Source organism: Hyla sarda, chromosome 1 (genome assembly GCF_029499605.1).
Source record: "Hyla sarda isolate aHylSar1 chromosome 1, aHylSar1.hap1, whole genome shotgun sequence".
In the NCBI taxonomy this organism is placed as follows: domain Eukaryota; kingdom Metazoa; phylum Chordata; class Amphibia; order Anura; family Hylidae; genus Hyla; species Hyla sarda.
The window spans coordinates 507092827-507214634 of record NC_079189.1 but is presented as its reverse complement, the minus strand read 5'-3'; the positions used below and the strand labels follow the sequence as shown (position 1 = coordinate 507214634).

The following is a 121808-nucleotide window of genomic DNA, read 5'->3' as shown; positions in this document are numbered from 1 at the left end:
ACAGGTCCACATTGTAACTTACAAATTGTGCAGTACAAGTCAAGTGTAGTACAATAGTACAACAAGCCATTGCCACTGGAGCCAGGATTCGTTGCAACTACAAGTACAAATACCTGGTGTGATATAATTGTCGTTGAGTAGCAGCAGGTGTCAGTCAGCAGTGCACACTGCCAATGCTAATTGGTCAATGTTTGTGTCATGCTCCACTCCTCTTCAGAAGGCGCAAAACAAGGAGGGGAAGGGACATGTCCGGACATCACTAGGGCCAGCATCTTCTTGCATGCCTATGGGCGGCATGTCTGTTCTCAGAAGATACTACTGTAGCATTGGCATTAACTTGTGCTGTGGCAAACTGAGGTCTGTGCTATATACAGTATATATGTAGACAGGTCATGTTCAGGTTATGTTTCATGTTTCAGAAGATAATGGTCATAGTCAGAGGTGCATAGCTCAAGGCTTCCTTAGATTAGCAGTTGCATAACCTCTTCCAAATCGAAGATTATATAGAAAGGTTTATATAAGTGATAATAACTGCTGTTGTAGTTGCACATTTACAGTGATAGGCTGATCTGTCTTAAAGGGGCAGTTGGCTTCTTAGTTGGTTTGTGCTTTCACAAAGCAGCTAAACCTAAAGACTTAAAACTGCAATGTAAAGAATTGGGGAAAGGCCAGATCAGTCACCTGAGGTTCTGAGAATACAGGAGGTTTATGCAATAGTTAGTGATCAGAAACTCAAATGAAAAAGCAGACAAGCAGCCAACTCTAACAAAAACTAGGCATCTGCTTAACCCTTTAACGACATTAGATTTTTAAAATTTTTGCATTTTCATTTCTTCCTTCTTGCCTTCTAATAGCCATTAGGTTTTCAATTTAAGAACCTACAGACCCATTTGAGGGCTTTTTGTGTCACCAATTTTGCTTTGTATTGACCTAACTCATTTTACCACAAAATCTATGGTGAATTAAAAATATATATATTTGTGGGGCAAAATTTTATTTAATAAAAAGAATTTTTGCAACTTTTGAAGTTTTCTACACAGTGCCCTTCTTCATAAAAATGACACATTATCTAAATGTTGTAGCTCCATACAATTGAAATCATACCTGATTTATATGTTTTGTTTTATTTTACTACTGATGATAACTTTTTGTATGAAAATGAGTATGCTTAAAATTGTCCTTTTTTTACCCCTATAATTTTTCTATATAGGGGGATGTATGAGTGCTAATTTTTTTGCTCTGTGAACTTTATTCATTGTTTTCTCATAAACTGTATGAAGTGACCAAAAAACAGTAATTCTGGAGTTTTCAAAAAAAAATTATATGTTAACGACATTGACCATGTAGTTTATTTAACATTATATTTTAATAGTTTGAACATTTACGCAAATGTGGCAATACCACACATATTTATGTTTATTTTATTTCATATTTCTTTTTCTTTTTTTTTATGGAAAAGGGAGAGTTATTCAAACTTTTTTTAGGGCTTAATGATATTTCTTTTTTTTTTTTTTTCATACTTTAGTTCCCCATAGGGAACTATGACATGCAATCTTTAGATTACATGCACTGTTCAATGCTGTGCCATAGCACAGCATTGATCAGTGTTATCTGCGCTTTATTGCTCCAGGCTGCAATGGCGTTCTACAGCATTGGAGTGCCAATCGGAAGGCAAGGAGGAAGATAAAGGCCCTCTTGCAATCCTTTCAGCTGATCAGGACCCCACAATTTCACACCAGGTGTTTCCCAATCAACTTTGATTGTGGTGTCTCTGTAGGGTTAATGCCGGACATCTGTCTGATCGGTGGTGCATGTATTAGCCATGTGTCCTGGATGCTTAAAGCAACCGGGACTCATGGGGTATAAAAAAAATTTGCACACTTCATACAATAGAGCCAAAAATAGGTTGTACAGGTACTTGTACGCCTGATGTCCTAAAGGTATTGAAAGTGACTAAACCGATTCATAATAAATATTCCCCTTCTTGAATAACCAGTGTGTATTATTAAATGTCTATTTTTGCCCTTATTTGTACCCTTAAAAGTATAAAGTGCTGCATAATTTGTTGGTGCATTATTATAATATTTATTATAAGGTTCATGTTTTTTGTCCTATTTTTTTATGGTCACTTTATTCTTCTGACCACTTTATTCTTCTGACCCATTACAAAAAGCTTCTTGAACACTGAACTTCCTTGCTGGATAGGTCACTGGATTTGCAGTTGGCTGAAGGTTGTTGTTAATGCTGCGTATTCTGAGCAGAGACTGGTTACAAGTGGTGTCCACATGGGTCTCTTCTGTGCCCTAGTCTTTTTAATATGTTTACTGTTAAAAATGTTTTTGCCAATGACACAAATTTGCAATCAGGTTGATATTCCTGAAGCTGTCTGTAATATGGAAAGTGGTTTAGCTTTAATGGATAAGTGGTTAAAACAATGAATACTGCAGTTGAGTGTTTTCCAATGTAAAATATTGAACTTGGGGGGGGGGGGATCCTCTGTTTGATTATTATATTGTCAGATGTATATTAGAAGAGTAGGATTTAGTGCTAGTGATTTCTTAAAGCCTTAAAATGAGTCAACAGTGCAGCCAGGCGGCAGGAACAGGGTCAGCACCACTTATGGGCAATGTAGGCAACAGCCTAGAGTGCCCATTGGATGGGGGCACCGCCTGGGCCACCATCAGATCAGTACTGCTGTCAGGCTCTCTGGCCATGAACGGTAGCCATGCTGGTGCAGTGTTCTCCCTTAATTCCCGGGACAATTATGTCCCCATTTTTTTAGATTGACCTGTAGTCAGATATGGGATAACAAGCTTAGATGGGAATACTCCTTTAAGATCCCTTTCACACTGCTATATTTAAGGAGTTTACCTTACAGAGAGAAAAGCTTATAAAGGGGTACTCCGCTTCTCAGCGTTTGGAGCAAACGATCCAAACGCTGGAGCCGGATCTAAACCCATCCCTAGTTAAAAAATTTAAAAAAAAATACTGTTAACCTTTATAGAATCTCATCCTTGGTCACAAGTGGAACAGGGAGTATCTTATCAAATTTGTTATATCAGATTACAGATAAGAATAATCTTACAGTGTTAGTTTTATCACATTTGTAAATGGACAAAGTTCATTAACAAATGTTTTAAAATGATGGATTGTGACTGGTTACTTGAGTCCTTGATACCCTGTGTTTAGAAATGTTTGCGATGTTTTACTGTTGTTTTATATTCACATAGGTCTCAAACCCTGTGCAGATTTCTTCCATGATAGATAACAAGTCCACCCTTCACATTACTCATTGCATTGCACATTAAATGACAGTAATCTACATAAATAGCTGTGTCACATTGTAATACATTCATGTACACATTTTTTGCTGATTTCTCCTGTTCTTTCTGTGCACAGTGATTTTTTTAGGAGATTTGCATGTTCAAAAGAAGCATTTATTTATGTGTATTTATGTGATGTATGGTAATGTGATGAGGAAATGCAGTATCCCACTGTGTACCCTGTGGGGTGGTTGTCAGATATGATTGTCTTTTAGTTTTGCATTTTTCTGCTTCATATTGTCTTTATAGTGTTTTGCACTATTGTTAGGTTGTTTAATATTTAAGTAAAAGTTAAGACTCCGATACACTACAGATAGGCCCATGCACTTTCATTGGGAACCTTCTGGTCTGTGAGACCAGAAGATCTGACCCAATCTCTCTCTCCCCAGAGAGAGGAATTTGAATGGAGTTGTGGCTATAGTTGGGAAGTTCTGTATCCTTCCTTCTAAAGTAAGGTTTAGACCCCCATGATCGCTTGAGGCCTAATAGATCCTGCAGAATTGGAATTACATTCTAGTGACATCTTCCTAGTCCATATCCTGAGAATAAAAGAATGCAGTTTCATTAGAGATAGATAGAGAGACTGTGGGAAGAAGATAAACATGGGACCCAGAGCTCACTAAGGATTAGTGTTGCTCGCGAATATTCGCAATGCAAATTTTATTCGCGAATACCGCATATTCGCAAATTTGCGAATATTCACAAATATAGCACTATATATTCGTAATTACGAATATTCTTTTTTTTTTTTTTACAGTACACATCACAGTGATCATCCCTCTCTGCTTCCAGCTTGTGAGGTGTAAAGAAGGCTCTAATACTACTGTGTGAGACTGGTGTGCGAATTTTCGCTTATGCGAAAATCTGCATATGCGAAAATCTGCATATGCTTATTTTCGCATATGCGAATTTTCGCTTATGCTAATTTTTGTATATGCAAATTTCCGCATACGAAAATAAAACGCGAGTATTACGAATATGCGAATTTAGCGAATATATGACGAATATTCGTCCATATATTCGCAAAATATTGCGAATTCGAATATGGCATATGCCGCTCAACACTACTAAGGATCCTTCAGGGCTTCAGGCCGGGCCTAGAGGTCAAGTGGCTATCAAGCAGTCATTTGTTTAGAGGACCTGCAGCCCACATTGGGCATTTCAGCTCATCTTAAAGTTGGGTAAAAATTGTTCTTGGGAATTCACTTAAAGCAAACCAGTAGTCATACACCTCTTTAGAGAAGGGAAATGTGGCCTGGTGCCAGGTCTGGAAGCTCCATCCTACCTGACATTGTTACTGCACAATTGACCCTGCAACACATTGCTACATCCCCAGGACTGGGTGCCATAATTATTTGAGTGAGCAGAGCCCCCATCTAGCAGGTACAATCGGTACCCCGGTAAAGGGCCTGGGCATCTTTTTTTTTTATTGCAGCCATTATACACTGGCTGATTGTACTCTGACTGCAATAGAGATGGCTGCTTAATTTTCCACCATGGATTTATCTAGCTGGTAAAGCCTGCGGAACCTGTACCTATAGCACCTCAAGTAAAAAGACTGCCTTCACTACCCCAATGGGCCTCTTTAAGTTGAACAGTGTCACTTCTACTCCAAGTGTAGTATCTGTTCTTATCAACTACAGGTACTGAGACAAATACAGAATGGATATATACACGTAGTCATACTGGTGTACAGAGGCATTCCAGGGATGGCCCAATTGCTGCCCTGAAGCGACATGGCCCTCCAGATCTGGCCATTAGGTTAAGTACAGTAACAGCTGAGGTATGTTGTACCTGAAGGCACAGGCACTTTTACTTTCTCACTCATTTTTGCACTTCAGCTGTTGATACCCGGCTCGGCTGCTGGTCCCAGAGTAATTTTTATAGATCGGGTCAGGTGTCTGAGCAGTATTTCACTGCATTCATCTACTTATTTATTGTTTGTGTTTCTCACTGTGCTTATTTGGTGTGTTGTGTGTCACTAGGATTTGTCTGGGATGTGATGCCCTTCTGGGTGATCCTCCTAGCAGTCTGTATAAGGTGTGTGTGGCCATCTGGTTCCTCAGCACCCTGAAATCCCGGCTCCCTGCTTTGGCAGGGATGCCAACCAGTTTGGCTACCTGGATGAAACTTGGGGAGGCTCTGATAAATGCTGGAAGCATGTTGGTTCCCCTTAAGCTCCATCAAAGAGGGACATCAATCCTAAACTCATGCCAGTGGCTTTTGACCCAGAGGAGAAGAGAGTGGTTTGTAGGGACTTCTCTACTTTCAAAGAAAAGCTTGCAACAGACACACGTACAGTATCCTGTGCATATTTGATGGGCAGGATTTGATGCTCTGTTCAGTCATTTACTTTATATTGAATTCTGCAGCATAAAATGCTGCACATCAAAATGTGCGCAGGATATTGTACATGTGAATAGAACCTAAGCAGCATAGAAACAGTATTATAACAGAGCTGGAAAACTATGATTTGTCAGATGATAATTCTCACCTATAGGTGTCCAATAGGATGACGGATGACCCACTATTCAGCATCCTCACACTCTCTGGTCTGCAGTCCACCATCTCTCCGCTTTCAGCTCACTGATGCCCCGATGAACAAGCCCACTCTAGTATGTGACTTTTTAGCAGCATTTTTGTGAAAATTATGTCAAAACCATGTCCAGGTTCATCTATTTTTTTTTCTTTTTTTTTTTTACAAATGGCTCCCTATTCTTTTTGCCTACAGGAAACAGTGCTAAGCTAAAAACATATAACAAAAGCTGCTATGTAACCAATAAGCGCCTCCCTTTACTGCTTAGGAAAGTGTTATTTGAAACTTTTGTTTAATTCCAGATAACTTGTAATAACTTGTAACTTCTCATTACAAAAAGTAAGCAGTCGTTATCTCCCATAGACATAAAATAAAGTTAGGAAACACTATTCAAAAGTAAACTTTATTTAAAATACAAGTATTTATAGATTTTAGACATTTACTGTCTATTATCTCTCATTGAAATCGAACTCCATACATTGCCATAATGATAATGGGAAATATACAAATTGAAGATAAATAATTTTATTTTTTAAGGCACATACTGAACAAAAATACAGAGAAGTCTGGCATTTACTACTTCATTTCCTGTTCACTATTTTTTCATTATTTCTTCCAGAAACTATCGAGCTGGTAAATATTGGGTATCTTCAGAAGGAAAACCTACACTTCTATGTCAGGGAATATAAGATAGATAGAGGATAAAATCAAAACTGATATTTTTACAAGATGGATTAATCTGACAATAGGGAAGACCCATAGTACACATTAAAGGGGTACTCCGGCCCTAAGACATGTTATCCCTGATCGTGGGAGGTCCCGCTGCTGGGTACCCCCACAATCTTTCATGCAGCACCCTGCTATCAACAGCCTCCGGAGCGAACGTCACTCTGGGTCTGATGAATCACGATCACGGGGCACACGCTCCCTCAATGCAAGCCTATGGGAGGGGACGTGACGGCTGCCACGCCCCCTCCCATAGTCTTGCATTGAGGGGGCAGAGCGTGATGTTACACAGGGGCAGAGCCATGACATCACAATAGTATGGCCCTGTGATCGTGATTCATCCCTTTAAAGATTCAGTACCCCTTTAATGATGGCCACACACATTCATGAGGCATTAAATTATTATTTGGCCAATGGCTATTTTGTTTACCCAAGGATCCAATTTATTTTTACATTCCAAGGCCAAGCATGGTGCTGTGTAGGGGAAAAAGCACCAAAGTTTTGTTCTGGAGGTGTGGAGGTGTTTTTTTTTTTTTTTTTTGGACGGGGGGGGGGGGGGGGGGATACAAGCATGGTACTGTTTTAGGGGGTAAAATATAAAAAATCTAATATGACCATTCCTGCTTTCCCAATGTATCAGGGGAAATTCTAAAGTGTATAGCTAATGTACCACTATAGTCTCAACCACTACGATGCCCATATCCACCATATCCATAAGATATGCCATAATGTCTAATAGGAGAAGGCATTCCCACCTATCTCTATAACTGCCACCCCCCAGCCATATTTGACCTGCTTAGGATGGATGAAGGTGGCTGGGATTACAAAAACAGCTAGGTGGTCTGTTTTACTCTTTCCATAACTGTAATAGAAGTAAATAAAAGAATGCATATCTTGAAAGTAACATAATTCTATTTGGGCCCATTTAGGAGATAGGTGTAAGTCTTAGAGGTAGAACTAACACATCAGAGATTTTTCTTATATTCTGACGCAGATTGGTGGTTAAAAAGACTCTGTTGAATGCCTTATGTTAAGGGTCTATCTTTTTATGGAATTCTATTATTCCATTCTTTCTTCAGAAAAGTTGTACGCTGAGAACTATTTTAAAGTAGATAGAATAAATTTATATCATAATTTGAGTAACACTCTAATTGCATTGTATTACTTATTTTCTAATCTCTAGTCACAGCTTATGGTCCAGTCTAGAGCCATATTTACCTTCTGCTAGTCATCTGAGGAAACTTGTCATCAGTCATCCTTGGCAGTTTAACTAAGCTCCTATAACTTCTAGTACAGTGCCTGCTGTTAAGACTACACTTCCAAGAATGCAAATCACTGTAGAAAATACTGGGCGATTTCAGCTCTGAAGCCTAAAATAGTCAGCGTCAATGCAAGACTAGTAATACAATACATTTACAAGTTTACTCAACTTTAAATATATTCCATATGCACATAGTGTCCAAAGGCGGAGAATCAGCAATGTACCTGGCATCAGCCAAGTTTGAAAGGTTAATATAACCTTCTAATAAATCTTCTAAAGAAGATATTTAAAAAACACAACAGATATAATTAGCTTTGTTCAGACCGCAGATCTTCACTTCATCACTGTCTATAAACATCCCACGGAAAAGCATTATTTTCCACGGTGATGGATTCCATTTATTTATTTGGCTTGGTTTGGATTATTTGAGGAAGAACAGCGTGAGAATTATGCACAAGGTATATTATTACAAAAAAAATCAATGATGTACATCGCTTTCCTCTTAAAGTGACTCGGAAGAGATGATCTTTCCTTTATCTTGTGAAGAGTCAGGTTTGCTCGGTGGAGGTTTATATATAAAATGTGCAATACAAAGAAAAATTATTGTGAGAGTTTTGCTTGCTGCACCTAAAAAGATTGAAATCATATAAATTAATGTTTTTGCATTGTCTTTCTATAGAAAGATAAATAAATAAATAAAGTATTATATTATTTGGAATTTATACATTTCTACATTATGCATCAAACTAAATAGACCATTCAAAATAAAAATGCTACACCTAAATTACAATAAGGGCCAGTTACAACTATCCACAATGACATTTCATTCATAGTGGTGTCTCTGCAGCATGTCAACATGCCCATATGAAAGGCCAACCCTATGGACAATATTTTAATATGCTAGGCAGCAAACGAAGAAACAATGTGAATGGTAAGGGGAAAGAAAAGAATCCAAAAGGTTTAAATATATGAAACAAATGGTTGTATTCCTATATATTTTACTTATTGAGTATAACTTTTTATTTCTGAAAGACCCTTTGAAGATGTTGGTGCCTACAATGTTTGTTATGTAGGTGTCACTGTTTACAGCACTAGTATTCTATAAAGGAAGTGAGGACAGCCCCTCTGCTCTATACACTGGTGCAATGATTGCATTAAAGGGTATATTTAACTGCCAGCTTAAATAATACTCTAGCAAGATTTCCTGAAGCCTGGACACCTGGGATGTCTTTTGGGATAACCACCCTTTGTGGGACACGCGCAATTGTCTGTCTCCCTCTTCTCTCTAAACTCTCTCTCTCTCAACTTCTGGTTATTCTTAGGCCTTTTTTGCACACTTGGAGGAACCTAGAGGAATTCCTTGCTTTATCCTTAGGGCTTTTTTTCTCCAAGAATTATATTTGGGCTTTTGACATGGTTGCCCCCCTTGGTTTCAGAGTTTTTAACATCCTGATGCTCTGGCTGGCTTTTATGTTATTATGGTTATTTTTAACTTGCCTAATTTTATTTGGTTGTACGCTTTAGTTTTGGGCTCAGCCCTACATACCTTCTGTTTTTAATAATCTGTTATCTCTTTCAATAAAAATACATTAAAAAATGATGTAAAAAAATGTGGAGGATAACCTTTCACAACCATATAGTCTAAGCACATTTTACAGTGCCTTGTTTTCTAGGGAAATGTTTGGAATATATAATAGCATTTTTGCCTCTAGGTTTGTATATATTTCAATTTTCTCTCAGTAGAAATTATACCAACTGGTAAAACAATAAGGATATGTTCACACATACTGTATTTGCTTATTTGCTGCATATTTTATTTTGTGGACTTTGTCATTTCATTGCCAGAATAAAATCTGCAGTATATATATATATATATATATATATATAAAATATGTTATGTGTGAACATACCCTAATACAGTAGATTTATTAAAGGTTTATTCTCCTAGCCGTGACTGCACACGTATTTTCACAGGTTACTTCCAATAACACCACTGTAGGGAATAAAGCTGGTCATACACATGTGACTAAAGTTGGCAGAACCTACCAATTTTTTGGGAACTAGCGAACTATCTAATGTGTATGACACTAGCCAACTCTTCCTCAGTGAGAGATGTTAGGATAGTAGAGAAGGATTGGGCATGCTGGATATTAATATGTCTGATCATTTTGTTCTTAGGGAGAAAAGCCACCCCATAGTTGTCTGGCAACAAATTTCTCCCCTCTATGCATTCCTCTTGGCAGTGCGAAGCATGTCTGTGTATATGAGGATCAATGAGATGTATCTAGAACATATGGCCGGCCTTAAGGGGTACTCCGGTGGAAAACTTTTTTTTTTTTTTTTTAAATCAACTGGTGCCAGAAAGTTAAACAGATTTGTAAATTACTTCTATTAAAAATTCTTAATCCTTCCAGTACTTATTAGCGGCTGTATACTACAGAGGAAATTCTTTTATTTTTGGATTTCTTTTCTGTCATGACCACAGTGCTCTCTGCTGACATCTCTGTCCATTTTAGGAACGGTTCAGAGCAGCATATGTTTGCTATGGAGATTTTCTCCTGCTCTGGACAGTTCCTGACATAGACAGAGGTGTCAGCAGTGACTGTGCTCGTGACAGAAAAGAAATCCAAAAAGAAAAGAATTTCCTTTGCAGTATATAGCCGCTAATAATTTACAAATCTATTTAACTTTCTGGCACCAGTTGATTTAAAAAACAAAGTTTTCCACCAGAGTACCCCTTTAGGATACTGCCAATGGGAAAATGCAGCAGTTGCATAAAGTCAATCCTTCCGGCTAAATTCCATTATAACATTACGGTAGTTACTGCACAAAGCACATTATAAGACACATGATTCAGAGCCTGGTCCGCTGATCAAACTAAACACTGTTTTATGCCTCTTTACGAATAAATGGGATATTTCTTTTGTTTTTTGTTTATTTTTCTCACAATATATCACAAAAATTATCTTTCAAACAATATTTTTTCATTAAAGTCCATTCTCTCCTCTTTCCATCATATGAAAGCATATTAATACTTACTGATGCCGATCAGTTTGTAAGCTGTGCCCGAATTATTGTATGTCCAGCAAGCTCCCTTTTTCCCACAATCATTCAAGTTCCATAAAATACAGCTGCTATCTATGATAGCGCCAAATACTATTGGTCCTGGAATGGAGCCTAGAAGCATAACAAAAAAAACAAGTGTGATCATATCATAAGGATTCATATTGTCACTTAAATGTTTCAATATAAAAGAAGTTGTGAATTATTCAGAAATGGCCAATTGCACAATCTGCTATAGAAAAAAAGTGGCAGCAGTTTCCCTGGTTTAAGGATATACATTTCCTAATGCTTTAGGGGATTTAACATATAGTGGCAATTTGGAAAATTGTGCAGTTTCGTAGAAGTTTATTTTTTACTTTGGTTTTGAGCCAACGCCAAGAGGAGGTTTAAAAGGAATGTAAAAAATACAAAGGAAAGAATTATTTACCTCCTAAATTCATAAATCATAAAATTGACATTTTTTTTCTTCCGTGATCAGCCAGAAATGGGTCTTAAAGGGGTACTCGTACACGATCAGACATCTTGTCCCCTATCCTTTGGATAGGGGATAGGATATCTAGGGCAGAGTACCTCTTCAAACTAATAACTGTAGCCATATTTTTCTGGGTTCTGGGTTTTATGCTGGGTTCTGATGCAAAATAAATAATGGGACCTCTCATGACTATCACATGTAATTTTCGGTATTGGTCTCATATGGGGCATAAGGGCATCCTCCTCTTTAGTTACACCCCTCAATGTCTTTTTATTGGATACGCAAGATATATCTAGTCGGTAGTATAAGGCCATTATGCTGGTATATGCCATATATGACTGAAGATGTGACCTTCTTGATGAGTGAAGTCTATAGGAACAAACAAATTCGCATATACATCAGTGGTCTCAAGCTATGGCCCTCCGGATGTTGCAAAACTTTAACTCCCAACAGGCTCGGACAACCAACGGCTGTCCCTACATGCTGGGAGTTGAAGTTTTGCAACATCAAGAAGGCCACAGTTTGAGACAACTGGTCTACAGTCTACTACATTAAATCTGAAATTATTAACTACCTGTATAATGATGCCCAGAATTTTGCATGGGTTATACAGACAATTATGTAAATATTCTCCAAATCTGTTTATAGATGGAATTATATTTACCTAATAACCGAATAAATGACCACTGCACACCAAGGGCAAATGACCTTTGCTTGTCGGGTACACACCTGAAAGAATTAATTTTTATTAACCAAAAGATCACAAAACTTAACATACTAAAAAACTATTCTAAAAATCCCCATAAACAGCAATTTGAACAATATAGTAATCTTTTACTTCTTTGCAAATGACACTGGACTGTATCTGTAAGAAACTTACATCCCAACAACCTACCTATTTAATGCCCAATACTTTTTTAATTCTCCTCCACCAGATTTTACTTTTTTTTTTTTTATTGAAGAGCTATAGTAATTGTATTACTGGAGCTAGTTCAGTTGAAGGGGCAGGACAACTAGCCATGTAAGAGGGGAGGGGGACAGTATGGCAATTTAATGGGGATATGATGGTTCTGTAGTGGCAACAACCTGACTGGTGCTGTGATGGTCAGATTATAGTTGGCTCTGTAAGTGATATAGAACGACATATATCCATGAAAAAAAGTGTCATAAGCTTGTACCACAAGACTTAAGCTTCTTCCCCATTTCAGCTATGTAAAGACCCCAAGTAGGGCATTTGGAACATACAATTATGGAGGACACGTGGTCAACCCCCCTGAAAAAAAAGATTTTAGTGTCATTAAGGAGCTTAGGGTGCCCTGATCACACACCTTTTACTGTTTCTTGATATGCCCTTTTTGTTCCTGAGATATGTGGGTTTATAGTTGGTCTGACAATTCAGGGAATCAGTCAGATGGTCATCAACATAATATTAACAATTGGAGTGAAAATCAAGTGATCGGCGGGATTATATAGTCAAGGGGGTGTGAATGTTGTACAGCGGGATTATACCGTCAAGGGGATGTGAATATTGATGGGCATGTATGAATTATTTCCCCTGACTGTATAACCCAAGCCATCACTGGATAGCCACCACTTCCTTTATTAAAATTAACCCCTTAGGGACTCGGCCCATTTTCACCTTAAGGACTCAGCCCTTTTTTGCAATACTGAACACTCTCAATTTAAGCATTAATAACTCTTAGATGCTTTTACCTTTTATTCTGATTCCGAGATAGTTTTTTTTTCATGACATATACTACTTTAACATACTGGTAAATTTTTGTCGTTACTTGCATCCTTTCTTGGTGAAAAATCCCAAAATGTTAGTAAAATTTTGAAAATTTAGCATTTTTCTAACTTAGAAACTTTCTGCTTGTAAGGAAAATGGGCATTCCAAATAAATTATATATTGATTTACAAGTACAATATGTCTACTTTATGTTGGCATCATAAAGTTGGCATGTTTTTACTTTTTGAAGACATTAGGGGGCTTCAAAAGTATAGCAGCAATTTTCAAAATTTTCACGAAAAATTCTAAATCTGAATTTTTCAGGGACCAGTTAAATTTGAAGTGGAATTGAGGGGCTATTCTGTGAGAAATACCCTATAAATTACCCCATTATAGAAACTTCACCCTCAAAGCATTCAAATTGACATTCAGAAAGTTTGTTAACCCTTTAGGTGTTTCACAAGAATAGCAGCAAAGTAAAGGAGAAAATTCAAAATCTTCATTTTTTACACTCACATGTTCTTGTAGAGCCATTTTTTGGAATTTTAACAAGGGTTAAAAGGAGAGAAATCTCCCCAAATGTGTAACCCAATTTCTCTTGAGTAAGGAAATACTTTATATGAGGATCTAAAGTGCTCTGTGGGTGCACTAGAGGGCTCAGAAGGGAAGGAGCGACAATGGAATTTTGGAGAGTGAATTTTGCTGAAATGGTTTTTGGGGCCATGTCGCATTTAGGAGGCCCCTATGGTGCCATAAAAGCATTAAAAAAAAAACACATGGAATACTACACCCCCGAAGGAACGTAACAAGGGATACAATGAGCCTTAACACCACACAGGTTTTTGATGACTTTTCGTTAAAGTCAGATGTGTAAATGAAGAGGAAAAAAAATTTCCACTAAAATGCAGTTTTTTCCTAAAATTTTACATTTTTACAAGGGGCAATAGGAGAAAATCTCTTCTGAGTATGAAAATACCCCATGTGTGGACATCAAGTGCTCTTCTGGTGCACTACAATGCTCAGAAGGGAAGGAGTCACATTTGGCTTTTGGAAAGCAAATTTTGCTGAAATGGTTTCTAGGGGGCATGTCGCATTTAGGAAGCCCCTATGGTGCTAGAAACTACACACCTCAAGGAACGTAACAAGGGGTACAGTGAGCCTTAACACCCCACAGGTGTTTGACGACTTTTCAATAAGGTCGGATGTGTAGATGGAAATTTTTTTTTTTTTCACTAAAATGCTGTTCTTCCCCAAACTTTCAAATTTTACAAGGGATAATAGGAGAAAATGCCCCACAAAATGTGTAACCCCATCTCTTCAGAGAATAGAAATACCCCCTGTGTGGATGTAAAGTGCTCTGAGGGTGAACTTCAATGCTCAGAAGAGAAGGAGCGCCATTGGGCTTTTGGACAGAGAATTTGTTTGGAATGGAAGTTGGAGGCCATGTGCCATGTGCCCCCGTGGTGACAGAAAAGTGGACCCCCCCCCCCCACATGTGACCCCATTTTGGAAACTACACCCCTCACAGAATTTAATAAGGCGTGCAGTGAGCATTTACACCCCACTGGCGTTTGACAGTATTTTTTGGAACAGTAGGCTGTGCAAATGAAAAAATACATTTTTCATTTTCACATACCACTGTTCCAAAAATCTGTCAGACACCTGTGGGGTTTAAATGCTCACTGCACCCCTTGTTATGTTCTGTGAGGGGTGTAGCTTTCAAAATGGGGTCACATGTGGGGGGGGTCCATTGTTTTGGCACCATGGGGGCTTTGTAAACACACGTGGTCTTCAATTACGGACAAATTTTCTATCCAAAAGCCCATTGGCGGTCCTTCTCTTCTGAGCATTGTAGTGCGCCAGCAGAGCACTTTATATAAATACCTCATATGTGGATGTACTCAGAAGAAATGGTGATACACATTTTGGGGGACTTTTTCTCTATTTTCCCTTGTGAAAATGAAAAATTTAGGGTAACATCAGCATTTTAGTGAAATTTTTTTTTCATTTTCCCATCCAACTTTAATGAAAATTGTCAAACACCTGTGGGGTGTTAAGGCTCACTATACCCCTTGTTATGTTCTGTGAGGGGTGTAGTTTCCAAAATGGGGTCACACAAGGGTATTTATTTTTTTGCATTTATGTCAGAACCACTGTAAAATCAGCCACCCTCTGTGCAAATCAACAATTTAGGCCTCAAATTTACAAAGTGCGCTCTCACTCCTGAGCCTTGTTGTGCTCCCGCAGAGCATTTTACGCACACATATGGGGTATTTTTGTACTCAAGAGAAATTGCGTTACAAATTTTGGGGGCCTCTTTTTCCTTTTACCTCTTGTGAAAATGTAAAGTATGGGGCAACACCAGCATGTTAGTGTAAAAAACATTTTTTTTTACAATAACATGCTGGTGTAGACCCCAACTTTACCTTTTCATAAGGGGTAAAAGGAGAAAAAGCCCCCCAAAATTTGTTAGGCAATTTATCCCAAGTACGGAAATATCCCATATGTGGCACTAAATTGTTGCCTTAAAACACGACAGGGCTCTGAAGTGATAGAGCGCCATGTGCATTTGAAATCTTCATTAGGGATTTGCATGGGGACGGACCCGTATGCCAGAATTAAACTTGCCTCCGATACCAAAAATACCCTACGGTAGTGTTTCCCAAACAAGGTGCCTCTAGCTGTTGCAAAACTCCCAGCCTGCCAGGAGTCAGTGGCTGTTTGGCAATACTGGGAGTTGTTGTTTTGCAACAGCTGGAGGCTCCTTTTTGGAAACAGTGCCACACCAGGCGTTTTTCATTTTTATTGGGGGGGGGGGGGGGGGTATCTGTGTAGGGGTTTATGTATATGTAGTTTTTAACTTTTTATTTTGTGCTGGTGTAGTGTAGTGTAGTGTTTTTAGGGTACATTCACACTGGCAGAGGTTTACAGTGAGTTTCCCGCTGGGAGTTTGAGCTGCAGGGGAAAATTTGCTGCATCTCAAACTTGCAGCGAGAAACTCACTGTAAACCCGCCCGTGTGAATGTACCCTGCACAAACCTCCAGCTGTTGCAAAACTACAACTCCCAGCATGCCCTTTGGCTGTTGTGCATGCTGGGGGTTGTAGTTATGCAACAGCTGGAGGCACACTGGTTGCAAAACACTGAGAGCTTGTTATTTAACGCAGTGTTTTGCAACCAGTGTGCCTCCAGCTGTTGCAAAGCTACAACTCCCAGCATGTACAGAATATTAGTACATGATGGGAGTTGTAGTTTGCAACAGCTGGAGGGACACTGGTTGCGAAACACTGATTTAGGTAACAAACTCAGTGTTTTGCAACCAGTGTGCCTTCAGCTGTTGCAAAAAGCTACAACTCTCAGCATTCAGTGACAGCCGAAGGCCATGCTGGGACTTATAGTTATGCAACAACTGGAGGCATACTACTAAAACTCCCAGCATGCCCTTTGGTTGCCCGTGCATGCTGGGGATTGTAGTTATGCAACAACTGGAGGCACACTGGTTGCAAAACACTGGGAGTTTGTTATCTAACTCAGTCTTTCACAACCAGTGTTGCAAAACTACAACTCCCAGCACGTACGGTCTATCAGTGCATGTTGGGAGTTGTAGTTTGCAACAGCTGGAGGCACACTGGTTGTGAAACACTGAGTTAGGTAATAAACTCAGTGTTTTGCAACCAGTGTGCCTTCAGCTGTTGCAAAAAGCTACAACTCTCAGTATGCACTTACAGCCGAAGGGCATGCTGGGACTTGTAGTTATGCAACTGCTGGAGGCACACTACTGCAACTCTCAGCATTCCCTTTGGCTATCCGTGCATGCTGGGGGTTGTAGTTATGCAGCAGCTGGAGGCACAAAGCTGTTGCACAACTACAACCCCCAGAATGCACAAACTACCAAAGGGCATGCTGGGAGTTGTAGTTGTGCCTTCTGCTGTTGCATAACAACAACAGCTTAGCAAAAGCAGGAGGCCAGCCTTACCTCCTGCTGCTGCGCAGTGAAGATCAGCCTGCCATCGGGGATCGGGGGCCCCAGCCTCAGGTGAGGGACACCCACGGCCGAAGAATCAGGGCGATCGTGAGGTGGAACCAGTGCCACCTCACTCCTGCTGCTAAGGGATGATAGGTGCCATCTCGGACGGCCCCTATTATCCTTTTTTTCCGGATCACCGGGACCCGATTGACCCGGAATTGCCGCAAATTGCTGATCTGAATTGATCGGCAATTTGTGGCGATCGCTGACAAGGAGGGGTCTCAGGACCCCCCCATGCATTGTCCCAGGATGCCTGCTAAATTAGTTCAGGTATGCCCTGAGTCCTTAAGGATCGGGGATACAGGGCATATGCATACGCCCTGCTTTCTCAAGAGGTTAAAGAGGTACTCCGGTAGAAAAAAAAAAGTTTTCAAATTAACTGGGGTCAGAAAGTCATACAGATTTGTAAATTACTTCTATTTAAAAGCTAAATCCTTCCAGTACTTATCAGCTGCTGTATACTACAGAGGATTTCTATGGGAATTTTCTCATGTTCTGAACAGTTTTTGTCATGTACAGAGGTGTCAGCAGAGAGCACTGTGGTCAGACTGGAGAGAACTACACAACTTCCTCTGAAACATATAGCAGCTGATAAGTACTGGAAGGATTAAGATTTTTTAAATGAAGTCATTTACAAATCTGATTATTTGGGCCTGACGAAGCGCTACTTGTGCAATACGCTCTGTCGCCAGCACATGCCCACACCTTGCCTGACTGCCTCCCTGCGTTGTAACCTGTAAGTTGTTTTTGCAATAAAGATTTCACCTTAGAAAACTGCAGATGGTTCGTGCTCGGTCATTGTTATTTTTTTTTTGTGAAGATATGTTTATAGTTTCATGAATCTACAGCAACAAGGAAGCATCGTAACTGCTATTTATGCAAGACTTGAATTAGAGAAAGCTGGCCGGCACTGCCAGACTTTCCGTGACTCCTCTGAAGGAACCCGGTCAGCCCCAATACGATAGGTGGTGCTCAACTCCCTGAGAAGATGCAGTGTCCATAATCCAAAAATGCTTATGATAGAAAAAAGGAATGGCACTCACCACTGTCTTTTATTTCTTATTCTTTATTTTCCATAAAGTGCAGGTGCATAAAACGGCATATCACCCGTCCGGGTGTGGACGCCAGTGCGCTTGCTTCAGGTAACAATTGTTTCGCTCAAACTGAGTTTCAACAGTTTGAGCGAAACAATTGTTTCCTGAAGCATGCGCACTGGCGTCCACACCCGGACGGGTGATATGCCGTTTTATGCACCTGCACTTTATGGAAAATAAAGAATAAGAAATAAAAGACAGCGGTGAGTGCCATTCCTTTTTTCTATCATAAGCATTTTTGGAACTGCTATTTATGCCTTACACGGCTGCCTGATCCACATGAACAGTTGTGCCGTGTTAAATCTCTTCTTTCAGTGAGTTGTTAACTTAAAAATCTATATAACTTTCTGGCATGAGTTGATTTAAAAACATTTGTTTTCCATTTGTTTTCCACTGGAGTACCTTTTTAAGTAGCTCACATTTTGTATAGTTTACTTGAAAGCCTCTGACAACCTCTGACATACTCAGAATAGGAATTAATGTGTTACATGGAATTATGTTATTCTATGCCAGTTAAGGTATGTGCTTCTCAGACCTTGGGGAGGCATCAAAGCCATGGACAAGATCTCTATCATAGGACAATAACACCAGTAAACAGTATGTTTACTCCACTTATCTATGAACTGCTCCAACCATTTACAGCTCCAGCTATGTATTTGCCTCCTTATATTAATGTTTCTGCTTCAAGTCACTTATCTTGTTCTATTACCATCCTGTTTCCATGTCCTTTTGTGTATAAATATGTGACTCTTCAGATTTCATATTAAACCATGCGTGATGAAAAAACCTAGGTAGTCTCAAAGGTTCAGTTTATCATTTTTTTTTCAGTTGGCCATAAAAGGGTACCTGTCACGTCACTCCAGCTGCAGGAGATGTCTAAAACTCATGGACAGTCTCATAGCCCGAGACTTACTCTGAGAGTGACGCAATTAGAGGATGTTTTTCTGGAAGTCCCATTGACTTTGCATGAGAGGTTTTGGAAAAATGTCCTCTGATCGGGTCAGTCTCAGAGCAAGTCTTGGGCTACAAGATTGCCCGGGAGCTTTAGACATATCCTGGAGCGACGTGACAGCTACCATTTAAAGGTATTAAATACTCAGAATATACTCTAAATATCTACAGGCTAAAATGGGAGAAAAATATTCTCTCTCATGGCTGACTTTAATTTGTATACTGTGGCTGACACTATAGCTTGATCCTTAATAAAGACAATGGGGGAAATTTATCAAAACCTGTGTAGAAGAAAAGTTGAGCAGTTGCCCATAGCAACCAATCAGATTGCTTCTTTTATTTTTCAAAATATGTTTATGTTTAAAAATGAAAGAAGGGATCTGATTGGTTGCTTTGGGCAACTGGTCAACTTTTCCTCTACTCAGGTTTTTAGAAATCTCCCCCATTGTCACTGGCAGCACAGAAATGGGGACACAGGGCACAATAAATGCTTTTGTAATGGGGTGACTATTGTAAAGTGTCTCTGTAAAGTGTACACTATGGCACTGTAATAGCAATACTATGGTGGGCACTTTAATGGAGATGCTATAAGTACCTTTATTATTTGGACACTGTGGGGGAGATTTATCAAAACCTGTGCACAGGAAGAGTGGTGCAGTTGCCTATAGCAACCAATCAGATGGCTTCTTTCATTTTTAAAGAGGCCTGTGAAAAATGAAAGAAGCGATCTGATTGGTTGCTCTGGGCAACTGGGCAACTTTTCCTCTGGACAGGTTTTGATAAATCTCCCCCTGTGACTCTTACTGTATTAGGGACACCATGGCTAGCTTTGTAATAGACATGCAGTGGCTGTCACTTAGATTAGCTCTGTAACTATCACTGTCACTGCCGTGGAATGTTGTGACTATCTTTAAAATCACAGGTTGAGGTAACCAGGTATTCTAGGCTTAGCTGTGCCAAAATGAACTGGTACCCCACGTTATCAGAGGCAATGAGGAAATGGAGTTATATAAGTTGTCATAACTATTTTAATGTAGCTGTGTAGTGACTAGAACCTAACTTTACAAACTCGCTATTACTTTTGAAATAGTTGCATTACCATGACGTTGGGAAACTTTCCAGTGAGTTATGAGCCACATAAATTACCAATAAAACGGCAAATAGCATTTATGTAGATGAGATAAATCCCAGCCAAGACTTGTTTTACATAATTCTTCTAAAGATTGCCAAGAATGCTTTCAGCGTTTCTAACATCTTTTGTAAGACTTGGGAAATCTTACATGATTTCCTTAAGCTGGCCATAAACATCAGAATTAGTTTCAAGGGACTAGTGTCATGTCATTTCTGATAAATGACTTGAAGACGGTATTTACAAGCAAGAAATTAATAATTTTCTATTAATATGGTATGAGACCATTGGTGGTTTGGACCAGATGCAAAACAACGCCCATTATCTGAGCATGCTGGGAGTTGTAGTTTTGCAACATCCAAAGGGCTGTAGTTTGGGTAGAAAATAATTTCTAACCTTTCAAATAACGTTCATGTGCATTTTTGCAAATGTATTTGATTGTATAATACCACAGCTGATGAAATACACTACAATAGTAAAAATGTTCAATTCCTCGGAGGACCAATGGTTCAGATTTTAATTGATTAAAGCCATCATTCTAGGAACTGTAAGAAAGTGACAGGAAACATTCCCCTCACATAAAATACACGTAATAAAGAAAATATGTATTTATGAGCTATTTTGCAACCATTAACTTTCTTTCTTCAATGCAGCTAGCTTAAAAAAAAATGAATCCATTTTGTAAATAGACTTCTGTTTTGTGTACACAACTTATTATTATTACAGACTACATAGTTACATACACTGCACAAAAAAATAAAGGGAACACTAAAATAACACATCCTAGTTCTGAATGAATGAACTAATTGTATGAATTAATTTCGTCTTTACATAGTTGAATGTGCTGACAACAAAATCACACAAAAATTATCAATGGAAATCAAATTTATAAACCCATGGAGGTCTGGATATGGAGTCACATTCAAAATCAAAGTGGAAACCCCCACTACAGGCTGATCCGACTTTGATATAATGTCCTTAAAACAAGTCAAAATGAGGCTTAGTAGTGTGTGTGACCTCCCTACAATGCCTGGGCATGCTCCTGATGAGGTGGCGGTGGTCTCCTGAGGGATGTCCTCCCAGACCTGGACTTTAATATCTGCCAACTCCTGTATAGTCTATGGTGCAACGTGGCATTGGTGGATAGAGTTATACATGATGTCCCAGATGTGCTCAATCGGATGCAGGTCTGGGGAACGGGCGGGCCATTCCATAGCATCATTGCCTTCCTCTTGCAGGAACTGCTGACACACTCCAGCCCCATGAGGTCTAGCATTGTCTTGCATTAGGAGGAACCTAGGGCCAACCGCACCAGCATATGGTCTCACAAGGGGTCTGAGAATCTCATCTCAGTACCTAATGGCAGTCAGGCTACCTCTGGCAAGCACATGGAGGGCTGTGCGCCCCCCCACCCCCCCCCCAAAGAAATGCCACCCCAAACCATTACTGACCCACCACCAAACCGGTCATGCTGGAGGATATTGCAGACAGCAGAACGTTCTCCACGGCATCTCTAGACTCTCTCTCACATCTGTCACATGTGCTCAGTGTGAACCTGCTTTCATCTATGAAGCGCACAGGGCACCAGTGGTGAATTTGCCAATCTTGCTGTACTTTGGCAAATGCCAAACACCCTGCACAGTGTTGGGCTGTAAGCACAACCCCCACCTGTGGATGTCTGGCCCTCATACCACTCTCATGTTTCTGTTTCTGACCATTTGAGTGGACACATGCACATTTGTGGCCTGCTGGAGGTCATTTTTCAGAGCTCTAGCAGTACTCCTCCTTGCACATAGGTAGCAGTCCTGCTGCTGGGTTGTTGCCCTCCTATGGCCTCCTCCATGTCTCCTGATGTACTGGCTTGTCTCCTGGTAGCGCCTCCATGCTCTGAACACTATGCTGACGGACACAGCAAATCTTATTTCCACAGCTCGCATTGATGTGCCATCCTGGATGATCTGCACTACCTGAGCCAATTGAGTGAAAGCACCGCCAGCATTAAAAAATTACCAAAACATCAGCCAGGAAGCATAGGAACTGAGAAGTGGTCTGTGTGTCACCACCTGTAGAACCACTTCTTTATTGGGGGTGTCTTGCTAATTGCCTATAATTTCCACCTGTTGTCTGTTCCATTTGCACAACAGCATGTGAAATTCATTGTCAATCAGTGTTGCATCCTGAGTGGACAGTGTTATTTCACAGAATTGTGATTGACTTGGAGTTACATTGTGTTGTTTAAGTGTTCCCTTTATTTTTTTGAGCAGTGTAGTTTATGAGGGTTCAAAAAGACCAGAGCCCATCAAGTTCAACTTATATCCCTATTGTGTCCTCACTGGGGAAGGCAAAAACCCTTATGAGGTTGATAATAATTGCCTCATACTGGGGGAAGGGGGGTGCATTTATTTTTGACTCCAAATATGGCAGTCAGAATAAATCCCTAGATCAACATTCTGTCTCTATAGATCTAGTATCCATAACCTGTAATGTCATTACTCTCAAGAAACGCATCTAGACGCTGTTTAAACAGACCTGTCAGCAGGTTTTTAGTTTTAGGGTAAAATGTAAGGGCACGGCTGTATAGGGCTTTGGACTCTGAATCCATCCATAAGTCTAATTAGATAATTGACCCTCCAGCACTAAGATATCAGAGATTAAAAAGAAATGAAAATTAGGCTTTAGACCCCACTGGGCATTCTTCACAGCTGTGGCTGTCGATGAGGGCAGTAGAGGAAGTGATCAGCGGGGAGTGACTAACTGGTGAAGGGGCTCGACTGTGCTGGGCTCTAGCAGTCAAGGGGAACAATCAATGGGCTCCAAAGCCTAATTTGCATATATGTTTAAACTCTCATTATCTCATCACTGGATGGATCAATTAAATAATAAAAGGTATGTAAGGATTCAGGGTCAGTTGCTCAATACAGCTATGCCCTTATAACAAAACATATACTCCCCCTACCTTGCTACCTCAAGGGTCCCCCTGTGAAGTCTTCCTGTCTCCCACTGAATGCTATGTCAGTCACGGGCCAATCAGCAAATCACTGGCTGCAGCAGTGTCCAGCCTCAGTCAGTGATTGGATGATTGGGCCATCACTGCTTGCATGAATGCATCCATCCGGGAAAGACATTTAGTGGAGGACCGAAAGACTTTCCTGAGAGAATGAGGTAGCTGAGAATATGTTATTTATTATTTGAACCCTTTCAGGACCCGGCCATTTTTTTCTTTTTTATGTTTTTTTATTTCCTCCTCGCCTTCTAATAGACATAAATCTTATTTTTCCATTTAAAGATCAGTATGAGGGCTTGTTTTTTGAGTCACCATTTGTACTTTGTAATGACATCATTAATTTTACATCCAAATGTACAGTGCAACAAACAAAAAATGTATTTGTAGGGCAAAATAAAAAATAAATAAAAAAAACGCCATTTTGCAACTTTTGGGTGCCACCTTTCGGTAAAAATGACACATTGGCCCTGATTTGCTAACATGATCCCGACACTTTTTATCGGGTTGTGCAACACAATTTGTCCTTTGCGACACTTTGTACCACACATTTTACTGGTAAAAACCCGACGGTTTTCTGATTACTCAGAGTAATTTTTTAACCTGACTAAAGGGGCGTGGTTTTCATAATTAGGGGCGTGTTCCCAACATTTTCCTGAAAACCCGACAGTGGTATTTAAAAACCCACCAGAAAAATAGTGAAATACTGAACTTGAAATCCCAACTGCCTTGAGGTGTGGGGAATCTGTTAAAAAAGTGTGTGTGTCTTTTTTTTTCTTTAAAAATCCTGTTACTTTTTTTACATTAAATTTTTTTATTATTTCTTTTGGGGGGGGGGATTTCTCTTTTTTTTTATTTTTTTTTATGACTTTGGCTTCCATTTCCTTTTGTTTATTTTTGCTTTTTGTTAACCCATTAACAACCATGAATGTAAAGTTACGTCCTGGTGCAGATTTACTTTGTTTTATTTATTTGCTTTTATTTTTACTGTGTGAAACCTCTCCCCCCCCCCCCCCCATGCAGCAGAATTTAATGTCCTACAACAGAATTTTCACGATATGTGCGAAACATTGATAAATACATGTGAGAAAAAATAGTTGGGGGGGAAAAAAACACTCTGAAAATAACCTGTAAATCAGGGACATTATCTTTTCTGTAGGTCCATACGATTAAAAATATACTCAATTTTATTAGGTTTTGTTTTTATTTACTACTTTTAAAAAAATTCTAACTTTTTGTATGAAAATTAGTATGCTTAAAATTGTCCATTTCTGACCCCTATAACTTTTTAATTTTTCCGCATATAGGGATGTATGAGGGCTAATTTTTTGCACCTTGACCTGTAGTTTTTAACTTGGCCATTTTTATTTGGATTGCACCTTTTGATCTCGTTTTATTCATTTTTTTCTAGTATATGAAGTGACCAAAAATACGCATTTCTGACAATTTTATACGCTTGCGCCTTTAACCATGTGGTTTAATTAACATTATATTTTAATAGTTCTGACATTTACACACGTGGCGTAATACCACACACGTTTAGGTTTTATTTTTAAAATGTTTTTATTTGAAAAATGGGAAAAAGAGGATGATTTAAACTTTTATTAGGGAAGGGGTTAATGCATATTTATGACTTTTTTTTTCTTTTTTCATTCTTATTTTTAGTCCTGATAGGGGACTGTAACATGCAATCTTTAGATTGCATACACTGATCAATGCCTCTCCATAGGAGAAGCATTTGATCAGTGTTATTGGTGCTTCGTTGCTTCAGCCTGGCATAGCTGTCTGCAAGATTGGAGCACCGATCGGACGGCAGGGAAAAAGGTAAGAGACCTCTTGCCATCCTCTCAACTGATTGGGATGCAGCGGTTTCGCCACAAAATTTAGCCGGGAATGGGATTTACAACTTTTATGTGATCAACTTTGATTGTGGCATCTAAAGGGTTCATTCCAGACATCAGCCCGATCGGCGATGTTCAGCATTAGTCTTAAGCGCATATGACGCATCATACAGCGTCATTAACCCCTTAAGGACACATGACGTACTGGAACGTCATGTGTCCACTCCCGATCTATAACGCGGGGCCACGGCGTGGCCCCGCGTCATAGCGGGTCGGGCCCGGCCTCTAACAACGGCCGGGACCCGTGGCTAATAGCGCGCGGCATTGATCGCTGTGCCGCGCGCTATTAACCCTTTAGACGCGGCGTTCAAAGTTGAACGCCGCGTCTAAAGTGAAACCGAAAGCATCCCGGCTAGCTCAGTGGGCTGTTCGGGATAGCCGCGGTGAAATCGCGGCATCCCGAACAGCTGACAGGACAGCGGGAGGGCCCCTACCTGCCTCCTCGCTGTCCGATCGCCGAATGACTGCTCAGTGCCTGAGATCCAGGCATGAGCAGTCATCCGGCAGAATCGTTGATCACTGGTTTCTTATGAGAAACCAGTGATCAACATAGAAGATCAGTGTGTGCAGTGTTATAGGTCCCTATGGGACCTATAACACTGCAAAAAAAAAGTGAAAAAAAAAAGTGAATAAACATCATTTAACTCCTCCCCTATTAAAAGTTTGAATCACCCCCCTTTTCCAATAAAAAAAAAAACACAGTGTAAATAAAAATAAAAATAAACATATGTGGTATCACCGCGTGCGGAAATGTCCGAATTATAAAAATATATCATTAATTAAACCGCTCGGTCAATGGCGTGCGCGCAAAAAAATTCCAAAGTCCAAAATAGTGCATTTTTGGTCACTTTTTATATCATTTAAAAATGAATAAAAAGTGATCAATAAGTCCTATCAATGCAAAAATGGTACCGTTAAAAACTTCAGATCACGGCGCAAAAAATGAGCCCTCATACCGCCCCATACACGGAAAAATAAAAAAGTTATAGGGGTCAGAAGATGACAATTTTAAACGTATTAATTTTCCTGCATGTAGTTATGATTTTTTCCAGAAGTCCGACAAAATCAAACCTATATAAGTAGGGTATCATTTTAATCGTATGGACCTACAGAATACATATCAGGTGTCATTTTTACCGAAAAATGTACTACGTAGAAACGGAAGCCCCCAAAAGTTACAAAACAGCATTTTTTTTTCAATTTTGTCGCACAATGATTTTTTTTCCCGCTTCACCATAGATTTTTGGGCAAAATGACTGACGTCATTACAAAGTAGAATTGGTGGCGCAAAAAATAAGCCATCATATGGATTTTTAGGTGTAAATTTGAAAGAGTTATGATTTTTTAAAGGCAAGGAGCAAAAAACGAAAATGCAAAAACGGAAAAACCTCCGGTCCTTAAGGGGTTAATATACATCCATTTGCTGAAAGGTGTTAATGGCGGCTCAAGCACAATAAGAGAAATTTTTTAGTACTCAGATCCCCTTTACAATATGTTGTAGGGAAATTGATTGCATAAGAAAAGGCATGCTAGAACAGAGACAGATTTAATCAACAGTAAACAGTATTGATAAGAATTATCACAACAAACATGTACGTTCACTGTAGTTGAACACATGTATTCTCTATAGAATTGCAAAGCATTTTTAACGTGACCACTTTCTGCTGACACCTCTGCCCATATCAGAAACTTTTGCTCTGGAGATTTGCTCCTGCTCTGGACAGTACCTGACAAGGACAGAGGTGGCAGCATAGAGCCCTGTGGTCAGACTGGAAAGAACTACACTGCTTTCTTTGAAGCATACAGCAGCTGATAAGTATTGGATGGTTTAAAGGAAATCTGTCACTAGTGTCACCTGCACTAACCTGTTGGGACCGACAGGTAGTGCAGGTGACACTGATGACAACGGTACTCACCTTTTCCCGTTCCCTGACGGGGATCTCCAGTAATCTTGGCCAATAACTCCAGCTCAGGGTACCTGGCTTGGGGCATAAGCGGAGCTTAGTGACGTCACTGCTGCGGTTCTCTAGCAGTGGGACCCAGCAGAGAGCAGCAGCGGTGATGTCACTAAGCTCCGCCCATGCCCCAGCCGCTGCTGTTCTCTGCTGGGTCTCGCAGCAGTGGTGACCTCACTAAGCTGCACCCATGCCCCAAGTCGGATGCCCGGAACTGGAGCTAACGGCCAAGATTACCGGAGATCCACTCCATGGAACGGGACAAAGTGAGTACTGTTGTCATCAGTGTCACCTGCACTATCTGACAGTGCTGACAGTTTAGTGCAGGTGACACTGGTGATAGATTTCCTTCAAGATTGTCAAATAGAAGTAATTTACAAATTTTCAAATAGAAGTCATTTACAAATCTGTATAACATTTAGGCACTAATTGACTTGAAAACCTTTTTGTGCCCCTTTCAGCTATTACCCCTGTGGGCAATTTTTAAAAGATGAAATCCATAGTGAGTATGGCCTATAATTTATGTACACACTTTCTTATATCAGATCAGCCAAGTATCATTAAGTGTTACTAACCTGAGAATGGCCATTGTTATCGGAGTGGCAATCATGAAGGTGGTTACAACGACAAAAAAGAAAAACACCATAAACAGTATCAAATTATTACAGGAGGATTTACATTTTCCAGGTACAGCATCTGTAACATTTAGGCTGATTGTTCGCTGTGTTATTTCTCGTACTGATTTCCCAATACATTTACAATCAGTATAAATCTGTAAGACAAAAACAATATATTTTTACATATTTTGGTGTAGAAATTTCTCTCTTGCACAAAATTTGTGCAACTTTTTGACTAAATTGACTTTGACTAAAATGACTTTGGTACGCAATTTTGTTTTTTTACTTTGCCATGGTTACTGATTTATGAAGTTTGACTATAAAAAAAAATTACAGTTTTGTCACTAAGCCCTCATTTTGTCGTAAATCTACACTAGCCCAGACCTAGCTTAAAAGACTGTCTGTGAAGATCATTTTTAAAAAGTCACACAATTTTTGTGCAACAGGAAAAAAGGCATTGGGTTCTTGATGACCTCTTTTCTCCCTGGATTACTTAGTTTGTTGCTCTAGGAAGAGTCCTGGTTGTATGAAACTAGATCTGTGCCTTCATACAATCCAGTCTCTGAGCTCTACAGGCAATTTTCTACCTCATGGCTTGATTTTTGTTCTGATAGATTGCCAGTTATGAGGTCTTCTATAGACAGGGCTGTGTCTCTTCAAATCATGTCCAATCAGTTTCATAGCAATGGGTATGAATACCTATGTCAATTATACATTTATTTTAATTATTTTTAGCACAAGGATGCAACACAATAAAATGTGAAAAATGATTTGTAAGTCAATATTTGATGGCACCTTCCATTAAAATGTCAGAGATTTGAAAATCAGTTATTCAACCAGGGGTACATGTAGCCTAGCATTTAACTGAATGTTTTGTCAGAAAATGTTTAAATAAATGAAGATTTTCTGTAAATATTCTTTTTCATATTTTGGGTGATTTTTTATTTTTTTTATTTTACATATCAGGATCAATATTACAAAAAATCCTGAAATGTTGCAGCTTTCACACTGGCCACTGGAGTCTGATCAAAGACTGAAACTTCCTCTTCTGTAGAGATAACTTTTTAGCAGTCCTATCATTATCACCACAGATGGGATTAGGGGCAGCATGAGACAGCTATAGGTGGCAGGGTGCCAAGACAATAAGATTTACTCTGAAATGATTGGGCAATTCAGAGAAATCAGAGTTTTGAAAACCCTAAAAACTACTTACCTGGGTCCTGGCAGCTCTTTAAAACTATGAGTTCTTTGAAATGCCTTAACATTCCAGAGTAAATCATATTAGGGGGAGATTCATCAAAACCTGTAAAGAAGAAAAGTTGCCCAGTTGCCCATAGCAACCAATCAGATCACTTCTTTGAATGAAAGAAGCGATCTGATTGGTTGCTATGGGCAACTGGGCACCTTTTCATTTGCACAGGTTTTGATAAATCTCCCCCATTGTCTCCCATCCCGCTGCCTGAAACAGGCGACAGGTTTCCTTTAACCCCTTAAGGACGCAGGGTTTTTCCGTTTTTGCATTTTCCATTTTTTCCACATCACCTTCTAAAAATCATAACGCTTTCAATTTTGCACATAAAATTCCATATGATGGCATATTTTTTGCGCCACCAATTCTACTTTGTAGTGACATTAGTCATTTTACAAAAAAAATCTACGGCGAAAATGAAAAAAAATCATAGTGCAACAAAATTGAAAAAAAAAATGTATTTTTGTAATTTTGGGGGCTTCCATTTCCACGAAGTGCATTTTTCGGTCAAAATAACACCTTATGTTTATTCTGCAGGTCCATACAATTAAAATGATACCCTGCATATATAGGTTGGATATTGTCGTACTTCGGAAAAAAATTATAACTATATACAGGAAAATGTACACGCAAAAAATTCTCATCTTCTAACCCCTATAACTTTTTTATGTTTCCATGTACGGGCTGGTATGAGGGCTCATTTTTTGCACCTTGTTCTGAAGTTTTTATTGGTACCATGTTTGTATTGATCAAACTTTTCGATCGCTTTTTATAAATTTTTTCATGATATAAAAAGTGACCAAAAATATGCTATTTTGGACTTTGGAATTTTTTTGCGCGTACACCATTGACCGTGTGGTTTAATTAATGATATAATTTTATAGATCAGACATTTCTGCACACGGCAATACCACATATGTTTATTTTTATTAACACAGTTTTTTTTAATGGGAAAATGGGGGGTGATTCAAACTTTTATTAGGGAAGAAGGTAAATGACCTTTGCTAACTTTTTTTTTTCACTTTTTTTTTTGCAGTGTTATAGCTCCCATATGGGGCTATATGGCTAAGTCTCCACTTGGTTTTTGTCCTGCGGTTTTAGGGATTAAAAAAACGCCAGAAAAAATGCCTGAAAAATCGACAGTGCAATGTACGTCATCATGCGTTTTTTCTGGCGTTTTTTCCGTTTTTTTTCTTCATTTGTGTGGAAATTACATTTTTGTCACCTGCAGTGATGGAAAACATTTTGTTAATTGAAATGTATATATTTTATAACCAACTTTTTATAATTTTTTAATAAAGTGTGTGTTTTTAACTTTTTTTTCTCTATTTTTTAATTTTTTGGGGAGTATAGTGCAGAGCAGGGATGCGCGCGCTGTATACAGTTGCTCCATCTCTGCTATAGACAGGACGATCACAGGGGGTGTCAGTAGTGACATCCACTGTGATGTGTCCTTAAGCAGGCACTACTACTCCCAACATGGAGCACACTCTGCTCCATGCTGGGAGCTGTAATATCTGCATTAATAGACAGATCGCAGCAAGTGTAATTTCTGACACCCGCTGCGATCTGTCTATTAATGCAGGTACTACAGCTCCCAGCATGAGGCAGAGTGTGCTCCATGTTAGGAGTAGTATTACCTGCAGTTATGGAAAGATCACAGCGGATATCACTCCTGACACCCGCTGTGATCCTCCTGTATAATGTATGGATGCAGCGGCCGCTTTCCTCTGGTCCCCTGCACGGCCGAATATATATACACATATTCCTATTTCTGTTATTGGCTGGAACCATCTGGCCAATCACAGCTCTGCTGGAAATATGAATAGGTTTGTATATATGTCAGGGCAGGGGACCATAGAAGAGCGCCCGCCGCATCTATACATTATACAGAAAGATCAAAGGTACTACTACTCCCATCATGGAACAGTCTGTTCCATGCTGGGAGTAGTAGTACTAACTAAAAAAAAATAAAAAATTAAGATAAAAGTTAAAACACACACACAATACATTTTTATAATTGTCTAGAGATGAGCGAACTTACAGTAAATTCGATTCGTCACGAACTTCTCGGCTCGGCAGTTGATAACTTTTCCTGCGTAAATTAGTTCAGCCTTCAGGTGCTCCGGTGGGCTGGAAAAGGTGGATACATTCCTAGGAAAGAGTCTCCTAGGACTGTATCCACCTTTTCCAGCCCACGGGAGCACCTGAAAGCTGAACTAATTTATGCAGGAAAAGTCATCAACTGCCGAGCCGAGAAGTTTGTGACGAATCAAATTTACTGTAAGTTCGCTCATCTCTATAATTGTCGGCTACATTTTTATTTCCCTGCAAACATAAATTGATCCCTGTTGAAAAAGTAATAAAATGTTTTTTTATAAAAAAAAATATAAATTTCATTAGATACAATTTTTTCCTTCACTACTGTACCTTTAAAAAAAAAAAATGTTAATGGTACCCTATGAAATTTTATTCAAAACAGGTATCTCCATCACTTTTTTTGGATTGAAGTACAAAAAAGATTAAAAACCGCCTGCAAAAATGCCAAAGTTAAACCCCACATATCGTTTTTCTTGGCATTTTCTCGCTCCCATAGACTTCTATTGGAGCAAAACGCCATGATTTTGACTAAAAACGCTGGTTTAAGCGACATACAGCGTTTTTTTCAAAACGCCAAGGAGCTGAAAAAAACACAAAAAAGTGAAAAAACGCCAAAAGGATAAAAAAAATAACGCCAAAGTTAAAAAAACGCCAAGTGGAATTAGAAATTTGCGATTTCTCATTGATTTACAGCTAACATTTGGCCGCAGCTTTGCATGGATCAGCGAGATAGGGGCTCGATTGCTCAAGCCTGTAGCTCAGGCTTGGAGCAATCAAATGCCGATCGGATGTGACGGAGCAAGGTAAGGGGGTTTCCGCTCACGTCCTAGCTGATCGGAACATCGCAATTTTATTGCGATGTCCCGATCAGCCCGACTGAGCTTCCGGGAAGCGTTTACTTTAATTTTTAGACGCGGTGGTCAACTTTGATCGCCGTGTCTAAAGGGTTAATTGCGCGCGACACACTCGGTGCCGCACGCTATTAGCCCAGGGTCCCGGCTATCGTTAGCAGCCGGGACCGAGCCAGTGTGATGCGCCGGGACCGGGCGAGGGGCGTACTAGTACTCCCTTCGTCCTGAAGGAGTTAAAGGGGTACTTCAATGGAAAAGAAAATGTCATATCAACTGGCTCCAGGAAGTTAAACAGATTTGTAAATGACTTCCGTTAAAGAATCTTACTTGCCAGCTGCTGTATCCTACAGAGGAAGTTGAGTTTTTCTTTTCTGTCTGACAATAGTGCTCTCTGCTGACACTCTTTTTTATTATAAAAGTACAAAACTTTACAAAACATAAAACAAGTTCATTTCACTGTAACAAAATTAACAAAACTGAACATAAAAACAAACTATCCGTCTCAAAATAACAACTTAAACCTTCCTAACCGGCCAGCCCAGATAAACCAAAAATAAATGAATAAATAAATCATTACCTACTATAGTCCAACACACACACACACACACACACATACCTAATGAACATAAATAAAGCTTTCCACGCTGGGATCAAAAACTAAAAATATCCAAACTAGGAAACATTACCACACTGCTCCTCCCCCCAATAACAAAAGAAAAATATGGCTAGCTGCCGTAACAAAAATAATCCAACTTGGATAACAAAATATATACATATATATATATATATATATACATACACACATATATACATATATATATATATATATATATATATATATATATATATATATACACATACATATACATACATACAAATACACTTTTTTTTTCCCTTTTTCTTTCTTTTTTCTATACATATATATATATATATACATATATACATACACATACACATACACACACACACATATATATATATATGTATACACATACACATACATACACATATACACATACATACACATATACATACACACACACACATATATATACATATATATACATATATATATATACATACATACATACATACATACACACCCACCCTTTTTTTTTTTTTTTATATGTTTTTTTTTTAACCTCCCCTACCCCCACCACACACACACATACATATACCCACAAACAAAAACTAATCCACACTGGGACACAAACATAAACACAAACATAAATATAGTGTACTCTTAACACTATACTATAATAACTGAAAACTGGTCCGACTGCCTTTCTCTCCCAAATAATTATGACATTGTACAAATAAAATAAAAAATATTACAAAAAAAAAAAAAAAAATAAGGTGTATACATAAAACTATACAGATTATACATAACAAACAACTCAATAACACAGAAAAACAACCTATACTAAACTATCCCATCACCCACCACCCCCTCTGGACATGGGTCAGAGTCCATAGGTCACAGTTTTTGTCCACAACTGACCCATACCAGACCCCCAAAATAGTACCCACTGCAACAGTCCAGTCCTGGGTACAGACCACCACCACCCCCCGAAAACCCCCCACCCAACCTAAAATACACCCCTACCCACCTAATGTAAACAGAACAATATATATACAAAACAATATTTACATACTCTACAACAAGCAATATTAACAGTACAATACACCAAAACCACAAGGCTCAAGTTTGGTTGCCTGCAAGCCCTTTACAATCTTTTCCATAGAAAACAAAACAAAAGGCTAAGGTGACATGCATAGCCCCCCACCAGGAAGAAGGATGGCAATCCTGATAAAATTAAATTTAAATTCCTCTCCCTATCAACCTCTAACCCTATCACTATCCCTTCATGAAACTGACCCTATACTCACCCTAAGATATATACACTATCCCTGGCCAAAATAAGGTACTTCACCTTAAGGGCCTAGTACCTAGGGCACATCAAAAGAAAAACCTCTCCATAGGAGAGAAGCCCTACTGGTACCAAGACTGCCATACTCCAAAGACCTGATCTTCCCAAGGTCACCGGTGATATTCCTACAGACCTCCACCTCGGAGAGGATTTTCTGTTGGGTCGACACTAAACACCGTGCACTCCACGTGTAGTACCTAACCACTAAGCTAACTAAGAATAAAGTGCCCCGGTCTCGGCCACCCAGGGACCTGAATGCCCCATAAGCCCACTCCGGATAGGTAAGGCCGGCAAGTTGACTCCAGCCGATGGAAGCGCCCACCCGGTTGTAAACCCCTATATTAAAGGGACAGTGAAGCAGGAAGTGGTCCATGCTTTCCAGCGTGTCCCCGCACTCTTCTCGGGGACATCCCCGGTCATCAGAGTTCCTACACTTCAGGTTGTCCCTTACATATAGCTTCCCCTGAAAGCAGCGCCAGGCCAAGTCCCAAAACTTCTGGGGGATCCTTTTCATGTTCAAAAGATACAACCCCACCCTCAGATCCCGACCTGGGCAGTCCCTGAGCGCCAGAGGCTTCTGAAAGTGGGTCAACAGAACCCGTTTGTCAAGGAACTGCCTTGACTGGGTCCTGATCTCCCACACTCCCAGACCCCACCGACGTATCGCCTTCAGAGTCGGGGTAGCGTAAGCCGGAAGATATCCATGGGGCGTACGGAGGTCCTTCACTTGCCCTCCTGTCTCCCATTCCTGGAAGAAAGGCCGAAACCATTCCCTGCAGGAGAGTACCCACGGAGGAGCCCTCTCTGACCAGAGGTTTGCGATGTTGGCTTTCAAGAAGGTGTTCGTAAAGAACACCACAGGGTTTACCATAGATAAACCCCCTAGTCTCCTCGTGCGGTACGTAACCTCCCTCTTGACTAGGTTCATCCTGTTCCCCCATAACAGTTGGAAAAACAGGCTGTAGATCCTAGTATAGTAAGCCTCTGGCAAGATACATACGCTGCCCAGATAGATAAACAAGGGGAGCAGGTACGATTTGATCAGGTGTACCCTTTCCCTGAGGGTCATAGACCAACCCTTCCACTGGTTCACCTTCTGAGTGGCATCCTGGAGCTTACCATCCCAGTTTTTGGTGGGATAATCATCCTGGCCGAATGTGATGCCTAAGACTTTTGCTGATTCTTGGGGCCCTGGAAGGGTGTCCGGGAGATCAAACGTGGGATCCCCCCCTCCCAGCCAGAGACTCTCACACTTATCCCGGTTGATCTTAGACCCGGATGCCTCCGAGTAGCGTTCCACCTCCGACATCACCACATCGACCTCCTCTCTCGAGGAGACGAAAATAGTGACATCATCAGCGTACGCCACCACTCTCTGGGTGACAGCCGGCTCCGCCAGACTCATCCCGACTCCCGCCAACGGCCCACAATCTACCCTCCGGACGAAGGGATCGATTGCGAATACGTATAAAAGCGGGCTCAAAGGACAACCCTGACGGACTCCGGACCCCACCTCAAAAGAGCGGCCAGACCACCCGTTCACAAGCGGGAAACTCTCTGCCCCTGCATACAAGATCTTAAGCCAATTAACAAAAGTAGTTGGTAAGCCATATCTCAGGAGGACGGACCAGAGGTACTCGTGGTTCACCCGATCAAATGCTTTGGCCTGATCCAAGGACAGCAAGTACCCCTTCCAGAGACCTGCACTACTCCGCTCCACTGCCTCCCTGACACTAAGGACAGCACTTAAGGTGCTTCGGCCTGGAACAGAGCAGTGCTGAGCCCCCGAAAGGAGCCGGGGTGCAAACTTCACCAGCCGATTAAACAATATCTTGGCCAGAAGCTTCCTGTCCGTATTGAGAAGAGCTATGGGCCTCCAATTCTCAACACGGCTAGGATCTTTACCCTTTGACAGAAGAATCAGGGCTGACCTCCTCATTGACTTCGGCAGAGTGCCCGAGGAGAGACACTCATTAAATACCTCAGTCAAGAGGGGAGCTAAAGACTCCTTAAAGGTCCTGTACCACTCAGATGTTAAGCCATCCGGGCCTGGCGACTTCTTGGGGGCGAGCCCCTCGATCGCCAGTCTCACTTCCTCTTCCCCTATTTCTTCTGCCAAAACATCAAGAGAGGGGTCTACCCCTGGCTCAGGAATGGTTTCAGTCAGGAAAACCGACATCCTGTCTCGATCTAGATCCTTCCTCCCCAAGAGGTGCGAGTAGAAGGATCTGACGACCTCCAAGATCCCTGATCTGGACCGATTCAGAGATCCTGTACTATCAATCAGTCCTGAAATGACTTTACTACTCACTGACATCTTGCAGTTCCTGTAAGGGTCGGGCGAGCGGTACTTCCCGAAATCCCTCTCAAAAACCAAAGATGCGTGCCTATCGTACTGACACCTCATCAGCAAGGACTTCACTCTGGAGATATCCTCTCGGCTACCTCCAGTCGAGACAAGAAGCTCGAGTTTCCTCCTCAGACCCTGATACAGGCGATACCTGTTCAGGGACCTGAGGCTCGAGAGCTGGCGGAAGAACCCCGCAACCCGCTTCTTGAATATCTCCCACCACTCCAGCTTATTACTACAGAGGCCCAGTAAAGGTACCTGACTCTGAAGAAAATCCTCAAAGGACTGTCTCACCTCTGCTTCCTCCAGGAGGGACGAATTCAGCTTCCAATAACCTTTACCCATCCGGGGGGTCTCTGAAACATTCAGGGAAAACAAAATCATACAGTGATCGGAGAACTCCACCTCAACCACGGACACTGCGGAAGAGACGGCTTCCTCCTTTAAATAAAACCTATCTATCCTAGACCTGCGACTACCTTGATGATAGGTGAAACCCGCGTGGCCCGAGGGGCTCCGGATGTGGGCGTCCTCTAGGCGAGCTTCTCTAGCTATGCTAATCAGTGCCACACTATCGCAAGTCAGCGGACCATTGGAGCCTCTCCGATCTTGGGACCTCGTGACATTATTGAAGTCCCCTCCAAAGATCACTTGCCGACTCGTAAAAAGAAAGGGCTTAATCCTCATAAAGAGATCTTTATGGCCCCGCTTAGTTTGCGGGGCGTAGATGTTAATGAGCCGAAGCTCTTGTCCCTTCATGAAGACATCTAAGATCAGGCACCTCCCCATTTCTAATTCAATAACCCGTCGGCATTCAACAGGAGCGGTAAAAAGGACCGCCACCCCACTATACGGCTCAGCCGCAAGAGACCAGTGGGAGGGACCACGCCTCCACTCTCTTCTGGCTCTTACCAGAGAGGCTAGATCTGGCAACCTGGTCTCCTGTAAAAAGAAAATGTCAGCTTCAACGCGGCCGAGAAAATCAAAGGCTGCGAATCTAGCCGTATCTGACTTTATGCTGGCACAGTTAATAGATGCCAGCGTCAATGGGGTGAGTGCCGCCATACAGGGTGATTAAATTAGACGGCCACACCCTTTACTTTTTCTTTCCCTTCTTTTTAGCCCCCTCATCCCCCGAAGAAGATGAGAGGGCAGGACCACTCTTAGTTCTTTTTTTTGATTCAGTTTGGTCCATTTGATCCCCATCTACGTCCGGCCCCGGTCTAGCCCTGCCCTCCAAGGAAGGAGCCTCAATAGGACAGGGCCCAGTTCCCCCTGGAGGCTCCTTCTTCCTAGGCACCTGGCCCTCACCTTCCCCCTTCAAGGAGGGGGAGGAGATGGTATCGAGGACGAGGTACCGGTTTGACAGGTCAATCAGAGGGGGGGCAATCAGGCTTCCGTTTTGGACCTGGCCCGTAGTACAGGGAACAGAGGGCTCTGACCTCTTCTTTCTCCCTTTTCTTTTGCCCTTGTCTTTCTTTTTAGGCCTCTCTCCACTCTCCTCATCCACACTTTCATAGTGGGAGGAATCGGAAGTGTCGGCCATATTGCCCTCCTCTTTGCGCAGCATCCTGACCTCCTCATCCAGCACGTCCTCCTCCTGGGCTTCAGCGGTTACAGGGCCAGCTTCAGGAGCAGGGGCCGGAGCTACCCCCGCCACCTGGGCACTCTCCAGCTCCCTACTCCTCCTCCGATTTTCCTCCCGCCTTAGTTTGGCGGGGCCCTTTTTCCTCCTCACTAGCCCTGTTGCGCCCCCATCCCTGCCCGTGCCCTCCCCAGCCGAGGCAACTTCACAGCTCTCCTCAGCCGGAGCGGCCGCTGCACGGGCGAAGGCGCTAGGACAACGGCTGAAAGGGTGCCCGAGGACACCACACAGGTGGCACCGGATCTGCCTACAGGATGCGGCCAGATGACCCACCCCACCACACAAAGCGCAGACCTGCACAGTACAGGCTGCGCTAAAGTGGGTGGGGCTGCCACACCTGTGACAGACCTTAGGCTGCCCCTGGTAGAAGACCTGGATCCTATCACGTCCAAGGAAGGCGGCTGACGGAATGTGGGCAACTGTACTCCCTGAACGCTTGAGTTTGACGGAAAACGTCCAGGCCCCGGACCAGATCCCGTGCTCATCAAAGTTTTTCTTGGGCATGTCCGTCACATCCCCATACCGTCCGAGCCAGGTCATGATGTCATAACAAGAAAGCGACTCGTTACGGGTCAAAACGGTCACTTTCTTGACAGAGTTCTGACGGGAAATCGCCTTTACGGCGAAATCCCGCCAGCCGGGCTCGTTCTTCGCCACTTCGTAGTTCGACCAGAAGAGTTCAAGACCCTCCGGCCGAACGAAACTGACGTCAAACTCAGACGAACCATAGGGGTGAATCAGGGCAAAGATGTCGCTCGCCCTGAATTCCATCTGAAGGAGGAGCTCAACCACTTTTGCGCGAGGTGGGCACGCATCCTCGCCCCTCCAAATCAGACGGACCACATTCCTACGGTTATTGTCCTGCCCGGATGTCGGGAGGGACCAGACCACCTCCCCATTCCTCTCTCGAAAAGCCCCCAAACCGTGCCTCTCTATCCAGAAAGACAGGTCGACCTCACCCCTTCCCTCTACCTGGATCGACCTGTCACCCCTGCGTAGAGCCTCCAGGAGGCGCTGTTGCAAGAGGCCTCCAGAGCCGGACGGAGACGGGGACCCCCCTGAACCCCCGGCAGCGACATTGGCATAGCTCCTAGGAGCAGTCACTACCGGGGGGGCAGCCGGACCAGACCCAGAACCAAACCCAGAACCACTAATAACACCATTCACACCACTCCTCTCATCATCTTTCTTCCCATTCATATCACTACTACTCCCACCATCATTCACTCCACTGACTCTCCCACATACACTCCTCTCATCCACAACACTTCCACACTCAGCATTCTCACATCCAGCACTCTTATCCTGACTAACATTTTCTGGGCTGGCTGGGACTTGTAGTGTTGCAGGTTTTATTACACTCTTTTTTTCTGGCTTAGCTGCCGGGGTCGATGCTGATAGTTCCTGCTCCATAGCTGAAGTCACTTCCGGAGTCTGGGGCTGCCCCTCCGGGCGCACCCCAGCTCCTCCCACAGTGCCAGCACCTACTTTTCCCAACCACACGGGTTCTGTGGATGATGCCGGCGCCCGGACACTCCCCCCCCTCACAGAGGAGTGCCCCGCAGCGCCCACAGAATACACAGTACTCGGAGGACCGCCCCCCGAGCACACAGACCTACCACTCTCCTCCACCGGCACCCGGACACTCCCCCCCCTCACAGGGGAGTGCCCCGCAGTGCCGGTAATGCCCATAGCACTCGGGGAACCGCCCCCCGAGCACACGGCAGCATAGCTTGCCTCGCCACTGCCCACCATCAGCCCATCCTGCCCCTCCCTACCGGCAAGATGGGTGGGCTTCACATCTATTGCGCCCTCTGCCTTTTCTGACGCCATGCTGTACCCCCCATGCTGGCTCCGTTCCACCACAGAAACGGGGTCTGGCAGTCTGGGGGGCCCAGCAGCCTGAACCAGCTTTGCAGCTGGCCCAGACTGCTGGAAGGGAACAAACACATATTGTACTGTTTCCTGAATCTTTTGTTTCTTAGCTTTTCGCTTCACCACCACATCCTCACACTGATCTTCTCCAAAGGTAAAATTCTGGAGGTGGGCTGGGGACTCCTGCATTATGATCGCCCTCAACAATCCCCCAGCCTCACTTTCCACATCCTCCTCACTATCGCTTGCTGGTAGTGCCACCTGTGCTGGCTCAATGTAGCTGTCCTGTGTTTTGGTGTCATAGGGAGTAGCCGCAGGAACAGCATCCATCTCCACAACTTGTGCACTTTCTTCCACCTTCTCCTCCTCCTTTACAGCTTCACCACCATCCTCGCTATCTTCACCGCCACTACTCTCCCCAACATCCACCTCCACCTTACCTGGGGATTTCGTGGCGGCAAACCGGCTGTCGTTCTCAAGCTTTTCCTTAAAGAGACCGCTCCCCTCCAAGATCTCTGCTCTCCTCTCCTCCAGCTGCACAATCTCAGCTTTCAGTGCTGCGATCTTTTTCCTTAACTCTGGCCTGTTCTTTTTTGGTGCAGTGTTCACCAGATTCTGAGCGCCTCGCAGATCTTCTCTGGCCAACTTCAGATCCTTGCCGCACCGATCATACTCAGCAAACCTCGCGGCCAGGCGGGAGCAGTAGTTGGCACTGGAATCCTTGGGCCCTCGCTCTACCCACAACTCCACACTTCTCCTCCTCGCCTTTTGTCCACCAGATCTCTGGCTGGTACCTGTTGCCGGGGGAGCAGAGCCTGCATTGCTGCAGACTCTGCCAGATCTTCTACCCCGGGCCGGAATGGCTGTTGCTGTTTGCTCTCCACCCCCCGCCAGCCTTGAAGAACGGGAGGTTGAGGCCAGGGACGCCATGCAGGGAGGCTCTCCCAAGGAGGCTGCCACACACCTGGGGAGGCTGATGAAACACCTGCTCTGGTCTGCTGGAAGTCTCTGGAGCACACAAAGAGACACACCCGAATGAGCTGCACACCAAACTGCTCAGGACTACAGGAAGTGCTCTCTGCTGACACCTCTGTCCGTGTCAGGAACTGTCTAGAGTAGGAGCAGATTCCCAATTCAAACCTCTCCTGCTCCAAAACAGTTCCTGACATTGACCACAGTGCTCTCGGCTAACACTTCTGTCAGACAGAAAAGATCTGCTTAACTTCCTCTTGAGCATTCAGCAGCTGATAAGTACTGGAGGGATTACGATTTTTTTAATAGAAATAATTAACAAATATGTTTAACTTTCTGGCAACAGTTGATTTAAAAAATGCCAAGGAGCTGAAAAAAACACAAAAAAGTGAAAAAACGCCAAAAGGATAAAAAAAATAACGCCAAAGTTAAAAAACGCCAAGTGGAATTAGAAATTTGCGATTTCTCATTGATTTACAGCTAACATTTGGCCGCAGCTTTGCATGGATCAGCGAGATAGGGGCTTGATTGCTCAAGCCTGTAGCTCAGGCTTGGAGCAATCAAATGCCGATCGGATGTGACGGAGCAAGGTAAGGGGGTTTCCGCTCACGTCCTAGCTGATCGGAACATCGCAATTTTATTGCGATGTCCCGATCAGCCCGACTGAGCTTCCGGGAAGCGTTTACTTTAATTTTTAGACGCGGTGGTCAACTTTGATCGCCGTGTCTAAAGGGTTAATTGCGCGCGACACACTCGGTGCCGCACGCTATTAGCCCAGGGTCCCGGCTATCGTTAGCAGCCGGGACCGAGCCAGTGTGATGCGCCGGGACCGGGCGAGGGGCGTACTAGTACTCCCTTCGTCCTGAAGGAGTTAAAGGGGTACTTCAATGGAAAAGAAAATGTCATATCAACTGGCTCCAGGAAGTTAAACAGATTTGTAAATGACTTCCGTTAAAGAATCTTACTTGCCAGCTGCTGTATCCTACAGAGGAAGTTGAGTTTTTCTTTTCTGTCTGACAATAGTGCTCTCTGCTGACACCTCTGTCTGTGTCAGGAACTGTCTAGAGTAGGAGCAGATTCCCAATTCAAACCTCTCCTGCTCCAAAACAGTTCCTGACATTGACCACAGTGCTCTCGGCTAACACTTCTGTCAGACAGAAAAGATCTGCTTAACTTCCTCTTGAGCATTCAGCAGCTGATAAGTACTGGAGGGATTACAATTTTTTTAATAAAAATAATTAACAAATATGTTTAACTTTCTGGCAACAGTTGATTTAAAAAAAAAAAAAAAAAAAAAGGGTTTCCACCGGAGTACCCCTTTAAGGGCCATGCCTTCCATGTTTATAGACCATCTGTTTCGGCTGCCTCTGTCTATTCATGTGTAAAGAATGGAAGGTGCATTGTTATTGCTAGCTCTGTCCCAGAATTAAAGTTCCCGTCATTGCTGTCTGCTCAGACTATGTCCATACACTTTGCTATAAACAAGGATATTGAAATTAATTGGCATCATTTTCACATCTAAATGAAATTGTGCTATAAAAAACAAAACTTAACACTATAGGCTAAACCTACCTTTATATCATCATCAGTAGATAAAGCTTGAGAACTGCATCCGGCATAACATGCTGAAAAATACTGCACTCCATCAGCTCCACACACTGGGTCATAAAATGAGCGAGCACATGAACAGTTACTGTTACATGGGGCTGACATATCACCAAGTTCTCCAGTCCTAATTTTACATTAGAGGAAAAAAGAAGATTTATTAATGAGTATATCATTTACATGAATTCTATATCAATCACTTGTGTATAACACCAAGAATCAATATGCCACCCTCTTCTTGGTTAAATAATAATAATTCTATGGAGCCCATCTTCACTGAGTGCAAAACAGCGGGGAGAAAGACCACTCTGCTGCACACCTTCCCTGGCTGGTTCTAACCCACGATAGAGGTCTGACACAGTGCTCAATTAGGCCCTTCTGCCTCGTTGTTTTAGCAATTGGTGGGGGGTGGGGGGAATTAAGCACCTGTCATCATAATATGTCAAAGGTTTTTATTCATGATAGGTGTATAACTGAAATAATCTTTTATAGAATATTTTTATTTAGAAATATAAAATGTTTTCCCAAAAAATCACAGATGACCACAAGTAATCCACCTTGGAATTAACCACAGTGTAAATTAGTAGCTGTTTCCATTCAATTCAAAGGTAATATTTATAAGTTGCAGAATGATAATTTATTTACTTTTATGAAAAAAACGATAGTGTAAAATTAAGCATACTAGTAAGCTTCATGGAAATACATTAAATATAGAAAAACAAACTCACCCATTATAATTCACTGACACACCAGCAAAGGGGTCATTCCCACATTTAGCAAATATGAACACGGTGGCAAATGCCACTGATATAAATGATAAAACAATGCTCAACCGCATTATATTTTTACAGCCAAGCTTGAATTTTGAGACAATTACGCCACCTATAACTTGTCCTAGGGCCGCTGCTGGAATCAGTATACCACCTGGAATTTACAGAAAAGGACAGCAGCTGTTATAGAATACATATAATGTAAGTGCTCAAAATTCCCATCTTATAGCAACTAAAAATACTATTATACCCAATTATAAGGTTGGTATTATTAATACACAGGCTATACAAGGGCTCACAAATGTTTAATGACTCAGACCTGAGCTGTATAGTCCCAGTCAGGCAAGATCAGGAAAGCCTACCTATAAAAGTATGTGCGGAATCAGGCGGAAAAATTCAGTTCGTAAATTCCTTTTAGCACAATGTTAAATTAATGTAGCAGAATTTACTCTGTCCCATTCACACGGCAGATTTTCCGTTGCAGAATTTCCGCTGTAGAAGTTCAGCATTCCGGATTCCACAAAAAGAACAAACATGTTAATTCTTTTTGCGGAATTCCAAAGCAATTGAAGTCAGTGGGACCCTGAATTCCGTCTGGAATCTGTGTGTTGATTGCAAGAAATTCTACCTAAATTCAGCACAAATTCTGGGCACGTTACGTACAGAATCCGCAAAACTGCAAAAAATCTGCTTCTAAGGGTACGTTTACGCGTTATTACTAGCAGCAGGTTTCACGCTGCTGGAAACCTGCTGCAAGTTACGCTACCAATGATTTCAATGGGCCCACAGACAGTCCGCAATAGTGTCAGATTTGCGGACTGTCTGAGGACCCATTTAAATCAATGGTAGCGTAACTCACAGCGGGTTTCCCTCAGCAGGAAACTTGCTGCTAGCTACTATCGTGTGAACACACCCTAAAATTGTAGATAACCACTGTATCCCAGTTCAGAAACTTTAGCTCATTAGGGAATTTAGCTCATTAGGGAAAGGTCACATGTAGCGTACATGCAGCATATTTCCCGCTGCGCCGAATCTGCTGCACAGTAAGAAATATGCTGCGTGCTATCTGCAGTGCAGTGGCTATCTGAAGCTGCGCCAGAGTGTCAATGTGACTGCCGCATGCGGGCCCTACTCCAAACCTCACTGCACACACAGGGCTGCCACCAGGAAGCCCTGTGTGTCTGCTCATAGGAGAATATGCAGAATATTTACTGCTGTACATCACATTTTGCGCAGTGTGAAATATTCTGCATATACCTTACATGTGACCCTGCCCTTAATGTTTTTGTTTTCTAGTCCATGAATTAAGTAACACTCACAAATTGTATAAGGATAATCCAGTCACAACGTATAAGGAATAAATGCAATAGATTAGATATTAGTATAGTTACATAATCTCCAGGTGATACCAAGTAGTTGCATGTTTCCACCCTCAACATAAACAGTAAATATATTTAAGTCAAAGTAATGTATCCAAACACAATACACATAAGGTTACTGTAACAGTAGTGACCCCTAGTGGTTATCCATGAGTATAACAACAAACCATGTTGGTGATATTAGTATAAGTTTGAACTGTGAGTAACCACAACATCTTATTGGTTTTCATCTAGATGTTCTAACACCCTTTGTCCTCTTATATGATACATATTGTTACCATGTTTCTAGGAAGGTCTGGGGTATGGCGGTCAGTATTCTGTCTGTGACTCCTTTCTCTTTTCTCAATTTTTTTCATTTATTCTACTGTTCTGATTCCTTATCTGTTTTCTTATCCTTGATTTTTTCTTACTTACAGTTCCTTTTTGTTACCAATTTCCATCTGTATTACAATATACAGTAGATTATGCTATTTCTATTAGAGCCATATTGTATTTGGATAAATTTGTCCATTTACTTTGAATTATATTACTGTATTTAAATGGGCACTGTCAGATACAAAAACTTTTATATGTTGAACATCTTGGCAAAATATTACTTTTCTAATATACTTCATAAGAATATACTTATATAGATATCATGGCTTATAAAATCATGGCTTTGTCCAAGCTGAAGCACAGGCCTGGACATATCCAGTAAGTGAGGGTGGGATAGCACTCCTCTGTGCTCTCTCCTGTCTGATAGTACTCCTCGGTGCTCTCTCCTGTCTGATAGCACTCCTCGGTGCTCTCTCCTGTCTGATAGTACTCCTCTGTGCTCTCTTCTGTCTGATAGTACTCCTCTGTGCTCTCTCCTGTCTGATAGTACTCCTCTGTGCTCTCTTCTGTCTGATAGTACTCCTCTGAGCTCTCTCCTGTCTGGTAGTACTCCTCTGTGGATTCTTCTGTCCGATAGTACTCCTCTGTGCTCTCTCCTGTCTGATAGGACTCCTCTGTGCTCTCTTCTGTCTGATAGCACTCCTCTGTGCTCTCTCCTGTCTGATAGTACTCCTCTGTGCTCTCTCCTGTCTGATAGCACTCCTCTGTGCTCTCTCCTGTCTGATAGCACTCCTCTGTGCTCTCTCCTGTCTGGTAGTACTCCTCTGTGGATTCTCCTGTCTGATAGTACTCCACTGTGCTCTCTCCTGTCTGATAGTACTCCTCTGTGCTCTCTCCTGCCTGATATGACTCCCCTGTGCTCTCTCCTGTCTGATAGCACTCCTCTGTGCTCTTTCCTGTCTGATAGTACTTCTCTGTGCTCTCTCCTATCTGGTAATACTCCTCTGTGCTCTCTACTCTCTGATTGTACTCCTCTGTGCTCTCTACTGTCTGATAGGATAGAGGAGTACTATGCTATGGCATTGAACAGTGTATGAAATCTAATGATTGCATGTAATAGTCCCCTATGGGAACTAAAAAATGGTGTAAAAAATAGTTAAATGTGATTTAACCCCTTCCATGATGAAAGTTTAAATTACCCCCCTTTTCCCATTAAAAAAAATAAATGTAAATAAACATACACATATGTGGTATCTCCCCTTGCGTAAATGTCCGAACTATAAAAATATTATTTTAATTAAACCTGCACGGTCAATGACGTATTCATAAAAGAGTACTAAAGATCGAAATTGGGTATTTTTGGTCTGTTTGTATACCCTAAAAAAATGTCTAAAAAGTGCTAAAAATGAGCCCTCTTATATCCCCATATGTGGGAAAATAAAAAAGTTATAGGGGTTAAAAGAGGATATTTTTAAACTGCTAATTTAAAAAGGTATAATTCATTTTTTAAAAGGAGTAAAACAAAATAAAACCTACATAAGTATGATATCATTTTAATCATATGGACATACAGAATAAAGATAAGGTGTCATTTTCCGAAAAGTGCACTGCGCAGAATCGGAAGCCCCCAAAAGTAACAAAATGGCTTTATTTTTAAAAATTTTGCCCCACAAATAATTATTTTTGGTTTTGCTATAGATTCTGTGGTGAAATGATTAAGGTTGTTACAAAGTACAATTGGTGGCACAAAAAACAAGCCCTTATATGGGTCTGTAGGTGGAAAGTGATTTTTATAAGGTGAGGTGGAAAAAATGAAATAGCAAAAATGAAAAATGCCCTGGTCCTTAAGGTGAAAATGGGCTTAGTCCTTAACCCCTTAAGGACTAAGGCCATTTTGACCTTAAAGGGGTATTCCAGGAATTTTTTTTATTTGACTATGCTACATGGGCGGTAAAGTAAAATATAATGTCTGTACCTGTGTGTGATAGTTTTCTCACAATTCTTCTGTCATTTTCAACCCAATATTTATTTTTAACATCATACAAAATGACTGTTGTCTCAGATTTTTCCCAGCTTGCAATGCGGCCGAGACCTGAATCATTAGTCAGCTAATGACAGGGAGCTTGTCTGTTTCAATGAGTGGAGCAATCGCTTGGTGGGAGAGAGATCTATCTGCAACTAATGCAACATCTGTTGGCACCCTGATTGAGAACCACAGGTCTTTTGAATGGATGCAGCTCATTTATGTTTTAATGGGTGGGGTGGCTGATGTGTGGGAGGGAGGAAAATGGAATTATGGGATTCATATTCAAAAAAAGAGAACTCAAAAAGGAAATACCAGTTCACAAAAAGCTAGCCACAGTGTCCATTACTGTCTGCCAGGTACGTACTATAATCACCTTATGGTGGATAACCCCTTTAAGGACCAGGCCATTTTTTGTTTTTGCAATTTAATTTTTTTCACCTCACCTTCTAAAAACACTTTCAATTTTGCACCTAGAGACCCATATAAGGGCTTGTTTTTTGCGCCAACAATTGTACTTTGTAATGACATCAATCGTTTAACAACAAAATCTACCGTAAAACAAAAAAAAAATATATATATATATTTGTGGGGTGAAATTGAAAAAAAAAAATTGTAATTTTGGGTCTTTCTGTTTCTACACAGTGCAATTTCAGGTAAAAAGTACACCTGATCTTTAATCTGTAGGTTCATATGGTCACAAGGATACCCAATTTGTGTAGGTTTTATTTTATTTTACTAATAAAAATAAAAACATATCCCAACTACATGGACCAAAATTTGTATGTTTAAAATTGTCATCTTCTGACCCCTATAAAGGTGTGTTCACACCACGATTTTACTATACAGTTTCGGCATACGGTTTCATATAAAAAACTTATGCAACCGTACAGAAAACCGTGCCCATAGACTTCCCATTCAAAACCGTATGCACCATTATATATACGGCTGTTTCCTTTTTTCAAACCATACGGTTTTTTTACTTTTTTTTTTTTTCCGGACAGAAAACTGTGGCCTACCTGAAAAACTGTATTAAACCGTATACAATTTTTTTAACAAGGGAGTCAATGGGAACCGTACAGAACCGTATGTGCGTACGGCTCCATCCGGTTTTCACCATACGGTTTTTGGCTTTGCTCAGTTTTTTTTCATGGAATTTCAATCAAACAAGTAAAACTTTATTCATAATGGAGTGAAAAGTTAAAAACGTATACGTTTTTTCTCAACCGGACCGGACATCATTTTTCAAACCGTATACCGTTTTCAACTGTATACAGATAAAAATTTGTACACATGTTTTGATACAGTTTAGTCAGGTTTTGAGTAATCCGTTTTTTTAAATCAAAAACCTGACACAAAACTGTATTGCAAGAATGTGGTGTGAACCCACCCTAACTTCTTTATTTTTTCACATACGGGGCTATATGAGGGCTAATTTTTTGCGCCGTGGTCTTTAGTTTTCATTGGTACCATTTTTATTTTGATGGGACTTTTTGATCGCTTTTTATTAATATTTTTATGGTATGTGAACTGATCAAAAATGCGCAATTTTGGACTTTAGTATTTTATTGACGTGTGTGCCATCGACCGTGCGGTTTAGCTAACCTTATGATTTAATAGTCCGGACATTTATGCACGTGGCGGTACCACATATGATTATTTTTATTTTTTAATACATTATTTTATTTAAAAAAATGGGAAAAGAGGGCGATTTGAACTTTTATTAGGGAAGGGGTTAAAGGGGTTATCCAGGAAAAAACTTTTTCTTTATATATTCACAGGGTCCAGAAAGTTAAACGGATTTGGAAATTACTTCTATTACAGAATCTTAATCTTTTCAGTACTTATGAGCTGCTGAAGTTGAGTTGTTCTTTTCTGTCTAAGTGCTCTCTGATGACACCTGTCTCAGGAACTGTCCAGAGTAGAAGCAAATCCCCATAGCAAACCTCTTCTACTCTGAGCAGTTCCCGAGACAAGCAGAGATGTCAGCAGAGAGCACTGTTGCCAGACAGAAAAGAACAACTTAACTTCAGCAGCTGATAATTATTGGAAGGATTAAGATTTTTTTAATAGAAGCTAAAACATGCAATCTTGCAAAGCTAAAACATGCAATCTTCTAACTGCATATACTGATCAGTGCTCTGCCATAGCAAAGAACTGATCAGTGTAACCGGCGATCTGCCGCTCTAGTCTGCTGTGCAGCAGCAGATTGCCAAACGGATGATGGAGAGGCGGGTGAGGACCCTCTTGTCTTCTTGTAAGCTGATAGGGACATCGCGATTATGTCGCGATAGTCCCGATTAGCGCTGCTGAGCTGCCGGGACACTTTCACTTTCTTTTAGACGCAGCGATAAACTCAAATTCAATGCAGCACCTGATATATGGCGACCTTTAAGTAAAGGACTACAGAAGTTGGGTGAGGCATTTGTAATGCAATAACATCTTGGGGGACATGCCCATATTTTGTACCAATAATTTTAGATTCTCTTTAACTGATACTACTGTATGGAGTAAAATTTAAGTACGGTAATGAATGGATAGACGTTGTCCATATACCTTATTAGTGTATATGTGGCATTGGGGTTACCCTCTTAGGACCCACCTCTATTAATCACAGCAAAGGGTACCTGGCAATAGAATCTGGCAATAGATGCTAGTATATGTGTGGAGTCAGATGGGGTAATGTGTATATTAACCTCTTCGTGACATCAGGGCATGGTTGACCTAAACACCACTCGAGGTAGACCAGCTTAACCTGTCCCGGGCACTGGGGCAAATAATCACTCTGACACAGGTTACGGTAAACTGGTATGCTTTACTGAGGTAGACAAGGTGTTAATTCCATACAGCTCAGATTGGCACTAAGGAGATGCAGGGGGAACTTAGGGAAGCTTATTGGCTTGCTGGGACTTGTAACTGCTATTGATTTGACTGATGCAGCCACGCTGGAATTTAGTAATTCACAGACTTGACTGACTGACTACTTGGACTGGACTTCAGCAGAATCCCCAATAGGTTTAGTCCCTACCATCAGGCTTTGACTTTCACCAACAGTGCAGGGGTTGACTTGTAGTAGAAGTGTGGTTGCTGGACCAGGCCTCCTTCAGGAACACTCCACAGACTCAGCTCAGCACTAAGAGCAGGAGCTCAAGAGAGAGAGCTGAACCCAGACCTCACTATATAAGGGGGACAATTTAGAGAGATCCCATTGGGCAGACAAGTCACCTGTTCACCTTGCATACTCCCCTGACAACAAAGGTCCTTAGCAACAATACATTTCTTAAGGCAAAAGTACATATAAAATACAATATATTAACTTACATAATAATACATCCTTTAGTGCAATATAAAGAGTTCTAAGGAGAAGGGATCAGTGACGGACATTGAGCAGAATCAGCCACACAGGGTGGGCAGGAGTATAGAGGTGCGTGCATGTGACTTCTGTACTGGGTCACCATATATGTAGTATCCATTGCAAGCAATTTGCTGTCGCTTTATAAATCCCTGTCAGTAAGCCAAAATTGATATACTCTACACAGATAAGCCTTAAAGGGGTACTCCGCCCCTAGACATCTTATCCCCTATCCAAAGGATAAGGGATAAGATGCCAGATCGCCGCGGTGCCACTGCTGGGGATCCCCGCTGCGACACCCCGCTATCATTACTGCACAGAGCGAGTTCGCTCTGTGCATAATGATGGGCGATACAGGGGACGGAGCCGCGTGACGTCATGGCTTCGCCCCTCGTGACATCACGGCCCGTCCCCTTAATGCAAGTCTATGGCAGGGGGCGTGACGACTGCCGCGCCCCCTCCCATAGACTTGTATTGAAAGGGGCGGGCCTCGACGTCACGAGGGGTGGAGCCGTGATGTAACGATGCTCCGGCCACTGTATTGCGCGTCATTACTAGTGTTGCTCGCGAATATTCGCAATTATAATATTATTCGCGAATATCGTATATTCGCGAATTCGCGAATTTCGCGAATATAGCGCTATATATTCGTAATTACGAATATTCTTTTTTTTTTTTTCTTCACAGTACACATCACAGTGATCACCCCTCTCTGCCTCCAGCTTGTGTGGTGTAAAGAAGGCTGTAATACTACTGTGTGAGACTGGCGTGCGAAAATTCGCATATGCGAAAATTAGCATATGCTAATTTTCACATATGCGGATTTTCACATAAGCAAATTTTCGCATGCGCGTATTTTCGCGTACGCGAAAATAAAACTAGAATATAACGAATATGCGAATATTCGCGAATATATGACGAATATTCGTCCATATATTCGCGAATATTCGCGAATTCGAATATGGCCTATGCCGCTCAACACTAGTCATTACGTGCAGAGCGAACTCGCCGTTACGCACAGAGCGAGTTTGCTCTGTGCAGTAATGATAGCGAGGCGCTGCAGTGGAGATCCCAGGGCTCCCCAGCAGCGGCACCGCGGCGATCTGACATCTTATCCCCTATCCTTTGGATAGGGGATAAGATGTCTAGGGGCGGAGTACCCCTTTGAAGTTTACTTTGAAATGTGAAGATCACATTAGTAGTTCTTTCATACAGATCAACCTGTATTTCAGGCTTACAGTCTCTTAAATAAACATAATACTAATACTAATAGTAACATAAGGCGGCCATGCTGTACTGTGGATCAATGCTTCGTTGTTCAGAGATTTATACCCGACTTATAATTATCTTTAACATGAGCTTTATCAAAGTATATAAAATCCTTTCTCTAAATCGTGCCAGCATTCATTGCAATACTTTTTATTGTCGCTTTCCTGCCAACCATCTGCCAAAACTGTAGTAATTCCTATCACATATCATTGACTTCACATTCTTTCCAAATTTACCAGCCCGGATAAACAAAACTGTAAACTGAGAAGTAGCTTCGGATTTGCTTTTCTTCATCTCATAACAGAGAAGATTTACCCAATATGTAATTCTTCTTAAATAAAGAAACTAATGAAATGATCTTTACAAATTACGTAATTGCCTTAAATTGGACCAAACTTACAAGCTTCTTTAACAAAGGCAAGATAAATGGTTAAAGAGGTATTCTCATCTTATGATGTTATCCTCTGTGACATCCCAATAGATGTGGACCCACAGTGCCACAATTGCCAGCTGGTCAGGCAAATAAAATGGGGCAATCTGACGCAGCAGAGCTGATACAGCTGTTTATTAGCAGAGCAGGTACAGACAATGGCTGGCCAAGATGGCTACAGGTGCAGACTGGCTAGAACAAGCTTCAAGCAGGCTGGTGGTAGACAGTCTAGGATCATACATAGGAGATGCAGGTCAAAGTTCAAGGGATGAGGTATACAGGCAGGGATCAGGAACACATGATCAGCAGACAGAGTTCAAGTTAGGCAACAGACCTTAGCAGTGCAGGATACAATCCAAAATGCAACCTTGCTGAGGTCTGGACGACTTATATGTGCAGTGCCTGACAGGGATTGGAGGAGGATCTGTTAGGTAGTTCACGCTGGCTCTATAAAACTCTGCCAGTGCTCGCACACGGCTTCTAGTGCGCAGAGCGGAAACACACCAGAGCAGGGAGACTATGAAATACAGCAGACACATGGCACAGAGAATGTTACTTGACGCTGGTAAGAACCAGGACACATGGTACGCTGGTGGTTGCCAACCAGCAGCAATATATCCTCTATCTACCGGGGTCCCAGTGGTTGGACCTCCACAATCAGTTCCACTCTGGGTCACATGGGAATGCAGCCAGTGGAAACTACTGTAAACCCAAGAACACCAGTCCACATCATGTGGGTGCTATTGTCCAGGTCATAGTGCCAGTGGCTAAGAAGGCCACAACTTCTATTTTCTTTATCAAGAGTGTCGTTGGCAGAGAGAGCCACATCTTCTATTATCCAGTAAGAAGAAGTTATATGTGCCATGTGTGCACGATAAGGAATTATCTGGTTTGTGACGCCAAGTTTGTGGTGACACGGGGTGGTGTTGGTGGAAATACCTGATCCCTTCGTAACTCCAGGGCACCGTTATCCTATACACGGGCCGAGGTTTGGGACAGCTTCTCCTTGGCCAAACACGGGGAGTAAATGAACACACTAACGTCAGGTTACGGATAACTGTCTTTACTGAGCTGGTGTAGATGGTAATACACACAAACAGCTGGCTTTTGGTGAGGGAGCCCTGTTGCCTTGCTGATACTTGTGGTGCTTACACCAAACAGATTAATACTTACTTGTGAGACGGAAGATTGATTCCAGGTTTTTTTAAATTAACTGGTGCCAGAGAGCTAAACAGATTTGTAAATTACTTCTATTAAAAAAATCGTAATCCTTCCAGTACTTATTAGCTGCTGAATACTACAGAGGAAATTATTCTCTTTTTGGAACACAGAGCTCTCTGCTGACATCATGACCACAGTGATCTCTGCTGACATCTGTGTCCATTTTAGGAACTGTCCAGAGTAGGAGAAAATCCCCACAGCAAACATATGCTGCTCTGGACAGTTCTGAAAATGGACAGAGATGTCAGCAGAGAGCACTGTGCTCGTGATGTCAGCAGAGAGCACTGTGTTCCAAAAAGAAAATAATTTCCTCTGTAGTATTCACGCACGTTACGCTCTAGGGCCAGCGTCAGAACATAGTAACGCCGGCCCATTGATACGACGCACACTAGGTGCAGCAGTGTTCCCCCCACATTATGTGCAGGTGCAACAGAATTCCCCCCACATTAGGTAGGCAGTGTTCCCCCCACATTAGGTGCAGCAGTGTCCCCTCCACATTAGGTGCAGCAGTGTTCCCTGCCCATACCCCCTGTCCAGACCCCCCCCCCCAGGGCCATTTTTTTTGGTGGGGGTTTGACTGCTGAGACCCCTACCGATCACCTCGGTTAAAGTGGTTCTCCAGCTGTTGGAAAGCTAAAACTCCCATCATGTCTGAAGAGCCTCTAGCAATGGGAGTTGTAGTTTTGTAACAGCTGGAGAGACACAGATTGGACACAGTTTTACCCATCATCACTGCAGAACTTACAAGTCACTACAGCTCTGATGGGACAGTCAGGAGAATACACAATGATGTCAGTGACCTGAGTGACGTCTTCTGACTTGAGTGATATCTTCTCTGTTATCTTTTCTTCTTCATCGGGTCCAGAAACCAGGTCTTCCTCCAGCTCCATCTTCTCTGCAGAGTCTGACATCCAGACATCATTGGCTCCTCACTTTGTCAGCAGATCCTCATCCTCTGCATGAAGACAGTAATCATTATAACCTTGCCAGAAAGTGTACCCTAAATAAAATACTGCCCCACACTGAACCCTGAATATACTGCCCCACACTATACCCTGAATATAATACTGCCCCACACTGTACCGTAAATAAAATACTGCCCCACACTGTACCCTAAATAAAATACTGCCCCACACTGTACCCTGAATATAATACTGCTATACACTGTACCCTGAATATAATACTGCTATACACTGTACCCTGAATATAATCCTGCCACACACTGTACCCTGAATATAATACTGCCCCACACTGTACCCTAAATATAATACTGCTATACACAGTACCCACTAAATATAATACTAACACACACTGTACCCACTAAATATAATACTGCCATACACTGTACCCACTAAATATAATCCTGCTATTCACTGTACCCACTAAATATAATACTGCTATACACTGTACCCTAAATATAATACTACCCCACACTGTACCCTAAATAAAATACTGCCCACTCTGTACCCTAAATAAAATATTGCCCCACACTGTACCCTAAATAAAATACTGCCCCACACTGTACCCTGAATATAATACTGCCATACACTGCACCCTGAATAAAATACTGCTATACACTGTACCCACTAAGTATAATACTGCCCCACACTGTACCCTGAATATAATACTGCCACACACTGTACCCACTAAATATAATTCTGCCACACACTGTACCCTCTGGATATAATGCTGCCATACACTGTACCCTGAATATAATGCTGCTCCACCCTGTATCCACTGAATACAATACTGCCACACACTGTACCCTGAATATAATGCTGCTCCACACTGTATCCACTGAATACAATACTGCCACACATGCATACACATCATATATACATATACACCCCCTCTTATCCTCTGTGTCCTCATCATCCCAATAACCCCCCGCCAAACCTCTCCTCATCATTACTATAACTACCCCCCCACCTCTCCTCATCACTACTATAACCAGGGGGGTTATGGGGGGTGATGAGGAGAGGTGCAGCTCTCATCATCCCCATAACACCCCCTGCACCTCTCATCACCCCTATAACACCCCCCCTGCACCTCTCATCACCTCCATAACACTCCCCCTGCACCTCTCATCACCCCCATTACACCCCCCCTGCACCTCTCATCACCCCCATTACACCCCCCCTGCACCTCTCATCACCCCCATTACACCCCCCTGCATCTCTCATCACCCCCATAACACCCCCCCTGCATCTCTCATCACCCCCATAACACCCCTCCTGCGTCTCTCATGACCCCCATAACCCCCCCCCCCACACACACACACACACACCTCTCATCACCATTGCAGTCCCCTAACCACCATACAATCCCCCCCCCCCCCCGGGCCCCCCGCGCCTCCGGTGCCGGGTTTACTTACTGTGCCGGGGATCGTTGCAGCGGTGTGAGTCTGCTGCTGCTCCTGTCACTGCACGGAGGATGCTGGAGGTTCGCGTGGGGACGTAAGCAGGGACAGGTCAGGTGATTGGCGTAGACGTGCGTGCCTGTGTGGGGCACGTGACGTCTCTACTCCCATCAGCCCCTGACCTGTCCGGTGCCGGCCCTGTTTTGTTTCTTAAGGGGCCCGCGCCCTACAAAAAGGTAATTTAATTGAAATGTGCGGGCCCCCCCGAAGTGCCACGTCGCTACAGGACGGGCAAGCACCGACTCTGCTCGGGGCCCCCCAGCCAGCTCGGGGCCCCAAGCAATTGCTTGGTTTGCTGGTCCGGTAGCGACGGGCCTGGTTTCAGGAGAAACCAACAGGAGCCAAATTGTGAGAATAATTACTCACTATGGTAAAGGATCTACAAAACTAAAGAGCTCTTATAGACTGGAGTAGGCAGGTGAATTGCCTGCCATTTTTGTCGATCAAATAAAAGAGTAAAAAGAGTCCTGCTGTTTATTTTACACTTCATTACCAGAACTAACCTAGCATCTTTTTCGGCCCTGCTTTAGCCCTCCAAGTAGGAGAAAGACCTGCAGGAAGGCCTATTAATTCTGTGATGTGGAAGGAAGGCCTATATGTACTGTACCTTTAAATGAGAGTAGTGTCGAGCGTGAATATTCGAAATGCAAACTTTTACCGCAAATATCGGCACTTCGCGATTTCACGAATATTTAGAATATATTGATATATATTCGTAATGCCCCACAAATTAATGTTCTGCATGGGCTGTGATGCAAGATTTGTATGGATACATTTGAACACATATCTCATAGCTCTGTTCACAATACATTTATAGTTTCCATTATAATGAAAACCACAAGGGCATTTACAGGAAGAACAGTATTGCATACTGTGTTATTCTTTTAGTCAAATGTGACCGTAGTGTGAATATTGCCTTATAGATTAAGATGGTTCGGATTTTTTAAACATGGTGTTTCAGAAGAGGTCTACTGTATAGTGATAGCAGTTATGGATAACTCATCTCATCCTAACGATTATAATGTTTGGATATGAAAATTAAATCTTTACTTACCTCCAAGAATTGCTGAGAAGCTTGATGTTAGTGAAAACTGGTTTTCAATAAATTTGGGAAGAAATGTTGCAAAGCCAGTGGTGATAAGTGCATCTGAAGAGCTGGCAAATGTTAGAGCCATAAGAACGGGATTTTTCACCATAAGCTAAAATAAATGTGTATGATTTGTTAGTAAAATTAAGCATTAGCATACCAAAAATATACCAAAAATATTTCTAAATATTTTCAATTTTGAACACAAATACCCCCAGCCCCCCCCCCCCCCCCCCATACCCTGCAATTGCAAGGCTTATGCCCCTGGCTGTGCCTCATGGACATTAAGTCAAAGAACAGTGTCACGATTCGGCTTCCAGGTAGTGGATCCTCTGTGTCAGCGAGGGATTGGCGTGGACCGTGCTAGTGGACCGGTTCTAAGAGGCTACTGGTTTTCACCAGAGCCCGCCGCAAAGCGGGATGGTCTTGCTGCGGCAGTAGCAACCAGGTCGTATCCACTAGCAACGGCTCTACCTCGCTGACTGCTGAGAAGGCGTGGGACAGAAGGACTAGGCAGAGGCAAGGTCAGACGTAGCAGAAGGTCGGGGGCAGGCGGCAAGGTTCGTAGTCAGGATGGGTAGCAGAAGTTCAGGTACACAGGCTTAGGACACACTAAACGCTTTCACTGGCACAAGGCAACAAGATCCGGCAGGGGAGTGCAGGGGCAGTGATCTGATATAGTCTGGGAGCAGGTGGAAGCCAATTAAGCTAATTGGGCCAGGCACCAATCATTGGTGCACTGGCCCTTTAAGTCTCAGAGAGCTGGCGCGCGCGCGCCCTAGAGAGCGGAGCCGCGCGCGCCAGCACATGACAGCAGGGGACCGGGACGGGTAAGTGACCTGGGATGCGATTCGCGAGCGGGCGCGTCCCGCTGTGCGAATCGCATCCCCAACGGCCATGACAGTGCAGCGCTCCCGGTCAGCGGGACTGACCGGGGCGCTGCAGGGAGAAAGACGCCGTGAGCGCTCCGGGGAGGAGCGGGGACCCGGAGCGCTAGGCGTAACAGTACCCCCCCCCCTTAGGTCTCCCCTTCTCTTTGTCCGGTAACTGCCTCCCCTGGGATGAGGACACCGGGAAAGAATGGAGGGTTTCCTCAACGGCAGGCAGTACAGCAGGAGTGGGAATGGGGAGGGAGGGCAGAGGGCGAGGCCTAGCACGGGGCAGTGTGACACCAGGACGGGGGCCATGGGGAGGCACAGAGGCTTGCCTGACGGGACTGGGAGGGGGGGAGAGGCATTTCCTGTGGCAGGCAGAGTCCCAGTTCTTTATCTCCCCGGTGGTCCAATCAAGGGTGGGGGAATGAAGCCGGAGCCATGGCAGACCGAGGAGGACCTCAGAGGTACAGTTGGGGAGAATGAAGAACTCAATCCTTTCGTGGTGGGGTCCGATAGACATCAGGAGGGGTTCTGTGCGGTAACGCACGGTGCAGTCCAATCTGGCTCCGTTGACCGCGGAAATGTAGAGCGGCTTGACGAGACGGGTCACCGGGATGCTGAATTTATTAACAAAGGACTCCAAAATAAAATTCCCGGAGGCACCAGAGTCCAAGCAGGCCACGGCTGAGATGGAGGAGTTGGCTGTAGGAGAAATCCGCACGGGTACCGTGAGACGTGGAGGAGCAGACTTGGAACCAAGAGACGCCACACCCACGTGGGCTGGGTGCGTGCGTGCGTTTCCCAGGCGTGGAGGACGGATAGGGCAATCCACCAAGAAATGCTCGGTACTGGCACAGTAAAGACAGAGATTTTCTTCTCTACGGCGATTCCTCTCTTCCTGGGTCAGGCGAGACCGATCCACTTGCATGGCCTCCTCGGCGGGAGGCCCAGGCGAAGACTGCAAAGGATGCTGTGGGAGAGGTGCCCAGAGATCTAAGTCTTTTTCCTGGCGGAGCTCTTGGTGTCGCTCAGAAAAACGCATGTCAATGCGGGTAGCCAAATGGATGAGTTCTTGGAGGTTGGCAGGAATCTCTCGTGCGGCCAGCACATCCTTGATGCGACTGGATAGGCCTTTTTTAAAGGTCGCGCAGAGAGCCTCATTATTCCAGGATAGTTCAGAAGCAAAAGTACGGAATTGTATGGCGTACTCGCCAACGGAAGAATTACCCTGGACCAGGTTCAACAGGGCAGTCTCGGCAGAAGACGCTCGGGCTGGCTCCTCGAAGACACTCCGGAGTTCAGCGAAGAAGGCCTGGACTGTGGCTGTGGCAGGATCATTGCGGTCCCAGAGCGGTGTGGCCCAAGACAAGGCCTTTCCTGAAAGAAGGCTTACTACAAACGCCACCTTAGACCGTTCTGAAGGAAACAAGTCCGACAACATCTCCATATGCAGGGAACACTGAGACAAAAATCCACGGCAGAGTTTAGAGTCCCCATCAAATTTGTCCGGCAGGGACAAGCGGAGGTTAGGAGCGGCCACTCGCTGCGGAGGAGGTGCAGGAGCTGGCGGAGGAGATGGTTGCTGCTGTAGCAGAGGCAGAAGTTGCTGTAACATGGCGGTCAACTGCGACAGCTGCTGTCCTTGTTGGGCAATCTGCTGCGATTGCTGAGCGACCACCGTGGGAAGATCAGCGAGACTTGGCAGCGGCACCTCAGCGGGATCCATGGCCGGATCTACTGTCACGATTCGGCTTCCAGGTAGTGGATCCTCTGTGTCAGCGAGGGATTGGCGTGGACCGTGCTAGTGGACCGGTTCTAAGAGGCTACTGGTTTTCACCAGAGCCCGCCGCAAAGCGGGATGGTCTTGCTGCGGCAGTAGCAACCAGGTCGTATCCACTAGCAACGGCTCTACCTCGCTGACTGCTGAGAAGGCGTGGGACAGAAGGACTAGGCAGAGGCAAGGTCAGACGTAGCAGAAGGTCGGGGGCAGGCGGCAAGGTTCGTAGTCAGGATGGGTAGCAGAAGTTCAGGTACACAGGCTTAGGACACACTAAACGCTTTCACTGGCACAAGGCAACAAGATCCGGCAGGGGAGTGCAGGGGCAGTGATCTGATATAGTCTGGGAGCAGGTGGAAGCCAATTAAGCTAATTGGGCCAGGCACCAATCATTGGTGCACTGGCCCTTTAAGTCTCAGAAAGCTGGCGCGCGCGCGCCCTAGAGAGCGGAGCCGCGCGCGCCAGCACATGACAGCAGGGGACCGGGACGGGTAAGTGACCTGGGATGCGATTCGCGAGCGGGCGCGTCCCGCTGTGCGAATCGCATCCCCAACGGCCATGACAGTGCAGCGCTCCCGGTCAGCGGGACTGACCGGGGCGCTGCAGGGAGAAAGACGCCGTGAGCGCTCCGGGGAGGAGCGGGGACCCGGAGCGCTAGGCGTAACAAACAGGTATAAAACATTGCATCACATCAATATTATGCAATACTGCAGTTTATTATTATTAAAATTACTATTGGTTATATCATTTTTGTTATAGTTAATTATATTACCAAAAAAGCCAAAGGAAAATCTTTAAAACTTTTGCCAAGATTCTTGGACTCAACAACGTTTTCACTTCCATTGTTATGTGCTTGTGAAATCCGTTCAGACTGTACTGCAGCCGTACCTGTAATACGAGAAATACATATTCCTAAAAATACATATCGTAGTGCGCAAATCTACTTAGGATATTTGTTTTGGGCAAAAAAACACAAAGTGCAAAAAACAATGAACGTTATATGACTGGGCTTGGAGAACAATAGTATATACAGTGAAGTATTGGCTCTCAGGTGTCTCAATATTAGAATAAAAACTATTCTTGATAAATTAAAAATGAATTACCATGGGAGAAAAATACTAATAATAGTAGTTGATAGTGTTGTAATGTTGGATGTATTATAAAACTTGGTTGATGCAATGTAACATTACGCAATGATTTGCTATAACCTCCTATTTTTGAACCTTTCGAGCTGCACCAAATTTAACCCATTTATTAAGAAACAATGCCAAACCTGACCTGGCATTGCTTTTTCCCTACAGCAGATCTATCGACAGGGTGTGGACCCTTTGCTGAATCTAGAGCATGCTGCCCTAGGGACAGATTGGTGCAACAGCCTTAATAAACCTTCCCTGATAGATAATACACCATCAATTTTATTTTCTTTAATTTGTAATAATATCTGCATATTTGTCTTGACATATCATATTTTGTCTTAAACGCAGGTTAACATACCTGGCAAGTGTTTGGGGAAGCAGGAGAAAGGTAAAATAAGCAACCAGGTCGCCAGACCCACGATTAAGAAGGCAATCCACCATGCACCAAGCCATCGGGGGTCACTGGTAGACAGAGGCACACTGCATTGGAAATAAAAAAGCAAATGGGATCAATCACAGGCATAAGGTTCATTGCTAACAATAGTTACGTAAACTGTTATATAAGATAATGACATAACTCATCAGGGTGCTTCTAATATGCTGTACATTATTCATCAATAATTTTCTAGTCCAAGCTTTAGAATGGTATAATACAGTAATTTCTGAGATACTAAAAAAAGAGCTTATGGGTAGGGTCACACATGCTGTATTTTGCTGCGTATTTGCTGCTGCTTATTTTCCTATCCATTGAAGTTAATGGATAGCAAAATCAGCTGCATAAAATACACAGCAAAATGCAGAACATGTGACTCTATTCTTAGGCTAAATTTCCACTTGCCAGTTTTTTTTGGACAGCTTCCACTGCAGTTTTTGAGCCAAAGCTAGAAGTGTATTCTAAAGGAATGGGAACTATAAAGGAAGGACTTACACTTCTCCTTCCTACTGGATGCACTACTGGCTTTGAGTCAAAAACGTTAGTGGTAGTTTTCCTAACAACTGCCAGGTAGAAACCCAGCCATGCTGGACTGCGGATTTTAAATATTTAATAAAAGTATTAAATAGTTTGTTAGAAGCCAGGATGGAGAGGATTACAGGAACAGACAGTTGTCAGTATCAAGAGAGAGTTTTAGACCTATTAAGTAAGAGCCATACTGAAAGGTACAGTGGGAAAAGGAAGATAGACAGTTTTATGGCTAGCCAGGGCCAAAGATTAAGAGTAGTCAAAGTGTAGTACAAGGGAACGCAAACAATAAATTGTTATAAAAAGCTAGAAGCTAACAATCTACATGTACAGAGGACCATTGATGAGAAGTCAATGAAAGTGAAGGGAGTTGAGGATAATTCCTCTCCTTGGACATCCCCAAAAACCACCTCTTTCGGCCTCTCACAGTGATCCTCCACTGGTCACACACTTAATCTAATCTTCACACCGCCTCACACACTTAATCTAATCTTCACCCGCCTCACACACTTAATCTAATCTTCACCCGCCTCTGCACCATATTAAAGCTCTCAAATACACCAATCCATGTATCTTTTGACATTCTCTTCTCTGTTCCCTCCTGCTATCCCCCAGTTCAGAACCCTGCCCACACTCTTAGAAACCTCAAACATCTCAACTTCGACACAATCTCAGACTCTCTTCTACCACTCTCCACAATATCTTCTTTTTACGATGCTGACACATCCACCAAATTCTATAACACTACAGTCACCTCAGCCCTTGACTTAGAGGCTCCTCTCACACAAAACAGAACTCTACATATGAAGAGGAAGCCCTGACACAAAGATGTAACTAAGCAACTTAGGCAAGCCTCTAGGGTTTCAGAGCATCCTTAAAAGAAAACCCACAGTACAGTAGACTTTACAGCATACAAACAAGCATTCCTCACCTTCAAGTCTGCACTCTATTCTGCTAAGCAGAACTACTTCTCTACCATCATATCCACTCTTTCCCACAACCCCAGGCAACACTTTTACACTTTTAACTCCCTCCTCCATCTATCACTACTACTGTCCATGTCTCTGATGTCAGCAGACAACTTTGCTACATACTTCAAACACAAGATTGACTCCATCAGGGAAAGCTTTACTTTACAGCCCCAACAACCCATCTTCACTCCTGCCCAGTGCCCCTCCCCCATGACGTACTTCTCCACTGTTACTGAAGAGAAACTCTCCAAACTACTTTCCTCTTCACACCTCGTCACCTGTGAATATGACCCAATCCCATCCCACCTCATCCCTAACTACAGTATTCATCCCGGCCCTAACCCACCTCTTCAACATATCACTAAACACTGGTACTTTTCCCTCATCATTCAAACATGCAATCATCACACCCATCCTCAAAAAACCATCTCTTGACCACTCCTCTCTGTCCAGCTACTGCCCCATCTCTTTTCTACCCTTTGCTTCAAAACTCCTCGAACAACATGTCTATCTTGAAGTGTCCTCCTACCTCTCATCCAACTCACTCTTTGACTACCTGCAATCTGGCTTCCATCCCCACCATTCTACTGAAATTGCCCTAACCAAGATGGCCAATGATGTGTTGACCGCAAAAGCTGAACGCAATACTCTGTTCTCCTTCTCCTTGACCTCTCCTATGCATTTGAACCAGTAGACCACTCTATCTTGTTATAGTCCCTCTAATCCCTAGGCACTAAAAATTTAGCCATTTCCTAGATCACCTTATACCTCACCAACTGCACATTCAGCGTCTCCCACTCTCATGCTTCCTCCTCACCCTCTCTCTGTTGGAGTCCCCCAAGGCTCTGTCCTGGGGCCCCTACTCTTCTCTATTTACACCCTTGGCCTGGGACTACCGCTATGCTGATTACACTCAAATCTACCTCTCCGGCCCTGATGTCACCTCCCTCCTATCCAAAATCCCAGATTGTCTGTCAGCTCTATATTATTTTTTCTCCTCCCGCTTTTTCAAACTCAACATGGAGAAAACTGAATTCCTCATTTTCCCCCAATACTGCTCCAACCCCCCCCCCCCCCCAGTCTATAAATCACAGTCAATGCTTCTACCCTCTCTCCAGAAACCCAAGTCCGCTTCCTTGGGGGTCACCTTTCACTCGGCACTGTCTTTCAAACCACACTTCCAGACCCTTAGCACTGTCTGTTGCCTACAGCTCATAAACATCTCTCAAATCCACATATTCCTCAACTTTTCCGCAACTAATTTCCACAACTAAACAATTGGTGCAAACCCTCATCATCTCCTGCTTTGACTACTGCAATATCCTCCTCTGCGGCCTTCCATTAAAAACACTTGCTCCCCTCCAATCTATCCCCCACTCTGCTGTTCGAATAATCCACTGATCACCTCGCTTCTCCTCTACCTCTCTATTTCTAAGAAATATTTTCCCACAGGATGACTAATACATTAGAGTAAATTATTTTTATTAGAACAACTCTATTCTTTTTTAGATCTACTCATTCTCCAAATTCTAAACCACATCAGTATGGTTTGTAATATAACACTTCTGGGGGTAATACTTACCTATCTACTTTATCAAAATCAATATAAATATTCAGCAGCTGCCCCCCTATTAAATATCCAATTGCAGGGCCCACTACAGACATCCCATATGCAATGCCTGAAACAAAGAATTTACAGGTAAATGACCATCTTTATACATCAAACAGAAGTTATTACATGCACATTCAAATATGGCTAATGCCCTTTAGAAAGCTTCTGATAAATCTTTCCTAGGAAGACACCTCTTCTGACTCACCCTTCAATTTGGAAAGGGGTACTCTGCCCCTGAACATCATATCCTTTGGATATGGGACAAGAACAATTTTGTTCAGAACGCTGTGTTCGGGCGGCCGTGGTCATGACGTCATGCCACGCCCCCTCCATTTATGTCTATGGGAGGGGGCGTGGTAGCTGTGGTCGCGTCCCCCCCTCCATTATCAGACATCTTATCCCCTATCCATTGGAGGTACTCCAAGGGGTACTCCGCTGGAATACATTTTTTTTTAAATCAACTGGTGCCAGAAAGCTAAACAGATTTGTAATTTTCTCCTATTAAAAACCTTAATCCTTCCAGTACTTATCAGCTGCTGAATACTACAGAGGAAGTTCTTTCTTTTCAAATTTCCTTTATGTCTGACCACAGTGCTCTCTGCTGACACCTCTGTCCATGTCAGGAACTGTCCAGGGCAGGAGAGGCTTGTTATGGGGATTTGTTCCTATTCTGGACAGTTCCTAAAATGGACAGAGGTGTCAGCAGAGAGCACTGTGGTCAGACAGAAAGGAAATTCAAAAAGAAAATAACTTCCTCTGTAGTATACAGCAGCTGATAAGTACTGGGAGGATTAAGATTTTTTTAATAGAAGAAATTAACTTTCTGGCACCAGTTGATTAAAATTTTTTTTTTTCAGCAGAGTACCCCTTTAACCCCTTAACGACGCAGGACGTATATTTACGTCCTGCGCCGGCTCCCGCGATATGAAGCGGGATCGCGCCGCGATCCCGCATCATATCGCGTCGGTCCCAGCGCTAATCAACGGCCGGGACCCGCGGCTAATACCACACATCGCCAATCGCGGCGATGTGCGGTATTAACCCTTTAGAAGCGGCGGTCAAAGCTGACCGCCGCTTATAAAGTGAAACTGAAAGTATCCCGGCTGCTCAGTCGGGCTGTTCGGGACCGCCGCGGTGAAATCACTGCGTCCCGAACAGCTGATCGGACACCGGGAGGGCTCTTACCTGCCTCCTCGGTGTCCAATCGATGAATGACTGCTCCGTGCCTGAGATCCAGGCAGGAGCAGTCAAGCGCCGATAATGCTGATCACAGGCGTGTTAATACACGCCTGTGATCAGGATGAGAGATCAGTGTGTGCAGTGTTATAGGTCCCTATGGGACCTATAACATTGCAAAAAAAAAGTTTAAAAAAAGTGTTAATAAAGGTCATTTAACCCCTTCCCTAATAAAAGTTTGAATCACCCCCCTTTTCCCATAAAAAAAATAAAACAGTGTAAAAAAATAAATAAATAAACATATGTGGTATCGCCGCGTGCGTAAATGTCCCAACTATAAAAATATATAATTAATTAAGCCGTACGGTCAATGGCGTACGCGCAAAAAAAATTCCAAAGTCCAAAAAAGCGTATTTTGGTAACTTTTTATAACATTAAAAAATGAATAAAAAGTGATCAAAAAGTCTGATCAAAACAAAAATCATACCGATAAAAACTTCAGATCACGTCGCAAAAAATGAGTCCTCATACCGCCCCGTACGTGGAAAAATAAAAAAGTTATAGGGGTCAGAAGATGACATTTTTAAACGTATAAATTTTCCTAGATGTAGTTATGATTTTTTCCAGAAGTGCGAAAAAATCAAACCTATATAAGTAGGGTATCTTTTTAACCGTATGGACCTACAGAATAATGATAAGGTGTAAATTTTACCAAAATATGCACTGCGTAGAAACGGAAGCCCCCAAAAGTTACAAAATGGCGTTTTTTTTTCGATTTTGTCGCACAATGATTTTTTTTTCTGTTTCGCCGTGCATTCTTGGGTAAAATGACTAATGTCACTGCAAAGTAGAATTGGCGACGCAAAAAATAAGCCATAATATGGATTTTTAGGTGGAAAATTGAAAGGGTTATGATTTTTAAAAGGTAAGGAGGAAAAAACGAAAGTGCAAAAACGGAAAAACCCTGAGTCCTTAAGGGGTTAATATGTTTCTACAGTTAAATAATTTTTATTTAATAAAATACATTATTAAAATGAAATCTGTATTATCAAGGTCATTGTATTATTTTATATACTATATTATGTAAATTACACTCTTGGTGCACTCTTAGCACTCTTGGTGCACTTCAGCTATGTGCAGAAGAGAAAGAGTATGAATATTATTTAGGGGGTATGCATCAGGGACCGGCTGGGAAGAAGAACCAATTCCTCTCGGGCTATGGAACACCATGAGGGCACCAAGAGTCTAATTTACATTTTAAGATTTTTAACAATATATCAGGTAAAATGGCCCCTAGAAAAATAAAGTAAACACCATTTTGATAGGCATCACCTGCACTAAAGGTAATACCAGCAGGTCAGTGAGGGTGATGCTGCTGTTTCCTTTTAATGCAACACTTGACAGTCCTTCCCTAATAATAGTGGACAAATTATCAACTAAATTGAAAGGTAAAGTACTATGAGTAAAGCCCTAACAAAAGGTACACACAATTCTGTCCTGACTATAGGCCCAGTTATATAGGCCCAACATGTCCAATATGTTTAGTCTGATCATGGTCTTATAGTGACAGAGTTTGACCTTTCTTCTCCAGTTAGGTCTTCTTATAAATGGAAATATTATAAATCTCTTAACTGACCCAGGCACAGAACACAACACTTTACAACTGGTTAACAGCAAGATAAGAGTAAATGCCTCAGAGCCCAGTTAATGTTCCACTTTTTTAAACTGTTTCCTCCCGTAGGATGCCACCATAAACTCCACTACTTTTGAAAGAGTATACCTCTATAGAGCCTCGTACAGAAGCGCTCTTGCTTATACTTACACCAAGTAAAACCACTACACCTTCTCCTCAACTACTAATTCATGTCATATGGAGATATGGAGAGAGATCACTTGGTGGTTTTACTTGGTGTAAGTATAAGCAAGAGCGCTTCTGTACGAGGCTCTATAGAGATATACTCTTTCAAAAGTAGTGGAGTTTATGGTAGCATCCTACGGGAGGAAACAGTTTAAAAAAGTGGAACATTAACTGGGCTCTGAGGCATTTACTCTTATCTTGCTGACAAATTAGAGTCAAATAGTGATTTCAGATAAATGTATTCCTGTTAACCAGTTGTAAAGTGGTGTGTTCTGTGCCTGGGTCAGTTAAGAGATTTATAATATTTCCATTTATAAGAAGACCTAGCTGGAGAAGAAAGGTCAAACTCTGCCACTATAAGACCATGATCAGACTAAACACCAAACATGGTGTTTCCTTATTTTTCTAGTTGCCACCGTACCTGATATATTGTTAAAAATCTTAAAATGTAAATTAGACTCTTGGTGCCCTCATGGTGTTCCATAGCCCGAGAGAAATTGGTTCTTCTTCCCAGCTGGTCCCTGATGCATACCCCCTAAATAATATTCATACTCTTTCTCTTCTGCACCTCGGGGCTAGGGAATGCTAAGAGTGCACCAAGAGTGTAATTTACATAATATAGTATATAAAATAATACAATGACCTTGATAATACTGTTTTTATTTTAATAATGTATTTTATTAAATAAAAATTATTTAACTGTAGGAACATATTAAAGGGGTATTCTGCTGGAAAATGTTATTAAATTTTTTTAATCAACTGGTGCCAGAAAGTTAAACAGATTTGTAAATTTCTTTTATTAAAAAAAATCTTAATCCTTACAGTACTTATCAGCTACTGTACACTACAGAGGAAGTACGTTTCTTCTTGAATTTTCTTTCTGTCTGACCACAGTGCTCTCTGCTGACACCTCTGTGTATTTTAGCAACTCCTTTGGATAGGGGATGTCTTATGGATAGGGGATAAGATGTCTAGGGACGGAGTACCCCTTTATGTGTTGCATTCAATAGTTATAGAAAGCTGTAGTTACAATGTAACAGCCCTAATTTGGCACAACTACTTACTGTCCATACTTTCCTGACATAATATGTTGTGTCAGCAAGAAACATTTTTTTTTTTTGAGAAAATCTTTTTTGAGAAAAGATCTTTTTTGTCTCTGAGGTGATGAACAAGATTTTGCTCTTAGAAAAAATGTTGTTCTTGCTGACACCACATATTATGTTAGGAAATTATCGACAGTAAGTAGTTACGCCAAATTAGGTACCGCGCCCCTAGACATGTTATCCCCTATCCATAGGATAGGGGATAAGATGTCTGATTGCAGGGGTCCTGCTGCTGGGGACCCCGCGATCTCGGCTGTGGCACCCCAGACATCCGGTGCACAGAGTGAACTTCGCTCGAGGCAAGACTCATGACATCACGGCCACACTCCGTTCGTGATGTCATGGCCATGCCCCCTCAATGCAAGTCTATGGGAGGGGGCGTGATGGCCCCCTCCCATAGACTTACATTGAGGGGTCGTAACCGTGACGTCATTAGCGGGGCATGGCCATGACGTCACGAGCCTCCAGTGCTGCACCCTGATGCTCTAAACAAATGCTATCTGCAGCAAGGAAATCGTGGGGGCCCCCCAGTGGCGGAACCCCTGCGATCAGACATATTATCCCCTATCCTTTGGATAGGGGATAAGATGTCTAGGGGCGGAGTACCCCTGTAAATGCATAGTGACCTCACAATCATCTCTTCAACATTTTGTTTTTTTTCAACCTGTACTCACCTATGTATAATGAGGATTTATGTGTAGGAAGACTGTCATCAAAAAAAGCTGTTCCCAATGTATATAAGGGAGTTCCTCCTACTCCCATTAGCAGCTGACCCAAAACAAAGACGTAGAGGTAGTTGGACAAGGAGGAACCTGTTTTGTCAATGCAGTTCACTGAACTGGAACTGTTTCTTGATTGTTCACAAAATTCTAAAGAAGAAAACAGAGCAGACATCCAATACATAACATACATACATGAGCATATGGGTTTGTAAAGTTTGGAATACATATTTTCATGCATACGGTCTTCAGGACCCTCATCACTTGGCCTGTGTGAAAAATGGTTTCAGAGAGAATCTTTCAATTTTGGAAACCTGTCCTGTCTTGCATTACACTGACAACCCATTGATGTAAATGGAGAAGTATAAAGCTTATTTTCGCCTCTGGTAGTGCTGCAGGGAAGTTGAAATCCTATTGAAATGTGTCACCAAAGATTACAGCTGCATACGAGAGAGAGTATCATGAGTTGCAATGAAAAACTCCAACAATAATGACCCAAGGAACAAGCTACACAGAATAACTGTATGGGTGTTGCTCAATAATTGCAACAGTATAGATAAATCTTTGCAGCGTTATCTTGCCTTAGCACATCACTACCCTTTCTGTGTGTTCATCAGACAAAGTTCTTTATTCCAAAAATACAACAAAAAACATAGTGCAGGACATTGAAGACAGGCAGAGGCCCAGGAGTAAAACAGGAGTAATACATGCTAATGTATTCACTAGGCAAGGCAGGGAAGCTCATTGGCACCCTAACAGTATTCAGCTAGACTTCCCCATCCTGAATTACTTCCCTAACCCCTTTAATTTTGCAATGCCATAAGTCAGAAAAAAAATACTAGTTACTTCTGGGTAAACATAGATAAAGGTGAAGACCCCCTGAAGATAATGCTAAGAGTAAGACAATGGCAATGAGTAAAAAGCTACTGGCAGCCTTTACTATACCGAACAGTAATTTCTAGCTTATGATCTGTTCACATCTACAGCATGGTTTTCTTTTCTAACAATGCAGAGTCAGACCAGGGTATACCATTGTATCTTATACGACCACACAATGGAACCTGTTGACTTATTGTAATGTCCTTTGTTTTGCGGGAAAAAAGCATGCAGTAATATTTTTCCCAACAAATCCATGGAATTTCCAACAGAAGCTATAGTCTCCAATGCAAATGTGAACAGACCCTTAGACTGTTTTGTTTATCTCAGGTATAGTATATCAAAAAGAGAAAAACACCGCACCACTGACTTTTTGTTGCTGTTTCTGGAAACATAAACAAATAAAGCCACAAAACGTTCTTTGGCCTACAACCTCTTTTAAGACTACACCTTTTTTTTCAACAGTGCCCTACTTTGCTTTCACATTTTGTTTGCTCTTAACTTACCATTATATCTGTTTCCATACTGATACACTCCGCTGGTAAAATGGGGCAAGGAAAACACAATTGCTCCTAGGCCAATCATCAGGGCAGAAAAGGCAAGCCATCTTGGTTTGTGCCCTCTTTGACCATAAAATGAGACAAAAAGTGACAGAAGACAGAATGAAATGTCGTAGCTGGCGGAAACCAAGCCTGTTAGGGAGCTGTTTAAGTCATAACGCTTCTCAATAGTTGAAATGACCACATTCACCAAACCGTTTACAGCCGTACCTGAAAAGGGAAAAAGAATACAAATAATGCTAAAAGGAAGAAATATCTAAAAATGCATTGCTTCTACATCAAACAAATAGTTAATTAAAGTAAACAATATTTTATAGAGAACCTCTGAGAAGTAAGAAGTGCCAAAATTTGTGTGTGTATGGGGAGGGTGGGGGTTATTTTTTTCTAGATTACTGAGGAAATTTGCTTCCAACACAGATGTTTACATTATGTGATACTTCTGATTTCTTGTAAAAAGAAATCTGATATTTTGGTGTCTACTAAAACAGTGTTGGCATCTTTTAATTTTGTTTCAATTTATACCTCCATTGAATATATAAAAGACCTCAGGGCTATGAAAACAGTCCTGTCCAACTTGGACATGCCCCAAAGGAAAACATATTTCTCCCTGGAACTGCTGAGTCTGCAAGTACATGTACACCTCTAGGCATGTCCAATGTTGGTTAAAATGTATTGATGATTTTTTTTTTTTGGACTGGATCTATTGATGTTGTTTTTCCACTATAAACTAAATATGGTGTATAAGGTTTACTGTATCTTACTTGACCAACCAGATACAGTTTTTGAATGCCTTGAACTATAAAGACAATGGCAGGTTGCAATCGTTTTTTATTTTTTTTACCTAACCATACAATAGAAATATATATATATATATATATATATATATATATATATATATATATTTTTTTTTTTTTGCATTTCTAGAATGATCATTCAAATAGCATGATTAAAACATTACCCTGGAGTCAGCTTTTAAGGGTTAAAAGGGTACAGAGTAACAATGACATTTTGGATAAGAGTCTTGATGGTATGTGCTCCAGATTTAAACAAAGGAGTATCCCTAATGATTGGTTGGATATTATTTGAGAGAAGATCAAAATGGGAAAGAGGGAAGGCATTTTACATGAACGATTGCAGGGTATATTTAGTGTCCAAGCCCCTATAGCCGTAAAATAGTAAAGTCCCTATAGCCAGATAATGAGGAGTAGCTGCAATACGATTTCATGTCACCCAAATTTAGCTTTCTTCTAAAAAAAAAAAAAAAAAAGGCCATCAATGTCGTATATTCTTAGAGACAATGTCGGGGCTTCATGACTGTGCCCAAACAGATGGTGCTGACTGCATCAAGCATAAGGAATTTCTCCTGTTTGGTTGTGCTTGTTCTAACAATCTACTTATTAAAGAAAACTACTTATATATATATATGTATATATATATATATATATATATATATATATATATATATATATCACCACACAGGCCAGCAGTTTGCCATTAAAGCCACGTACAATTGTACTTCCAGTTACATTGTGTACATGATCATTCGTCCTTGTGGTTTTGGATATATTGAAGAGACAACAATGGAGGTAAAGACCAGAATCAGTAAGCATAAAAAGTCTCATTAGGAAAGGGTTACTGAAACTACTAAACCTTTAACATTTTGCATAGTATTAGTTTTGATGCAGTGTGATTGATCATGTTCCTTAGTTAAAGAGGAGGTTACAGACGGGCTTTGTTGAAGAGGGAAAGAAACTGTGGATCTTCCCACTTGGCACCATATACCCAAGAAGATTATATGAATTTGGTGAACCTTACCCGCACAGATCAGCACAGGCCCGGGATCACAGGAGATATTCACACTATTGCGCCATATGGCACCAAATGGTGCTGGTGTAGTGTTATTTGTCAACACCGCCCCCAGCATTCTGTACAAAGATGGTGCAGGAAGCTAACGGGGATGCTGACTCCTATGTAAGGCTATCCATAGTAAGAAGTGCCAGCCTGAATTCAGTTCTGACAAGAAGGTATAAACAGGACTATAAGAATACACAGAATAATGGATTGCATATCTTATATGAATACCCACAGTTTATAAGCCACAAGAGGTGTATTGTCCCTCTATTATACAGAAATGTATTCATTTTAAAATGAGTGACTCATTTCATGGTGATTGGTCAAAAACCAGGTGTGAACCCTCCAGTTGATACCTTAGTATTCTTGACAAACGCAATCTCTTTTGAAACATAGAAAGATGCATGTTTTCCTATAACAATGTTGATTGACAGTTACAATTTAAGAGTGTCATTTTATTACTAGATATGTAAGTAATTTATCCTAATCATAATATATTCCTCCCAACAATTGGAATCCCAAATTGAGACAGATTCAAGCCCTACCTATGCTTCACCCAGGAATCATAAAATACTTCTTCTCATGCACTTTTTTTTTTTTTTATAAAGTATGTCATCGTTTTTGAGGTCTAGATGGCTTGACAGACCAACTTAGTGGGACATTGGCAAATAAATGAATACATATACATAAAATAAACTAATACATATACAAATACATATATTGTATAAGTCCAATAAGACGTAGCACATCCAGACCAAAATGAACTGAGTGCAGGCAAAATAGAGCCTGGGTGCTCCGGCTCCCTCGATATAAAACAAATAGTAGGTAGCACTCCAGAGTTAAGTGAAACAAAACTTGTGATTTATTTCATGATGTGGTAGACAAAGTTTCAGCGGTCTCTCACGGACTTGAAAATGGCGGTGAGAGAACACTGAAATGTTGTCTACAACATTATGGAATAAACCACAAGTTTTGTTTCACTTAATCTGGAGTGCTGCCTACTATTTACTTTATATGTGTATAGTGTATATATATATATATATATATATATATATATATATATATATGTATATCTATATATATATATATATATAGTGTATTATATACTGTATTTAAAGTGGCCATATATATATGGAGCAAGATAAACAAAGGAAGAAGCTTTTGACTTCACATCCAGTACTCATATATTGTTGTCATGTCCCAACCCCATATCCTGTCCTCCTATCCCGACCTCCTATCCCATCCTCCTATCCTGTCCTCCTATCACATCCTCCTATCTCAACCTCCTATCCCAACCAGCTATCCCAACCTCCTATCCCATCTTCCTATCCCATCCTCCTATCCCGTCCTCCTATTCTGTCCTCATATCTATTCCTCATATCCCTTCCTATCGATCTCCTATCTGTACCTCCTATCTCGACCTCCTATTTCGACCTCCTATCTCGACCTCCTATCCCGACCTCCTATCCCGACCTCCTATGTCGACCTCCTATCCCGACCTCCTATCCCATCCTCCAATATCGACCTCTTATGCCGACCTCCAATCCTGACCTCCTATCCTGTCCTCATATTCCGTCCTCCTATCCTGTCCTCCTATGCCGACCTTCTATCCTGACCTCCTATCCTGATCTCCCATCCCGACCTCCTATCCCGTCCTCATATCCCGTCCTCATATCTCAACCTCCTATCCCGACCTCCTATCCCGACCTCCTATCCCAACCCATAATATGTGTACCAGGTATTGAAATATCTCCAGTCGTACGGAAGTTATGTGGGAACATACATTTTCCATTGATTTGCATGGGACTTTAAACAAAAACCCTGACCCTCACAAATGGGGGTAGTTAAGGGTTAAATTAACTATCCTATATTTTAAGTGGACATATAAGTAACATGTGAACCAAGTATTATCGAAATAACTCCAGCCATTTGGAAGTTATGCAGTAACATATATTTCCCATAGACTTGAATGGGACTTTAAACAAAAACCCCAACCCTGGCAAATGGGGGTGAGTAAGGGTTAAATCACCTATCCTATGTTTGTTGTTGACATACGTAACATGTGTTTCATGTTAATATGTTTAGCCGTTTGGACGTGATGCTGGAACATATACACACGCATACACACATTGAGTTATATATATATATATATATATATATATATATATATATATATATATATTGTGTATATACAGTATTTTGATAGAAGTAGGTCAATGGTTAAATGACCACTAAATACTACTACTGTCACGATTCGGCTTCCAGGTAGTGGATCCTCTGTGCCAGAGAGGGATTGGCGTGGACCGTGCTAGTGGACCGGTTCTAAGCCACTACTGGTTTTCACCAGAGCCCGCCGCAAAGCGGGATGGTCTTGCTGCGGCGGTAGTGACCAGGTCGTATCCACTAGCAACGGCTCACCTCTCTGGCTGCTGAAGATAGGCGCGGTACAAGGGAGTAGGCAGAAGCAAGGTCAGACGTAGCAGAAGGTCGGGGGCAGGCGGCAAGGTTCGTAGTCAGGATGGGTAGCAGAAGTTCAGGTACACAGGCTTTGGACACACTAAACGCTTTCACTGGCACAAGGCAACAAGATCCGGCAAGGGAGTGCAAGGGAGGAGACTAGATAAAGGCAGGGAGCAGGTGGGAGCCAATTAAGCTAATTGGGCCAGGCACCAATCATTGGTGCACTGGCCCTTTAAGTCTCAGAGAGCTGGCGCGCGCGCGCCCTAGAGAGCGGAGCCGCGCGCGCCAGCACATGACAGCAGGGGACCGGGACGGGTAAGTGACCTGGGATGCGATTCGCGAGCGGGCGCGTCCCGCTGTGCGAATCGCATCCCCAACGGCCAACACAGTGCAGCGCTCCTGGTCAGCGGGACTGACCGGGGCGCTGCAGGGAGAAAGACGCCGTGAGCGCTCCGGGGAGGAGCGGGGACCCGGAGCGCTAGGCGTAACAGTACCCCCCCCCCTTAGGTCTCCCCTTCTCTTTGTCCGGTAACTGCCTCCCCTGGGATGAGGACACCGGGAAAGAATGGAGGGTTTCCTCAACGGCAGGCAGTACAGCAGGAGTGGGAATGGGGAGGGAGGGCAGAGGGCGAGGCCTGGCACGGGGCAGTGTGACACCAGGACGGGGGCCATGGGGAGGCACAGAGGCTTGCCTGATGGGACTGGGAGGGGGGGGAGAGGCACTTCCTGTGGCAGGCAGAGTCCCAGTTCCTGATCTCCCCGGTGGTCCAATCAATGGTGGGGGAATGAAGCCGGAGCCAAGGCAGACCGAGGAGGACCTCAGAAGTACAGTTGGGGAGAATGAAGAACTCAATCCTTTCGTGGTGGGGTCCGATAGACATCAGGAGGGGTTCTGTGCGGTAACGCACGGTGCAGTCCAATCTGGCTCCGTTGACCGCGGAAATGTAGAGCGGTTTGACGAGACGGGTCACCGGGATGCTGAATCTATTAACAAAGGACTCCAACAAAAAATTCCCGGAGGCACCAGAGTCCAAGCAGGCCACGGCTGAGATGGAGGAGTTGGCTGTAGAGGAAATCCGCACGGGCACCGTGAGACGTGGAGAAGAAGACTTAGAAGCAAAAGATGCCACACCCACGTGAGCTGGGTGCGTGCGTGCGTTTCCCAGGCGTGGAGGACGGATAGGGCAATCCACCAAGAAATGCTCAGTACTGGCACAGTACAGACAGAGATTTTCTTCTCTACGGCGATTCCTCTCTTCCTGGGTCAGGCGAGACCGATCCACTTGCATGGCCTCCTCGGCGGGAGGCCCAGGCGAAGACTGCAAAGGATGCTGTGGGAGAGGTGCCCAGAGATCTAAGTCTTTTTCCTGGCGGAGCTCTTGGTGTCGCTCAGAAAAACGCATGTCAATGCGGGTAGCCAAATGGATGAGTTCTTGGAGGTTGGCAGGAATCTCTCGTGCGGCCAGCACATCCTTGATGCGACTGGATAGGCCTTTTTTAAAGGTCGCGCAGAGAGCCTCATTATTCCAGGATAGTTCAGAAGCAAAAGTACGGAATTGTATGGCGTACTCGCCAACGGAAGAATTACCCTGGACCAGGTTCAGCAAGGCAGTCTCAGCAGAAGAGGCTCGGGCAGGTTCCTCAAAGACACTTCGGACTTCAGCAAAGAAGGACTGGACTGTGGCTGTGGCAGGATCATTGCGGTCCCAGAGCGGTGTGGCCCAAGACAAGGCCTTTCCTGAAAGAAGACTTACTACGAACGCCACCTTAGACCGTTCTGTAGGAAACAAGTCTGACAACATCTCCATATGCAGGGAACACTGAGACAAAAATCCACGGCAAAGTCTGGAGTCCCCATCAAATTTGTCCGGCAGGGACAAGCGGAGGTTAGGAGCGGCCACTCGCTGCGGAGGAGGTGCAGGAGCTGGCGGAGGAGATGGTTGTTGCTGTAGCAGAGGCAGAATTTGCTGTAACATGGCGGTCAACTGCGACAGCTGCTGTCCTTGTTGGGCAATCTGCTGCGATTGCTGAGCGACCACCGTGGGAAGATCAGCGAGACTTGGCAGCGGCACCTCAGCGGGATCCATGGCCGGATCTACTGTCACGATTCGGCTTCCAGGTAGTGGATCCTCTGTGCCAGAGAGGGATTGGCGTGGACCGTGCTAGTGGACCGGTTCTAAGCCACTACTGGTTTTCACCAGAGCCCGCCGCAAAGCGGGATGGTCTTGCTGCGGCGGTAGTGACCAGGTCGTATCCACTAGCAACGGCTCACCTCTCTGGCTGCTGAAGATAGGCGCGGTACAAGGGAGTAGGCAGAAGCAAGGTCAGACGTAGCAGAAGGTCGGGGGCAGGCGGCAAGGTTCGTAGTCAGGATGGGTAGCAGAAGTTCAGGTACACAGGCTTTGGACACACTAAACGCTTTCACTGGCACAAGGCAACAAGATCCGGCAAGGGAGTGCAAGGGAGGAGACTAGATAAAGGCAGGGAGCAGGTGGGAGCCAATTAAGCTAATTGGGCCAGGCACCAATCATTGGTGCACTGGCCCTTTAAGTCTCAGAGAGCTGGCGCGCGCGCGCCCTAGAGAGCGGAGCCGCGCGCGCCAGCACATGACAGCAGGGGACCGGGACGGGTAAGTGACCTGGGATGCGATTCGCGAGCGGGCGCGTCCCGCTGTGCGAATCGCATCCCCAACGGCCAACACAGTGCAGCGCTCCTGGTCAGCGGGACTGACCGGGGCGCTGCAGGGAGAAAGACGCCGTGAGCGCTCCGGGGAGGAGCGGGGACCCGGAGCGCTAGGCGTAACAACTACTAACAATAGCGAGCATGCTCCGGGGGCTGATTCTAATGGGGTGCGGCGTGGAAGATCACGGGGGTCCCCAGCGGCGGGACCCCCGCGATCAGGCATCTTATCCCCTATCCTTTGGATAGGGGATAAGATGTCTTAGCGCTGGAGTACCCCTTTAATACATTTTGCCACCTTTTTTTGGAACAACAACTGTAAAAAACACATGTCTGTGTGTTAACATTCTTTGGTCTGTCCTGGGAAATTAACCATGGTAACAGTGTTCAGAAGAAAATAACATAGACAACAGCGATGATGTAATTTCAAACACAGACACAGCTACTGTAGGTCACATAAGGGAAACCACAGAAGAGAAGTGAAGCCCCTTCTGTAAAGGAATTGTAGCAATGGCAATTTTCAGGTCTTAATATTACTTTTTAGAATTGATGGCCTATCCTCTCAATATTAGATTGGTGGGGATCCGGCACTTGGCATCCACCTCCATCGATCAGCTGTTTCAAAAGACTGTGGCATTTATGTGACTGCAGCAGCCTCTTCAATGTTTGGAATAGAGAAGAAGAACAGGGTCCAGCTCCCAAGAAAAATGGATAAAATCCAAAAATTTTAATTCAAGCCATTAAAATATGAGTGAACAAAAAGGGGGAATAAAATCATAGCAGAAATGCTGACGCGTTTCGGACTATATAGTCCTTAATCATGGCATGTCACAGTGAGCTACATGCTTACTATATATACCATGGGTAAATACCAACTGGAGTAAACAGTTAGTTGAGGAACGCCTACTCGTGACGGAGGTTCCGGAGGTGGGACTATGACGTGATATATTGGGTACACCTGTGAAAAGGCTGGAAAAAATTAACCAGCTCAGTACTGCACAGTGGAATATCACATAGCAACCGTCACAATCTCTATCGCATAATGAAACCCTCGTCACGATATGTGTGCATCTAACCTGCGGCACACCCACCTGCACCAAAAAAGAGAAAAGAGAAAACCTATATAAAGGGACTAGCAATATAAGTATATATGGTAAGTAAACCGGAAGGTGGATGAAAAAACCGCAAGGTCTGAATATAGCCATGACCTATATGACAGCGAAAAGGTATGTGGGAGAAAAACGAATATATGAGATGAAATAAGATGAAAAAAAAACACAATCATGAGGAACTGGAATAAATGTCTAAACAGAGAAACCCAAAATAAATATGTAAGGCCAAAAAATGCAAAAAATAATGCAAAACATATACAAAAGCCAAAAGAGGCTGAATGCTAGATATATGTATATGTATCTGATGTAAGTCCAGCATGTCTTTATATTAATTGAGGAATAGAAAAGAAAAGAAAAAGCGCATGGAAAACGTATATGCCAAAACATGCCTAGAATTATAAACTGACTAGTAAAAATAATATAGGTCCTGGCGATAATTAAGACCTAAAGGGGTGCGCGACTGTAATCTCAGAATCCAAAATGCTTCACGCATTAAAACTTTATGATACCAATCTCCACCTCGCTTAGGACGTGACACTTTCTCAATGCCCATTATGGATATGCATGTGCTATCCCCTTGATGGACTTCCATAATATGTCTAGATAGACCTGACATGTCTCTTCCTATAGTGGTGGTTGCATGAAGGTGTTCGTATATGCGGCGTTTTAGCTTTCTAATTGTTCAACCAATATACTGAAGGCTGCAAATTGTACATACAGCTAAATAATATGTGTTGAATTACAATTTATGAATGAGGACATATGGTAAGATTGTTTGGTTGCTGTGGATATAAAAGTATCTGATTTGTGCATAAGAGGGCATAAACTGCATCTATTTTGGGAACATTTATAATTTCCTGTTGAATGGAGCCATGTGTGACTTTCAGTACATCGTATTGTGGAGTAATCACTGGGATATAATCTGTTAGATAAGGTACAACCTCTTTTTGCTACACATTTGACTCCTTTTTGTAGGATTTGAGACAAAATTTGATTTTCATGAAGAACAGGAAGATGTTTCAAAATAATATTTTTGATGTCATAAAATGCTGTAGAAAAAACTGAAAAATTGTGTTTGATAGAAGGATTTTCATTTTGTTGTAAAGAGTTCTGAGATGATAAATAACTAGCTCTTGATCGTGCAGTGACTATACACGTGTGGCTAATTTATTCTCTGGTCAAGGGATTTCTTGCGTTTCATTCGATATAAAAAAAACCTTATGGCATCTTGAACATCTCAGATCTAAACAACTTCGCACATGGTGGGATATCACCACCTTAAAACAATATACAGAGAAAAACATGATCCCTCGTGGCCTAAGGATCAGAAAAACTTCTTCTGCTTCAAATGACGATGAATATTCAGAAAGATGGAATAACGCATTGTCTGAATGCTCTTTTAAACTCATTAACATTTCAATTGAAAGACAACAACGTAAAATGTCTGATCTCGAAACAAATATCAAATCTTTGAATTAAACTCTTGAATCGCACAAAGACCTTACAGGACTTTCAACATTAAAAATTGAAATGGAAAAAACTAATTCAGTTTAAACATGGTATAAAAACCGCTATCATCAGAGACCAAAGTCGAGAGTTGAGAGGGACTTACAAATTCTTGAACAAAAAATTAAATTGGAAGCACATCCTGGCGATAATTTAACCAGACAAGAATGTTTAGCAATAAAATCTCTAAAGGATAATTCCAACATCATAATAAAAAGTGTGGATAAAGGAGGGGCAGTAGTGGTGCTAGACACCTTACTTTATGAAAAATTGGTTCTTAATATGCTCAATGACACTTCCACTTACAGAAAAATATCTTTTGATCCATCCATGTCTATTAAAAACAAGCTTATAAAACTATTGGATGAAGGTTTTGCATTAGGCATTTTTTCGCAACAACAAAAATATTTTTTGTGTCCTCCTCATCCAGTTTGTCCAGTTTTTCACGCCTTACCCTAGACTCATAAAAATACATTTCCTCCTCCGTTACGCCCGATAGTGGCAGGAATTGACTCATTATTAGAGAGACTGGGTACCTGGATTGACCTTTTGTTGCGACCTTTAGTTTGCCGTATGGCAGGTTTTATTAAAGACACTAAATCATTACTTAACCCCTTAAGGACTCAGGGTTTTTCCGTTTTTGCACTTTCGTTTTTTCCCCCTTACCTTTTAAAAATCATAACCCTTTCAATTTTCCACCTAAAAATCCATATTAAGGCTTATTTTTTGCATCGCCAATTCTTCTTTGCAGTGACATTAGTCATTTTACCCAAAAATGCACGGCGAAACGGAAAAAAAAATCATTGTGCGACAAAATCGAAGAAAAAACGCCATTTTGTAACTTTTGGGGGTTTCCGTTTCTACGCAGTGCATATTTTGTTACAAATTACACCTTATCATTATTCTGTAGGTCCATAGGGTTAAAATGATACCCTACTTATATAGGTTTGATTTTGTCGCACTTCTGGAAAAAATCATAACTACATGCAGGAAAATGTATACGTTTAAAAATGTCATCTTCTGACCCCTATAACTTTTTTATTTTTCCACGTACAGGGCGGTCTGAGGACTCATTTTTAGCGCCGTGATCTGAAGTTTTTATCGGTATGATTTTTGTTTTGATCGGACTTTTTGATCACTTTTTATAAATTTTTTAATGGTATAAAAAGTGACCAAAATACGCTTTTTTGGACTTTGGAATTTTTTAGCGCGTACGCCATTGACCGTGCGGTTTATTAATTAATTACATATTTTTATAGTTCGTACATTTACGCACGCGGCGATACCACATATGTTTATTTTATTTTTTTTTACACTGTTTTATTTTTTTTTATGGGAAAAGGGGGGTGATTCAAACTTTTATTAGGGAAGGGGTTAAATGACCTTTATTAACACTTTTTTTTTGCAGCGTTATAGGTCCCATAGCTGATCACTGGCGTGTGTTAACACGCCTGTGATCAGCGTCATCGGCGCTTGACTGCTCCTGCCTGGATCTCAGGCATGGAGCAGTCATTCGCCGATCGGACACCGGGGAGGCAGGTAAGGGCCCTTCCGGTGTCCTGTCAGCTGTTTGGGACGCCGTGATTACACCGCGGCGGTCCCGAACAGCCCGACTGAGCAGCCGGGTCACTTTCACTTTCATTTTAGAAGCGGCGGTCAGCTTTGACCACCGCTTCTAAAGGGTTAATACCGCACATCGCCGCGATCGGCGATGTGTGGTATTAGCCGCGGGTCCCGGCCGTTGATGAGCGCCGGGACCGACGCGATATGATGCGGGATCGCGGCACGATCCCGCTTCATATCGCGGGAACCGGCGCAGGACGTAAATATACGTCCTGCGTCGTTAAGGGGTTAATGCCGTCAGTAACCTCACATGGCATGAGGGAGATGCCTTCATGTCATGTGATGTAGTATCATTATATTCATGCATCCCTAATGATATTGCACTTGTAGCTGTAGAATATCATATTCATAAGTACAGTACATATTGTTCTAAGTTAAGTTCTTATATCATCCAGACTTTGGAGTTTTTGTTAAAACATAATTTTTTTTGTTTTGATCAACAATCTTTTTTGCAGGTCACAGGTTGCCCCATGGGGGCCAGCTTCTCCCCCACATTGGCTAATCTCTATTTGGCCTATTGGGAGGAGACTCGTCTGTATGCGGCCACCAGCCCACCTTTTCATGGGGTGGGCTGGTACAGCCGTTATATAGATGACCTGCTCATCATATGGTCATTATCTAAAGATGAGGCTATGACTTTCCTTGAGGAAACAAATAAAAATTATCTTGGTTTAAAATTTACCCTTGAATGGGGTGGCAGTACAATTAATCTTTTAGATGTCACCCTCACAGGTGACACTAAAAACAATAATATCCATATAAAATTATATAGGAAACCGACTTCGGGCAATAACATTTTACATTATAAAAGCTGCCACCCCAAACATGTGGTCAATAATCTCCCAGTGGGAGAATTTGTAAGGGCAAGACGTGCATCATCTAACGAGGACTCTTTTTCATACTCATGTACTGACATAAAACAAAGATTATTTAAGGGAGGCTATCCTCCTCGTATCCTGAATAGAGCAGAAAGTATAGTCACTGCACGACCAAGAGCTAGTTATTTATCATCTTAGATCTCTTTACAACAAAATGAAAATACTTCTATCGAACTACAGCATACTCCACAGAATTTAATGACATCAAAAATATTATTTTTAAACATCTTCCTGTTCTTCATGAAAATCAAATTTTGTCTCAAATCCTACAAAAAGGAGTCAAATGTGTAGCAAAAAGAGGTTGTACCTTATCTAACAGTTTATGTCCCAGTGATTACTCCGCAATACGATGTACTGAAAGTCACACATGGCTCCATTCAACAGGAGATTATAAATGTTCCCAAAATAGATGCAGTTTATGCCCTCTTATGCACAAATCAGATACTTTTATATCCACAGCAACCAAACAATCTTACCATATGTCCTCATTCATAAATTGTAATTTAACACATATTATTTATTCAGCTGTATGTACAATTTGCAGCCTTCAGTATATTGGTTGCACAACCAGAAAGCTAAAACGCCGCATATACGAACACCTTCATGCAACCACCACTATAGGAAGAGGCATGTCAGGTCTATCTAGACATATTATGGAAGTCCATCAAGGGGATAGCACATGCATATCCATAATGGGCATTGAGAAAGTGTCACGTCCTAAGCGAGGTGGAGATTGGTATCATAAAGTTTTAATGCGTGAAGCATTTTGGATTCTGAGATTACAGTCGCGCACCCCTTTAGGTCTTAATTATCGTCAGGACCTATATTATTTTTACTAGTCAGTTTATAATTCTAGGCATGTTTTGGCTTATATGTTTTCCATGCGCTTTTTCTTTTCTTTTCTATTCCTCAATTAATATAAAGACATGCTGGAATTACATCAGATACATATACATATATCTAGCATTCAGCCTCTTTTGGCTTTTGTATATGTTTAGCATTATTTTTTGCATTTTTTGGCCTTACATATTTATTTTGGGTTTCTCTGTTTAGACATTTATTCCAGTTCCTCATGATTGTGTTTTTTTCATCTTATTTCATCTCATATATTCCTTTTTCTCCCACATACCTTTTCGCTGTCATATAGGTCATGGCTATATTCAGACCTTGCGGTTTTTTCATCCACCTTCCGGTTTACTTACCATATATACTTATATTTGTTACGCCGAGCGCTCCGGGTCCCCGCTCCTCCCCGGAGCGCTCGCAGCGTTCTCTCATTCGCAGCGCCCCGGTCAGACCTGCTGACCGGGTGCGCTGCGATATTACTCCCAGCCGGGATGCGATTCGCGATGCGGGACGCGCCTGCTCACGATGCGCATCTCGGCTCCCGTACCTGACCCGTTCCCCGTCTGTGTTGTCCCGGCGCGTGCGGCCCCGCTCCTTAGGGCGCGCGCGCGCCGGGTCTCTGCCATTTAAAAGGCCACTGCGCCACTGATTGGCGCAGCAGGCCTAATCAGTATTCTCACCTGTGCACTCCCTACTTATACCTCACTTCCCCTGCACTCCCTCGCCGGATCTTGTTGCCATTGTGCCAGTGAAAGCGTTCCCTTGTGTGTTCCTAGCCTGTGTTCCAGACCTCCTGCCGTTGCCCCTGACTACGATCCTTGCTGCCTGCCCTGACCTTCTGCTACGTCCGACCTTGCTCTTGTCTACTCCCTTGTACCGCGCCTATCTTCAGCAGTCAGAGAGGTTGAGCCGTTGCTGGAGGATACGACCTGGTTGCTATCGCCGCTGCAAGACCATCCCGCTTTGCGGCGGGCTCTGGTGAATACCAGTAGCAACTTAGAACCGATCCACCAGCACGGTCCACGCCAATCCCTCTCTGGCACAGAGGATCCACCTCCAGCCAGCCGAATCGTGACAGTAGATCCGGCCATGGATCCCGCTGAAGTCCCACTGCCAGTTGTCGCCGACCTCACCACGGTGGTCACCCAGCAGTCGCAACAGATAGCGCAACAAGGTCACCAGTTGTCTCAACTGACCGTGATGTTACAGCAGCTATTACCACAGCTCCAGCAACAATCTCCTCCGCCAGCTCCTGCACCTCCTCCGCAGCGAATGGCCGCTTCCGGCTTACGATTATCCTTGCCGGATAAATTTAATTGGACTCTAAGTTTTGCCGTGGCTTTCTTTCGCAATGTTCCCTGCACTTGGAGATGATGTCGGACCAGTTTCCAACTGAAAGGTCTAAGGTGGCTTTCGTAGTCAGCCTTCTGTCTGGGAAAGCTCTGTCATGGGCCACACCGCTCTGGGACCGCAATGACCCCGTCACTGCCTCTGTACACTCCTTCTTCACGGAGATCCGAAGTGTCTTTGAGGAACCTGCCCGAGCCTCTTCTGCTGAGACTGCCCTGCTGAACCTGGTCCAGGGTAATTCTTCTGTTGGCGAGTACGCCATCCAATTCCGTACTCTTGCCTCCGAATTATCCTGGAATAATGAGGCCCTCTGCGCGACCTTTAAAAAAGGCCTATCCAGCAACATTAAAGATGTGCTGGCCGCAAGAGAAATTCCTGCTAACCTGCATGAACTTATTCATCTTGCCACCCGCATTGACATGCGTTTTTCCGAAAGGCGTCAGGAGCTCCGCCAGGATATGGACTTTGTTTGCACGAGGCGGTTTCTCTCCCCGGCTCCTCTCTCCTCTGGTCCTCTGCAATCCGTTCCTGTGCCTCCCGCCGTGGAGGCTATGCAAGTTGACCGGTCTCGCTTGACACCTCAAGAGAGGACACGACGCCGCATGGAGAACCTATGCCTGTACTGTGCCGGTACCGAACACTTCTTGATAGATTGTCCTATCCGTCCTCCCCGCCTGGAAAGACGTATGCTGACTCCGCACAAAGATGAGACAATTCTTGATGTCTACTCTGCTTCTCCACGCCTTACTGTGCCTGTGCGGATATCTTCCTCTACCTTCTCCTTCTCTGCTACGGCCTTCTTGGATTCCATATCTGCAGGAAATTTTATTTTGGCCTCTCTCATCAACAGGTTCAACATCCCGGTGACCAGTCTCGCCAGACCCCTCTACATCAATTCTGTTAACAATGAAAGATTACCGCACGGAACCTATCCTAATGTGCATCGGACCTCATCACGAAAAAATTGAATTTTTGGTCCTCTCCAACTGCACTTCTGAAATTCTTCTTTGATTACCGTGGCTTCAACGCCATTCCCCAACCCTTGATTGGTCCACAGGAGAAATCAAGAACTGGGGTACTTCTTGTCACAAGGACTGTCTTAAATCGGTGCCGAGTACTCCTTGCCGTGACCCTGTGGTTCCCCCTGTATCCGGTCTTCCTAAGGCTTATATGGACTATTCTGACATTTTTTGCAAAAAGCAAGCTGAGACTTTGCCTCCTCACAGGCCTTATGACTGTCCTATTGACCTCCTCCCGGGTACTACCCCACCCCGGGGCAGAATCTATCCTCTGTCTGCTCCAGAGACTCTTGCCATGTCGGAGTACATCCAGGAGAATTTAAAAAAGGGGTTTATCCGCAAGTCCTCCTCTCCTGCCGGAGCTGGATTTTTTTTTGTGTCCAAAAAAGATGGCTCCCTACGTCCTTGTATTGATTACCGCGGACTTAATAAAATCACGGTAAAAAACCGCTACCCCTTACCTCTTATCTCGGAACTCTTTGATCGCTTACAAGGTGCCCACATCTTTACCAAACTGGACTTAAGAGGTGCTTATAATCTCATCCGCATCAGGGAGGGGGACGAATGGAAGACCGCATTTTACACCAGAGATGGACACTTTGAGTATCTGGTCATGCCCTTTGGCCTATGCAACGCCCCTGCCGTCTTCCAAGACTTTGTTAATGAAATTTTTCGTGATCTACTATATTCCTGTGTTGTGGTTTATCTGGACGATATTCTGATTTTTTCTGCCAACTTAGAAGAACACCGCCAGCATGTCCGCATGGTTCTTCAGAGACTTCGTGACAATCAACTTTATGCCAAAATGGAGAAATGTCTGTTTGAATGTCAATCTCTTCCTTTCCTAGGATCCTTGGTCTCTGGCCAGGGACTACAAATGGACCCAGATAAACTCTCTGCCGTCTTAGATTGGCCACGCCCCTCCGGACTCCGTGCTATCCAACGTTTTTTGGGGTTCGCCAATTATTACAGACAGTTTATTCCACACTTTTCCACTATTGTGGCTCCTATCGTGGCTTTAACCAAGAAAAATGCCAATCCCAAATCCTGGTCCCCCCAAGCGGAAGACGCATTTAAACATCTCAAGTCTGCCTTTTCTTCCGCTCCCGTGCTCTCCAGACCTGACCCATCTAAACCCTTCCTATTGGAGGTAGATGCCTCCTCAGTGGGAGCTGGAGCTGTCCTTCTACAAAAAAATTCTTCCGGGCATGCTGTGACTTGTGGTTTTTTTTCTAGGACCTTCTCCCCGGCGGAGAGAAACTATTCCATCGGGGATCGAGAACTACTGGCCATTAAATTGGCGCTTGAGGAATGGAGGCACCTGCTGGAGGGATCAAAATTTCCAGTTATCATATACACTGATCACAAGAATCTCTCCTACCTCCAGTCTGCCCAACGACTGAACCCTCGCCAGGCTAGGTGGTCGTTGTTCTTTGCCCGTTTTAACTTTGAAATCCATTTTCGCCCTGCTGACAAGAACATTAGGGCCGATGCCCTCTCTCGTTCTTCTGATGCCTCTGAAGTAGAGGTCTCTCCGCAACACATCATTCCTCCGGACTGTCTGATCTCCACTTCTCCAGCTTCCATCAGGCAAACTCCTCCAGGGAAGACCTTCGTTTCTCCACGCCAGCGTCTCGGGATTCTCAAATGGGGACACTCCTCCCACCTCGCAGGCCATGTGGGCATCAAAAAATCCTTGCAACTCATCTCTCGATTTTATTGGTGGCCGACTCTGGAGACTGATGTTATTGATTTCGTGCGGGCCTGTACTGTCTGTGCCCGGGATAAGACTCCTCGCCAGAAGCCTGCTGGTCTCCTTCATCCTCTGCCTGTTCCTGAACAGCCTTGGTCACAGATTGGTATGGACTTTATTACGGACTTGCCCTCATCCCGTGGCAACACAGTTGTTTGGGTGGTCGTTGATCGATTTTCCAAGATGGCACATTTTATTCCTCTTCCTGGTCTTCCTTCAGCGCCTCAGTTGGCAAAGCAATTTTTTGTACACATTTTTCGCCTTCACGGTTTGCCCACGCATATCGTCTCAGATAGAGGCGTCCAATTCGTGTCTAAATTCTGGAGGGCCCTCTGTAAACAGCTCAAGATCAAATTAAACTTCTCTTCTTCTTATCATCCCCAATCCAATGGGCAAGTAGAAAGAGTTAATCAGGTCCTGGGTGACTATTTACGGCATTTTGTTTCCTCCCGCCAGGATGACTGGGCAGATCTTCTACCATGGGCCGAATTCTCATACAACTTCAGAGTCTCCGAATCTTCTGCCAAGTCCCCATTTTTCGTGGTGTACGGCCGTCACCCTCTTCCCCCCCTCCCTACTCCCTTGCCCTCTGGTTTGCCCGCTGTGGATGAAGTGACTCGTGATCTTTCCACCATATGGAAAGAGACCCAAAATTCTCTTTTACAGGCTTCATCCCGGATGAAAAGATTTGCTGATAAAAAAACTCCCCCCATTTTTGCTCCCGGAGACAAGGTGTGGCTCTCCGCTAAATATGTCCGCTTTCGTGTCCCCAGTTACAAACTGGGACCACGCTATCTTGGTCCTTTCAAAATCAAGTGCCAGATCAACCCTGTCTCTTACAAACTCCTTCTTCCTCCTTCTCTCCGTATTCCCAATGCCTTCCATGTCTCTCTCCTTAAACCACTCATCCTTAACCGCTTCTCTCCCAAAGTTGTTTCTCCCACTCCAGTTTCCGGATCTTCTGACGTCTTTTCTGTGAAGGAGATTCTAGCATCCAAAACGGTCAGAGGTAAAAGATTCTTCTTGGTCGACTGGGAGAATTGCGGCCCTGAGGAGAGATCCTGGGAACCTGAGGACAACATCCTGGACAAAAGTCTTATCCTCAGGTTCTCAGGCTCCAAAAAGAGGGGGAGACCCAAGGGGGGGGGGGTACTGTTACGCCGAGCGCTCCGGGTCCCCGCTCCTCCCCGGAGCGCTCGCAGCGTTCTCTCATTCGCAGCGCCCCGGTCAGACCTGCTGACCGGGTGCGCTGCGATATTACTCCCAGCCGGGATGCGATTCGCGATGCGGGACGCGCCCGCTCGCGATGCGCATCTCGGCTCCTGTACCTGACCCGTTCCCCGTCTGTGTTGTCCCGGCGCGCGCGGCCCCGCCCCTTAGGGCGCGCGCGCGCCGGGTCTCTGCCATTTAAAGGGCCGCTGCGCCACTGATTGGCGCAGCAGGCCTAATCAATATTCTCACCTGTGCACTCCCTACTTATACCTCACTTCCCCTGCACTCCCTCGCCGGATCTTGTTGCCATTGTGCCAGTGAAAGCGTTCCCTTGTGTGTTCCTAGCCTGTGTTCCAGACCTCCTGCCGTTGCCCCTGACTACGATCCTTGCTGCCTGCCCTGACCTTCTGCTACGTCCGACCTTGCTCTTGTCTACTCCCTTGTACCGCGCCTATCTTCAGCAGTCAGAGAGGTTGAGCCGTTGCTGGTGGATACGACCTGGTTGCTATCGCCGCTGCAAGACCATCCCGCTTTGCGGCGGGCTCTGGTGAATACCAGTAGCAACTTAGAACCGGTCCACCAGCACGGTCCACGCCAATCCCTCTCTGGCACAGAGGATCCACCTCCAGCCAGCCGAATCGTGACAATATTGCTAGTCCCTTTATATAGGTTTTCTCTTTTCTCTTTTTTGGTGCAGGTGGGTGTGCCGCAGGTTAGATGCACACATATCGTGACGAGGGTTTCATTATATGATAGAGATTGTGACGGTTGCTATGTGATATTCCACTGTGAAGTACTGAGCTGGTTAATTTTTTTCAGCCTTTTCACAGGTGTACCCAATATATCACGTCATAGTCTCACCTCCGGAACCTCCGTCACGAGTAGGCGTTCCTCAACTAACTGTTTAATCCAGTTGGTATTTACCCATGGTATATATAGGATGCATGTAGCTCACTGTGACATGCCATGATTAAGGACTATATAGTCCGAAACACGTCAGTGTTTCTGCTATGATTTTATTCCCCCTTTTTGTTCACTCATATTTTAATGGCTTGAATAAAATTTTTTGGATTTTATCCGTTTTTCTTGGGAGCTGGACCCTGTTCTTCTTCTCTATTCCAAGTCTTCACTCCAAGCATGCGGTTGGATGTTGTCCGTGCTTCCTATCCACAATTGAAGTCCTCCTCCTCTCAAGAACTTGTATGGTGGTGAGCAGGTTTTTCTCTTTCATAGACTTTGGTTCTCTTCAATGTTTACTACTGCTCACCCTGCAATCGCCATGTTTTCAGTAGCGTGGGTGAACGGAACTACAGCTGAGTGAACACAGCTGAGCTCAGCAATGTTTAGAGGTGCCATGAATGGAGTACTAGCCACACATACATATTGTAAGGACAACTTCCATGCATTCTCGTGATTTGTGGAAGTCCCAAATGTCAGACCCCCCATAGATCGGCTTATTATCTCCTTATTATCACATTATAGGTGATAGCTTTGAGAGATGCATCTTTAAAATTTTGTTATGTTTATCAGATTTCCCTGTGTTAAAGGGGTACACCATTCTTATACATCATATCCCCTATCCAAAGGATAGGGGATAAGATGTCTGATCGCGCAGGGTCCATACCCTGGGATCCCCCCAATCTCCAGGCCAGCACCATGAACGTACTGAATAGGGAAGCTTGGGCTTCCGTGACATCACGCCATATCCCATTCATTCATGTCTATGGGAGGGGACGTGACGGCTATTACACAGCTGTCTTGCCACCTCCCATGGACATGAATGGAGCGGGCATGACAACAGTCGTCTCCTGTCTTCTGGCATGGAGCAGAGTTCCCTCCGTGCATCAGATTATGGGGTGCCACGCCGGAGATAGAATGGGGATAAGATATTTAGGGGACAGAATACCCCTTTAAATGTCTTAGCAGCAGCCCAGCTATGGGCATCGCTAGTCATTGTAACATTGGAAGTGCTCATTTTACTTGCAGGAGCAAAACAGTAAAGACATAAAGCTCTTTAAAGAAATAGAATTTCTTGTTTGCCCCAAGCCTGGAATCCCACATGCAGTTTTTGTTGCAGTTTGTTTTTACCCAGGCACAGGAGTGGATACAAACAAACAAGACTCCTTGCTTGCTCCTCCTTCAAGCTCCTCCTTGACTGATGTACAAGATTCTGTTTGTCAGTCAAACATGCTAGGCTGTGACACTTATGCAGTTCAGCTCCGCCTCCTTGACACTTGGTTGAGAAATAAAAAGGCAATTTTGAAAGTGTGACAACACAATTGCTCCAGGAAAGGTACGGTTTGCTTTTATACCCTAACAGCAATTAAACTGTGTCTGCAGCTCTTAGCAGCAAATACAACTTAAGAGTGTATTCACACATAATAGATACTGTTACGCCTAGCGCTCCGGGTCCCCGCTCCTCCCCGGAGCGCTCACGGCGTCTTTCTCCCTGCAGCGCCCCGGTCAGTCCCGCTGACCGGGAGCGCTGCACTGTCATGGCCGTTGGGGATGCGATTCGCACAGCGGGACGCGCCCGCTCGCGAATCGCATCCCAGGTCACTTACCCGTCCCGGTCCCCTGCTGTCATGTGCTGGCGCGCGCGGCTCCGCTCTCAAGGGCGCGCGCGCGCCAGCTCTCTGAGACTTAAAGGGCCAGTGCACCAATAATTGGTGCCTGGCCCAATTAGCTTAATTGGCTTCCATCTGCTCCCTGCCTTTATCTGACCTCCTCCCATGCACTCCCTTGCCGGATCTTGTTGCCTTGTGCCAGTGAAAGCGTTTAGTGTGTCCAAAGCCTGTGTACCTGAACTTCTGCTACCCATCCTGACTACGAACCTTGCCGCCTGCCCCCGACCTTCTGCTACGTCTGACCTTGCCTCTGCCTAGTCCTTCTGTCCCACGCCTTCTCAGCAGTCAGCGAGGTTGAGCCGTTGCTAGTGGATACGACCTGGTTGCTACTGCCGCAGCAAGACCATCCCGCTTTGCGGCGGGCTCTGGTGAAAACCAGTAGCCTCTTAGAACCGGTCCACTAGCACGGTCCACGCCAATCCCTCGCTGACACAGAGGATCCACTACCTGGAAGCCGAATCGTGACAGTAGATCCGGCCATGGATCCCGCTGAGGTGCCGCTGCCAAGTCTCGCTGATCTTCCCACGGTGGTCGCTCAGCAATCGCAGCAGATTGCCCAACAAGGACAGCAGCTGTCGCAGTTGACCGCCATGTTACAGCAACTTCTGCCTCTGCTACAGCAGCAACCATCTCCTCCGCCAGCTCCTGCACCTCCTCCGCAGCGAGTGGCCGCTCCTAACCTCCGCTTGTCCCTGCCGGACAAATTTGATGGGGACTCTAAACTCTGCCGTGGATTTTTGTCTCAGTGTTCCCTGCATATGGAGATGTTGTCGGACTTGTTTCCTTCAGAACGGTCTAAGGTGGCGTTCGTAGTAAGCCTTCTTTCAGGAAAGGCCTTGTCTTGGGCCACACCGCTCTGGGACCGCAATGATCCTGCCACAGCCACAGTCCAGGCCTTTTTCGCTGAACTCCGGAGTGTCTTCGAGGAGCCAGCCCGAGCTTCTTCTGCCGAGACTGCCCTGTTGAACCTGGTCCAGGGTAATTCTTCCGTTGGCGAGTACGCCATACAATTCCGTACTTTTGCTTCTGAACTATCCTGGAATAATGAGGCTCTCTGCGCGACCTTTAAAAAAGGCCTATCCAGTCGCATCAAGGATGTGCTGGCCGCACGAGAGATTCCTGCCAACCTCCAAGAACTCATCCATTTGGCTACCCGCATTGACATGCGTTTTTCTGAGCGACACCAAGAGCTCCGCCAGGAAAAAGACTTTGATCTCTGGGCACCTCTCCCACAGCATCCTTTGCAGTCTTCGCCTGGGCCTCCCGCCGAGGAGGCCATGCAAGTGGATCGGTCTCGCCTGACCCAGGAAGAGAGGAATCGCCGTAGAGAAGAAAATCTCTGTCTTTACTGTGCCAGTACCGAGCATTTCTTGGTGGATTGCCCTATCCGTCCTCCACGCCTGGGAAACGCACGCACGCACCCAGCTCACGTGGGTGTGGCGTCTCTTGGTTCCAAGTCTGCTCCTCCACGTCTCACGGTGCCCGTGCGGATTTCTTCTTCAGCCAACTCCTCCCTCTCAGCCGTGGCCTGCTTGGACTCCGGTGCCTCTGGAAATTTTATTTTGGAGTCGTTTGTTAATAAATTCAGCATCCCGGTGACCCGTCTCGTCAAGCCGCTCTACATTTCCGCGGTCAACGGAGCCAGATTGGACTGCACCGTGCGTTACCGCACAGAGCCCCTCCTCATGTCTATTGGACCCCACCTTGAGAGGATTGAGTTCTTCATTCTCCCCAACTGTACCTCTGAGGTCCTCCTCGGTCTGCCTTGGCTCCGGCTTCATTCCCCCACCATTGATTGGACCACCGGGGAGATCAGGAACTGGGACTCTGCCTGCCACAGGAAGTGCCTCTCCCCCCCTCCCAGTCCCGTCAGGCAAGCCTCTGTGCCTCCCCATGGCCCCCGTCCTGGTGTCACACTGCCCCGTGCCAGGCCTCGCCCTCTGCCCTCCCTCCCCATCCCCACTCCTGCTGTACTGCCTGCCGTTGAGGAAACCCTCCATTCTTTCCCGGTGTCCTCATCCCAGGGGAGGCAGTTACCGGACAAAGAGAAGGGGAGACCTAAGGGGGGGGGTACTGTTACGCCTAGCGCTCCGGGTCCCCGCTCCTCCCCGGAGCGCTCACGGCGTCTTTCTCCCTGCAGCGCCCCGGTCAGTCCCGCTGACCGGGAGCGCTGCACTGTCATGGCCGTTGGGGATGCGATTCGCACAGCGGGACGCGCCCGCTCGCGAATCGCATCCCAGGTCACTTACCCGTCCCGGTCCCCTGCTGTCATGTGCTGGCGCGCGCGGCTCCGCTCTCAAGGGCGCGCGCGCGCCAGCTCTCTGAGACTTAAAGGGCCAGTGCACCAATAATTGGTGCCTGGCCCAATTAGCTTAATTGGCTTCCATCTGCTCCCTGCCTTTATCTGACCTCCTCCCATGCACTCCCTTGCCGGATCTTGTTGCCTTGTGCCAGTGAAAGCGTTTAGTGTGTCCAAAGCCTGTGTACCTGAACTTCTGCTACCCATCCTGACTACGAACCTTGCCGCCTGCCCCCGACCTTCTGCTACGTCTGACCTTGCCTCTGCCTAGTCCTTCTGTCCCACGCCTTCTCAGCAGTCAGCGAGGTTGAGCCGTTGCTAGTGGATACGACCTGGTTGCTACTGCCGCAGCAAGACCATCCCGCTTTGCGGCGGGCTCTGGTGAAAACCAGTAGCCTCTTAGAACCGGTCCACTAGCACGGTCCACGCCAATCCCTCGCTGACACAGAGGATCCACTACCTGGAAGCCGAATCGTGACAGATACAATGGCCTTTATTTACTAAGAGTGTTGTGTAAGTTTCTCTGTGGGTTTTCATTCCCTACAATTTATTTTCCACGGTATTTACTACATTTTCCACTTTCCCTACACTTTGCTTTTTTACACATGCTCTGATCTGTCAGGTTTTCCTCAGCTCAAATCCACCACATTTTATGTGGAAACCTTAGTAAATATGTTATTTTTTTGTGAAAATGTCGGGAAAAACATATTTGGGGACCAAGCCCCTTTTATCGGCAGTCACGCCCCTTTTTCGGGTTTTCTTAGCAAAATGAAAGTTAGTCAGGGTTTTTTCAATTCTGGCGCAAATTCTGGCGCAGACAGAATCTGGCACACAACCCAACAAAACATCTCGGGTTTGCAATAGTAAATGAGGGCCACTGTGTATCTGAGGTTGTAGATTTGCAATTATAAAATGTGCAGTTGCGGATTTTACAAGGAAAAAAATCCACAGTTGCGAACTCACAATTGCTGAATTTACAACTTTAAATCTGCAACTGTGGATTTTACAGCTTCAGATATGCAGTTGATACTGTGTATGTGAATACACCCTAAGGATTTCCTTTAAAAAAAACTACTGACCTGAAAAAAAAATAAAACACTACAAGAAATAAACACCAGGAAAATGACACAAAATAACAGTCTTACTGCTTCTGCTCATTCTCACCAGCCATAGTCTGCAGTGTAATGAGGAAATGTAGGTATTGACACATGAGCTGACAGCTCCTGCAGGCCAACCACAGACCAGTCTTTCTTGTTAACGGTAGTAATTGCCATTAAAACTGGTCTATCAACAATATGAGGCCAGATTTAATGTAAGGAAACTGTCACAGGGATTTGTCTGTAATAAGTAGCAAGCAATAATTATAATAAAAAAGGCCAGAAAGGAAGTAATCAAGATAGATCAAGGACAATTGCACAAGCCAATGCAAATGTATTTCCTTATAAGTTCTAGCAGTGCATGACTAAGCCCTAAAATACAAAGATGGTAACTTAAAAAGGCATATAAAATTTACACATTGATTTACTGAACTTAAAGTGTCACTGCCACTTAGGAAAAATGTTGACATGTCAAAGGAACATGTCAATACTAAGACCCATAACGATCATTTACTCCTTGGCTCATAGCGATCTTTGTCTCGCCACTTCATTATAAGTCTATGGAGCAGCAAGACAAAGGTCACTACAAGCTGGAGAGTCAACAGTAATCCCGCGCACTTCTGTGGGCTTGTTTTTCCTGACCGGTATGGGTCAGCACTGAGACCAAGACTGACCAAAACGTTTGACATGTCCCAGTGACAGTGCTTATTTAAAGGGGTACTCCGCCCCTAGATATGTTATCCCCTATCCAAAGGATCTCTTCTGCAAACTTTTCTCCATGCCTGATGACTAGTGATGCAGTGCTGACATCACGGCCACGCCCCCTCCCATAGACTTGCGTTGAGGGGGCATGGCCGTGACGTCACGAGGGAGCCTCTGAAGCCGGTGTTCTAAACAAATGCCAGGTGCTACAGGGCCATTGCAGGGTTCCCAGCAGCGGGACCCCCAAGATCAGACATAGGGGATAAGATGTTTAGGGCGGAGTACTCCTTTACAGACAGATGTATTTTGGTCCCTCAGTTTCTAGCTTATGTTCTTCAACATATTCCAAGCGCGATAACTGTTTTATTTATTCAATAAGAAAAAAATGCCATGTAATGTTTATTAGCACCATTTTGGGGGTACATAGAATTTATTAAAGTCATTCATTATAATATTTTTATTATGGGTTAATTAAAAAAACACAATAATTCTATTTTTCCTTGTGTTAGTTATTTATGCAATGCACTGTTCAGTTTAAATTGTGGTTAGGTTTTTCTACATTTTACATTTTCTTTACTACTTTTGCTAAATAAAAGTTTTTCTTTTTTTTGTCTCTCTATACATTTTGAGACCCGTAACTTTGGTGGAAACAAAATGATTGTTCCAATCTCACACTAAACATTTTTTATCCCTGATTTCTCAGATCTGTGACATAATTTTTCCAGAATGAATGTTAGTATCGGGTGCCATATATATGTTCATGAGAGTCATGTGGCAATTTTAATATTTTAGATGTATGACTAAAAATAATGTTTTATAGCCTGTTGTTGCCAGTCGGTGTTGCTTTCTCAGTGATTTTTTGTTTCCGTTCACTTAGAGCTAGCTTTTTTCAAGTGGAGAGGAAATTCTGCCATAGTTTTTTGGCATATTTTTTTTTTACTCCACATGCAATGCAGTTTGCAGTGAATACATTTTAATACAATCATAGCATATCATATCTGTTTTAAATTATAGGAAAAAAAGTTTTTTTTTTTAAATTTGTACTCATTTTCATACTTTTATTTCGTTAGTGAACAAAAGACATTGAGGGACATGTATCAATAATGGTGTAGCAATGTGTGATTTTATGTTTTTTTTTTTGCGACAAATGGTGCGTTTTTGCGCCAGATTAATCAATTGTCGCAAACCACATGTTAAATTTGGCGCAATTGATGCGCCTATAAAATGCGCAGAATCTGCCCCAGAATTCCAGGCAACATTTTCTGGCTGTGTTGGAGCAGCTGAAACTTGTTAATTCTCCACTTGGATTTTGTCCTGCTTCACAAAGGTAAATCTAACACAGGTACAGTGACCCCTCGACCTACGATGGCCCCGACATACGATAATTTCAACATGCGATGGCCTCTCATAGGCCATCGCATGTTGAAGGCAGCATCAACATACAATGCTTTTTTATGTCGGAGCCATCGCGTAAACGGCTATCCGGCAGCGCTGACTGCTTCAGCTGCCGCCGGATAGCCGTTTACGGTGCCCAGTGAGCTCCTGTGATGTCTCTTACCTGTCCTCGGGGCTCCGTCGCGTCCTCTTCGGGATCCTCTGCATCGTCGGCGCTCTCCATCGACGTCATCACGTCGCAGCGCACACCGTCCCCTCATCCAATAGGAGCGGCGTGCGTAGCAACGTGATGGTGGCGATGGAGAGCGCGGTTGCCGGGGAAGCAGAGGCCTTGCTGGAGTGTCGGGGACACCCCGGGGGCGTGGTGAAAGCGATGGACGGCGACATCCCAGGCAGCAGTGACGAGCGGTGACGGTCCGGAACGGCGGGGACAGGTGAGTACAACTTCATCTAACAGTGGTCTACATCATACGTACCTCCAGATGTTGCAAAACTACAACACCCAGCATGCCCGGACAGCCAACGGCTGTCCGGGCATGCTGGGTGTTCTAGTTTTGCAACATCTCGAGGTCCGCAGGTTGTAGACCACTGTCCTATACTTTACATTGCACAGATCCCTCAACATGCGATGGTTTCAACAAACGATGGTCCGTTTGGAACGGATTACCATCGTATGTTGATGGACCACTGTAGTTCCTTTTTCTAGCTTAAAATTCTGTTCCTAGGCTTGATAAATGTTTTACTTTAGCCATGGCTAAATGTTGCTTTTTCAACTAGCTAGCTTCACAAACTTAAAGGGGTATTCCAGGCAAAACCTTTTTTATATATATCAACTGGCTCCGGAAAGTTAAACAGATTTGTAAATTACTTCTATTAAAAACTCTTAATCTTTCCAATAGTTATTAGCTTCTGAAGTTTTCTGTCTAACTGCTCAATGATGATGTCACGTCCCGGGAGCTGTGCATGATGGGAAAATATCCCCATAGGAACTGCACAGCTCCCGGGATGTGAGTCATCAGAGAGCAGTTAGACAGAAAACAACAACTCAACTTCAGAAGCTAATAACTTTTGGAAAGATTAAGATTTTTTAATAGAAGTAATTTACAAATCTGTCTAACTTTCCGTAGCCAGTTTATATATATAAAAAAAGTTTTGGCCTGGAATACCCCTTTAAATTTAACCCAGTTAGTTCCTTTTTCCAACTTAAAAATCTGTTCCTAGGGTTGATAAATGTTTGATTGGGATAAATGTTTCTTTTTACCTTAGCTAAACATCATTTTTTGTTCTTTTTTTGCTTTGTAGTCCTTTTAAACAAGCTCTTTTTTTTTTCTTTACATGGGTTAAGGTTTTTGTTTTGTTTGTGAACTTGAAAACACCCACGTACTAAGACATTGGTAAGCCACTTTGTTTGGCCTGTGTTCTACCTTGTAATGTTGTTTAGCTACTTTCTGTGTCACTTTTTTCTTGGTGCAAGTTTGCGACCTAACGGGCATGATTGCGCCCAAAAATGTGCCAAAACAAAAGTCGCAAATGATGAATTTCATACCAAGGCATGATTGTAACTGAAATCACGACTAACAAAGTGAAATCAGTGATTTTGTTCTAAACCATTTGGCGCAAACATTTGTCGCAAAAAATGACATAAAGGAAAAATTGCGACAAATCATTGACAAAAAACAGGGTAAAAAGCTTCATACATACCCCCCCCCCCCATTATCTGGACACAAAAAAAAATTATAATTTGGCTTCAAGTGACATAAAAATAAAAGTGTTGTACCCACTAACCAGTGTCCCCCCCACTTGTCCCGCGACGGCCCACTCAGTCAAGCACTAACAGGCAACCGCAGTACCAGGCACAGCCACAACCAAATGTATGGTGCTGTGCCTGGGTAAACACTGAATGGACCATGCTGCTCCCTAAAGTGTATTGGCGACTTTATTTAGCTAATAGGCTTCAGTGTTACAATATCAAGCATTTCTTCCAAACTGCGTTACACCCTCTCCTATAGACATGAATGGAGGGGGCATGGCATGAAATGACGAGGGGGAGTGGCATGACATCACGACTCCAGTCCCGAAAACAAAGAGGTTTCCGAGACTGGAGACGCAGCCCCGTATAGAATGCGGGTGCTGCACGGAGATCGCGGGGGTCCCAGCGGTGGGCCCCCCGTGATCAGACATCTTTCCTTTAGGTAGGGGATAAGATGTATTTGTCCGGAATACCCCTTTAACTGATTCTTAAATCAAATAATATGAGTACATACAAAGACTCTGTCTGCCACCATTTATACTCTGTGGACATAGACTTTGAGCTGGAAGCTGGTAGTAGCTATATTTTCGTGATGGTAACATAAGTAGGCAATTTTCACACTGTGTTAAGCAGTGTACAGCAGGGTCTGCTTATATATTAAACAATTCATAGCCCACATATGCCCGACAGAGGTCAAAATTGGTAATTTAGCCTCCATTCGGGACATAAGCAGCAGGGTCTGTTGTAAAACTTACACTGGGTCTTCTAATTTATTTGGTGTCACTCCCTGCGTACAGTTTCAGACCAGTATCAGTTGAAATGTTTTGATTGCATTGAACGTAAGACAATGTATAATCTTGTTTTGAGAAACCTACTCCACCCAATATTGGCTATTATCTTGTTAATTGTCCTTACTTGCCATGTCACCCTTTTTTAAGTGCACCCTTGCAGGGTTAAACCCATGGAACCTGTTACACAAGTCATCCATGTGGAAGGCTGCATGCTGGTCCCATTTTTACTAAACCATTCAAGAATGCAGAGTAATATAGGGAGATTTTGCTTTTCTATCTGCTTCTGCCCACATCTAAATCATCTCAAAGAGTATAAAACCTTTATTTATATAAAAAGGATGTATCTATATTTATAGCAGCAGCACATTCTGCTGAAACAATGAGATGTCATTAATCTCATTGCTTCCTGTCCCCAGGCCCACAATATTAATTCCACATTAACCTACTGGTATGTTTTGAAGTGTGGATGGAAACCTACGGACAACACAAATGTTGCACCGCAGGTCAGCTTATGTGTGGTTTGTCTGAAGATTTATTCTGCAATGTGTGGATTTGCTGCTACTAGAAAATGCAGTAGATTTTCTAAACAGAAATTCTGTGCAGAAAATGTTCTGCGTTTTCACTGAATGTGAATATTCCCCCCCACAATTTCTTCCAGTAAAGTTCACTATCCTGGCTAATAACATACACATGCACACACACACGCACACTCACATATACACATTTACACACACACACACACACACATATACTAAGAGAGAGAGAGAGATCTAAAACACTGTAGTTGGAATGAATTGGAAAAAAAAAGGAATAAAATTTGGTACATGGGGTAAAAAGTATTTAGTCAGCCACCAATTGTGCAAGTTCTCCCACCTGGCCAAGATGAGAGAGACCTGTAATTTTCATCATAGGTATACCTCAACTATGAGAGACATAATAAGAAAAAAAATCCATAAAATCACATCACTGATTTTTTAAGAATTTATTTGCAAATTATGGTGGAAAATAAGTATTTGGTCACCTACAAACAAGCAAGATTTCTGGCTCTCACAGACCTGTAACTTCTTCTTTAAGAGTCTCCTCTGTCCTCCACTCATTACCTGTATTAATGACACCTGTTTGAATTTATCAGTATGAAAGACACCTGTGCACAACCTCAAACAGTCACACTCCAAACTCCACTATGGCCGAGACAAAAGAGCTGTTGAAGGACACCAGAAACAAAATTGTAGACCTGCACCAGGCTGGGAAGACTGAATCTGCAATAAGCAAGCAGCTTGGTGTGAAGAAATCAACTGTGGGAGCAATTATTTTAAAAAATGGAAGACATACAAGACCACTGATAATCTCCCTCAATCTGGGGCTCCACCCAAGAACTCACCCCATGGTGTCAAAATGATCACAAGAACGGTGAGCAAAAATCCCAGAACCACACAAGGGGACCTAGTGAAAAACCTGCAGAGAGCTGGGACCAAAGTAACAAAGGCTACAGTAACTCACTATGCTGCCAGTGACTCAAATCATGCAGTGCCAGACGTGTCCCCCTGCTTAAAGGGATTATCCACCATAAGGGGATTTTAGATGTACCTGGCAGGCAGTAATGGACATGATTAGGAAGGATCTGCACTTGTCTTGGGGCTAAATGGCTATGTTGTGAGATTACCATAACATTCTGGCTACCTTTTTGTGAACTGGTATTTCCTGTTTGACTTTTCTTTTTTTGACTACAAATCCCACAATTCCATTTTCCTCCCTCTGACACATCAGCCACCCCACCCAGGGTGCCTACAGCTGTTGCATTAGTTGCAGATTGATCTCTCTCCCGCCAAGCGATCTCTCCACCCATTGAAGCAGACAGGCTCCTTGTCATCAGCTGACTAGTGAGTCAGGTCTCGGCCGCATTGCAACCTGGGAAAAATCTGAGACAACAGTCATTTTGTATGCCGTAAAAAATAAATTTTGGAGTGAAAATCACAGAAGAATTGTGAGAAAACCATCACAAACAGGTACAGGCACTATATTATGAACTACACTAACTTTACAGCCCCTGTAGCATAGTCAAATAAAAAAAATCCTGGAATACCCCTTTAAGCCAGTTCATGTCCGGGCCTGTCTGAAGTTTGCTAGAGAACATTTGGATGATCCAGAAGAGGATTGGGAGAAAGTCATATGGTCACATGAAACCAAAGTAGAACTTTTTGGTAAAAACTCGTGTTTGGAGGAGAAAGAATGCTGAGTTGCATTTAAAGAACACCATACCTTCCTGTTGGGCCATAGACCTCGGGCCTTACCTGGTGCCAAATTTAGATTATTACAATTTATTCTTCTGGCGGCGAGAATTCATATTGCTTCCAAATGGAAAACATCTGTGCTGTCCCTGTCGATGGTCATAACGAAAATTAATGATATTATGTTATCAGAACGTTTGAATGCTATCAGGGGGGATGAGACGTTGCTCTTTAACAAAGTATGGGATCCCTGGATAAACTCCCCTCATGGTATGGATGTCTCTTACTATTTTATCTTACTATTACTCATTGTAATGGGTCTTATATGTATGATTTTCCTCTGATACCACCCTCTCACCATCGCCTGTTTGTTTCCCTCCACTTCTGGAAATGTTGACCTTTCTGGTTGTGTGCTCCGAACTACTATGTACTGAGCTTATATGTACCTGACCCTTCCTCCCCTCCTTCCCTCCCCTTCCTGGCCCCTCCCCCTCTCCCCCCTTTGGATTTTGGTTTACGTTGACCTTTATATGGCATTGATCCTTTGTTATTGCACCAGTTCTGTTACTTAGCAAATGCTGTACTATATGATGTGCAACATTCTTAAGCTTCAATAAATTTACTCCGTTTGATACTAAAGAACACCATACCTACTGTGAAGCATGGGGGTGGAAACATCATGCTTTGGGGCTGTTTTTCTGAAAAAGGGCCAGGAGAACTGATCCGTGTAAAGGAAAGAATGAATGGGGCCATATATCGTGAGATTTTGAGTGAAAACCTCCTTCCATCAGCAAGGGCATTCAAGATGAAATGTGGCTCGGTCTTTCAGCATGACAATGATCCCAAAAAGACCACCCAGGCAATAAAGGAGTGGCTTAGTAAGAAGCATTTCAAGGTCCTGGAGTGGCTTAGCCAGTCTCCAGATCTCAATCCTATAGAAAACCTTTGGAGGGGTTAAAAATCTGTGTTGCCCAGTGACAGCCCCAAAACATCACTGCTCTAGAGGAGATCTGCATGGAGGAATGGGCCAAAATACCAGCAACAGTGTGTGAAAACCTTGTGAAGACTTACAGAAAACATTTGATCTCTGTCATTGCCAACAAAGGGTATATAACCAAGTATTGACATGAACTTTTGCTATTGGCCAAATACTAATTTTCCACCATAATTTGTATATAAATTCTATAAAAATCAGACAATGTGATTTTTTTTTCTCATTATGTCTCTCATAGTTGAGGTATACCTATGATGAAAATTACAGGCCTCTGCCATCTTTTTAAGTGGGAGAACATGCACATTTGGTGGCTGACTTTTGGCCCCACTGTATACATGTCTAACCGATAGGGAATTAAATCTAGGCCTGGTATAAACAGAGATATGGGGCATCATTTGTGCCATTTGGGCCTATTTTACTATTCTTCTAAAACATACTTCCTTATAGACCACATCAGGATTTCTCACAATTGCCTAACCTTGCAGAGCAGGAACAAAATTGTACATTTTGAAATGTTGCACGTTATCAGTTGTGAGTGATATTATGGTGGATGAATATACTTCATGTAATAATGAGGAAAAAAAACGTAATAACTAATCTAACAGGTCAGACAAAGGGAAGATATAACTTAGATGGCAAAGAAATTTTAGTTGTTGCAGTGCGCAGAGTAGGCAGGGGGCAGAAGGAATGGACGAAATCAACACAAAGGGCAAGAAGGAAAATGGGGAGATAGATGTATGAAGGAGGTCAATCAGCACTGGGAGTCACAAATAGGCATCTAAATGGGGTATATTTATGGACATTATTTATTTATTTATTTAATTTTTGTCTCCTACCAATGAAGGGATAACAATGAGCATTGCTATGATAACATCAGGACAGAAAAAGCAGCACGTGCAAATATGATGTGGTTGAAGCCTCAATAAGTACTTTACTCTGCTACAGACATGGCTTTGATTTCACATAAGAGCTGGGACATGAAATCGCTACAATGTATATACCATTTTTTTTCACCCTATAGGACGCACCGACATATAAGACGCACCCAATTTTAAAGGTGCAAAATCTAGAAAAAAAAGATTCTGCACCCAACAGTGATCTTCAACCTGCGGACCTCCAGATGTTGCAAAACTACAACTCCCAGCATGCCCGGACAGCCGTTGGCTGTCCGGGCATGCTGGGAGTTGTAGTTTTGCAACATCTGGAGGTCCACAGGTTGAAGACCACTGGTATAGGAGGTAGTACTCACGTGTCCCCGGCGCTTCGGACCTGTCACCGCTCGTCACCGCTGCCCTGGATGTCGCTCCATCGCTGTCACCCCGTCCACGGGGTGTCCCCGACGCTCCGGACGTCTTCTTCCCCGGGATCCACGCTCTCCGTCACCGTCATCACGTCGCCGTCATCACGTCGCTACGCACGATGCTCCTATTGGATGACGGGACGGCGTGAGCGACCACGTGATGACGTCGAAGGAGAGCGCCGGCCATGCAGGGGATCCCGGCCCGGAGCAGACACCGAGGAGGCAGGTAAGTTCCCTCCTGGTGTCCTGTAAGCTGTTCAGGACGCCACGATTTCACCGCGGCGGTCCCGAACAGCCCGACTGAGCAGCCGGGTTAGTGTCACTTTGGCTTCAGACGCGACGGTCAGCTTTGATTGCCGCGTCTGAAGGGTTAATACAGGGCATCACTGCGATCGGTGATGTCCTGTATTAGCCGCGGGTCCCGGCCGCTGATGGCCGCAGGGACCGACCCGATAGGTGTGTATTCGCCGTATGAGACGCAACAACTTTCCCGCCCCAGTTTTGGGGAAGGAAAAGTGCATCTTATATGGTGAAAAATACGGTAATTATCGTGCCCCCAACATTTTGTCTATGTAAATTGGCTTCGAAGCTACGTGGCTCCCTTTCATGTGTTACTATATGTTGTAATGACACAGCTGGTAGATGCATGATTGATGCATACAGTACATTGGCTAAGCTGTTCGGTGCCCTCCTAATTGACTCTTATAATTTACTATAAAATGCAGTCAAGCTGATTTACCATGTAGCAGCCACACTTTTGTTGTGGTTTTCCTTATTGATTTCAGTTAAGAAGTCAAAATCTGTAACAAGTCTGCAATAATGTGTTATATTGTTGCAGAAGTAAAAAAAAAAAAAAGTCTAATAAAAAAAAATTAAGAAAAAAAAAAACAGTTGACATAATCCAAACACAGTCTTTTGTTGCTCAACCAGTCAGAGTTCGGCTTTCATTTTTTTAACTGTTCTGTTAAAATGAATGCCGAGCTCTGATTGGTTTTTGCACAGATAGCTTTTCTTTCAGGCAGTTTCAATAATTTCCCTCAATGTACTTAAAGGGGTTATCCAGGAAAAAACTTATTTTTTTATATATATAAATCAACTGGCTCCAGAAAGTTAAACAGATTTGTAAATTACTTCTATTAAAAAATCTTAATCCTTTCAGTACTTATGAGCTTCTGAAGTTTAGGATGTTCTTTTCTGTCTAAGTAATCTCTGATGACCCGTGTCTCGGGAACCGCCCAGTTTAGAAGAGGTTTGCTATGGGAATTTGCTTCTAAACTGGGCAGTTCCTGAGGCACGTGTCATCAGAGAGGACTTAGACAGAAAAGAACAACCTTAACTTCAGAAGCTCATAACTACTGGAAGGATTAAGATTTTTTGATAGAAGTAATTTACAAATCTGTTTAACTTTCTGGAACCAGTTGATATATATATATATATATATATATATATATATATATATATCAAGTTTTTTCCTGGAATACCCCTTGAACATTGTTATTTGTGGATTTTGCTGCTGACATTTGACGCCTTATGGAGGTTCTGAAGATGCAATATTTCTATATTAAGATCCTGGTAGACAGCTCCAAAGAGGATGCAAAATCAACAAAGCAGTAATTGTTCTTAATATCAGGCTAAAGATCTCCTAAACTACAGTTTATTAAGACTGAGTGGGAAAGATTCAACTCTGAATTATGAGGGAGATTTATTAAAACCTGTGCAGAGGAAGAGTGGTGCAGTTGCCCATAGCAACCAATCAGATTGCTTCTTTCATTTTCCACAGGCCTCTTTAGAGGCCTGTGGAAAATGAAAGAAGCGATCTGATTGGTTGCTATGGACAACTGCACCACTCTTCCTCTGCACGGGTTTTGATAAATTTCCCCCATTGAGATTACCGAGCTGTACCAAAGCCTTCCTTGATAGGGTTACATAAGTCTAGGCTTACAGTATATGAGCAGAAACCAATTTGGTAAAGGGGTCCTACAAGTAGCTGATCCAGATTTTGTGCCAACACTCAATTGTTGAGCTGCACGGAGAGGGCTTTGTTGGGTTTGACAATTAACCAGTCTTTCTCCCTTCCCGCAGCTTATTTTACCAGACATAGAGGACAGGCATCAAGCTAATTTTCCAGTAGGACTGTTTGCAGGTATGTGATGTCTACTGCTACTAGGAATGAACTGTTAATAATGTACAAATCATTTCCAGGTCTACAGTGCCTCAAATTAAATGGCTCCTTGTAGCGTGACCATTCCAGATACACTTCACAGAGCAAGGTAAACCATGCTTGGGTACGATGCACAGTAAAAGAAAAATTGAGGGCTAAAATCTGTTCTCGTTTGTAGGACAAAATAAATGTGTAAACATTTTAAACTTGACTCTACTCTAATGTATGTATAGTTCTGGAGACATATATCTCTAGCAGATATTCTGTAGAAAGGGGCTTGAGATATATAGACACCAGAATTTCTGCAGATTCTTGGACTATGCTCAATTCCACATAATTAAAGGGGTACTCCAGTGAAAACCTTTTTTCTTTTAAATCAACTGGTGGCAGAAAGTTAAACATATTTGTAAATTACTTCTATTAAAAAATCTTAATCCTTCCTGCGCTTATTAGCTGCTGAATACTACAGAGGAAATTGTTTTCTTTTTGGAATGCTCTCTGATGACATCACGAGCACAGTTCTCTCTGCTGACATTATTATAATAAAAATAACGCTTTATTTATCGTTGTCCTTAGTGGGATTTGAACCCAAGTGCCCAGCACTGCAAGGCAGTGGTGCTAACCACTGAGCCACCATGCTGCCCTTAGCATGCATCTGCTATACATGGTTGCTAAAATGGACAGAGATGTCAGCAGAGAGCACTGTGCTCGTGATGTCATCAGTGTTCCAAAAAGAAAGGAATTTCCTCTGTAGCAATCAGCAGCTAATAAGTACTGGAAGGATTTTACAAATATGTTTAACTTTCTGGAACTAGTTGATAGATAAAAAAAAAGTTTTTTCCTGGATAACCCCTTTAACATTGTTATGTGTGAATTTTGCTGCTGACATTTGACGCCTTATGAGGTTCTGAAGATGCATTATTTCTATATTAAGATCCTGGTAGACAGCTCCAAAGAGTTGATTTAAAAGAAAAAAGGTTTTCACCGGAGTACCCCTTTAACCCCTTAAGGACGCAGGACGTAAATGTACGTCCTGGTGCGGTGGTACTTAAAGCACCAGGACGTACATTTACGTCCTGTGCATAACCGCAGGCATCGGAGCGATGCCCGTGTCATGCGCGGCTGATCCCGGCTGCTGATTGCAGCCAGGGACCCGCCGGCAATGGCCGACACCCGCGATCTCGCGGGCGTCCGCCATTAACCCCTCAGATGCCGGGATCAATACAGATCCCGGCATCTGCGGCAGTGCGCGATTTCAATGAATGATCGGATCGCCCGCAGCGCTGCTGCGGGGATCCGATCATTCATAACGCCGCACGGAGGTCCCCTCACCTTCCTCCTTCCAGCTCCCGGCGTCTCCTGCTCTGATCTGAGATCAAGCAGACCAGAACAGAAGATCGCCGATAACACTGATCTGTTCTATGTCCTATACATAGAACAGATCAGTATTAGCAATCATGGTATTGCTATGAATAGTCCCCTATGGGGACTATTCAAGTGTAAAAAAAAAAGTAAAAAAATGTAAAAGTAAAAAAAAGTAAAAAATCCCCTCCCCCAATAAAAAAGTAAAACGCCCAAAAAGCGTAAAAAATAAATTTAATAGACATATTTGGTATCGCCGCATGCGTAAATGTCCGAATTATTTAAATAAAATATTAATGATCCCGTACGGTGAACGGCTTGAACATAAAAAAAAAAAAAAACAAGTCCAAAATTGCTACTTTTTTAATACATTTTATTAAAAAATATTATAAAAAATGTATTAAAGTTTTTTATATGCATATGTGGTATCAAACAAAAGTACAGATCATGGTGCAAAAAATTAGCCCTCATACCGCCGCTTATACGGAAAAAAAAAAGTTATAGGTCATCAAAATAAAGGGATTATAAACGTACTAATTTGGTTAAAAAGTTTGTGATTTTTTTTAAGCGCAACAACAATAGAAAAGTATGTAATAATGGGTATCATTTTAATCGTATTGACCCTCAGACTAAAGAACACATGTCATTTTTACCGTAAATTGTACGGCGTGAAAACGAAACAATTACAGTACACCTCCATTCAAGCTGTCCAACTGAAGGGGCCCTATAACCATGAGAACTGGGTACTGATTCTCCTGCAGTATTTCCCACTGAAGACAATAGGATATGATTTTTAATCAGTGCAGATTTCGTCCGGGAGAAATGTTGTTGTGTCAGTCATTATTTCTTAAAGGAGAAATCCGGCAAAAATAAACGTATTCCCTATTCACAGGATTGGGGATAAGTAGCAGATCGCGGGGGTCCGAGTGCTGGGACCCTCCACAGGACGGGATGCAACCCAGAGCCCAGTAAGGAGCACAGGCTGCAGGTGGCACATGCTTTATTAATTTCTATGGGAGCGCCAAAAAGACCCAAGTATAGCAGTTGGGCATCATCGGCACTCTCATAGAAATGAATGTAGGGCATGCCGTCTACCAGTAGACGACACGCGCTCCTCTTTAAGAGAGCTGTAGTCCCATCCCGGAGATGGGAGAATAAGCCACTTGTCCCCTATTCTCTGGATAGGGGATATGTTTACTTTTGCTGGAGTTTTCCTTTAACATCAAGAGCCGATGCAGAAGTAGCTGAAAAACATACAACTTTAGTTCCTATAAACCTTAGACTAAAGTCAACTGAACTCGCCGCCTTCAGCAGCCTCCCGACCCACCACCCTAAAATGAAGTCGGGGGGGAGAAGGGTAAGCATCTTGAATTTTTACTACCTGACCCTATTGTTCTGAGAGAGATAAGCCAGTGCCAGAGGTGTCCGGCTGTAGCTTACCCTTCCCCCCCAATAGAGAGAACATGAATATCCAGACATGCCAAGGGTTCATGTGTATAGAAAGGTAATGAGAGATATCTTTTGTTCAGCCAACTTTAGGAACTTTTAGGCTGGGTTCACATGCTGCTGTTTTTTTGTGGCTTTATTGCATTTTGAAGGTCACAGAAAAACTTGAATTAAAAAGTGCATGTATTTTCACAGCAAGTACCATTGTTTTGCAGTGAGGGCTTTAACTTTTTTTTATTTTTATTTTTTTTATTTTTTTATGTTTCACCTGTTAAAACCTGCATTATGGTATGTTCACATGTGCATATTTTTGCTGCACATATGCTGCTGCAGATTTTGCTGGCCATTGACTTCAATGGGTTGCAAAATCTGCTACAGCAAATCTGCAGCAGAAAATATGCACGTTTACCCTAAGGGCTAATTCACACAAGCAAATTAAAATTAAAATTCCTGCTGCAAGTTTTAAATGGGCGGACTCTCCGCAGCTGATTTTCAGCAGCAGAATCTCAGCTGTGGAAAATCTACTGCAGACCTCATTGACTTCACTGCTGAAAATCAGCTGCGAACAGCCCACGGAGAGCCCGCCCCTTCCAAACTTGCAGCGAGAAATGAAACAAAATGAATGGGAAATATGAAGGAAAGAATTTATACTGTTTTTCCTACTAAATCCACTTCCGCTTTGGCCCCAAAACTGCAAAGTGGAAATCCAGCCTTAGGCTACGTTTCTACTTGTTTTTTTTCTGGCAGTTTTTGGAGATCTGCCACTGCAGTTTTTAAGCCAAAGCCAGAAGTGTATTTAAAAGGAATGGGACATATAGAGGAAGGACTTATACTTCTCCTCCCTTATGGATGCACTTCTGACTTTGGCTCAAAAACTGCAGTGGCAGTGTTTCAAAAACGGCCAGAAAAAAAAAGTGAAAACTTAGCATAAAGGCTAGGTTTCCACATAAGTTTTTTTCTGGCATTTTTGGAAAACTAGAAGTGGTAGTGTAACCAGCAGGAAAGAGAAGTATAAGTCCTTCCTTAATATTTCCCATTCCTTTAAAGGGGTACTCCGCTGCTCAGCATTTGGAACAAACTGTTCCGAACGCTGGAGCTGGCGCCGGGAGCTTGTGATGTCATTGCCCCACCCCCTCATGATGGCATTTCCGCCCCATCAATGCAAGTCTATGGGAGGGGGCGTGACAGCCGTCATCCCCCCTCCCATAGACTTGCATTGAGGAGGGCTGGGCATGATGTCATGAGGGAGTGGGGCTATGATCCCCCGCTCCCTCATGATCCCCCGGCGCTGGCTCCAGTATTCGGAACAGCTTGTTCCAAACGCTGAGCAGCGGGGTACCCCTTTAATAAACTTCTGGCTTTGGCTCAAAAACTGCAGTGGCAGTTTTCCAAAAAATTACAGAAAAAGACCTTTGTGAAATCCCAATCTTGTTTTCCAGTTGTTTACCACTACTTTTGTGCCAGTAAAGGTTTTTAAACTAAGTTTCCACACAACTTTTTTGGGGGGGCATAAAAAAGGACGAAAAACTGCCAACGCTTTTTCTGCATTTTGGTGCATTATTAATTTATTTATTTTTTGCTAAACTGTATGAGCCAAAAGAAAAAGAAAAAGAAAAGTAAGAAAAAAAGTCAAAATGGGTTTCTATACATCCCTTTTGACTCCCAGTTAACATCTGGCTGCAGAAATTTTACAGCAAAAAATGCTGTGCTGCAACAGTCGCATTTCACTGTGTTTTTGTTGAGAAAAAAACAACTAGTTAAAACCCATACTAAAAGTAACCCATTTTTCGCACACAAAGTAAAATTATTTGAGTCAGGAAAGTGGTGGGAGCTTCATAAATACATTTTTTGTGTTGACTGTCATTTTTTTTATGTATTGGCACCAGAAAGCAAGCATAATCATGTAGAAAAATTTCCTTTAGGGCAGAGTTACGAAGACTTGAACAGTGCCTGAGGTGACAATGTAGTGTGCAATTCAGACTATAGAAACATTCCTTGTCTGAGAACACAGAAGTTAAAGGGGTGATCCACCATAAGGTGATTTTAGTATGTACCTGGCAGACAGTAATGGACATGCTTAGGAAGGATCTGTGCTTGTCCTTTGGCTAAATGGCTATGTTGTGAGATTACCATAACACTGTGGCTAGCTGTTTGTGAACTGATATTTCCTGTTTCCGTTTTCTTTTTTTTGACTACAAATCCCACAATTCAATTTTCCTCCCTCCCACACATCAGCCACCCCACCCATTGAAACATAAATGAGCTGCATCCATTCAAAAGACCTGTGGTTTTCAATCAGGGTGCCTACAGCTGTTGCATTAGTTGCAGATTGATCTCTCTCCCACCAAGCGATCGCTCCACCCATTGAAGCAGACAGGCTCCCTGTCATCAGCTGACTAGTGAGTCAGGTCTCGGCCACATTGCAACCTGGGAAAAATCTGAGACAACAGTCATTTTGTATGCTGGTAAAAATAAATATTGGAGTGAAAATCACATAAGAATTGTGAGAAAACCGTCACACACAGGTACAGACACTATATTATGAACTCCACTAACTTTACAGCCCCTGTAGCATAGTCAAATAAAATAAATTCCTGGAATACTCCTTTAACATTCTTCAAGTACTCTTCAAACCTCCAATTCTTCAATAGAAATCATAGTCACATGAAGAATAATTCACATGACTAGTAATGAGGAAAAAAACAAACAAAGGATAGAATGCCAAATAAAACATACCTATACTAAAATACATTTTTTGGAAGAATAAAAAAACACAAAAACTTCGTCATGTATTTCAGGTAAACGAATGCCAAACTAAAGTCTTGTCTGTTTGTAGCCTTACAGTTCTTCAGGTACACTTTCATATGTACCAATGTATTTGATATATTATATTTGTTAAAAACAACAGTTTTTTAGGTTTATGCTTTGGCATTTTTGCCTTTTTTTATGTTCTTGTATGCTCATGTTTTGTATATATTATATTCAGTACCACATAGTAATAAATAATGAAATAATATTTAGGGTGGCGCCTATGCAGATATATAGATATATCAAATTAACTAGAGTGGTGTGATACTGCTTCAGTGATATCTTTTTTTGTAGTAATGGCTTTAGGTAATGTCAGAGATATGTTTCAATATAATATGCATGTTTCCACATGTAAAAAAATGTATATTGGTTTTCATTCTTTTTTTTTGCCTTTTTCTTTCCTTTCCACAATATAATGGGGGGGGGGGGGGGGGGGGGGAGACAAAAAGCTACAAAAATGCTCCTCAAGAAAAATTCTTAAAACATATATGAAACAAAAAAAAAAGCTCTGGGGGAAATTTACTTAGACCAGTTCTTAATTAATTAGGTGCATCTTTGCTTGCCTTCGCACCACCCACCAAAACTGTCTTTGCACAAGATGGTACCGTATTTTTCGCCCTATAGGACGCACCGGCGTATAAGACGCACCCTATTTTTAGGTGGAAATTCTAAAAAATTTAAGATTTTGAAGCCAATGGTGGTCTTCAACCTGCGGACCTCCAGATGTTGCAAAACTACAACTCCCAGCATGCCCGGACAGCCAACGGCTGTCCGGGCATGCTGGGAGTTGTAGTTTTGCAACATCTGGAGGTCCGCAGATTGAAGACCACTGCATAGGAGGTAATACTCACGTGTCCTGCCGCTCCGAATCCGTCACCGCTGCCCTGGATGTCGCTCCATCGCTGTCGCCACGTCCCCGTCGCTCTGCTGCCGGCCTGCTGCTGAACGTCTCTGCTGCCGGCCGGGTATCCTCGCTCTCCGTCGCCGTCATCACGTCGTTACGTACGCCGACGCACGTACGCGCCGACGTGATGACGAGAAAGGAGAGCGCCGGCCGTACAGGGGATCCCTGAACGGAGAAGACACCGAGGAGGCAGGTAAGGTCCCTCCCGGTGTCCAGTAAGCACTAACCCGGCTATTCAGTAGGGCTGTTCGGGACCGCCGCAGTGAAATCGTGGCGGTCCCTAACAGCCCGACTGAACAGCCGGGTTAGTGTCACTTTTCGCGATCGGTGATGTCCTGTATTAGCCGCGGGTCCCGGCCGTTGATGGCTGCAGGGACCGCCGCGATAGGGGTGTATTCGCCGTATAAGACGCACCGACTTTTTCCCCCCAGTTTTGGGGAAGAAAAAGTGTGTCTTATACGGCGAAAAATACGGTAATTTAAATAAAGCAGACAAGTCTTTTTGCACAAACCCCTTCCTACCCCCTTGGCTTTGACCTATGTATGTTAATGGTTTCTCCATTTTCTCACAAACAGTTCAATTTATTTTAGTGAAAAAATACAGTAATGTGCAAAAGTTTTAGGCAGGTGTTGGGGGGGGAAATGCTGAGTAAGGAGGCTCCAAAAATGTTATTCTGCAGCAGGACAATAACCTCTAACATACACCAATGTTATTAAGGGCTATATTCAATGTAATGAAGAAAAAGGGCTGACATTTATCATTGTCTTTAGACAGTTTTTTGTGCGTTTATTTGCACCTTTTTTGCTCCTTTTGGTTTACACATTTCTGCTGATTTTGAGTTGCAATCCACAGATTTTGGCAATACACATGATATGGAAGGGTTTTATGAACTGCGCCTTTTTTTGCGAAAAGGTGCAAAAAAGGCACAAAGCTGCTGAAAAGTCTCTAAAACTTCACCAGCCCAGACCTGGCGTAGCTTTTTGGTGTATGTGAAGAGAAAGATTTCTGAAAATGTGACCTGCACAAAAATTATCAAATTCTCTGTGACCATTTAATAAATGTGGTGCTCCTACACATTACAGCACACAAAAAAAGGTGTAACAAATGCTTCACTTACACCTACAATGATAAATACTGGCCAAGGAGTCCTGGAAGTAATGATATGGTCCCCACAGAGCACTGATCTCAACATCATTGACTCTGTCTGGGATATCATGATGATTGAAGAGTTTGAGCAAGCCAATATCTACAGGAGATCTGGGGTCCGTTCTCCAAGATGTTTGGAACAATCTGCCTGCCAAGTTCTTTCAAAAATTGTCTACAAGTGGGGTCACACCGAATATTGATTTGATTTCTTCTGTTTATTCACTTAGGATTTTTTTAATTGACAAAAATAGACTATGAACACTTCCATTTTGTAAAGCATTCTTACTTTGCAACATTGTTTCTTCACCTGCCTCAAACTTTTGCATCTTTTACTTCATATCAACATACTTTGAATCCCAAAGATTTTACAACAAAAAATTAAAGGAAAACTATCTTCTAATATACAATGTAGACAACTTTAGTCTAGTGACTACCCAGGATCCCAACTTATATATCTTAACTTGACATAACTTAATGTATAATAGGTATAAGGACCCCCATCAACAGTTGTATAAAGAAAAAAAATACTGTTGTGCAGATGTATAAAAAAAAGAAAATATCTAGTATAATATGCATTTTTTTTTAAATACAGAATACAGAAGAGTGTAAATCACTCTCCTCTGTGACGCCTCGCTATCAGCTCAGGAATACTTGTAAAAGGAATGTCATTACTATAGTGCTCACCTTGCATAACAGCCAGGAGGCTGTACATCACTAGATACCCCTTGGGATTGTTGCAGCACTGCAGAAAGCTTGGTGTAAATTTGCCCCATCCACATGGACCCTCTTTGAACTCTTCGTTAACATGGTGGGCATGTGCGTCTTCCTTCACTCCATCTTTAACCTTACTGATTTCTTTATCAACGGATTGTAAGCCCACCTCACCCAAGGTGGTGAATGCAGGGTTATCAATGCCTTCTTCCATGATGTACACTTGAGAGTCCAACCTGGGGTGAGTGGATGAGAAGAGCTTCTTGAAGGATCCTTGGAAAGGTAGCAGTGCTCCTGAGAAGTTATCTGTACATGGTGCATGTGTTCTTCTGCAGCTTGGCAAGTGAAGCAAAACAAGATCATCTTGGTCAGACATGTGTTGAGTCATAAGAAAGGTGGAGACTCTTCTTAGTTTTTTTTTCCTTGGCTGCAGTTTGGGGTGAACTCACCTGCCAGGGAGAAAACACCCCTCCCACCCCTTAATCTCACCTGTCTCCCTGTCTCCCCACCTGATGATATGGATCACATGAGCAGACAACGCCTACTGTACCTGTCCTCCACTTCCTCCTCCTGCTTTTCCTCCTCTTATTACAGTGCACATCCCCTGTATTCATGAGCTGTATACTCACATGCTGATTCGCAGTACAACGCCCTGGCTCTGGCATAGAAAGCAGAAGTTCTTCTGCTCTTCTCATTCAATGCCTATTCAGATGCATACGTTTACTATTCTACATTCCTATGACTTTCACCTTATTATTATTTGCTTATATGGATGAGCTGTATAAAGATCACAGCAGATTACTGCATCTGTGTCACTACAAGTAATTCATTATAGGTAGGGAAATACGGACACCTTCTGTCACTTGTAGTTCCCCATGAGCTAAACATTTACATGTTCAATAATGTTGTTTCACAGCTAAAGAAATGGTTAAGATAAGTTATTGTAAATTCAATAAATCTGATATTTACATTGTAAAATCAATAATAATCCTCAACTTAACCCCTTAAAGACACAGACAATTTCATTTCCGCATTTTCATTTTTCCTCCTTGGCTTCTAAGAGCCATACCTATTCATATTTCCATCCGCAGACCCAGGTGAGGGCTTGTTTTTTATGCAACCAATTGTGATTTGTAATGACATCACTCATGTTACCATAAAATGAATGACAAAAACAAAAAAGTATTATTTATGTGGGGAAAAAGGTTTAGTTTTTTTACGCTGTACACTTACAGCAAAATTGCTATTTTTTTTTATTCTGTGGGTCAATATGATTAAATCCATACCTGTATTTTACATACTCTTCTATTATTTTACTGCTTTAAAAAAAACCTCAAACTTTTTAAACAAAATGAGTACGTCTAAAATTGCCCTATTCCGACACCTTTAACTTTTTCTTTTTTCCATATATGTGGCTGTATGAGGGCTCCCTTTTTTGCGCTTTGATCTGTAGTTTTCATCGATACCACTTTTGAGCATATGTGGAGCCTTTTAGGATGTGATGTTACTAAAAAGCAGCAATTTTTGACTTTTTTTTCTCCACGTTTACGCCGTTCCCCATACAGGACTATTATCAATATATATTTAAATAGTTCAGACATTTAGGCAAACTGATCCTGATCAGCTGAGAGGACAGGTAAAGGGTCCCTTTCTGCCTCGGTCCTGTCCTCAGCCTGTAACAATAGCGTGCCAATGACTGATTAATGCTGTGCTATGGCTAAAGATTGCAAGTAATAGTCCCCTATGGAGACAAAAAATGTTTTAAATAAAAGGTTAAAAAAAAATTTTTTATCTATGTGATTAAACCTCTTCCCTAATAAAAGTATGAATTACCCAGCTTTTCCAACTTTTAAAAAATAATATAATGTAACTGCTGTGTAATTTCGTATATTTTAAGTCACTTCATATACAAAAAAAACGTACCAACAAAGCAAAATTGTACCGATAAAAACTACAGATCACGGCGCAAAAAAGCTTTAAATGTTGCATGTGCACCTAAGCATTTATTTGTAACTTTTTGCATTTTTTGCACTTAAAGGAGTAGTCCAGTCCTGAAAAACTTATCCCCTATCCTAAGGATAGGGGATAAGTTTTAGATCGCGGGGGTCTGACCGCTGGGGCCCCCCGCGATCTCCTGTATGGGGCCCCAGTAGCCCACGGGAAGGGGATTTGACCACCGCACAAAGCGATGGCTCACACACACCATCAATGCAACTCTATGGCAGAGCCGGAGCTCTGCCTTCCGCTATCTCCAGCTCTGCCATAGAGTTGTATTGGGGGGCATGTTAGCCGCCGCTTCGTGCGGTGGTCAACCCGCCCCCTTCCAGCGGGCTGCATTGGCCCCATACAGGAGATTGCTGGGAAGCAATCAAGAGCACATTTTCCCCCAACTCATACACAGACTTTGGACCAAAGTCCAAACACAGGAAGTGCCGCCTGGAGTGCTGAGGGGGGGGGTGTCCAGCCTCATCCAATCATAGCTCCTCTCACACATAACTGCCATATGCTGTTGGATGGACACCCCCCCTCCCCCCTCAGCACTCCAGGCGGCACTTCCTGTGTTTGGACTTTGGTCCAAAGTCTGTGTATGAGTTGGGGGAAATTGTGCTCTTGAGCTTTTTTAAGCACAAATAAAAAATAGAAAACTTCATTTTTTTAAACAAAGTAAGCTAGACATATTTTTCATTTACCATAAGGAGTGCAATAGCAAAAATTAGTTTTAATGAGAGTGCCCATTTAAGTTTTTACTTTCTCTAAATCACTGATCTGTTCCTTAAACATAATGTATTTGCCACAGCTGCTTGCACTCATGTATTTGGTTGTTGTGATATGTTACTTCTGTTCCTGAGATATGAGGGTTTCTATTTTGTCTGACAATTCCGGGAATCAGTCAGATGGGCGTGAACTTAATTGTACTTATGGGAGTGACTATATGGTGATAGGCAGGACTTTACAGTCAGAGGTTGTAAGTGTTTTACATTGAGGGGCATGTATGCCTAATAAATGTCCCTGACTGTATAATACCAGAAAATGCGCTGTACAAAACCCACCGCTGCTCAAACTTGCAGCAGTGGGTTTTCTACGGCGGATTTTGCACAGCTCAAACTTGCAGCGGGAAACTCACTGTAATCCCGCCACGTGACCATACCCTAAAAGCACTTCACTACACCTACTCTGCACAACACCTACGCAAAATAAAGAGTAAAACACTACATTTACACACACACACCTTTACACTGTTACTCCCCCCCCCCCCCACATAAAATTAAAAAAATGGCCCGTAGGGCAGCATTTCCTAAATAGGGTACTTCCAGCTGCAAAACTACAACAGCCTTTGACTGTCCAGACATGCTGGGAGTTGTAGTTTTGCAACAGTTTGGGGCTCCTTGTTTAGGCAACCCTGTTGTAAGGTATTTTCGGTGGAGGAGGCAAACGCCATCCTTGCCACCGACACAGAGTCCGCCTGTGAGGGAGAAGAGGAAGACCCAATGGGTTGGCCCAGTATGGGAGGTGTTACCCCGTGCTCCTGCTGTCCTGTCAGGTAGCCTTCTTCAGTGTCCCCAAGGCAAGGCTCCCTGCACTTGTTTCCCCATTGTAAATATGTTTTTACCATGTAAAGTGTTATAAAATGTAATGTTGATTTAAGAGTCATACCATGTGGTATGTCATGTGATTGTTACCCAGGAGGCACCAGTGACCAGGTGATCCCAAGAGTGACCTATGGGCTCCCTACTAGTCTCCCCCATATAAGCCCTGGGTCGAGCAAGCTTCTCTCTCTTGGCTCTTAGCTCTCGTTGAGCTCTTCTGTTAAGCTGAGGTCAATTGCAGTCATGCCTAGTGTGTTGCAGAGGTTCTGACATAAACACTAAATAATAAAAAAAAAACTACATGTGACCCCATTTAGAAAATTACACCCCTCAAGGAATGTAACAAGGGGTGCAGAAAGCATTTACACTCCACAGGTGTCTTATAGATTTTTGGAACAGTGTGCCGTGAAAACTAAAAATGTAATTTTTTATATTCACAGCCCACTGTTCCAAAAATCTGTCAGACACTTGTGGGGTGTAAATGATCACTGCACCCCTTGTTATGCTCCTTTACGGGTGTAGTTTCCCAAATGGTGTCACATGTGGGGGTTTCTGCTGTTCTGGCATTATGGGGGTTTTGTAAAGGCAACATTGCCCCAAACTTCTATTCCAGCCAAATCCTCTCTCCAAAATCCCAAAGTTGCTCCTTCCCTCCTGAGCTCTGTTGTGCGCCTGCATGACACTTTATGTCCACATATAGGGTATTTCCAGAATTGGGAGAAATTGGGTCACAAATTTTGTGGTGCTTTTTCTCCGTAAACCCCTTGTAAAAAAATGGAGGTTTTGACTTTTCTCCTCCAATTTGCTGCTGGAGAAGCACTTAGAGAGTAAACTTTCTGAATATCATTTTGAATACTTTGAGGGGTGCAGTTTATATAATGGGGTCATTTATGGGGGATTTATAAAAAAAAAAAAAAAAGCCTACTCATATCTACAGTACTTCAAACTGAACTGATCCCTGAAAAATCCAGATTTTGAAACTTTCGAGAAAATTTGGAAAATTGCTGCTAAACTTTGAAGCCTTCTAATGTCTTGAAAAAGTAACAACATGTCAACCTTATGATGCCGATATAAAGTAGACATATTGTATTTGTGAAACAATACGTCATTTATTTGGCATGACCATTTTTCTTAAAAGCAGAGCATTTCAAATTTAGAAAAATGCTAATTTTAAAATTTTTAAGTATTGACCAAAATGTAATACTCACTTTGACCTCTTAAGGACCCAGGACGTACGGGGACGTTCCCGCACACTGGGCTTTAAGGACCCAGGACGTCCCCGTACGTCCTGGCGTTTTCCGGTCCCTGCCGCGCCCCGGGCAGAGATCGGAACCAGATGCCTTCTGAAATACTTCAGCAGGCATCCAGGGCAAACGCCGAGGGGGGAAATGTAGGCCCCCCATGTCGGCAATCGCCGCGAATCACAAGGGAAATCGCCCTTGCGATCTGCGGCGATACCGGGCTGATCGGGTCTCTGGGACCCGACAGCCCAGTAATTTTGCATGATCCCGGCTGTCACAGACAGACAGGACCATGCTAAAGAATAGGAGCGAGGTTGCAAGCCTGCCACCTTCTCCTATTCCCTGCGATCCGTTGGTTAACTAACCGACCATTCGCAGGGGGGGGGGGGTTACTTCCTCCCGCCCTGCCCGGCCCCTTGAAGTCTGGAGAGGACGGGAGGAAGACCGGAGGACGCGGCAGGGGAAGGGGGAGTGCTGCGGCCCGGCCCCGGTACTTACCTCATCCCTGAAGACCCGGATCCCGGCGATGAAGACGGCGGCGGCGGCGACAGGTGAGTAGATCTTCAGCCGCGGTCAGGCCCTTTACAGCAATGCACGTCGCCGTAAAGCGACATGCATTGCTGTATTGGGACCCTGTATACTACAACTCCCAGCATGCCCAGACAGCCCTTGGCATCTGGGCATGCTGGGAGTTGCAGTTTTGCAACTTCTGGAGGTCCACAGTTTTGGGACCACTGTGCCCTTCCAGATGTTGCAAAACTACACATCCTCAGCATGCCCTTACTGTCCAGGCATGCTGGGAGTTGTAGTTCTGTAACATCTGGCCCTTCAGATGTTGCAGAACTACAACTCCCAGCATGCCTGGACAGTTTTGGCATACTGGGAGTACTAGTTTTGCAACAGCTGGAAGGGCACAGATTGGGAACCACTGTATCAGTGGTCTGCAAACTGTAGTCCTCCAGATGTTGCAAAACTAAAAGTCCAAGCATGCTGGGAGTTGTAGTTTGGCAACATCTGGCTCTAAAGATGTTGCCAAACTACTACTCCCAGCATGCCTGAGAATGTTTGGGAGTTGTGGTTTTGCAACAGCTGGAGGCACACTGGTTGGGAAACATTGTCTGTTTCCTAACTCAGTGTTTCCGAACCCGTGTGCCTCCAGCTGTTGCAAAACTATAACTACCAGCATGCACTGATAGACTGTGCATGCTGGGAGTTGTAGTTTTGCAACAGCTGGAGGTCCCCCCCCCCCCTGTGAATGTACAGGGTACATTCACATGGGCAGGGGGCTTACAGTGAGTATCAGGCTGCAAGTTTGCAATGCAGCAAATTTTGCGCGGCAGCTCAAACTCGCAGCGGGAAACTCGCTGTAATCCCCCACCCGTGTGACTGTACCCCAAAAACGCTACAATACACTAACACAAAATAAAATAAAAAGTAAAAAACACTACATATACACATACCCCTACAGGGCCCCCCTCCTCTCCCCAATAAAAATGAAAAACATCTGGTACGCCACTCTTTCCAAAATGGAGGCTCCAGCTGTTGCAAAACAACAACTCCCAGTATTGCCGGACAGCCGTTGACCGTCCAAGCATGCTGGGAGTTTTGCAACCCTGTTTGGGAATCACTGGAGTACAATACCCCTATGTCCACCCCTATGCAAATCCCTAATTCAGGCCTCAAATGCGCATGGAGCTCTCACTTCGGAGCCCTGTCGTATTTCAAGGCAACAGTTCAGGGCCACATATGGGGTATCGCTGTACTCGGGAGAAATTGCCTCTTTTTCTCCTTTCACCCCTTATGAAAAGGTGAAGTTGGGGTCTACACCAGCATGTTAGTGTAAAAAAAAAATTTTTTTACACTAACATGCTGGTGTTGCCCTATACTTTTCATTTTGACAAGAGGTAAAGGGGGGAAAAGCCCCCCAAAATTTGTAATGCAATTTCTCCAAACTACGGAGATACCCCATATGTGGGCGCAAAGTGCTCTGGGGCGCATAACAAGGCCCAGAAGGGAGAGTGTGCCATGTACATTTGAGGTGATTTGCACAGGGGTGGCTGATTGTTACAGCGGTTTTGACAAACGCAAAAAAAACAAAACCCCACATGTGACCCCATTTCGGAAACTACACCCCTCACGGAATGTAATGAGGGATGCAGTGAGAATTTACACCCCACAGGTGTCTGACAGATCTTTGGAACAGTGGGCTGTGCAAATTAAAAATTTTGTACAGCCCACTGTTCCAAAGATCTGACAGACACCAGTGGGGGGTAAAAGCTCACTTTATGCCTTGTTACATTCCTCAAGGGGTCTAGTTTCCAAAATGGTATGCCATGATGGGGTTATTTTGCTGTCCTGGCACCATAGGGGGTTCCTAAATGCGACATGCCCCCCGAGCAAAATTTGCTCTCAAAAAGCCAAATATGACTCCTCTTCTGAGCATTGTAGTTCGCCCGTAGTGCACTTCAGGTCAACTTATGTGGTACCTCCATACTCAGAAGAGATGGGGTTACAAATTTTGGGAGGTATTTTCTGCTATTAACCCTTGCAAAAATGTGAAATTTGGGGGGGAAACACACCTTTTAGTGATTTTTTTTTTTTTTACGTATGCAAAAGTCGTGAAACCCCTGTGGGGTATTAAGGCTCACTTTATTTCTTGTTACGTTCCTCAAGGGGTCTAGTTTCCAAAATGGTATGCCATGTGTTTTTTTTTTTTTTT

At 43.3% G+C, this 121808-nt stretch overlaps 1 protein-coding gene and 1 long non-coding RNA gene across 4 annotated transcripts; one reads left to right on the top strand and one right to left on the bottom strand.

Annotated features, from left to right (window-relative positions):
* Positions 1-7180: 7180 nt before the first annotated feature.
* Positions 7181-114674, bottom strand: LOC130289654 (solute carrier organic anion transporter family member 4C1-like). Its single transcript, XM_056537533.1, has 13 exons — positions 114235-114674; positions 70198-70461; positions 68771-68965; positions 63930-64026; positions 60774-60895; positions 60052-60167; positions 56595-56739; positions 43091-43286; positions 42330-42489; positions 27743-27939; positions 12046-12110; positions 10886-11023; positions 7181-8473 (listed from the first exon to the last, which is right to left on the bottom strand). The coding sequence occupies exons 1-13, from the start codon at positions 114647-114649 to the stop codon at positions 8349-8351; spliced, it is 2235 nt and encodes a 744-aa protein (XP_056393508.1). The 5' UTR covers positions 114650-114674; the 3' UTR covers positions 7181-8348.
* Positions 27287-60918, top strand: LOC130289715 (uncharacterized). Of its 3 annotated transcripts, XR_008847474.1 has the most exons (5): positions 27287-27433; positions 27713-27854; positions 42901-42970; positions 43214-43333; positions 60764-60918. It is a non-coding gene; the product is annotated as an uncharacterized LOC130289715 (long non-coding RNA). The 3 variants fall into 3 exon arrangements; XR_008847473.1 differs by lacking the exon at positions 42901-42970; XR_008847475.1 differs by lacking the exons at positions 27713-27854; positions 42901-42970 and adding an exon at positions 27629-27669.
* Positions 114675-121808: the final 7134 nt, after the last annotated feature.

Coding starts and splice junctions, on each gene's coding strand:
- LOC130289654 (XM_056537533.1), bottom strand. CDS start 114,649: ATGACTCAACACATGTCTGACCAAGATGATCTTGTTTTGCTTCACTTG. Junction 70,462..114,234: donor CCTCCTGGCTGTTATGCAAG/GTGAGCACTATA, acceptor TTCCCTTTTCAG/GTACGGCTGTAAACGGTTTG. Junction 56,740..60,051: donor ATTTTCCTTTGGCTTTTTTG/GTAATATAATTA, acceptor CATTTATTTTAG/CTTATGGTGAAAAATCCCGT.